This window comes from Cygnus olor, chromosome 7, assembly GCF_009769625.2.
Source record: "Cygnus olor isolate bCygOlo1 chromosome 7, bCygOlo1.pri.v2, whole genome shotgun sequence".
Classification (NCBI taxonomy): domain Eukaryota; kingdom Metazoa; phylum Chordata; class Aves; order Anseriformes; family Anatidae; genus Cygnus; species Cygnus olor.
The window spans coordinates 14,420,794-14,544,300 of NC_049175.1; the positions used below are offsets into that span (position 1 = coordinate 14,420,794).

The following is a 123,507-nucleotide window of genomic DNA, read 5'->3' on the forward strand; positions in this document are numbered from 1 at the left end:
AGAGAGCTCAAGAGCCAAGAGGGCCCTAGGCCTGCCATAGCGTCCTTCAAATCCTTCAGGCCTGGTCACCCTGGAACTCCCTGTGGACATCAGCAGTTCCTATTTGTTTGTTACTGTGCCAACAGAAAATAATTTGAAATTGCCTGTGGTATAACAAGCTCTGGGAAATTACCTAAAACAAAATCCAGTGGTTATTAACCTATTGGGCAGCCCTTCCAAGGCATTCCAGAGATCAGACCCGATCTGCTTTTTACTCTGCCTGGAAGTTTGGAGGGCCAGGACATTCCAAAGAGGCTTTCCCAAGTCTTGTATTGATGGTTGTGGTTGATAGGAAATGCATTTGTAAAGCTTTCCTGCGTGCTTGTGTTGAAGGCGTGGACCGTGTACTTTACCTAGTATGAGTTACCATTTGGGAAATGGGTGCTTTAGAGTTTATCTGGTGTTTACTCCTGGCAACTTTCATCACGTGAGAAATAGTGTGTTGGATTGGGTTTGTTTCTCTCCCACGTTAAGAGCACTAGTATTTTCACTCAGATTAGCTTTAACTGGATCGAGTAGTGAACAGTGGGGTTGCTCATTAGCAGTATACTGGGGGAGATTTAGTAAGTTGTGTGATTCTGTGATTAAATTATTGTCCATGACTGAATTTCTTCTTCTTAAATGTTTCAGTTTATTTATATAACCTTTGTTGTAATTTTAATGTCTTTGGAAGCAGTCCCTTCAAATACCTGCTACCTTTTCTACTCTACATCACAATTTTGAGGTTAAAAGTCCGTTAACTGGTGTAAGATAGTAAGTACAGACAATGGGGATCATAAATAATTACTTTTATGTTCTTTCTTTCATAATATGTCCCTGCACATTCATTTGATTTCTGAATTTTCAGTGTAAGTCAAGTCAGCAGACACCCAAGTGCTGCTGTTTGTATTTTGCATTTAATCTGATAATAGCGCACTTTAGGCATTAAGAAATTGAAATGATCTTCTTTCGCCGCATTTGAAGCTAAACTAAAACACACCAAGCCTTAAGCTAAGGATATGTGGGAAGTTGACCTTTAAAGCTCAAACTGCAGTGAAACCCCATTTCTAAATAGGTCTTAGAGTAGATGGGAAGAGATCACAGAACTCCAGTTGACACCAATAATTTTCCTTCACCTTCTGCACAGCAGAGGACTTTTTCCCTGCCCAAGGACCTCACATTTTCTTTTGAAGTGATGCAATCTGTGTTTGCAGTTTTCCTTCCTCCATGCATTGAGGGTCAGACCAGGAAGAACAGCGAGCGTGATCTGTCAGGCACATGCCTAAAGTTGAGTTGAGTGGCTGAGTGCTCTGACTAAGGTCTGGGAACAGGGGAGCTTCTCTGGTGGGTAGTTGTAGCATTTTCAGAAATATTCTTCAAGCTTTCTTATTTATTTATTTATATTTATATTTTCAAGCAAGGCTTATATCCAAAATAGCCTCATTCCTGCAGGTAGCTTTAGTTTCAGCAGATGAGTACTTCAATGAAAAAATGTTTAATTGAAGTTTTCTTCTGAACCTTCAGTGTACTTGCATCTCAGCTGGCGAGATTAATGGTCGATGAGAAAGTCCTGTAGAGGTAGAACTGCTGGGAAAAGCCTGGTTTCAGTTAGGAAATCCGATGCCAAGGGCTGGCTATACCAGAAGGTGAAAGGTCCGTCTTTGGATATGTGAGTATCCAATATTAGAAGTCCTTTGCAGCAGGTTTGCTGCCTCTTCACTGAGGCTGACGTGTCTGTGTTTTAGCAGAGAAAGCATCAGCTGGGATGCAGAGCTTCACTGACCACGGAGGTGGCATCACTGTACTGTACTCCTGTCAAATAAACGTCACCGAGAAAACCACTGACCCAGACGGAGTAGTCTGAATAGGACGTTCAATGCTGTTAACAATATTCCAAAGAGCTTTGCTCTTTCAGCTCCTGCAAAATGCTAGGGGTAATTTGATGGACATTTGGAAGCTTATAGCTAAAACTTATTTGAGAGTTGAAATTTGGGCCACTTTTCTTCCCCATGCTGGAGAGCATCTACTATCAGGCTGGTCGGATTTAGGAATTACAAGGTTTGGACTACAGTGTGAAAAATAAGGTGAATTTGCAGGAATGTAATTCATTTGCATCTTCTGCTTATCTTCCTTTTTCTTGAGTTAAAAGCCTGTCAGAAGCAGGCAGTGTTGTCCAGTTACTGACAGTTGTTGCAAGAGGTAAGGAATGAGAGTCATTGAGGGCTGTTGAATACTATACGGCAGTGTTTATTAAGGTATACAGGGAACTAGCTATATAAATCCCATTAATTTAAAATCTGAGATACGCTGGTGATCTTCAGTCTGCTAACTCATCCTTCTGGATTTTTTCAGACATTGCCATCAGGAAATTATTTAGCACAGGTGTTTGTGTAATAGTCCTCTGCTTAAACAACACATAACAGCTACCCGGAGTGCTGAGATTAAAGAAGGCATGTTAGGATAAATTTGTCAGGTAGCTGTTTGTCCAAAGGTGAGAAAATGAAACAAATGAAACATGAATTTCTCAAATTCAAGCAAGTATTTCATTTAAACTAATGAATGGTACCTTGGGATTTAGTGAGCCCAGCTTTTCCAAGATTCCCAAACTGAGCCGTGTTGATTGTCATATATTTCATGTTACTTTGATTTATTTAATTTTAATTCTGAATCCTTTGCAGGCTAGATAGATCAAAGTGAAGAGAATATTCCTGGGTATATTTTGTTGGCAGAAACACAGATGGGAGAACCTCAAATTCCACAATATCTTGTGTCTTTATCCAGGGGGTCAGTGAGCCTCATTATTCAACGTGTAGTTGACAGGTTTTGTCTTGAAGATGATGCAAAGAACAAAGATCAATAAATGGCTGACTTACCTAAGTGGGATGCCCAGGCAATGTGACTGTAGGTGTTCAGTGATGTTTTCAGAAACATCATTAAGTTTTTGTAAGGATTTTCATATTGCAGAGATGACAAAGTTGCAGGCAAAGATCCTGCCTGCCCCCCATGCATGTGCGTGGTCATTTCTCCAACTATTGAAAGTTTCTGTAAGCATAGAAATGCTGTATTAAAGATTGTTTTAAATTAATACCTTCTGAATCATGTGAAAGGAGAGGGAGTGATCAGTGACAACGTACCTGCTATGCCATAAGTGATTTTGTAGCTCACCATCATCTCCCACCTCAGTTTGTTGTGTTCCTGGCAGAAGGTTGCTTATCTAATTCTTCTAGGGTCAAAAACAGTTTCCTATCTCTGATTACTCTTGTCAGGCTTTTCTGTGTTTTACCACATCCCTCAAGGTAAGAGGAACAGAAACATATGTAGAGACTTCATGATTTCATTTTAGTCCTTCCTTTCTTTCCTAGTGGTTCTAAAAATTAAATCACTGTTTTTGACTCATATGGAATATAGGCGTGACTGCTTCCTAAAGATCTCAGTTATAAACTTCAGAGCTAATTTCTGTTGCTTTGAGGAATTTATTTTCAAAATAAATTTCTAAGCTGTCTTGTTAAAGTGTTTTACTTTTTAGTTTTGCTTTTAAACATGTAAACAGAATGGAACATGAGATGCTGCTGCATCGTTTTGTGCATGTAGATGGTACCTGCAGATATCAGTAGGGATTTTCAGGAATAGTTTAGGAGAGACCGTTTGCAAGAACACCTTAGAGCAAAGTTTTTTCGATCTTTCAAACCAACATATCACAAATGGGAATAAGAACACAGAAATCTATTATAGAAATGTGTGCAATTTTGATGTGCTGTCATTTTAAAGTAAAACATTATTGTTTGTTTCAAAAACAAAAAAACAAACAAACAAACAAAAAACACCCAAAACCTACCGGCTTATTCTCTGAGATCCATTAATATCTGTATTTTCTGTCATGTTAGAAATATGATCATTTAGCTTCCACTATGTTATTGAACATTTCTGGACATATTTCTTTTTCTGAATTGATACCATTCTTTATTTATCTCTCCGCATTCAATCTAAGCATGTATTTTATAAATCTTGCATTTACAAATATTAGTATTCAATAATTTTTATCCTGTTTTTTAATTTTTTTTGAATTATGCAAAACATTTTAATTGCATATCAGTTTATTTCTAATATAATCTAGTTTTTATTTTCTACTTTATTACCTGTATTTCTATTAATTACCTTTTTTCTTACTTTCTTTTTGATTTCAAATGTTGCTTTAAGTTGTAGTAATCTGATAAATGGTGCTGTAGTCAGTAACATGCATATGTGCCATCCTACACAAAGCTAACCAGTAAGATCCCACTGCAGTAACAGGTTGCCTCCTTGCTCCCTTGATCTGTAAAGGGTCTACTGGTTCTATACTGGTTCTACTCACTACTCCAAATTTGTAAGGGAAACTTCAGGATCTCATCAAAGTCAGGGGGCTGGAAGAAGGAAGAACAAAACAAAAACCAGGTGGAGTTAAATGCTGAAGGAAATGAATGCTGATTTCTGGCAACAAAATGTCAGCAAACAGATTTCTATAAATTATTTCCAAAAGGCGAGCTGAGCAAAATAAAACTGCTTGGTAGCAGACCATGGTACAGACAACCTAGAGGTAATTGGATACAGTTCCTGTTAGGAAATGTAAATTGGGTTTTGCTATATGAAATAATCTAGCCAGTGATCTTTTGTGTGTTTTTTTTTTCCTTTGCTTTGCTAACAATAGAGCTGGACCAGTGGGAACTCAGCAAAAGAACAGAACAGCAGAGAACAGCATTGCCGACAGCTTAAAATCTGTTCAAGAGAAGTAATGTCCAAATAAAAACAATAAAAAACTTTCTATTGCTTAGTTCCACCAGCGATAATTAGCAGCACTGGGTAATAAAGTTTTGGAAAGCCAATGTTAGCCAATAGCCAACACTTGACAGATGGCAGCATGTATGGGGAATATGACAATAGCTGCTCTGCCTTTCTGTAGGGTGGAAGTCAATGAAGATGAGGTGTATGGTGAGCAAGTACATCGATTATTTGCTACTTACTCTTGTAGGATCTTGGGACTATTTGATCTCTGAGGAGAAAAGCATTGACAAATGGAGGTTGTCTGGAGAGTTGCAATTTTCTTGTTTAAAGCTTACCTCAATAAACATACATTTGGACAGCAGTGAAGTTTAACATTAGGTTTCCTACGGAATGGATTTTCTAGCCCCAACGTGTGCTGGCATTCTGTGGGTAGGTACATGCAGCAGGGCTTGAGGCTTTTTGTGTGTCTGTGTACAGCAAAACTGTAAGAAAATAAAAGCAGGCTAAAATTTCTGTTAGTTGCACTTTATAATTGACACGTGTTTTTCAGAATCAATGTGTTTTGAAAAAATCTCACTACTTTCCAGACATAACTTCTGGTAATCTATTTTTGTAAGAACACGTATTTCAGATGTTCCTCCAAACAGTGTGCCGGCATGCTGATTAACTAAGCTCATAAAAATCAAAGCCACCAGCATTTCGGTGTAACAGCAAAATTTCTGTCCAAAGATAGGTCTGTCTGTTTGTAATGGGGTGAAGTATTGTACCAGTTGCTTGGTTATGTAAAATTGTGTTTGTGCACTGTATCTGTTCACTTCATGAAAGTAAGTTGCAGAGAAGTGGGTAGATTTTTCTTGACATGTACAGACCCCATAGCACGAGCTTTGCCCAAGTACAAGGCATGTCTGGCTACACTGTGCCCCTCATTAATCTTTCTCAGTGGTATAGTTGCCTCCTTTTTGTTGTTTTGCCACTTCTCCAGCCTTTTAAACTCTGAGATAGGGGTTGTTTCTGTATTTAGAAAGAAGAGCATAAGGTGCTGTTGTGACTCATACTATAGTTTAAAATAAATGATTTTTTTTTTTGGAATGCACAGTGGCAGATATCAGTCACTGTAGTCCAGGATCTTCTCTGTGACAGTAAGAAAGTGTCAGTTTTTTTTTAAAATATAATATGAATAAAATAATATTGGCCTTTTTTGATCACATGAACAAATCCACATTCAATTATGCAGCAATGCAAATTTGAATGAAATTTTTGTAGCCTTAATGCCTTGTTGATCTGTTGCTGTATATCCTTTGTCATTGTTTTTATTTAGAATATCACAATAAGGAAACATCTCAATGCTTTAAAACTGTGCTGTGTTTTATACCCACTTATAACTTGTGGTAAAATGAATCATGAACTCTGTAGTGTTTTTTTTTTTATCAGCTGCAAGCGGTGTTACATCTTAATCTCATCAGTTGCAGCACTGCTTTTGTTTGAAGGCTAGGGAACGCCTAATCAACTTTGCTAACTCACTGTTTAAATTAAAAATTTCAAAATGAAACAAGTGCACTCATGTGGAAGGCTTCTAAATATCTTCGGCATTTTGGTTACCCTTCTGTGGACCTCTGCTATTCCTGTTACCTACCTTTCTGCTCAGATGGTGTCGGAAAGTGCTGGTCTGGATAGGTTGTCAGCTTCTGTAATAGCATAATATTTTCAGTGACACCTGCAGAGAACTCCATTTCTTTCCTAGCTATATATTTTTTTTTCCATTTGAAATGTCCTCTAGAGATGGTACCTTAAGATTATTTTTCCTTCTGTTTACCTCCAGGGAACACGAAAAACCAGGTGAGCCTCCTGGTTAGATTTCAAGGCCTCCGCAGCAGTGCAGGGGATGTCAGCTGGTAGGAAGGACAGGTTGTTGGAGTGCAGGCTGTCGTGGCCCTGCAGCCACGGGGTTGGCAGCAAAGACCTTCTGCAGGCCATCAGCAGGTCCCTGCCATTCATAGAGACCCCCAGGCGAGAGCTGGGCATCCAGGGGGAAATGTGCCCATCGCCGTGTGTCTTGGGATGCAGCACTGGGGATCAGGCGGGCATGGAGCATGTTCAGCATTCGAAATCTGGATCTGCCTACTCAGCAGCACTGTAAATGACACACTCCTGACAGCTTTGGTTTATAAATATCTGATATATATGGACACAGGTTACCTTTATAGATAACCACAACAGTGAAAGATGCATTGGTACAAGCTAGCAGCTAAACACCTGGGAATATTTGGTGTACACTGCTTGGTGCGTTGTATCGAAAGCTGCAGCAGCGTTCTTCTCTATGTGTTTAGTCTCCCAGCTCTTGTTTTTCTCCAAAGACAGATCATAAAACTGGTGGCAGCTGCTCACATTACTCCGTGTTCCATGTAACAGGGAATGATATGAGTGAGAAGACTTCCGTCTTGAGGCAGTGGGGACTTTTCCAACAAAGTTGAAGTGTAAGGGTTGCCCAGCATTTCTGAGGGCTTCTGATAGCTCTGTGGTCCTGAAAGCAGGATGTTGATGTGGAAAGAGAGTGGCAGGAACTACATGGACTCGTATGGATTTATGTACATGCCGCAATTGTTTTGGCTGGATATGTGATCATAGATGTCACTGCAGTTATCAGTGAAAGCAAAGCAGTGACACTGCTCCTGGGGATGGAGATTGGCCATTTGAGTAGTCTTAGAAGAACTCTGAGCAAACTGGTTGCTATGCAGGGGAGCAACAATCTCAGAACAAGAGTGGCTTTTTGCTTTCCCAGTAGTGCCCATCCTCATGCTGAATGTCTTCAGGTCATCAGGGAAAAGGAATGTTTTGATGAGGCTGTGGATGGGCTGCAAGTAAGATTGATGTAGAAGGTGCCACATCTACCCCCAATTTCTCTTTGGTTCTCCTTGGTAGTGTCCTTCTACCCAAAGTGCCAGCATGCATACACTACGCAGTAACTGTGGGAGTGTCTTGCTTGTATTTCCAGACATAGGAGCTTTAGGTGGCAGCATAGAAGGCCAGTGACAAAGTTTTTCTTTTGTTGCTGAGTCAGCCCAGAGGTCCCTCAGAGCAAAATTATATACGTCTGCTGAATGAGATCTTACGGTGCAAATACAGTAACAGCATTACAGCTTTCAAGTCTTTCTCATTGAAAGCCTGAACTCTGTATATCCATGGGGCAGATCATGTTGCTTTCGCACTTGCAAGCTTTCGGGACCCATTCAAAAATCTGCTTGAAACAGGGCCAGGACGACATTGTCTCTACCTCTTCTCAAAGGGAAGGAGGGAAGGGCTGAAGTGGCATAAAGGCACTGTGAGAAACAAAATTAGGACCGGCAGACCGTTTAAGTGGGGGTTCATTTATGCAGCTCTCCACGATAAAGCGTCAGCCCCAGTGTTCACTGAGAGCTGAAGCTTGTCTTTTTGAGCAGCAGCCCCTGCAGAGGTTATAGGCTTCTCAGCTGTGAGCGCTCATCGTGCTCTGAGATGCACCTCCTTTTTTCAAAAGCCACGTCTGGAGCACCAGCCCCATAGCTGAGTAATTGCAAATAAATGTCATGAAGGCTGCAGTGGTTGCAGAGCAATGGCTTTTTGCTCCTTACAGCCTTTGTGTGTGGTATCATTGGAGGACAGGAGCTTTAGCAGCATCGTCAGGAACCCATCCTGTCAGCCCTTCTGGTCTGTTTGGGTCCCAGCTGAAATCTGAGAGAATCAGTGTAGCCTGACAACAGGGGATTTTTTTTTTTCTGGTCTTGAAATCGAGGTCCTAATGTGTCCCTTAACAACAGATGTAGACTCACATAATTTAAAATGGGGAATTAGTAGCTGTGTATCCTCTGCCAATCCATTTCAGTTCGTTATTATATGTAGAGAGATTTCATCCTGCTCACTACCACAGTAATGTAAAAAGTGGCGTCTCAGGAAGCAGTATTTTTCCCAGTATTTTTTTATGAACTCTTTGTTCAAATGAATTGCAGTTACAGGCAACACTTAGCAAATAAACAGAAGCACTGAGCTCAAACAAGGAGCATCACCTTATTCCAGGCCTCTGACACAGCCACTCAGTGAGCACAGGGCTTTGTTTCTGTGCGTCAGCACTGACCAGCTCACTTGATTTAGGGTGTGTTTCACAAAATTAGACTGTTTATAACATTATAAATTAGACTGTAATGCACAATACATTGTTTTGCTTACCATGATCTTGATAGTGAGAAGTACGAACAACGCAACTTATTAGACTTGGGTAGGCTCAGGGGGTGTCTTGTGCACATTTTGCTCGTGGTGTTTGAGATGGCTGAGTACAAAAGAAGTGATCGTTCCTTTCTAAATGATAGATGCATGGATGAAAGTCAAGAGTTGTCTGTTGCTACCTCAGGGAGCGGAAATGTTAAAAGACCAAATTCCGTTTCATTATTGCTTGTGCTCCTTCACTGATGTTAATATCAAAGCAAGAGGGAGAGAGTCAGGCCTTGGTGCACTAACAAGGGAAAGCAATGCATCTTTAAAAGGAGGAAAAGAACTGGAACTATTGTTTAAAGGTTGGGTTTGACTCCGAATCGGTCTGTGGAGTTGATCCTCAGGATGCCTGTCTTTTTCCTTTTCCCACTTGGGGCAGGCAAGGTTCGTGTCTGTTGTGCCGTGTATTCAGCTGGTACTTATGGCATTCAGGTTCCTTCATTCAGTGGGGAAAAATGAAGAGGTGAGCAGGAAGGAGAGACAGTAAGAAAACGTATTTTCAGTCCTCCTGAAGCACCAGATTAAAAGAGAAAGTTATACGTAGGAATTACTTCTGTCATGTTCTAGAAATACTGGTACTTCCAGGAAAGGAGGTAATGTTCAACATTGCACTATTAATACCCTACGGATTAGATTGCAAGTAGAAGAGAACTGCTCTGTCACTGTAGATAAAACAAACATTTCAAAATAAGAGCAATACAGATATTCAGAGAGAAATTTTTAAAGTCAGGTCCACCATTTACCACAGAGAAGCATCTCTTTTCTTAAACGACTGTGCTTATTTTGAAACAATTGCCCATAAGCATTACCATCACTATAGCTGTGCTGTCTTTATAATGTTGATTTTTTCCCAGCATGTTTTGGTAGCTCAGCCTCTTAATTTAATAGACTCAAAAAGCTCTTTCCCTGAAGTAGACATTGTGTTTACTGCAGTCTTTTAATGCTTCAGATTGTATTAGCTGTTCCTGTTCCATCCCCTATGCTCCCCATCCTTTCCTTCCCAGCTTGCTTCATTTTACTCTGTAGGAAATCAAGTATGTTTTGTTGTTGTTGTTGTTGTGATCGGGCCCATTCAGGGGTTCTTAAGACATGTTAAAATAAGTTTTAAGTTGCGTCAAATAGAAAGTTCATGTAAAAATTTTCAGCTTGAGTGCATTTTGCTAGCGCTTTTCTGTCTTTCTAAAATGGTTTATATCCATTAAATTTATGAGAGGTTTAAAGCTTAAAATGTCTTAATATAAGCTAGAGATGTGAGAGCTTAGAGAAAATCCTCTCCAAGTTTATGAGCACACAAAGAAGTTAATTAAAGACGAGCAAGAAAATGCAAATGCTAGGAAAAAAAAAAAGGCACATTAGGAAAGAAAACAAATTCAGAATCAGGCTGTAACTGTAAGTCTCCCTGAATGAAGTTGGGACGGATCCAAGTAGAGGCTTTTACCTTACACTTCTAAGTGAATATTTGTTAATTTTATGATTAAAGAAATAACATGCCATTGTGGCGTATCACCACCCTTCTTTGCCTTAATTACCCCTTTAATTTTAGCCTTGCTCAAAAGATTTTGATGCACATCCAGTACACGATGCTGCAAATGGCAGTGGAAAAGTGAAAAGGCACAGAGATTTTGATCAAGCGGAAGTATTCAAGCAGACCTACTGTGGTATTGCTTTATTTCTGTATACTTGCGGCAGTTGTCTCCTTGTGCAGATAGTACTATTTCACTCTTGATGACCTCAGAAAAGGAGGTACTCTTATTTTTTAGAAAAGATGGGTGCAAGTATATAAAGCTGTATGTGGTATATTCCCAGTGAGATGCACCCAATTCTCTCTGTATTTATGTAATATAATGTAATTTGTATATGAACAAACCTGGAAGTTGTAACAGAAAATGTAAATACTCATTTGTAATGTTTCTGTTTAATCACTTCAGTGAAGTTGTTATTGCTAATTAAGCATTTCTAGTGGAATAAGGAGTCGTACGAGTCCAGTCAGCATGCCAAATTGGAGCCTAAGCAGTTTGTGGAGTCTGGTTGCTCAACTGAGTACGGAGGATGAAGTTTACGACATTCCCATGGGCTGTGAGCTGTGTTGATCATGGGTGCTGGAACAGCAACTTCTTAAACTCATCACAGAAAATCAAAATGAGAACAAGGCATCTGTCATGGAGTTAAGTATGTATGTATTGATGTCGTAATTTAGTACCTATGAAATTGCATACTGTCATTTAGTAACTGCTAATCTTCATGACAGATCTCTAGAGAAGTCTTTTACAGCTGATGCAGAGAACCTGCATGCCAAGAAGCTTCACAGCTCTTCACATAGGATAGGTTAGCATAATTAGGTTGGGACAAAAGAGTTGTAGGGACAAGGATGTAATGTTCAGTTCAGAAACCTCCTCTGAAGGTTTACAATACATCTCAACTGTTGCTGCTTCTCCTTTTGAGGACCAGTGATAGCATGTAGAAATGAATCAGGAAAGAAGGATAGTTTGAAAAAGGGAATACAAAAGGCAGCCTGAAAGTAGGTCTACGCCAATATTTAGTGCAATTTCAGACCAGTTGTTGCACATACCTAGAGACGCTTGAGTGTGAGAGAACTGGCTCAGCAGTGAAGTGCGCTGAATTCGCATATGTCGTGTCATACAGGAGGTTACCAGTCTTTGACCTGTTTCTGAGCAGTTGCAGCCTGTATGAATACTATTACACCACTTCAGTGCAAAGCCAGACTGGTGAATTTAAAATGTTAAGTTCACGCTGGATGTTTGACTTTGCACTGGAGCTGGCTGGAAAAGTAATCAAACAGTCAGAGTCTAGAAGCTTGTAGGAAATCAGCCTTTATCACCTCTTACCTCGTGAACTAAAAAGGGCCAAAAGCAAATAGGTGAGCTTAACATTTTTTATTTATTTATTTATTTATTTTGCCTTTTTTTTTTTCTCTCCTTGTCTTTTCACTGAATCAGAGCAGCAGCTTTTAAATATTCAGGAGCAGCCGAAGGCAGTTTAAAAAAGTACAGTCCCTTTGCTGGTAATTACATCTCCCAGCTGAAATGCAGTGCCACACTGTTTGAGTGTCTTACTGCAAAATCAGGGAGGAAGGGATGAGCCACTCTTAAGAAGATCCTCCCGGTCTTACGGAAGGACTCTGTTTCTCTATCCAGGCAGGGTGCTTGCCTTTTTCTCAGCAGACTGATTTATATGCAGTTTAAGACGGATTAGATTCTTCTCTGTAGAACTGTTATGTGCCCAGCGGTTCTTGTCCTTGTATTTATTTTCATGGTTAGTTATTCCTGTCCCAAGTGTAGTTCTCTTACTTTATACCTATTTGAGTCCTTCATTTTTTTCAGGATCGCCTCTTTAAATGATTCATGACATTTTCAACGTAACCTCCCTCCACATCACTGCCACCCATGGTTTAAGTCATGTCAGGTATTACAGTGGTCTGCTGAGCTATTGCTACTGTTCTATTATTTCTAATATGCATATGAAAGATAAAATATACACAAATGCTGAGATACATCAATGCTTTCTTCAGAATTTGTCCTCTTGGGTGAAGACGTAGAGATTGTCCTATAAATTTAATTTTAAAATCTTTGAGCCATGCAAGAAAAGAGGAAAAAAAATACACACAAAAACACACACACACACAAAATAGGAATAGCTGAATCATCCAGAAAGTTTTTTGTATTACCACTGTTTACTGGCTTATTTGGAATTTTATATAGATGAGTGAGGAATAGGTAAAAGTTTCTGCGGTAAAAAAAAAAAAAAAAAGATAATATAAAACACCATAGTAATGCAATGCTTTGGTACTTTGTGTTTGACTGGCTTGAAAATCAGACAGTTCTTTCATTCCTAGTTAAAATTCTTCTAAATTAAGTTTTAAACTAAGTAGTGGTTTATCGGTGTCAGTGGAAGGATACCGCCTTTGATTAAGGTTAGTTATAACGAATACAAACCTGGGCTTTACTTCATACAGGGTGACCAATTCTACCATCTTAGATGTTGTTATTTTGCAGACCCTTACAGTTCCAGCTTCTGCACATGTGATTTCATAAGCCACAAAAGTACCTTGCAAGTTAGTTTAAAATTGACTGAAACATTATTAGATGGTAGGAGTGGGGAAGAAATAATCTCCAGAGGCTGTGTAAAAAGACAGAAGACTTGTGCTTTAGGAAATACCAAATTGAGAAAGATTTGGTATTTAGAGAGAGAAAATGGTGTGTGTGCTTGTGTGTATAAAACTTCAAATCCTTCTTCATAGAGCTGTTCAGAGAAGCATACGTTAGGATAAAGATATGAAAAACTTGGCATTATATTTGTAATTATACAAAAGAAAGCAACCATTCTCATTATCCTTCTCAGGTAAGAGGGTGCAGAGGCCTTCTAGTGAAATCCAAAGATTTTTTAATTATACAGAATATAGTACGTGACACGGTCAGTTTTCCTCTACTTTTCCTGTTAGCTGCTGATTTTGAGTATTTGAAATTATCTTTAAAAATATGCATCCTGGGACACCAGAAATGAATGTGTCTGTCAGTCAGTCAGCGGATATCCTGTGTATATAAAACAAATTATTATGAAGGGATGGATCAGCTCTGAAGTAAAGCATGAATCACCTGACAGAAGGTGTCAACTCTCAATGCGGTTGCATGAACAGCCTTGAAAGGTAGTAGAGACAATATCCTTAGCATTTCAATAAAAAATAGCTGAAGTTTTGAATTCAGAGTAAGGGAAGATTGATACCTGAAATGGTTACACCGCTGAGCCCGTGTTCAAACAGCATAGGAAAAAGTACATCTCAAGGCAGGTAGCAAATAGGCCAGGATTTGTGATGCAGCAATATCTTACAAACTTGATGATGGATCTTGAGAGAGAGCCTCTACTGAAGTTGTTGGGTGGAGCAGATATTCTACACTGTTTGGCCCTGAGCCCTTCTTTTCCTTGTTAAGCTTAAAAGGCACACTTAATGTGTGTGTTACCTCGTATTCCTAGATTCCTGCTGCATCCTAACGCTTCATGGCCTTGCAGTGTCAGCCCGGCAAGGCAAGCCCTGTCTCAGATTCCTATGCGGTATAAACGTGTCTGATGGGCTGATCTGACCCTGTTCCATGTACCTTCATTTTCAGATCATTACAGCCTTCTCTTTCACTTTCTCTGATTCCTTGCTGCAACCATGGGATTTCTCAGCCTTGTCACCGCTTTGTTCCTGCTTCTCAAGTTGTTAGGTGACTACACAGGCAGTCAGAAAACCCATACAGTCTTGACAAAGTTTTAAATTATTTATTGTTAACCTGTCACTGAAAATTAGCCTCCTTGTGGCTGTGTGGGAGGGAATGAAAGTTAACACTTTACTGATTGCTAAAGGAGACTTGAAATGCTAATGGGAAATTGCTGCTAGTTATGTACAGAGTAAGGTAATGCAATGTAGACTTAACATTTCTTTTTTCTTGCCTAACTTTAACGATATTTCCCTGGCTGTCAATGTCTTCTCCCCATAGTTGCATAATCTCTGACCCTAATGTAGTCCTGCTTAACTGCTGCTCCCAGTTTTTGTCTCTCAGGATTCTCTGCTTGGGAGAGAGAATTAATTTAGAGTCATCTTCTCGACAGGCATTTAGCTCAAAGATTGCGCTTTTTGTTCCAGACCAGACAGCGTGCAGTGGGTGACTGCACGTCCTTTGTGCCAGTGGGTCTGGACAGAGACAAGGTCTCTCCTTACAAACACAGGTTTGCTCTGTAGGTCAGCACACTGTTATTGTTTCTGGAGCACTGAATCTGGCAAGGAGGTTTGTAACAGGAGACCACCAGTATCTCCTTTTTGGGTATTTAGAAGTACTTCTATGACTATGTCTGGTGGTTTGCTTTTTGCCATCCTAGCTGGACAAGGAGGACTCTTAATTTTTAATGCTCAGTTAATGCAGATTGCTACACCAGAACTATTTGTTATTTTGGGGAGGATTATTATTATTTTTTAAGTTTATGTCCCTGAACTTGGCTCAACCCAGTCCAGCTGTTGCCAGTGTTGGTGCAGGGGAGGCAGAGGAAGCCCTTGGTGTGAGCAGTGAGGTGAAACTGCCTTTTGCACACCTCTTAGTCCATCGCAAAATACCACAGGAATGGTTATACCCCTGGCAGGTACGTAGCATAAACATATTCATAACTATAATCATGGTAATGGAAATTCTCTGCATGATGAAGGTAGCAATATAGGAAAAGGATTTCCCTGCAGTTTATAGCTCCCCAGAATAAATTCGAAAGGAAAAATTGGCTGTAGTACTTCAGAAGGTGTTTAAGAAAAAGGAAAGGATTTAAAATCTCATTTCAAATGAAAAGAATTAGACAATATTATTTCTTTTGAAGTCGGTGTTATGAAGCATATATGAAGTAATCAATACCAGTTAAATATGTGTTGAATTTCTTAGGCTGTAATAACACACCACAGGTATAAACTGATGGACATTTGTGGCAAAGAATGCTGAGGAAATTCAGGAAGCCTTCTTTGGCCTCAGTACTGTTGTGAACAGATGTTGTTTCATTCCTCTTCAATAGTCATGCAGGTACATGTAAAATTAAATGACTACTTTGTATGAGGAATACATTACTGAGTATGTAAATACATGTACTTACATGAGTATTTGTAAGTCATACAGTTTTAAATTGCTTTACATAAACCAGGAAAATAACAGGCAGAAAATAGCATAAAGAATGTGTAGTTAATTTCTTTAAAATAAATGGATGTTTTGGCTGTACCTGGGGTTTGTGGGCTTACTGCAGAGACTGAGTACTTGCATTTAATGCTCTTTTGCTCCCAAAGACAGGTTCTGTGCATATTTTCCTAGCAATGGGCTGCTGCCTGCATCCTGTTAAGGGCCTGGCAACATCTATTTTATTTCTCGGAAGCAAAGAATTTGAAAAGAAAATGTTACAGTCATCTGAATTTTCTGAAAATATGTATAGAAGCTAGACAGTAACTTATTTTTTTTATGTTCAGTGATCCATTTTGCTTAAACAGTGGAGTGCAGCAAGATATGATGTAAATGACCTAAAAACTGAATGCTAGGAACTTTAACAAATCACATTATCTTCTTCTGTCTGCAGAGATTTAACTTACCGTGAACTAAGCCTTGATCTTACTCCAGCTTCTGTTGAGCTGAATCCTCTAGAGGCCCCCAGAAGCAGTAAGTCTGTGTGGGCAGCAGCTGCGGTGACAAGAATCTTTCTTCCAAGAGGTCATCAAGTCCCATGTAAGCTATTCCATTGGGAAAAATTATGTCAGAAGTTCCCGGGCTCATGATGCTTCTGCCTTGCAGGCAGCCACGTTACATATCTTCCTTCAGTTCACTGTCGTTACCCTTAATGTGGGGGATGCCAAGGACCTGAAGTGGGAATTACCGTTGTTCCCATGTACGTCCTGGCTGTTGAGGTCCACAAGAACCATTGCTGGGTGAATTTCTCTTGAAGCTTCTCTCTCTGATTTCCATGATCATTCATTCGTATCTGTGCACTGGCAGGGTCCCCAGCAAAACCAATCTGACCAGAACACAGGGTTGCGTGTGTGATAGCCGTTCTCTGGGATTAGCTGGAGCACTTGGATGGAATTTGTGCTGGCTTTATTCCTTGTAGCTGGCTGTAGGTGATGCTTAATCCCTCACAACGCCTGTGGTGCTAACTTGGCCATTCATCAGCCCTTGAACAAACCACAGCTATCAGCGTGAGTCCATCACCAGTCGGCAGGGTGAGCTTATTCCAGATCAGTGCTTCGACAGAGCCGTGGCGCTTGTTGGGACGTGTCCCAGCTGGGTTTATGGTGTTATTGACCATTGCATGAGTTGCCCAAGTTCAAAGTCTGCCTTGGAAAGCTATGCAATGGAGCTTCCTTCGGCCAGGTTTTCTGGCTTCAGCCTTGAGCTATTCAAATATATCCCGAGCTATCTCCTCCTTGACTTGGAGGATAGCTCCCGAAGAGCAGCGTGCGGAAGGTTTTGTCGCAGGGCTGCTAGTGCAGGACTGAGCATGGTGTAAGGGCCTGAAGGTTTGATACAAATGACACCTACTAGGAGCCCAGAATAGGAGAGGGGAGCATGAGAGCAAGTGAGAGGCAAACTGCTGATTTTCTTCCCAAGACATTCATTCTAGTGCATAGCTGGTTTTGTAGTTTCTATTCAATACGAATGAATATTTCAGCCTCTGTTGAGCTTCCTATTAAAATAAATTATATAGGCTCCCTTATTCATTTCTTTGTGGAATTCAAGATATTCTGACGTTGTCAAAAGATAATCTCTTACTCTAAAAAGTCTGCTTTTGTTTGATACAGAAAGGAAGTGATTTTCTCAGTCACAAGGTCAATGGAAGTCCTGAATAAGACACATGTGGGAGCATTAATATTTCTCAAAGGGATGGCTTAAAAAGAGATGTTTTCAATAAGTACAGTCAGAGGATTTAAAAGAGCACAGGGAAAGAAGAAAATGAATTGCAAAGTACATTCTGTGTTAAATAATTTTAAATTCATGTAATAAGTACAGAGAAAAAATATGCATTAATCTCGTAATGGGATGGTGTGTGTCTTAGTATTGCTGGAAGGCTTGAGGTGATCTTTAGCTACAGCTCTGAGACTGGGGTGCCCTTGAAGAGACACTGACTGGCATGAGCCAGATGAAATTGTGTTGTTTTTTTTTTGTTGGTTGGTTAGATTTGGGTTGTTTGTTTTTGTTTTGTTTTGTTGATCCTTGTGCAACAGCTCCCTTGTGGAGGAGCTCCGGGTAATGCCTCGGCAGCTCATGGATTTAGGAGTAGAGCAACCCAAGGAAATTCCCAAGTGAAAGAAAGGCAGAAACAAGTTTTCTGAGAATTCTTGTGTGAATGTGGGAGAATGCTTGAAAAGTATAAGGAGCACGTTGTTCTTTAAAGAAAAGCGATAACTTTTAACGAAAAGTAAAGTCAGGAATCAGTTTCACTTTCTTTCATTAGTTTTGCTTATTTTAATAGTTTTCATCTAACTCAGAAAGGGGAGACCAAGTGTAAATCTGTCTTGTAGAGATCTAAGGAGCATGGCATTCGAGCTTAAAACAAGATGGATGTTGTTATTGGAGGGCTTTAATAATTAAAAAGATGAAAAAAATAGATAACTTCTGATCTAAGATTGAACAGGCATTATGCCAATTTGTAGTTGCTTGTGGAGGAATACTTGGTGGCTTGCAGTTGCTGCCAGCAGTGAAACCCCAGAGAGTATGGAAAGAATCACAATTAACCTTTTTCATGTAATTTGAATGTGCCAGGAAACGGTAGTTATCTGGTCCGGGCTGAAGCTACAAGAACTTTCAGATGCTTTTTTTTTTTTTTTTTTTACCTCCAGTTCCTTTTCCCATAGTGTTTTTGTTTGTTTGTTTGTTTTCTGTATTCTAGAGAACTATGGGTGGATTTTTTCTCATTTCTTTTTAGAAAAAAAAGTGCATGCATTTTCACAAGCCAAGAGAAGAGAAATTATACTTGGAGATCCAATTTTATTGAGCCTCAGATCATCTCGTTCACAGATTTTTGTGTTGTTTAGTGAAAAAATATTGCAATATTTTGTTCATAAGCCAGCAATATCCTTCAGAGAGATGATGTATCTGTAGTAGGTAATGGGACACAACTTTGAAGGCATGCATTTAATTCATCTGTGTTGACATACAAGGTGAGACAAGGTTTAGTTCTTGTTTTTTTTTTGACAGCAGGTGTTTGGAAGCTGGTCAGTTTGCCATTACCTATGCTTCTTCATCCTGACTTACTCTCTTAGGAAAAGTTTCTGTAGTCCTTCAGTCTTCAGAGAGGTTGTAACCCTTAAATTCTTGGCTTAAGCCAAGCTTATCTGAGCAAGACACCCATATTCATTTTATGGTGGCAACGATATCAACTGCTGTAGTCTATGTGAATTTGGGATTCTGTAGTAAATTTGTCATCGCTGCTTTCCTCTGAAGGAAAGGAATGCTGGCTCCCTGTTAGAGGTGGGATGGAGAGCAGATGCCAGTAGTCCCAGGTCCCACACGAGTCTTTGACAGAGCAGGGCCTCCAACAAGTATCTGGCATTGTAGGCAAAGGACTTAACCAACTGAGACTTTGTGGTTTTATCTTCCAAGTCTCCAGTGATTCTCAAAATCAGAACCATCTGTTGTTTAATCTAAAGGATTAAAAATAAAAAAGGATTTTTTCTCTAAGTCTCTCCAAAATGTAATTTAGAAAAATCTTTTTTTTAATGAAAGGATACTCAGAGATAATGCAGGTCTCTGCTGTAAATGGGATATAGTATAAATCTATTGAGTAAAGTTTAAAGAAGCATGGAATTGTGTAGCATTTTTATGGGTCAGGACTTAGTATAATTCCCTTTCTATCTGAAAATGCTAATGCTGAAGCCAGACTTTGGTAATGACATGATTATATCACCAGCTCTAATAATTTAAAAGAAATGGGATCTACCATTATTCTTGCCATGTCTCCTATGTGTAATTATAAATATCAAATTACAGTTTCCAGAACAATTTTAAAACCTCAAGGAAAATTGCAGGAAGTTTATTTTCTTTCATGGAGTGTGTATGGTAAAAAGCAAAGCTGTATACCAGTGGGCACAGGCAGAGGGAGAAGTGCTGAGCTGTTCTAGGTAGGGGAAAGGAACATAGGAAGATACTGTCTGGTGTAAGATGCAACCAGGACGACTGTACTATGCAGCAGTCTCTCTCTGAGAGCTGCTTTCTAGGAGAATGCTCAAATTCTCCAGCCTTTTTGATAGAGGTAGATGCGAATGGAAAGAAAATTCCTACCTTTCAGTTCTTCCCTATGTGCTGGAGCCAGAAATGACAACCCAAATTATCTTTAGTTCTCTTAACCAATTTGGTTTGGTTTCTTAAAATATCAAGTCATATTACAGCTCTGTGTTTTTATTGCTCTGCCTGCTGAGTCGTTCTTTACATTGATTATTTTGCTATGGAATTGCTATATAACCGTTTTGTACTGGATTTACCCTTTTATAGTCATTTTGGCTGGTAGGCAATCAGATTGTATGTTTATTCAGCTGATCCTTATTACAGTAGCGTCACTTGCTATCACTGTCTTCAGGATTACCCTGTGTTCTTGCTGAAAGCTATTCTCCAGATACTCAGCATTAATAACTAATGAGAAAGAATTTAAAGTCATTTCAGATAATAGGATCTTTTAGCAAAATCTGTGATTTGATATTTCAATTACTGGTCCCCACTCTCCATTTAACTAAGTCCAGATGTTTTATATGCTGATTATTTATTACCTTACTAAAATGAGAAGGAAAACAATGGCATTTTCAAGAGGACAGCATACTCTTGTTTGTGTTTCCATTAGAATACATCATTTGTCATTTTCCTTCTGTTATACTTTCTTCTTTCGTTGTCTATCTATCGCCCGTATGATTTAGTCTTCTGATGGTAAATTCTTAGTTAGTTAAGTAGCCAACAAAAGAAATCTCTTTCCAGGATTGGTATGCTGAAGAAAGTTTAGCACTTGGTGTACTATTGCTGTTTTTTTGGTTTCTTTGTTTCACTGCGGGTCTGAAACACTGCTCTTATTACTGAAATCCAAACCCGTCTTATAAAACAGAAGCTTTATCTGTGTATTTTAATGTGTCTAATAAATAGTCAAAGTTAAACAGATACAGATGCTTACTTCTATTTCATGTGATGGTGCTGTGACAATTGACAAATTTGGTTAGTTTTTGAGTGCAGTCTTCCACTGAAATATACCACCCTAACATGGGATTTTCTTGGTTGGATTTAGGCTGCATTTCCCTGCTGGTGGAGCTGTACCACATGGATGAAAAAAAAAAATTAAAGTCACCACCTGAAGTTATGGTGTCTGAAACATAAATTAAATAGAAATCATTGAAGTAATTATCATCTTCTAGGCAGAATGATGACAAAGACAAAGCCCAGGAAGCCAGGTGAGATGTGCCAGAGCCAAGCACTGGTTTCTCACTGCAGCACCGAGGCCATGCTGTGAAATACAAAGAGCAACCAGTGCGTGGAGTGTTTGTGACCATCAGGGGCATACACGCAGAGGTGTATAGACGTAGGCAGTGGCTACTGAGTCCGTCTGCAGTCAGTGAATGCTCTCACATCTGTCACTGTGCATGGATCCGTGGTACCATATGTGGGGAATCTTGGGGCTGCTCCAGCCTGCGCCAGGGCAGCAGTGCTCTGATCGCAGGCACCGAGTGTGGTTGTGTGGGTTGGCTCTTTGAGGAAGCTGCAGCTGTATGTGGAGCACCAGGCTGCCCAGTTTTGAGCTGGAACCATTGTCCTGTGGGCACGGGCTCCCTTGTGCTGAGCATGTAAATTGTGTGTGGCCACTTAGGTGCTCTGTGATGCTGACAAAATTGGGTGTTTCTCTTCAATCTCCCGTGAGAATGGCAGTGATTTCCTGCTTATGTGATGTGATTGAGGTATTTTTCTCATTCTGTCTTCTCTGAATCTCTGTTTCCAACAATCACAGCTTTAGAGGAAACACTTGAAACATGAAATTTTGGCGCTTTAGATGGATATTATAGAAAAAGAATGAGATGGTGCCATAAAGAGAAGAGGCAGTGGGGTAACAAACTCAGCTATGAAAGTTAAGACACTGAAATAACTGTTGTCTTGCTATAAAACACACAAAGTGTTAGTGTTGAAAATAAACCTTAGGTGGGAATAGATTAAAAACAGTATTACATGCAGAGAGGTCTGTCGGGTGCCTTCACTGTCATATCCCCCACTTGATGTATCTGTGTCTGTTTATCCATTTTTCAGTTGGATGAGATCTTTTATTGATGTTTATGCTTGGTCTATATGTTCATAAATGCCACGCTTGCATTAACTGCAGTTTAACGTTATAAATATTTCCTACTTTGCATTCATTTTTCAAAAGTCTTGTAGCTTTAATATTTTAACTTTCAGATGCTGAAAATTCCTCAGGTAGAAGAGCTGGGCTTTTGTTTGCTTTTCTATCAGGATGGGCCATCTGTCTCTTTTTCTGCCATCTCCCTGTAGAAAGTAGCATATTAAAGTTCCTATCTCCACACTGGCACAGAAGAAAAATAACATTTTCCTTCCTATGACGAGATGTTTTCTAAAAATACTGAAGGTGTGGGAGAAAAGTGGAGAGTAGAATTGACTTTAGAAGAAACATGTTTTAAACATCATGGACTTTAATCTTCTCTCTCACTACAGAAACATACAAATGTTCAGACCTGGCTAACAGCCCATGAACGTCTCTTCCTGACACACAGTTTTGTAATATTTGTACAAAGAAAAAATTGTCCTGGGTTTCAGGGTTTCATCAGAATCAGGTACATTCCCTGACCCAAAATTCTCAGAATTTTTTTTTTTCTTGGTCTGAATTGAGATGGGCTCATTTTGTTACTAAAAAGGAAAAGCACGACCCCAAGGAATGAGCTACCCCAGGAGTCTTCCAATGTTGTTTCCAACCACCAGCCGTGTTCTTGTTAGAGAAGTGGTTTCCTGTCCAGTGAATTCATTGATTCGGGCTTGACTGTCTTGATTACCACCTAGAGACCCATTCAAAGTGTGTGTTTAGACCCCATGAGCATAAGCCAGTGGCTGAGAAGCTCTGTCCTAGAATTTTTAGCAATACATTATTTTACCTACACAGTGCAGTTCTTTTAAGCTACAAATGATGTTTTATCTCCTGAATCTATGATAGTTATGGAATACAATTGGTCCTTTATAGTGTTGCTTTGATTTTCCATGATCTCCTGTTGAACTATGTTTTGTTTTTATAGCAATTAGGTTTTATTAAATACATTCCTCTGGAGATGGCTGACTTCCCTGGAACTATCCCTAGGCATGCATTTACTGTTGAACACAGTAGTGTCGATATGTTTTTGTTTCTTGTTTGTTTGCTTGAGTACACGTAGGCTATTTTCTCAACTTCAGGAGGTTTGGAGAAGTTTCCTTGTGTTTAGCTGTTTCAGTACTTCACACTAATCTTATACAAGCCCTCACTAGAGAAAGCCATTTGTACCAAATATTTAGCATGTAAAAATAGTTGCAAAAAGTAACCAATGGAACAAAAAAGCAAATGCTATTCTTCTTTATACATTCCTTTACTATTTTCTAACTGTATGAAGATTAGGATCGGTATTTCCTATTGATAGTGGCAATTGGTTTAAAGCTTTCTGTCTGGTTAAGTAATGGCAGGCTTTACCTGGAAACAGTCAAGCTAAAGCAGGCCTCTGCAAACAGCTTAAAAAGTTCTGACTGGTATATCCCACATATGTCATGGTATATCCCATCTGACTGGTATATCCCACATATGTCATGTGGAACCAGGTAGATAAGGCTGCAATTTGCTAGGTCCTGCATTTTGGCCACCTAACCTTACCCATGAAAGTGGCCTAGAAGAAAGCTGGAGAGGGACTCTGTCAGGGAGTGTAGCCATGGAACCAGGAATAATGGCTGTGAACAAATGGAGGGGAGATTTAGATGAGATGTGACGTGGGGAAGAAATTCTTCACTCAGAGCACAAAGCGCACATGGGAATTAGGGCTGAAGATGCACCTTGCTTCTGTTCTTTTCCGTAAAGAATAGAATGAAATTGCCTAAAAAGCAGCATTAAAAATAAACCCAGGGCACACGATGGGAGGTGCAGGGCAGTCCCTGTGGCCGAGGGGCAGCCTTTCTCTCTGGCAAGCCAAATGGCCCGGGGGAGCCAGCCCCAGATAAGGGGCCCTCAGCCCCCCAACCCTCCTCGTTGTCCACGTGAGGGCATCTTCCAGGCCGCTCCCAACACAGCCGCCTTTGGCCACGCGTGGGCCACTCCATCGCAGAGGCTTGCTGAGGTCACAGTGGCCACCAGTGCCCCACCTTTGCTGCGGGCCCTATAAAACAGGCCCCCTGCAGCTGGCCCAGCACTCGCTGAGCATCTAGGCCCTCTGACTGCCAGCTTGTGCGGCAGGAGGAAGACTAGAAGAGCAAGGCGAGCAGCAGGCCTCCTTGGTGTGCGAGGACGGCGATGCAGTCCGGTGAAGCACCAAGAAGGAATGCACCTGAGCAGAAGGAGATGTGTCGTGGGCGGAGGGATAGCGCCGGCGGCACAAGAGAAGAGACACCAGTGCCCAAGGGACCTCTGCCATCTTTCTGGACTGAGAGATTCACCACCTGAACGTAACAAGGCTTTCCACTTGTATTTAAAGCATATTGACACTTTTTCTCTGTCTTGAGCATAGTCATCGCAGAGATCTGCTGATTCCCAACCTTCCTATGACCTGGTAAATATTTTGAGAGGGCTGTAGCCACCTTTAGTTTTTTCGAATATCCTAATCTTTTTGTCAATGATCATGCTTTCTAATTGTCTTGTTATTCTGGGTGGTTCCTTTGGACTTTCTTCAGTTGGTTTACAATTTGATGGCAATGCAGTGCTATAAAAAGACTTCGTGAGGCCCTAGTCATGGAAGTAAATAGGTATCCAGTCTTTCTGTTACTGTATCACAGCCTGAGCATTGTCTTTATCAACATTGTGGTGTTCCCTTGCATTCATTTTGTCAGTGGCATCATTGAGGGTATCTTTTCTTGAGATCCACCGTCTAGGCCCTATTATATTTGGACATTGTTGTCTCCTTTCTGAGTGAGCTACTCTCCTGAGAGTTTTGCTTGCTTGTTTGTTTTTTAATCGAATTTAACCTCTTTGATTTCAGTCCACGTCTCTGGTCAGTGATTTTGAATTCTGTTCTTGTCCTCTAATGCGTTTACAGTCTGACCCACCTTGGAGCAATCCATAGGTTTTATGAATATATTCTGTGTTCTAGCATCAAAGCCATTGGTGAAAGTTTAGAATGGAAGTAGGGCCAATATATAAGTCTGCAAGACTCCATTTGAAAGGCTTGAAGGACATTGTTTGTCTTGGAACAGACTGCTCTGTACAAGGCAAATATAACTTGTGGTGGAAGGTTGATTGAAAAATGTAACTCCATCCCTAAATGAAGTTGGACAAATGAATTGGCTTGGCTGGCGGTGTAACACCTCTTTTACCCCTTTTGCTAATATGCTTTTCTTTTTGCATTTGAGATTTTGGTAGGGCAGTTGTAAACAGTCAACACGTGCTGTATTGGTGAGAGCAAATCTTGGTAACAAATGCCTGCGTGACCAGCCAGCTTTGCCTCCCAGGCTCTATGAAGTGCTGAACCTCAAACAGTCGTGCTGCTTGCTGGAACCAGTGGATCAAGCTGGCAGTACATTTTTTTCTGCTGTCTTCTGCCTGCTGTTGGTGAAACACATAGATAACATGTATTTTCTTTTTAAAATGTATTAGACTACACTTAACGCTGTTACAGATGATGTAGGCGATGGCACTAAATTAATTTACATCAGCTAAAGTTCACTGTCACAGTTTTTACCTCTATAGCAATTCACGGAATGGATCTCTCCCCACCAGATCAAACTTTTGACCGATCGATTTCTAAATAAAGTAAGTTATGCTCCCAGTATTTTTAGTTTGGCTTTATCTCTGCCATCTAATTTTGCTTTTGCTCAGCCAAGCGTGACATGGTAATCCACAGCCACCAAAATGATTTTGATGGCACAAATTCAGTGCTGCTGTTTGTGCAACAGCACGTGCAATGCAGAACACGGTAGGAGAGCTGTGTGTCTGTGGGTTCGGTGTGCAGGTACTGTTGGTGTGCACCTGTGCATGGGACTGATGTGTTTATTGCGTCTTCGGTGCAGAGCGTCCCTACGTGGCACACTCGTCAAGCCTGGGGCACGGAACGAGAGCTTATTTTTACCCAGTCGAAGGACTGAATTCGCAGGAAGTGATACATAATGGAATGACCCAATAGGAAGTCTTTGCAGAAAAGAAAATTACTCAAGAATATTGAATTAGTTCTTGCAGCTGTACAATAATGAGATTGCTGAATTATTTTAGAATTATGTATAATATTGTAATCAAAGATTTACTGCGAATATATATCTACTTCTATTTCTTTTAGACTTAATATGTTAAACTACTGTTTCCTTCAACTGTCTTCTCACAGATGGTTTTTGTCTTTAATTAAAATACTGTCATGTTTTGTCAACATTTCCAGATGAACACCCATCATTTTGTTTTTACTTCTGCTTATAGCGAGCAGTTGTGAAATACTTAATTATACATTTTGTTTGTTTTGCCCAATTCTAACAGAAAATTTCTTTTGTCCTGTCTCTCTTTCAATAAGAGGATGCAGCTAAGAGTACTCAAATAACCCTATTCAGTAGAATGAATATGATTAGCAATGTGATGAGAATCTAATTGTAAGAAATATGCTAATGTAAGATTTATTTTTACTGAGCCACTTTGTGAATATAAAAGGCAATTTAAATGCATTAGTGACAGTAATGATGGATTTATGTTATACGTGTGTCCAAAAGTCATCTTTGACGGTGGGGGTGAATTGTGCTTGGAGATGTATGAATGCTCGTGATGCATTTTCAGAGGATTTGGTACCAGTTCATGAGTAAACATAATCAAGCCTAGATTTTCCAAAATTTCTTTTTTCCCATTCTTTGCAAGAATGGTAGGTGGTGCAGGCTGGGAAGCTGGAGCCCAGCTCTAGGGAGTGCACAGGGGGAAGGCAGATGGTGATGCTGGGGCCCCTCATTTGGGAATGGAAGCAAGAGCTGCTGCTGCTGTTTCTGCAGCCTATACCATTAACAGTATTTATCAAGGGCACTGGCGGAGGCTGCAGTACGAGCCTCGTGCTGTGTCACACAGTGTAATTAGTGGCAAACAGTATGGTACAGCATCAACAGAAGTTTCTATTTACTAGAAAAATAGTAATAGTCGAAGTTAGTCTGATTAAAATGAAAAGAATTATTTGGCTCATAAATTCTCCAAACTATTTCCTCCACTCTCATTTTTTCTGTTTTCTGTTTTAATCTGTTTGTGTAATCCTATACTATTAATGCAGATGTCACCTTAAACACTTTATCTTGGTTGTAAACACAGAGATAAATTACTAGTCTGAGTTTTGTTTTATTTCTTAATTCATTCACAAATGCCTCCTACAATAACTGATAGAGGAGATATAAATTAAAAATGTATCCAAGTAAACAGAAAAGTTATATAATTTTGGATGCTGTCAGACCATTACTTGTTTGAATTTTCCAAAACTTTCTATTTTATGTCAGAAGTATATTTTAATGTATACAACTTGATACAGCCTCAGGTGTTATTTTGATGTTTCTCTCCCCATCTCATTCAGCACGTGCATACAAACGCATGCACGCACCATTTGAATTAGTTTGCATCCTGTTCGTAAAACCTTCTGTCCTCGCCTTGTCTGGGAGCTTCCTTTCTGCTTGCTGAAGCTCTCAGTCTCTGCTGATTACTTCCTTTCACAAAAGCCATGCTGCTGGAAATTCCCACCTTACCCCTTGAGTGCCAGTAGAGGAATTCATTCCAAATGTGGAAGTAAATTCCGAAATAGCTGATGAACAGAACATTGGTATTTGTTCTTCCGGGCTTTCAGCAGCATCTGGGAGATGCTGGCAATACCTCTGTTCCAGATTAGTAGCTTTAGCGAACAGGAGGAGGAGGCAGAAGACTGATAAGGCAAGTGCATTGGCAAAAGATGCTAAGGGCTGGATCTTTGAGATGCTTCCTGAGTTTGGGGCCCAGCGAAAGTGGATTAATCTGACCTTTTTTCTTTTTTTTCTTTCTTTTTTATATTTAGAGGAATGATTTTCAAAACGAGATCCTGGTATATGGTCTCTGAGCTCTTTGCAATGAAGGCTGTGTGTGAAACCCACAGGATGTAGGAGTGTATCTAAGACCAAAAGGTTTTGCTTTTTTGTTTCCTCTTCAGACCATGGGAATATCACCGTGTGGGTTCACCCTGAGCTGAGGCTGCTGCAGAGGAACTGAACAGCATGATGGCCTTTCTTGCAGTGTTGGAACAAAGTAGATCCTAATGTCTTTTGAAAATTTTGGATGAAGATTGTCATACATCTAATGGACCTGAGCACCGTTTTTGACCTTTAGACTTGTTTTCTTTTTGCCGTGTGAAGATAGCATGAAGGTATTTGTCTTATGTAGGATTATGGGGGCAGCCATGACAGAAGTAGTCTAAACTGTTATTCTTTTGTTATTAGTTTGTGAAACAGTGGGGAAAAAACGTATCTTGCTGTGCAAGGCAGTCTGAGATGTGTTGCTTCCCTTGGTCTTCACTTTCTGTTTCCCACACCTCTTGTCATAATGTAAGTGCTTGGAAAACAAACAGACAAAAACAAAACAAAAATATCCTGTTTGTAAAAAGTCAAGTTTTATTATAAGTCCCAGGTAGAAATGCCTAGCTAGTTCTGTAAGCATGGGCTGCAGGGGTGATGTGTCTTTCCCAGAAGGACCCAGGAAAGTATTTCTGGCCATTTATTTATTCTCAGAATGGTTCAAGAGAGAGCTACAAGTATAAGCATTCATGCCCCGTGATTGGTGACTAAATGCAAGGGATGAAGGTGGAAGCAGACATAGGTATTCATCGCTATGGAAGTCATATTTCACTTGCCAAATTACAAAATCTCATGAAATTCACCCTTATTTTTACCTGCGGGCTCTGTCACCTGTGTTTGTTGGCAGATGACAGGCTAGCAGGTTGTTAGCATTTCTCACATGTTTGTGTTAGCAGGCCTGAGACCAGTCTGGAAACTTTCTTCTGTTTTTTTTTTTTTTTCTTTCTTTTGATCGATAGTCAGAATCTCTTGAGAGTTGTCTGGGATTTTTAATGCTTTCAGAGCTTTTTTTTTCTCCTTGCACTGGTTGTTGAGCCTGCCTTGCCTCTCAATTGCTTGACACAAGAGAGGCAGCTCAGGATCTGAATACCAGCTTGTCAGGGAGAGGCCTGGAGAGCAGCGTGTCTGCAGCACCAGGAGGTGCTGGTTCTTCAGGTGTCTTTTCATTACAAATTCTTCAAATGGAGTCTCTGACCTTCAGGGACGAAGTCGGTCCAGGGGAGAACAGGGTCACCTGTTCTCCTATGTAGTAATCTCACAGGTACAGAAACCTGCTGAAGGACCAGCCGTGTGCCCTGTGACACCTGCAAAACCCAGGGGGCAGAACGTATGCACAGGAGTAGTGGGCTCAGAGTCAACCACTTCCTGCAGTGTTTTCACATCTTTAAAGTAATATTGAGACAGAAACAGCCATAACAGAAAAAATGCATTTTTTTAATGTGTGTAGAACTGAAATGTAAGCATAAGTGTGTCTGAATTAATTAGTGTTCTTGTAGAGCTACTGAAGTGGCTGAAGTTCAGCTTCTGAAATAGATCTGTGTGTTAGGCTAGCACCCGATGGCTGAGAGCTGCTGAAGATGTTCTTGCCGTTAACTGTGTACAGCTCCTGGTGGCTGAGGCTCACCCTGATTTGATCCGTGTCTCTGAGGGAGTCAGTCTCTGGCTTCATATTATTATTTTAAAATATATGAATTTTAATTGATGAAGGGTTGTGAAGTATTCAGTGCTTTTAAACAAATTGGTAACAAAGAAATTAAAAACATTGGCAATTATAACCTTTTCCAAAACAAATGCCAGAGTTGTATGATTTCAGATATCAGCAGACAAAGTCCTTCTGTTTTTTGTTTTTTTTTATTAAGACAGACTGGGTGGGAGAGGAGAATTTAAGGTTTGCAACAGATAGCACTGGCCATTTGCATGACAAAACATAACAAAACCAACCTTCATCTAGAACAGAAGAATTCAGTCTGAAGCTGAAAAAAAAAAATTTATATATATATATATATATATATAAAAAATATATATATTGAAGATCTACCCTACAGTTATCTAGGTGGAGAGCTGTCAGCTTTTTCAGTGAGGACTCGCTGGGGATGCTCTGACATGGGCCCAAATCAAAATGGGCAACTGTATCGTGGCTAACAGCCTGACACAAATGCTGCTTTAAAGCTTCACAGGGACTACAAAGGGCCACTAACGATCACAGAAGTTGACTTCAATCAATGTTGGCTTGCAAAAAAAAAAAAAAAAAAAAAGCCCCTCTAATTTCTGATGCTAATTGTTGTACGGATGTTTCCATGAATCATGTTTTAGAACTTGTTTCTCCTGCTGCTGAGACTGTGAGAGCTGCACACCGAGCAGGAAGGTCTTTTCAGCTGGTGTTTTGCACCAATTCATCACCGGAGTGATGACACTGGGCTAATATGGTACACAAGGCTCTAACGCCAGCAGAGTGCTAGTGAGTAGAGGTGCTGCGGTCATGATTTAGTAGCCCTGTATGTTTCATCACGGTGCCAGCAGCCAGTAGGTGCTCGCTAGCATGACCTCTAGCAGGGAAGGACGGAAGGAATCTTTAAAGCAAGATGAAGATGGGATTAAAAGAAGACAAAAATGAGATGATCTGTGGTTCTCGCTTCTCACTGAAGGGGGAGATTGTTGTTTTCCTTGAAAATGTGCGTGAATGTAGGAGAAATTGCCCTTAAAAAGATCCAACTGTTCTTGTGTGTGGCTTAAATTTCTTCTGCAAAATAAGATGGTAACAAGCATGTCTTATTGCTGTTGTGGAAGAGGGTAGAGGAGGCCTCTTTTTTTGCATGCCTTTGCGCTGACCCTCCAGGTCGTCTATGCAGTGCCTCTGAGAAGAAGGTAATACATCAATATCATGAGACCAGAGTCTGAAAGTTAAAATAAAAACATGAAATCCCTGAAGTTGTGAGGCCTCAGTGGTAGTATATACAGGATGTGTTTTGTGCCCTCTCTATGCTGACCCTTTCCTACAATGCTGTCCATTCCCCTCATGCTCCAGCTTTCATTTGCTTCCCCATGCTTCTCAGACGTGTGTCTGAGTACGTATCCTGGTACGTATCCAGCCTGGGAGGCAGAGTGGGTGACACCCCTTGTCTGTTGCTGTGCTTCCCCAGCCAAAGCTTTTGTTCCTCTGTCAGCAAAACACTTCAGCAGCGCAGAGCCATGGGGCAGGAGACAGCTGTGGTTTGCAGAAGGGCAGAGGAAGGGTATGGGTTGAAGGCAGAGGGGATCCCTTTATCAGAGATGCTCAAATAGGGTAAGCAGCACCCACTCAGGCACTTCTTGTTGCAGCTGTCAGCAGAGAATGGTCTTAATCTCTTCTGTGGGGCAGGAGATCAGTGAGGAGACCTACCGAGAGCCCATCTTCTAAACTCAGAGGAATCATTACGGCCCTTTCCGAGGGCATTGGCATTGGGATACATGGTGTTGTGTGCCTGTGTGTGCACATATCGTAAGGAATGCAATATATGTTTCAATCAAGTAGTTGTGCAGATGGAATTGTGCACTTTGCTTGTAAGATAGAAGCAGCAATGTGTTTTATTGATACGATGTAATGATATAGCAAAGCTTAATTGTAAATGAGACAGTGACTTAACAAGATTTGAAATGGCAGAGTGCACTTGGATATCTACTGCGTAGAGGACAGGGTTGGGCAGGCTGTAGGGAGACCCTCCTGTTGAATCTCGCTTTCCCAAGTAGACCGTTTCTTGAGTTTTGATCTCCTTGGCACGGCTGGACCTACCTCCAGTCCTGGACGTAGTCAATGGTTTATGAGAGCTATACCACCATGGTAGTACAGGAGCTCATTCTCATCCTTGCTGTTCATTTGATTACCCACCGAGGACCCTGCCTTGTTATAGCAAAGCTGCGCTGAGACAGGCTCCTTCCCTGCAGCCTCGCTCCTTCCTCACCCACATAACGAAGCAGGATTTGGGTCAAGTGTTCTTGAAGTCAGTTATACACATGGATTGAATGTCTGTGGGAACATGAATGTTTAATCAGACATTTGTTGGCAAGCTAAAGAGGCAACATTATGTCAAGCACTCTACTGTCAGAAAATCCCTTGCCTGCTATTGCTATGGAAACAGCCAACAAATACCTGCTTATTTTATGTTAGCATCTGAGCTGAAGGAAAATCTCCAAGTGATAAATCTGGAAAATCTACTGAATGGACTGGGAGAGCAGGGGACAAAAGATGTCCAGGAGTACTACTGTTTTCTAATCTGGTTTGTCTGGCTGACTGATCAGTTTCTTCTGTCAATTGACAAGGAGCAGAGATGATAGCACATCATCCTACCAGCCACGTGGGCTGAATTTTAATTGCAATTGCTGGGTAAAAATATTCAGCAGTCCTTAAGAGTTGACCCAAGTATCTTTGTTAAAAACTTAATGAAGCATTAAAAAAAAAAAAAAGGTACAATACGGTGATTTAAATGCTTCATCCCAGGAATACACTGTTTCCGGTATTAATTTGACCATCAGTGCCCGTATCCTTTACATCAGTGCCTTTTTCCTTTCTCTCTCATCCTCTGTCTTCCATGAAACAGAGTAGGCCCTCAGAAGGAGCTCAGACAGAATCTTTCAGGTGAGGAATTAATGAAGGAAGAAAATTCCCAGGGGCTCACCTGTCCTTTTTTCTTTGTAAAAGAGCTGTGCTAGGGAAGAAGCTGTAACAGGGTGAATGCTTGCTTCTCTCCCTGCCGCCCCAGTCTGTCCCCTGGCTTTGTCCTTGGGCGAAGCTCAGGAGAGCATGCTGCCCTTGGGGGCCTTATCCGGCTCCAGGGGAGCTGGGATCAAGGAGCAGCTGAAGGATTGAAGGATTGGAGCCACGGGGTAAGTCTGGCTGGATGCAGTGTGAAACTTGCAGGAGAGGCAGAGTCGCCTGGCCCGGTGAGCAGGTGTTGCTGGAAGCCTGCATCTTTGGGAACTGTTTTGCTTTCAGATTAGTGGCTTAGGCTTTGGGGAAAAGTCGACTGTCTCTGCAGTCTTACAAAAATGCCACGACTTGTGCAGCTCTGTCTGATTTGCATCAGTGGGAGAACCAGCAATTGTAGCAACTGCCAGAGGAAGCTTCCTAACAAATGTGTATGGGCTCTGGATTAATGAGATGGAAATTTTATTGAGATACCTAAGGACTATCAAGTATCAACTACCTTGTCTTAAACAGCTTGAAGACGACTTCTCTCCGGTCACACCTCAGTGCATGTATTCTGTCTCTAGAAGGGATTTAATGGGTAGTGTTTTATTGCTAGATGTATTGTTTTGAGCAGTTCTGTGTCATAACCTGTCCTAGCATGAGTCTGAAACTACGTGGGTAGGTATGTATTACGAGTGGGGTACGTAGACACAATTTTGACTGCAGTGTTAGAGAAAAACCTGTCCACTGGCAGGGAAATTTGTGAGAGGCTTTGAGAAAGTGTCACATGCATATTGCATTCGCTGGTTTGGAGACTTTTGTTTCATTGAACGTTAACTGTTTTCTTGGACTTTGCCACACTGCAATGCCAATCCTCTTTATCAGAATCCCTTAACAGACTTGGACAGTATTGAACAGTTGGTAATCCGTTTAGAAGGGCAAAAGAAGAAAGGGAGAGGTATGCCAAGAACATAACTCGATATGGAGATCACTTTGATAGAAACAAACTGAAAAATGTATCTACTTAAACTGCCCTTTTAAGTAATTTAAAATAAAATGCCTACAGTTGGGTATTGTTAATTGGGTAAGTGACACAAGTGGAAATGACGTCTCACTCTTTAAAACGCCTGTTGAAAAAATAAGCTTTCTGGAAAATAAATTTAATAGACCTTCAAGTAGGTATTTTCCCACAGTTTTCTCTTATTTTTTCTTTTCTTTTTTTAACATAATGTTCAGTCAGAGATGCCTAAATGCAGGTACCTAACTAAAGACCTGTTCTGTTTCCATGGAAGTAAACTCGCATTTTTTCATTGATCTGACCTAAAATGACCACATTTTTCAAAAAGTAACTTCAAAATGAACTGTCAGTATGTAGCCTTTTGAAAAATCAGACTGATTATTTGATTGCCTAAATTTTGGACACCTGTATTGAACACCTCTGCTGTATTATTCTAACCATTAAAGACAATCATTCCAAAAGGGCTGTCCTGGAAACTGTACAAAAAAATTGAAAGCTGGTCCACAAGGGAAACCAATTTCTTGTGCTATTCATTAAAAACTTGATGATGAGGGCAGCAAGTGGTTTGTGAAAAGTGGTCGTGAAGAATAGTTCAGTGTTCTCTCTCTCAAAAAAAAAAAGAAAACTACTGTTCTAAGGGAACTGTATTTGGTTCCTACCTCCTTTTGATGTGGCAATGTGAATGCTGAGGAGAGCTTCATGAGCATCTTATGTAAGAAGAAATTCTTGTATCTGTGTTTGTGTGAATTTATGCATATTTAAGAAAGGCAAGAATAAAATGACTTTAGAATGGCATTTTTGGAAGGTATAACTGGTGACTGTTTTGTGTTTTTCAAGCAAACAAAACTCATACCATTGTATTATGTGCTGGCATAGCTCTTTCCATGCCCATAAGCAGAAAGCTATTGTTTCTTGCTTGGTTTATATTCACGCTAACACGCTGGCTTGATTACGAATGGCAAGTTCACAAGGATTTTGTTGTAAATCTCTCCCTTTCTCTGTGTCTTGAAAGATTTGAGAACTCTTGGGTGGACTTTTGACGTGGCGGTTGAAAGGCTGCTGTACTTCTCTGTCCCTCCTAGTCTTCCCATCTCTTTCAAGACAGCCTGACTATCAGGCTGCTCAGTGTTGTTCCTGCTCCAAAGGCAAGGTTGGATGGATTTTTTTATTTTATTCTGGGATTGCTTGCTGTTTTCCTGAGAGCTGCGTAGAAGAATGACAGTGGCCACACACAACAAAACGCGATGCTATAGCACAGTCTCATGAGAACCTCTGTATGTAAAGGAATCATAGGGGAAGGAGAATACCTGTAGGCTTCAAGGAAATAAAAAAAAAAAATAAAAAAAAATAAAAAAAAAACACTGTAAATGTATAATTTGTGGTCCTATATTTTTCATAGACATGTGAGATTTTACACTCTTGGTGGGGAAAAGCTGGAAAACTTGCAGAGAAATTCAGCATCAGAACCACAGAGGGAGGAAGCAGGCTAACTACAATTTTCTTCAAGACTAAAACTCCCAAGACCACATGCATAACATCCCTGGGCTTCTGAGATGAAATGCAATTGTAAATGGAAGATAAGTTAATGAAGAAACTTTAATTAATACTTAGTTACTATAATTTGTGGCCCTTGCCACTTATATGAAAATTGTCATAGATTTGCAGTGTGGTATAGCTATTGTATAAATTATTAGTTCTACTTTATAATAAAAGTTACAAATCATTGAAGTTGAGAGTTGAAGTGGATGTTGAACACATTTTTTACGTGCTGTATTTGTCATACTTCGTAATTCCCCATTATTCATTGCAACATGTAGTGTAGAGTTTGCGTTTTCATTAAGCCCTCATTACAGCCAGTGTTGCTGTTGCTGGTTCTGTTTTACATCTTGCTGCACAGTTAATAGTGATGATTGTCGAACATTTGCAGCCTTTTATATTTCATCATCCTGTTAATCGATTCTATTCAGATGGCTGACCGCTCTGCCACAGAAAAATTATAGCATTCTCTAAATAGTTAAATAGGATTGATTAGCGAAAGGCAAAATGCAAATGGCTCTTAGTGTTTTTAAAGTGTAGTGTTTGGACAACTGGAATAAGAGCAAAACTTGTGGCCATGACTTGTCCGCTATTAACTACGATATTAATAGTTAACCACTGCTTTCTTGGTTTATTTAATAGATGCTTTTGTTTTGGTGCATCTTCTATATTTTATATAAAAAAAAAAAAGTTCTCCTACTCAGTCATCTACATGTCGCTCATCAGTAAACGGATTTTGTCTTTGGGAAACCTGGGAAGGAAGGGTAGGGATTGCTGCTCTGTTCAGAAGGACAGCAGGAAGGAAGTTCCGACTGTGGCTTCCTGCTTCCCCAAGGAATTACCCCGGGCTTTTACTCAAACACAGCGTTTGCATCAGTGCTTGCAGCAGGGCAGTGCTGAAGTGGTGAGAGGGGAGGTCGGGGCAGCTCCTTAACCCATGCGAGGTGCCCGTGCAGGGAGTCAGCCCTGCAGCAGAGCTCTGCCAGAAATGAGGCTTCCAGAATCCCCTGGTTTATTCTCCTCCTGTCAGTTATTCCCCCCTTTTTGATGTTTTATTCCACTTTTGAAATTTGCCTTTTTAATATTTTATTTTATTTTTTTACTACTAGCTCTTCTTTTTAGTACATATTTTTCTTCAAAAACAGTTTATTCTAATACATCATTTAAGAGAGTTTTGTTGGAGTAGCCAGTGAATCATCCTGGCCTGCAGGGAAGGTAAATGAGGAAATTGTTGCAGATGCTGGGGTGAGAGGTCGCAGTTTCTTTCTCCTAGTTGGAGACCTTTCATTGAAGGTATATGTGGTACAGGTTTTTATTTCTTATTTTTTATTTCTTTTCATTTTTCCAGGTAAAAAAAGAGCGAGTGCTTCTGTAGGATGACCTGCAGCTTATCGTTAGAGACTGCATATTCTATTTTTTTCATCTCTCTAGTTCAGTACCTTTATATGCATGTGAAAATGTTTTTATTAATTTTTTTTTGTTTTCCTATATACCACTGAAGACAGTTGAATTTGGACCGTGGTGCCACTGAGTGGGCTCTAGGTTGTGCTCACCGAGCGGCTGCAAGGGAGGCTTGCTGCATGTGGCTTTGTGGGTGACGGTGCTCCTGGCGCTGACAGATTGGCAGCCCAGAACAAAACTTGCTTGGTCACAGGAAGCAGTTACATGTCAGTCTGTTTATATCTTCTTTAGACACTTAAAAGACTGCATAAAACACTAAGCCATCAGAAGAGCGATGATACTGGGTGGTGTAAAGCTATCGCCATCTCTGTGCACAGTGCCTTGTGACATAGCATGTGATATACCATGAATTTTAAGAGACTTTTGGTTCTTGGACACTTTTTTTTGTTCTAGTCTCACAGGGGGAAAATTGACCTCTGGGGTCAAGAAAAGTCTAGGTTCAGGATCAGATTATTTTATTCATTAATATGTCTTAAAAATGCTGAGACAAGTTGAGACCATCCTAGATGTCAGTATACAATGTTTGATCCCTAGGGCATGAGGAGATTAAAGGTTTCTTTTCGTGCTTAGGTGTCAGAATACTAATGCAACACAACGAAAACGTGTTTAGCTCTCGTAACGTTACGGAGACTTCCAGAGATTTTAATCCACAGAGGATTACTAATTACTGTAATAATGATCTTTCTTGCAATAGTTCATAAATCTTTGCTGAGCAAAAAGGGAAAGTATCTTTTATGCAAAGAAATTCAAATGATTTCATTTTAAACTACTTACCATAATGAACCCGTACCTGATCACATAGTTGATAAAAGGCCTGTTGCATTGTAGAGATAGTATTTGTTAGTGAAAGTACGGAAGGAATTTTGTCGTTTTCCTAAGTCACTACCTGGGAGGTTTTGTTTTAGTGCAGCCAATTCAATGAGACAGGTGGACTGGTGCAGTGGCCGCATTACTTATACCAGACTTTTCTACTTCTGCATTATTTGTGTTTAAAGGAACAGGTGGTCATTGACTTGAAATGACAGAGAACTACTCCTACCTTCCACAATCCTTGCTGATTGATGCAGAAATCCAAGGCCATAGAGTAGGATTCACCTTACAAGGTTGATATGTTTGGGGAAAAAAAAAAGTCTGTTTATATTCACTGACTATAAGCTTAATCCATAAGACTGATTCCAATGTAGACCTTCATGCTGAGTTAATCTAAAAATAGATGAGAAGCAGCCCACCATAAGTTGTCTAGTTTGCCACTTCCCTGGGCAGAATCTGCCTTTTATCACTTAAAGCCAGTTCAGCTTCTCGTGTCTCTTGTAGCTTATACTGTAGGTCTTCCTATATGGTTTCTGATACTCCTTATTATCAGATAAAAACCCCTCATTCCTAAAAGAAGAACAAAAGGAATACAAATACATAATATCATGAATTTTTAACCTGGCTAAATAGTGGGAAGTAAGATGAAAAGTATTTCATGTTTCTGAAGATTAGCCAACCTCTAATTATGGGAGCTTAAGAAGAAACATCTTTAGGAAGCAGGTCATTTCAAAACTGCAGGGTCTCTTGTATCTTTTGATACTAACTGCATTTGGAGACAAGATACTATGTGAACTGCACTGAAAGTTTCTGTGCACCTTATTCTTAAACATTTTTGTAACTTTGGAATATTGTTAATGTTCAGAATCTAATTCATGAAGCTATTTGGAGAAAGCAGATATCAAGCTCGTGGTGGGTTATCTTTTTTAATTATAAATTTTGTTTGTTTGTTTAGAAACTCTTCTGATGCAGTGTTTAGCATGCATGCCAATATTGTAATTTGCATTTCTAGGCAAGTTTGCAGGTAAGAGATGATTGAAGGTCTTGCAGTCAATGGTAAAATTCAGTTTTACACCTATTTCTAGAGATTCTTCTTAAAAGTTTTTGGGCATTTTTCATTACTTCCAGTAGATTTCCATCTTTTGTATATGTGCAGGTATAAATAATACATACATAGTGTTACAATTTGGCATTTTAAAGGGTATGTTTATATTGTGTGTACAGCCTGGCTCAAATTTTAGGTTTAAATCTGTACAGTGGTCCACAGTGTTAAAGCCCAGTCTGGAACACACCCTGACACAGGCTCTGAAAGCCCCAGCCCCTCTGAAATTAACCCTTGGGCTCTCCTGAGCTTCATATGGGTTTATGTGCTGCATGTGTGAAATGTGACCTAAACGTTGCTTTGAAAGCACAGAAAGAATTGCTTTTAATAATTGCTGAAAGACACCTTCAACGTTTTGGGAGCTGTTACTAGTTATTGATGGGGGGGATTAACACAATATAATTCCTTTTTTCTCCCATTTGCTGACCTTGAAGACATCGGCTGTTGCCTGGTTCTGTCCTTTTCCTCTGTGCTGACGGTCACTGGCCATCTGAATTCAGCCAGCAGTGTGTGTTGGAGACCCTAAAGTGGCAGCTGTAACATAAAGTGGATGTGTAGCAGAACGCTAACAGTATTTATCAGATACTTTGTCAGCATCTCTGTAAATAGCTGCAGTGGTTTTGCTGTGTGTCACCCCAAAACAACGTGGTGATAAAAACAGCAGGGTTTAATCCAGGCCACATACTCCATCTAATAATGCTATGAGGAAATACTTCACAATGAATTCCTCCATAAGCTAGCAAATTTCATTACTTCCTTAATAATGCATTGTTTTTTTTTTTTTATTTTTTTGCAGGAATTCCCTTCTTTTATACATTTATACTGAGATGTGTAGGTTGATTGACTGACTCCTCACTTGTATGCTTTTGCTCTCCAAAGTGACTCCGGAGTCTGTCTGTCTGTGCTGGTTATCTTTGGTTGTGCTGGATAACCTCTTTGAGTGTGTATTGGTTAGGCTGTGACTTGAGAGCCACTGCAAGGTGATGTCTCAGTTAGTTTCCTCCCCAGCTCAGCCCCAGGTTTCCTTATAATGGACCAGAAGGGCTTCCCAGCCCTCCTAGCAGGTGGTGTCTGTGTGGAGATTCAGACTTGTGGCTACAGCAGCTGGAACCCCAAAGAGTCGGCATTTGCACCAAAACCATGGTCAGCCCCATGGATGTCTTCTCTGTATGCTTTGTTCTAGTGAATGATTTATGAACCTTTCTTTCTGTGCACATACGGTTCAGTTTAACTCCATCTAGGGATTCAAGGTGAGTTTATAGATATATATGTGAAGCAGTGTGTTTTCTCAGTGAGGGTGTGTAATGCCATTGTTCTGATTTAAGAAACAAGATTTGTTTGCCTTTTTTTTAGTTTTTTAATTATTTTCTTAGTAAATATGTCCACTGAATTTCTCCTACTGTCACACACATGTAGGGAGTTTTGTCAGGGGTCTTAGATGTTAGCAGACCATGCTTTATTCTCTTATACAACTTGGTATGGAAATACGTTTTTATGCTGAGTGTTGTTTTGGTGGAATTTGCTGCAAATTGCGGAAAACTTACCACTTCTTCTATTTTTAAACTTGTTGTATTATTGTTTCAATTGAGTGGTAAACGCCCACCTCCTTGTGTTAGAATATTGTTTTCATTTCTTAATTGCCTTTTTATCAGCTTCTAGGTGTCCTTTATTTCCAGGATTTCAAAGATGATGTGAATTCGTGTCACCCACAGTGTGTCTTTCGTGTTTATTATTCGGAAAAGCCACTTGCGTAGTCTCTGTTTGAAGACTCTTACCAAGGCAACCTAATCACATTGGTGTCTTTGCTAAGAAGGTTTCTATGTCACTTTTGTAACTTGTCTTCAAGGTGTTTTTTTTGTTGTTAAGCTCAAGTTGAAGTTTTTAAGGAATTTGTCAGTCATCACTTATCCTTTCCTTCCTTCTTCCTCTGCCCTACTCCATGCAATCATTTGGGCACTTTGCATGTACGTTTTCCCATGTGATGGCCACTGCAGCTCACAGTGCCAGTGGTGCTCACAAGCCCTGTTATGCCTCACCAAGGTACAGCTCCCAAAGAAGAAACAGACCTTGGTGAGAGCAGCAATGCATTCTGTTCCAACGCTGCAATTAGTCTAAATAATGAGTATCTCTGGTGCTCAGGGTGGGGTTCCTTCTTAATCCCTGGCAGCAGTGTCTGTGTCACACCTGAAACACAAGGATTAAATAGCCCTTATACATGTTTAATGTTATCAGAAGTAACTGTAGATGTTCTTAGTGCCCAGATAAATGCCTAATCCTCCTTTTAAGTCTTACTAAGCTGTTGACCTTACTGATCCTTTAGATCAGTGAGCTCCTCAGGTTAATTATGTGTAGGGTAAAAAAGCGTGCTTATCCTCTGTGATGTTTCAATTTTCTGCTTTTTTCTTCAATATCATGCCTCTCTTGTGTAATATTCCTGTAAGGAGTGCTTCCTTGTTTTACTGTCTTCCATTCTTGGGATGACAATAACTACGTTTGGTTTGTGTTGTTTTGTTACAGCCTCATAGGACCTGTAGCTCTTCCAGGAAACCCTTAACCATCATGTGAGAAAGTGAAGTAGAAGGAAAGATGCCACTCAGTTAGTAATATAACCTTGTTTCATCCCTTGAAATAGCATTCAGGAATTTCCTGGTAAATCAGTAGTTACATAGCATTTATAGAATCATTTATATCGGTGTCATCTTTGTTCCGGAAAATTCTGGGGGCTTGCAGCAGTAGTTACTACACACATGGGCATTCAAAGCATTGGACTTCCACTGGAATGGCTACAGCACTTTCAATAGAAGCTGCAAATGCTGTACAGAGGAGGGTAAAAGCGAATATGATGGGAGCCAGTCTTGGGCAGACACGTGGGGCCACTTTTAGGTGATTGTAGACAGTTAATGACTTACAGTCCCATTTTCAGTTAATTAGATAGTAGAAAAGTCCTTAGTGTAACTGAGACTTGGATCAGTTGTTTTCAGGATCTCTCCTATCTTTCATGTTAGTGTCTCATGCTTTTAAAAAAATAATGGGTCGTCTTTGCTGACATCTTTGCAAGCAGCCAATTAGCAGCAGAATATACAGTTTATATGAGAGAGAGACTGAGAAAGAGGAGAGAAAGACAGGAAGAAGGTGAGATTTTTAAACCTCGGGCTGATTCAGGGAATAGCAGTTGGCACGTTCTGAAGATAGGGGTTTGCTCCCCCTAATGCAGCCTGCAAAAAATACTAAGAAAGCACTGGGGTTAGCCCTCTGTCAGGAGCAGAAAGCATCACATTCAGGTCACAACGTAATTTTAAGACTTCTCTGAAGATCATGAGGTTCGGTCTCTTGCTCAGAGCAGGGCTAACTTCAAAGGTAGACCGCGTTGCTCCAGGCCTTTCCAGCTGAGTTCTGAATATGTCCAAGTTGGGATACTCCACCGTGCCTCTGGGCAAACCAGTCCCAGTGCCCTCATTGGAAATGTTTTTTTTTTTTCTTAACTTCAAGCCACAATATTCCTTTCTACGATTTGTGTCCTTCCTCCCCTGAGAAGAGTCCAACTCTGTCGTCTTCTCCATTGGGTGGCTGAAGACAGCAATTAGATTCTCCTTAGTTTTCTCCATGCAGTCCCTAACTTATTCAAAGTATTTAAAGACTATGTTAATTCATTTCTGTCAGCCAGTATTTCTTGTTGTGTTCTTCTGGAAATGCACTTACTTATTTCTGTTTGACTGCTTTCAGCAGGGCAATGTGATCTGCTGCTTTGGTGTGCTTGCAAAAATGGGTACAAGAAGAAAACGCGCTCAGCTCAGGCTCTCCCTGTTATAAGCATTAAGAAAGCATTAATGAGCTCCTGTCCAGTGACAGAGTGTAGCTTGGAATTTGAGGCTGTATTTTTGTGAGATGTCTTGTCGTTTTTAATCAGTTCTTCCTTCTCTATATTGCTTTATCCTTTATTTCTCTGTAGCCCTCTACTTTTCCTTAGTTCGTTATCCCAGAAGGGCAGTGATACGCACAAGAAAGTGTGGGAGCTCACTAACAGCCTTAACAAGGACTATTGCTCAGATTTTTACAGACTTGATCATCTTTGTCTGGATGGATTGTGATTTGATTAGGGCGATGCAGAATTTTTCACAGACATGGCTCGGAGGGGCTGGGAGGTGAGTTTGTCTGGCACTAGAAACCTACTGTTAGGTAAGGAGAGGAACATTCCCAGCAGAGGATTTGTTCCAGTTGAGGACAATTCCTTCTTGCCTGGCAAAGACGTGATGGGAATTCTTTAAGATCAAGAAAGATGCAGAATGGAGATTTGTGTTTGTTTTCTTAAAAGCATAAATGGCAACGTGATCGAGGCGTATCATCTTGGTGGAGGGAAAATCCAAATACATATTAAGATACAGAGAGAAGGCCCAGCTGTTTTGCCTAGAAAGTCCTTCATGACTTCAGGAAATGTCCCTCCAGTCTAGCTGAGTCTCAGAAGCCCTTTTGTGGGGAGGAGGGGAGCAGCGCTGCCTTCATTGAAAGAAATGAGACTTTAGAAGGGTATTCTCCATCTAAAGCATCATTAAAACAGCATATCTATGAGTGCTCTCTTTTTGGAATATCCCACACATCCAGATCCATTTACTAGCTTGCTGCATGAATTTTTTACATTCAAATTTCTGTAAACCACGGAATGAATTCTGGTGAATCTTCAGCAACAGCAAAAGGAGAGCGTTTTTATAATTGTGAGTTCATACTTTACGTGGAGTTGTTGCTTGGACTGCAATTCAGCTAGCTCTCCTGGAAAGGAAGAGCAAACCTGGAGCTGTGCTATATTAGGAGTTGGTGTCTGAGGAAGGCTGTTTAATTGTTTGCCTCTGTTTCTACGTGTTTATACAAACGTCCATGTCATAAAGTGTTTCAAAAATGTTTTCTCCTGGTATTTTGAGTAATTACAGCCAATCTGCATGCAAGTTTATTTCAGTTTATTTTCTAGTAAATTCACCAGCTTCTTCTATCAAAATCCCATGTCAGTTTTTTGGGTCTAATGTTCTGTAGCTTTAGAATTATCACCCGCATGTATATTCCAAAATTGCAGTTCTACTATAAAGTCATCCTGCAGGGAGCTCTTGAGGCTTTCATGACCTCATTTACACAGTGGTAAATTCCCAAATCTCATTCAGCCAGTGATTTCTCTGTGACTAAATATTTCAGCCACTCACCATATGAGATAATTTTACAAAGTTGAAGTGGTATGGGAAAATCTGTTATAATTAAAGGCATAATAAACTATTAAACTTGAACAAGTGAACTGATGTTCTCATGAAAAAAAGACAGCAAGCTCGTATTGTTCCTAATGACAACAACCCGTGTTTCCCCAGCTTGGTCCATAGGGCTCTTCTGCACGGCCCTTGTTACTGGAGAGGATCTTTGAATGGCAGCTTCCTCCTTTTTAATTTATGGCTTCCAGTAAAGGCAGCTATGGTCTACATGCAGGGTACTAAAGTTTAATTTTCTTGCAGAATGAAAAATTACTTTTTTCACCAAACGTTGTAAAAAATCCCTCTTGTAAAAATGGGAATTTCAGTGAAAAGAAGAGTCTTTGTATTCCTTTTTCCTCTTTTCGTGAATCGCACTGGAGACATATTGCTGCATGTCTTCAAAAATGTGCATTGCATGCACATACAAGGTAATTTGCAGGTGGTACTGAAGGCAGAATTTGCTTGTGTGATGATCGCAAGTTTTGTAGAAAAGCTTCCTTTTGGGAGGGGAGAGAGGTTGCGTGCTTGTTGGTAACAGCAGTTCCTCATTGAAGTTAGTTTACAGTGCAGATATCTTACAATTGTTAAATAAATTAAAAACCGTCAGTGAAAAAGTGTCAGATTTTTGTTTTCTTTCTAGAAGAGATTAAACCAAATGTAAAGGCTGTAGATTCTAAAGTAAAACCCATCAAAAACGATAAAACCATTGTTCAAAGATTCTGTTGCTGCTTCAATTACTGTGCCTGTCCTACTTCTTAGCTGTTCAGGAAATCCTGTCTTCCTGGAAGTTCCTGTTTGGTACCTTCTTTCTTGGTAACGGGTCAGTGTGGCATTGGAGCTAAGGCTTTCAGGAACGTTCAAGAAATGGAAAGTACAGTTGGGCTGGAAAATGAAAGAAGTATCATTTTCTTGGAAATTGAACTTCCCTTCTATTTTCGCGCAAACCTAGAGGAGCTGAGTATGTTTGCTTGACTTGTAGTATTGAAGTGTCTTGGACAAATTCAGGATTAAAATTCTTCAGGAAAATATTCTAAAGCTCTCAAATTCATTATCATTTTATTTTGTTTATTTCTTTAGTGTGCTAGTTTGTTGTTTGTTGTTGTTTGTTTGTTTTTTTAACTTACTCATGTTAATACTGTTCTTTCAAGTAGTCTAATACCATGATGGTTGAGTATCCCTGGTGTGAAGAGAGAGAAAAAAGGAGGAAAGAACAACAATTATTGCACGATATTGTCTTCATCATTCATTAAATGTTTAGATAATCAAGCTGGGGGTTAAAATTTAGCAACTGTTCCTATTTCCATAGTTGTTGTACTGTATCAACACAAGGTTTGACACAGAATTAACTTCATTTTTAGAGCCAAGTCAATGTCTGTTGGGGATCTTTTGCTCATCGTAGCACTTCAAATGAAATGTGTTTTCTTTCACTTTGGGACTGTATTACCTCTGCTTCTTTTTGACAAATTGTTAGAAGCCCATTGGAAAGTATAGGGCTTAGCAAAATATGTAGTACAGAAGAGAAATGGAGATTTATTTATTTATTCATTGGGTTGAGGTTTTGTTAGTTTTTGTTTTGGCTGTGCAGGATTTTAGCAGTCTGCTATGGTTTTACAATGGTCCAGCAGCTTAGGATGTTAAAAGAAGGATCCACTAGTCTTAGCATCTGACCTGGAAAATTACATAATAATCCATCAAATCTTCGAGCCTCTATAATTACGTGATGATTCCAGCAGATAAGTGTCTCAGAGGTTCTCCAGCAAATTGTCAATTTTTGTGTCTTTTATCTAGACAATTATTAATAGAATATTAAAAAAAAAAAATCTTGGCAATTTATGTGCTTTTTTCTGCTTGAATACAATCTTGGAATAACCATAGTATTTATTACTGTATTCTGGTCTGAGTTGGTGCACTTCACCTGTCCATGATAAAGCCATGGTGGTAGTAGATAACTTATTTTGAAATGTCTTCTGTAATTGCCAATGTTCTGTATTCATTTTAAACAGTGCACATTTTACTAGCTTGTCTGGAGCTCCTTTTTCTCAGGGAAACTTTTTTATTCACGATAGTTTATATGATTTTGAGAATTAATTAAAGAACCAAAGGGATGAGAGGGAAGCCTCTAAAGTTGCCTTGAAAGAATTGCTAGAACTAACAGTCCTCACGAGCTAAAAAGCAAGCTAATATAAACGTTGTTGTGGTGTAGGTGTGAACTCTGTGCAGTTCATAGCACCCTCAAATTTTAAAAGCTCAAAACACAGACCGTGTTGGTAAGTCTTTGTATCTTGTGTTCTTCATTATTCCTTCTGTGGAACTAAATGAGTTCAGGTAAGTGTTTCCTTATAACCTGTAGTTCAGGATTTAAGAACCATGGAGTTAGTGAGACCTGGACGATCTGTCTGTATTTTGTCTCCATAGCATATCTTAAAGCTTCTTGCTTTCAGTACCTGGCAGCTTTGTGCTTTAGGTCAGCAGTATAAAGTCATTGTCAAGGTAAAGGCGTTATTGCTGGCTGGCACCAAATCAGCACTGAACACTGATGGAAGGAGAATAGGCACGTTACTACTTGAGATTTTTGAGTGTCGTAAAAAGCAGATAGAGGCAAGGACAGTGAGCAGGCAAGTAGAGAAGAGGATGGAGAAAGTAATTTCATTATGCATTCTTTGTGCTAGGCTTCGTACAAACAGGCTTATTAGGGCACAGGGTAGAGGCCATAGGGCAATCTCCACTTGAATCACTCTTTTCAATTTCTTTTAATCTACATTAACTTTCTGGGTTGACTTTACCAGTGCTCCATCTTTACTGGGTAATTTGAGCATACTGGCTGGAGACAGGTGATGTTTGTCTGTGCAGCTCTTTACTAGTAACTGAGCAGGTAAAGGTACGTACATTGCAGAGAGGGCAGCAAAATTTTATTATTAAAACAACCCATTCTGAAAAGCTGCATAGAAAGATATCTTTATTATTGGAGGCCTTCAGAATTTGGATACGTGTATGAGTAGGTTTTCCTTTTCCACCAATAGCTAGAAGTGCACGGACCTAATGACTGGATCAGATAACTGTTCATTCACTGAACTTCATGGAACCATCCTAGATTGAAATCAGTTCATTCTTTTTTCTCGTTATACTAGAGAAAGAAATAAGAAAACAGTTACTAAAGATAACAGAGGGAAAACAAACAGACAAGCATCAAATCTGATTTTACTGTCTTTATAAACTTTCCTTCTTGCTTCCACTTCTTCAAGATAAAATAAAACACATGAAAACAGGTAACTTTGGGGAATAGATAATAAAAAGAGGTAAAGTGGGATGTATGATTGCAAAAGTGAGGCTGTAGTTTTTTGTTGTTGTTTGTTTGTTTGCTTTTGTCTTAAAAGGAGAATGTAAAGGTGAAAAGGCAAAAAAAAAAATCAAGAGCAATTTTTTACATAAAGGCATTATCTTTAAAGAACAGAGATTTGAATTTCATTAGAATTATTACATACTGACCTAGTCAATGACATGCACTGTTTGGGGAGGAAAAGGGAGTTACATGAAGTACATTAGTATCGTCCCTGCTTTTCAGAAGTAGTAAAAACCATACCAGTGTAAAATGGAACATGAACACCTTAAATTATGTCAGCACAGGAAAAGCAAGTTAGACTCAGAGAACTTCATAGCTTCTTGAAATTTTCAGTGTATGTATTCATGAGGGTGGTGAATGACTGCTGTCATTAAGAGGTTAATAATAATTATAATTTTATCTTTTTAGTTTTGTCCCTTTCTACATACTTGAGCAGGTCAGTTCTGTTAACGTTGCAGTGAAACATTTGGATAGCCAGCATTTTGCTGAATTTTGATGCTCGTTGCAAATTGCTTGTCAGTCTTGCTGAATAGGAATAGGTGTCCAAATAGACAAGATCACATCGTGGAATTTGAACGCTTCACGAATGGAAACATTAGCCAGCTGTTTGGTAAGTTTGGAGATAATCATTTTATTTATAGCACTTGTGTTCTTTGTCCACTTGGGGTTTTGACAGAGATTGACATGTTTCTGAAAGGAAAGGAGTGCTCTCAGACCTTATGATGCATGTTTGCAGTTCCTATGCTATTTCATGAATTGTGTTGATGTGATTTGTAATAAGACAGATGTATAAATGTATAAAGCAAACAAGTTACCACTTCAGCTGGCAGTCTTAAGGAAATAATTCTGTCACCTGTTGGATGAAGGCAAATCTCTGTTTTCCAAAACTTACACTGAGTAGTATACAAGGTTTTAACCACAATAATATTTTTCTAGATCTATTTACTGTAGAAAAAAAAATATGCAATATTGTACTTCAGTTAGGTTACTCAAATAATTTTTAGAATTCACAAGGCTTTTTGATTTAGAGGTTAGTGCTTAGTATCGTATTTGGAAGAATCATTTCTTTGGTTACCAGTACGGCAGCTTGATGACCCAAGTGTCCTCATTCATCTTCAGCATTTATTACCTCTTCAAATCTTCTGTTCAATAGTCCTTTGTTACTCATTTTCTCTTACATTATGAAACTGTAGGAAAGAAATAAAGTTCTGGGATAATATCAGTTTCCCTAGTCTTTCAATTTGTCTCCTCTGTTTAAGCTCATTGCCTTGCCAGGATCCTAACATCGTACTTGATAGACCAGTCAAATTGCTCCGAAATACTAGTCTGAGCATGGCTCGCTGTCTTAGTGCGTCTCTAAATTCCTTTTCAGTAGATAACACTGATGTTAGGTAATATTATCCAGTGCCTGTTAGTTTGTGGGGGGGGGTTGTTTGGTTTTGGTTTTGTTTCACAGTCAAAATACCCTTTCTCCAGTTGCGTGTAGCTTTGTCATTCCCCAGCGCAGGGCAGCAAGCCGAATCCCCTGCCTGTCGTTCTCTGGTTTTGACTGGCACTTTGTGAACCCCATAATAAATTCTATGTCTGGTCCTGTCAAAGCAGCATTGTCTGTCAGTGCACAGTGAGGCACAGGTTAAGTTGTTAGCAGTAAAACTGCACAGAGGAACTAATCTTTCGCTATAACACTTCACCTTGTTCCCCGGGGCTTAATCAAGATCTTTACACAGCCATAAAGCTCATTGTTTTGGTTTACAGCGATTGTGGCAGAAAAAGGCTTGCTGTGCATCTCTCTGCTTATATTATTTTTAGTCAGTGTTTAGATTTCCCTTTCCTTCAGATGTGTTAGTCTTTAAACTTACTTAATATAATATTGTACATTATTTCATGTCTTGAAATTGCTTCTTTCCATAAAGAAAATATGGTCACTGGAGCAATAGGTTACTTTGAAGTCTTCTCTTACAAAGCATTGATGAAATTTTGAACCCTCAGCAACACTGTGATTTAAACAGGCTGAATTGCAATGATGCACTCATTAATGAAAATAACCTGAACTGGTTTAAAAATGTAAAAAAAAAAACTAATGGGGAGCACTAATACTGCCAGTAGTTCATTTCCATAGACCACTTTGCTATCCTTTAAGTCTCTTTAGTATTCTAGTAGCTGCCTGGTACTCTCACTGCAGTGGAAAAAAATACCTAAAAAGCAGTGTTAAAAATAAACCCAGGGCACAGGATGGGAGGTGCAGGGCAGTCCCTGTGGCTGAGGGGCAGCCTTTCTCTCTGGCAAGCCAAATGGCCCGGGGCAGCCAGCCCCAGATAAGGGGCCCTCAGCCCCCCAACCCTCCTCGTTGTCCACGTGAGGGCATCTTCCAGGCCGCTCCCAACACAGCCGCCTTTGGCCACGCGTGGGCCACTCCATCGCAGAGGCTTGCTGAGGTCACAGTGGCCACCACTGCCCCGCCTTTGCTGCGGGCCCTATAAAACAGGCCCCCTGCAGCTGGCCCAGCACTCGCTGAGCATCTAGGCCCTCTGACTGCCAGCCTGTGCGGCAGGAGGAAGACTAGAAGAGCAAGGCGAGCAGCAGGCCTCCTTGGTGTGCGAGGATGGCGATGCCGTCCGGTGAAGCACCAAGAAGGAATGCACCTGAGCAGAAGGAGATGTGTCGTGGGCAGAGGGATAGCGCCGGCGGCACAAGAGACACCAGTGCCCAAGGGACCTCTGGCGCCCAGCCCACAGACACATACAGGCCGTACCACTGGCACCGCAACGATGCGGGGAACAGGCCGGCCCCTCACACACCCAGCGCCAGGGGGCCTGGGCCTCACCATAGGAGCAACGGTGACGTGGGGCGAAGGCGGGAGCATCAGGCAGACAGCCGCGGGGAGCAGAGGCGTGCCCATAGTCCGGAGCACAGTGCGGGACCCAGTAATGGCCGTAAACCAGAGGGCAGCGTCGGACCCATGCATGAAAATCAAGCCAACAGTGGCATGGGACCGAGGCGTGGGACTGGAGGATCCCCTGGTTCGGCACCCTGGTCTGAGAACATTCCAGATGGAAGGCATCCCGTTTGGGCAGTCCCGGGCAAAGACTGGCTTAGCCTTGTGCCCAACACCGTGGAGCCCATGGAGCTGGATCCACCAGATGTGGAGGAACGGATGGAAGTGGATCCGCCTCTGCCGGGACAGGCCTGGGACTACTGCGGCATGTCTTTGTGCTCTGCCATCCGAGAGCACCAACAGCATCGCAGGAGTGCCGGGTGAGCCCCCTACTCGTTGCTCAGGCTCCATCGCAAGCATTATCTTGGAGCCACCAAACACCACGGACATCCCGCAGGCTTGCCTGCAAGATGTCCCGGCAATAAACAGCTCTTGCCGATTCTCAGGGGTTGTGTGAGTGCTTCTGTTTTTGGGGGGAATGGGCTAAAGTTGCCCCAGGGGAGGTTTAGGTTGGATATTAGGAAGAACTTCTTTACCGGAAGGGTTGTTAAGCATTGGAATGGGCTGCCCAGGGAAGTGGTTGAGTCACCATCCCTGGAGGTCTTGAAAAGACGTTTAGATGTAGAGCTTAGTGATCTGGTTTAGTGGGGGACTTGTTAGTGTTAGGTCAGAAGTTGGGCTAGGTGATCTTGGAGGTCTCTTCCAACCTAGGTGATTCTGTGATTCATTAAATAAAGGTGGAAAAGTGTTTCAGACACCCAGGTCTTTGATTATTTGTAGATATAAATGTGCATTTCTAGTGACTTCTGGGGTCTTGAAACCAAATCACTGTTGCCAGTGGTAAATCTCTTTTGTTAATGACTCTGTGGGACTCTCCTGCCAAACCAGCTCTGGGACTGTAAGATCTAAAACACCATCTGGGTTAGGTGGAGGATTTAATGTGGCTGATGCTTAAGTTAGAAGTGGCATTGTCATACACTCTTCTGTTTGTGATATGCGTGCAAAGGGAGTAATAGACTATTAAATACTGCATTTTTCTGTTGTCTATACTTGGAGCTAATGGCATGTTGATGTCTGTGATGGATGTTGACATAAAGGAATGTATGAATGCATCTTCCCTCATAAGAAGATGGTACGTTAGAGATGTGCTGTCTTGCAGCTTAATGTAGTTTAAATGTTAATCCAGATGGCTTGCATAGCAGGCCCTTTAAAAGGATAATATGCTGCTTGCTGACGTATACTTTAGAGACGGATTGATTAGAGGAAATGTAGTTAGCTGGGAGCTGGAACTAATATTTTTAGCTTTTGTTATTTTGCTTTTGCTTATTTTTAATGTCACATCTTAGGCCCTTGGGAAAAAGAAACCTCTGTGCAGTTGTAGGAGGCTGAAGAATGTCAGCACAAACACTTGTAGAAAAAGGAGGAGAAATAAAGTGGAGAAAAAAGAAAACAAGGACGTAGGCAGGACAGAGTAGTCAGCCAGCCTAACTTCTGTTTTCAGAAAGATACTCGAGCAAATGTTCAGGCCATGCGATCATGAGAAAACAGCACAGTGGTACGTAGTAGCCAACATGGATTTATCAAAAAGAAAACATGTCAAACTGACCTAATTTTCTTCAATGACAGGTTAATAGACCTTGTGGAAGCAAAGAGGCTGTAGATGTAGGGGACTGCAGTTGCGGCTGAGTGAAGGCTTCGATGCTGTTGCCTATGGCATCCTCAAAGGCAAGCTAAGGAAGCATGGTGTCTGTAAAGGCAGCGTGGGACAGAGGCACAAAGTGTGTAGCAGCTGTGTGCAAATGGTTGGGAGCAAAGCAGTGAGGCAGATTTGGGGACTGGGTGCTTTCCAGGAAGGTTAGTGAAGCATGGGGATGGGTTGCATGTGACCCTTCTGGCATGTCCATCCCCTGAGGCCTTTCAGAATAGGCTGCACAAATGTACATCACCAGGGGTTTTGGCAGAGAGGTTTCATCTCTTGTTTTGAGGCTTGGAGATGAACTTGGTGATCTGAGCTCCTTTCAAGGATTTTGTATCGTGTTGTCTCATAAAAGGCTGGCTTGCTGTGTTTTCATTGGCAGCTGGAGTCTTAACTGGTAACCAGAATAAGGTTGGCTGTAAAGAGCAGAGCTCCAGTGCATTGATTATATCTCCCTGCTCTTTCCTGTGGCAAGCATAATATGGAAAATATCTAGATTATTACAAACTTGATTTTCAACTTCATTGCACAAAAGTACCCTAAACAAAACTGCAAAAACAAAGACTAAACAAAAAGATGGTAACAAAGGACCGGGTTGGTTGTATGTGGCTTTAAAGAAAAAAAAGTCTCCATTTCCTCATGAGGTGTATGCATTTCCCTGATGTTACATTTGCATAATTTGTTCTTTTATTTATACCCATTTCATTCTCTGACACTATTGTTGACTAGATATTGAACCAAATAAGTGAATTCTCTTGGATATATGCAGAATGTTTACTAAGTAATGTACCTAGTTAGATTAGTTCAGACTGAACCCCTGGCCATGTCAAATACATTATTCACATATTATTACTGTTCATTACTTTTCAACACAATCAAATGCATACTGAATTTAAAAAATTTCCTTTGTGAAGGCAAGTGCAAGTATTAGGGGAAAAATGGCAACTTAATCCGCTCTTCTCTCTCCTTAAAATCATCTCCATGATGTTATTATGTGGACGTTCTCCACAAACCTTTCTATTTCATCCACTGTAGGAATATGGGGAGACTGGGAAATGCATGTCTGGTGTCTGTGCTGTCTTTATTTCCGATAGGTAGAGGTAGAGCCAGTTCTGATATTGTACAATGAATATGGAAGATGAATGCTGTAGCTATTCAGTACCTTTATATAGCTAATTGTCTATTTTTAATTTCCACCTTGCGCTGCATTTTGCTATGAAGTTTTAGTGCTTTGGAACGAATACATGTAGGGATAGTTCCAACATGATAAATATAATTAAAAATAGTTCTGCAACAAAGAATATTAATTATTTTTCCTTTGGAAATTTCTGCAGAAGTGATAATGATTTGCTTTCATACGCTTTAGTTCCCTCGATCTTAGCACTTGGACAAAGATCAATATATTTTATATTTCTGTATGCAGCCTATTAATTTGTTATTTTAGTATCTCAGGCTGGTGTTGTCTTTGAGATATCCTTGTTACTTTGGTTATAATTAGGGAACTCTTGGAAGAATGTGCTTGTCAATCTATTGTAGGTTTTTTTTCCCCATGTTGAAATAATTTGCAGATAATGATATGAAGTGAATTAATGATTAGTTCTATCAGTAAAATTTAACAAATTAGATAGGAAAGGAACAATGAAGATTGAAAAGTTAACTCAGTATTGCCACTGGGCATGACAAACTGCTATCAGAAATACATACATCCTGCCTTCTTACTCTGACTGTGACCAAGTTTGGCTTTTCCTGTGTTTAACGAACTTCCAGTCCCTTTTCATGAACTTGTATACGGAAATATTTGGGCAGCTCCATCTCAAAGGGATGGTAATTTGGGATGGTGTCACCCTCAGCTGCCTCGTCTTGTTTGTGAGGGAAATGTTTGTCTCCATTAAACAAGTATTTTCTCTCTGTCTCATTATTAGGGAACACAATGCTCTCAGTATAAGGCAATCCTATGTTTGGTTTTGCCAAAGGTTTTGCTATCTGTATTCTACTTTCACAAACCAACCTCCATGAACTCTCCGGGTGTGTTTGATTGCTGTGGAAAAGGTTATGAGGAAAAAGGGAAGACTTTTCTTCAGAGCTGCCTGTCCGGTGCACTCTGAGGTAGCTCAAGACAGTTGCCCTGTGATTATATTATATATACAATATATATATATTGTTATTTTATAACAGCTACTGCATGGGCTATCAGCAGTCGGAGGGAGGCAGGGCAGTAACAACTCTGTGTTGAGGAAGAAACTTCCCAGTGCTGCAGAGGGACTCACAAGCAAAGGATGATTTACGTACTTGCTCTAATTGGGGCTTACCTGAGACTTTGCTGTGCTTGGGTCATGTTTCATTCTTCAGCAGAGCAAATTTTTAAACGTTTTATTACCAGATTCATCACTTTGAGTTGTCTCACACTGAGAACTTGCCGATGACTGCTATTGATCAGAAATCTCGGTGTTTTCTCATCCTGCCTTTGTTACAGCACCGTTGAACTTGATAAAGAATCCAGTACTCCCACTTACATAGAGTGGTATTCTGCCGTTAAGTGGTAATACCTCTCCTGTAGTCAGAGATAAGATTTTTCCCCTAATAAGTCATTCTTAAAATGACCTTGAAGGCTTACATCTATTTAATAGATACTTGTGTGCTACTTGTGCAACTATACGTTCATTGACATCTTTTTTTTTTTTCCAGTCTTAGAAAAGCACTTGTAAAGATAATGCTGCACACAGTTTCCCTAACAAGTTATGCAAGCTACCGTGAAAGGATTTTGCAGAATCATGCTATAAATCCCCTGAATAGGTGCTATCGATTTCTGAAGAGGTCTTGCTGGAAAAGGAACACGCTGCCCAGGCCTCCAGAGTTGTTGCAAAACTCACTAAAAGGACAATAGCGCTGAAGAAGCAACAGCAGGAGTAAATCAATTCTGTGACTATTTTCTGTTTGTTTGTTCTCAGATAATACAGGGGAGTGTATATGGATTAAGCTGTATTATTTCAACATGGGCTGAAAGGTGCTTGCTTTTCCTATTGAGAGCTATTTGATGCACCTGTAACAAGGGCGAGCTGAGGTGTATTGCTGGGCAGGTGTGGCAAACAGGCTGAGCTTTGTCAGGTTCTTTACTTAGTGTGGAACTGCAATTCCTTACACAGCAAGTAGATGTTATCTGTAAGAAAAGAGTAATCCAGTCATGGTGGCAGAGTTATTTTAATGAGGAAGGTGTTTGTCTTATTCTGCCACTGTGTCTTGTACAAGACCAGGACGTTATGTTTTGTCAGCTCATCCAGCTGCTTGCAGAAATTGATTATTTTTTTAAATGAAGGTGTAGGAAAGGCATTGTGCCTGTAGGAAATAATAGCATTATTTAAAGTTATAATTCCATCATATCTGCAAGTAATATTTGATGCTTACATTGATTCTGTGGCCAGGTGGCCGAGAAGGCCAATAGCACCCTGCTTGTATTAGAACTACTGCGGCCAGCAGGACCACCGGGGCAGTGCTTGTCCCTCTGTATTCAACTCTGGTGAGGCCTCACCTCGAGTACTGTGTTCAGCTTTGGGCCCTTTACTACAAGAAGGACAATGAGGTGCTTGAGCGTGAGCAGAGAAGGGCTGTGAAGCTGGCGAAGGGCCTAGAAAATAATGAGGAGTGGCTGAGGGAACTGGGGTTGTTTAGGCTGGAGAAGGGGAGGCTGAGGGGAGACCTCATTGCTCCTACAGCTACCCGAGAGGAGGCTGCAGCAAGGTGGGGACCTCTCCTCAGGTGACAGGTGATAGGGCAGGAGTTGTGCCAGGGGAGGTTTACGTTGGACATTAGGAAGAAATTCTTCATGGAAAGTGTGATCAGGCATCGGAACGGGCTGCCCAGAGAAGTGGTGGAGTGGCCGTCCCTGGGAGTATTTGAGAGATGTGGATGTGACACTTAAGGACATGGTTTAGGGGGAGACTTTTCATGTTGAGCTGGTGGTTGGACTTGATGATCTTGAAGGTCTTTTCCAACCTAAATGAGTCTATGATTTTATGAAAATGAGAGGAAAAAGAAGCTGCTTGAAGAGAAAATGGAGGAAGGTTCCAGTAAAACTAAGCTAAAACTCCCCCACGCTTTAAGCCTTTGTTTTAGAAAGGTCTCGGATGTCGACTTGAGCTAAGTCTCCATCCTGTTGTTTCAAGAAACCCTAATTAGAAATCCTTATTCCTCTGTGCTGGAAACAGCAAAGGCAGAGCACTGGTTTTTAAATGAAGCTTAAGCTGCCTTTTGTTTCATTTAATTTCTCCCAGTCATTCCCTGGGTTAGTGAGTACTGTTCTTATTTCCTTCATGTTTGGAAAGGCAGTGCTATCCTCAAGGAATGTGTTTTATCGAAAAGAATGGCTTTAGCCTTTTTCCTTCTCAGAAAAACAGGGCTCTGCAGAGAGTTCTAGACCTACTTTTGTAAGGTGGATTTTGGAGAAACAAACTTTCAATATTAGATGTGAAGAAAGAATTTTATTTTTCCAGTTGTTATTATTTGTAATTGTTATTATTAAATTTGGGATGTTCTAGCTCTTTCCACATATCACTTATATTTTTTTTTTAAAGTTGTCCAAGTGTCCATGTATAAATGGTAGTACTAGAAGTATTACTTCTGTCTGCTCTTCAAGAGCAACTAAAATACTTCTAAAAGATCCACCTGATTTTGGAGTGTATGTTTGAGGAGCCATATTTCACAGAATGGGGCTTTTAAAATCTTGAGAAGTACTCCTTTCTGCTCATAGGCAATTGATGTTATTTCAAGGATGATCCTTAGGCAGTTGAATAGGGCAACTTGTGCAGGGTCTAATGTTCCAATTCACAATGAAAATCCAGTTAAAAATGCTGGAGTTTCCTAGAGGCTTTTGTCTGTCTCTCATACTTGTCTGTAGTCATATAAGAGGAAGAATAATTTTTATTCTTGTTTAAAAACTAACCCAGGAGGGTTTTGTCTTTTAACAGCTATTGTGTAACTGTTTTCCTTACCTCCTTTCCAGCATCTTTTTAACTACTATTATTGTTGCTTTCTATTTTATTTTTTTTAAATCTAAAGGAACAAAAAAAAATGTTTTATGGCTGAGGAGAAGCCTAGATGTTGCCTAGACCTCTGGCAGAGCAAAGCTGAAATCACCTTGCACTGTTTTTCTGCCACAGTTACACCAGTATCTGCTACCTGTGGTTGTTCTATGGACTGCTTCATGTCCATACTGGTAGGTGGGAATAATAGAACCACTGTATTCTTTCTCTAATTTCCTAGTCCCAAGTCCATTTAGAATCCAAGAACTGCAAAATAATTTTTTGTCCCTGAAAGGGACACGTGGGGGCCCCTAGTCACAGTGGTCCTAGTAGATCAGGTTGCTCAGGACCTCTTCCAGATGAACTTTGAATATCTGCAAGGAGGGAGGTTCGTCAGCCACCCTGAAACACTGCTGCAGTGTCTGACTGTGCTGTGGTCCAAAAGGAATTCCTCGTATCTGGGAAGAATTTCCCTTGCCCATCCCTGTCCTTTAGCTGCACGCCCATGAGAAGAACCTGACTCTAATACTCTTCCATCAGGCAGCTTTGTCAGTGGGGACACACAACTTGTAATAAAACAAACACAGTCATTTTGATTAGTTTGCCTTAATTAGAATTCACTGCTGTTTTGCTGAGATGCTTCAGCAGGTTACCCTTTATATTTGTTTCAAATACTGTTACAAGCAGTGAATATTTGCTTCATTAGAGGCCAGTGTCACGTGAAAAGAAAATAAAATACATATCAAACACTGTTTAAGCTGTGTACCTGCAGGAAAAAAAGAATAAATTAACCATGATTTCCTTCTTGAGGCACACAGTGAATGTTGTACTAATACTTACTTAGACAACTGTTTATTAATAGTTCAAAGAAAGCCTTTTTCCATAGCATCGACTGTAGAAGTCAATAGCCACAGCCACAGTGTTACCTGGAAAGGATGCTGTTGACTGGTAAGTTGCTTTTTCAGGTGCACTACGGCATGAGTAACTATGCTGATTTTTGTGTAACACATTTGGGAAGGGGAGCTGTGTGGAAGCATTGTACTTAACAACTGGTACACATAACAGAGCACCCAGCTTTGAGGTTGGAAATAAAGGTGCTACAGGCTAAGAAGCTTGGTAGTTCAGACCACAGGCATACACAACACTTCCAAAACCCTACATTTTCCCAACCTTTATCCTGACGTCACAGCAATCAATGCTCTGCTAGAGGTTGTCACACACCCTTTTGCATATTGATTGGCTGAATACATGCAGAATTATGTACGATGCGAAGTCTGAATTTGACTGACAAACGTAACCACTTTGTCAATGTCATTATACTCATCAGAAGTTGTCTGTGGCCTTACTCACGCCTTTGCAATTATTCTCACTGACATTGCTTACACTGTTTTCAAAGAAAAGCTTCTTGGCAGCACAGTGACAGTCAACATCAAGATGGTCTTGTAGTCTTCAGCCGCAGTATATAATACAGCTTTGACTGTGGTCTTGTGTTTCTGAGAACAAAGTTGCCCTAAGAGTTTGTCCTCTGTCTGCCATTGCCTGCTGCAAGTGTGATTTGGAAAGCTTGCTGAAATTTGCTCACATTGCCTCCTCTGATTGCAGGCTGTTGTGTGGTGGGAATGTGTGTGTGTCTGGGCAAATCAAATCCTGCATCAAACTTCAAGTGTGCACGCTGTAGCTATGCTGTGGCTATGCTGCCATTACATTTGACAGCATGAAAAGCACTGATTGCATCAACAATGATTTAAATCATCCTCAAGGTCAGTGACAGAGGACACATGACCAGTATTTGAAGGGGATTGGAGGGTTTTTTTAGTTTTTAGTCTAGACTAACGTTGGCATTAAGTCCCCACTTCGGAAAACAAAGTCAAGTTCCTCAACCCATTTACTTCTTAGCGGACTTGCACATCTCCAGAGAAACCTGATCTAGTGGTGGCATCCCTGCCCAAGGCAGGGGGTTGGAACTGGATGATTTTAAGGTCCCTTCCAACCCAAGCCAATCTATGATTTGATGATGAGAGGTCCAGCTGCACACCACTGCTGACCTTTATTAAACTGTGAGCTTCCCTTCTTCCAGTGGTAGGCATCCATTTACATTCAGAGCTTGCAAGTTGTTGAAGCTTTTGTAATTACTAGGTTTGATGACCTGAAACAGTGTTTTCACCCGGCTTTATGCTGTCTCCTAGGGGGGAACCTCGACTTTTCAAAATTTAGTGATTTTAAAATCGTGCTTTGCAAGTATTGCCTGCTACTGCTCTGGAAAAACTAAACCTAGCAGAGGATGGATTTCCACAGCAGATCTAGTTGATGGAAGAAAACATGTTTGGGTGGGAATTGAAATAAACCGAGATGGGATCTGACAGGAGAGCGAGTAATCAGTGATTCCATTTTGTGTTTACCCAAGATACCCTGAGACTTCTTGTAGGGAAATAGGAGCATTTGGTTTTTGGCTTTTAGAAATTAATAGGGCTTCCTTCTTATGCTAGATTGAGTTAGTGAGGCTAGCAGGAGGATATTCCTGTGAAGGTGGATAACAATTAATTCTTGAGGGTGAATGAGAGGAAACTGAGCTGGCTCATAATCAGCTGAATGTCCACCTGTGATTCCACACCATACCATACACTGGGCGATCAGGAAACATTGCTGGCATCAGTCAGACCTATTCGATAACAGCTTTATTATAGCAAAATAATGGATTCGGTTGCAAAAACCTGATTTCCATTTCTGGTGGAAAGCTCACGTGTGGCTCTTGAGAAACATTTAGTGAAAACAAATGAACCAAAAAAACAAACACAGAACTAAGCAAAACAGCACCCTTTTGGTGAGCTGTTTTTATGCCCGATGGTACATTTATAAATTGTCTCATAGCTATTTCTCTACATGCAGCTTCCAGCATATGCTGCTGTCATATAGAAGCTGCTGCTGATGACCTGCAATCTGACAACATTGCAGGAGGAAATATCCCCACTCTGTATTTCTCTGACAGCAACGGAAGCGAGTAAGGAGATCTCTGCTTCCGTACTGGCCTCTGGCAGTTAACTTGTTGGCCATGTTATGCCTAAACAATAAACTGGATCGGATCTGAAAGCTATCTGTTGATCCCTGGTATGGCAGTGTGAATCTGCAGGAAGGTCGTGTGGAGTCGCTGAGGTTGGAGAAGATTTGGCAGTGAATCCAAGCTACAGCTCTTGATATCTCTGAATATTTTTCCAGGGTAGAGATTAATTTAACTGCATGGCTTTTACTATCAAGCTGCTGAATTGCTTGTAGACATGTACTGTAATATTGCTGAATTGATCTTGCTCTGAATGACTGCCATGGTGCTTTCTAATGGGGTAGGGATACGCCTCTATCTCAAGAGAGGAATCAACAACAGAATGAATACATAAAACTCTAAATATATAAATACATGCAACCTCTAAATAAATATTATAAAGATATGTAAATATATATGTCGTCATTGTTGCTCATAGTTGTCATATCTACATAAATTGTGAAAAAAAGAGGAAATGGAATCAGTCAGTGAGTGTTGAGCTGTTTTGATTTGCAAATGCCTTTCCACAACTTCTTCCCAAATATTGCCTGCTTTCCTTGGCTATTTTTTGCAGGTTCTTTGAATCCCTTGAAAACAGTCAGCTAAACCCTAGGGATTTTCAAACTGAAGGCTGGAAACAACATCTGTGGGTCTCAGTAACAAAAGGGGCCTCTTGCACTCCATGGACTCCGTGGATTTTTGCATCTGTCAGGGCTGCATTTGATCCAGAGCATTCCTTTAGACACTCTAAATCCTCCATCTGGTACCTTGTATTCAGGAGACACAGACAAAGGCAAAGTTTGATCTTACATGTTTAATAGGCTTGATCTTGATTATACATCTCCATTGCCTCCCTGACTTCAACAAAGAGGACTTCTGCATATTCTTCTGATTTCAGAACTGAGCCTTAAATTGCTGGTAGTATCACAGAAATGAAAATACCATTAGGAACTAACACTTGAGAAATGACAGCCTGGTCCTGAAAATGGAACTAGCTTATTCACCAGCTCCCTCAGTGGTGAAAGCAGGAGTCAGTGGAAAGGATGAGGAGCGATAACAGCGATGAAAGCTGTGGCATCCTTCTGTAGGCAGGCACCAAGGCTGCTTTAAAAAATGTGCAGTGAGCTTTCTGACACTGTCACCATCTTCTGAGAAATGTCTGGATTTCTAAAGCTAGGCTTAAGGCTCAAGTGAAAAAAAAAGTTTTTAAGAAGTGCATATCTTCTGCCCTGTTCCCCAGCCTTGTCTTTTATATTCTGCTGCTAGGCACTGGCTGTTAGCAGCAGAATCAGGGTTGACATCCAGGCTTCCCTGTTAAATGTGTCCTGGTCAGCTCTCCGGCTGAAAACCAGCAGAGCTCATGGTGCTGGCTGCTCTGGAAGTACTCACAGGGTGGCCTTTCTGCTAGCACTTGGCCTGCAGCAGCTAAAGCCTGTTTCAGATTTATGGTCACCACATTGGCTTGAGCTCGCCTAAAATCTTGAGGACAATTAAATACTCTCATCTTCTGAAACAAGCATTAAACCAGCTGGTCTCTTCCCCCACCGCGCGGACACTTGGCTCCGGCTTGGGATTGTTGAAGCCTGCCGGGTAGCACGGCCTGATTTCAGCTGTCATTCTTGTGCAGTGACCCGTTTGGTGCTTTTTAGTGACACCTCGTTGCTCCCTGCCACCCCCTGCTGTACCAGGCTTGCGAACAGCTTTTTCTATTTCAGCTCTGAGCAAGAACGCTGTGCGGCACCAAGAGCTAACATGGTCTCCTAGTGTGTCCCTGACCCTCTAACAGCCTCTCCACGCTCCTACCTTTCAGCAGGCACTTCTGTGCTCACTGCCCCTTGTTTCTAAGGTCCTTAGCTTTGGTAGCCTGATGCTGGAAGCTATTGGCTTTGGTTGGGGTGAGGTTTCATAATGGCAAGTCATTTTCTGCTCTGCAATAATCATACCGCTGCATGAAACATCTCTAGCTTAATTAAAACTCAGAAAACAATCATGTTTAAGGCCTGTCAGTTAGTCCTTTTTATTTACCGTCTCTCCTTCTCACTAGGTGCTAGCAGAGTGCTCCTTCCTTCACGTCTTGTCTCCCCGGTTCTCTGCAACTCTTTGGGTTGAAAGGTGCTGTACAGGTTTGCTTGTGCACTAGGCTTCTGCACGCAGCATGTACCTCTATTTAAATAAGCAAAACTCGACCAGAAGTGGAAGGTTATGTCAGATTTGGCAGCCTGAGCATCAGGAAATCCTTCTCAGGCCCTGGGCAGGCCGGCAAACTCCCTTGGCCATAAATATACTGTTTCTGTGAGGTGGGTTTGAGTGCTGCAGCAGCCAGCTCCCACGTCCGTGACTGTATTTCTTCATAGCACGGCGATCGGGCTCTGAGCATGGCATGGCCAGCTCAGCCTCCTGCTTCAAGAAGGAGAATGGGGTTTCCTGACAGGTTTAGACCACTGAAATGTAGGGATCAGTGCGGATTCTCATGTCACTGATTGAAATCTTAGCACTTCCAAAACCACCGAGGCTGCCACTACAGCCTGCAACAAGGCCATGATTACACGTGTAATTTAAATAAAAAAATCTTTGGAGTTATCCTCGGTCTTTGCAATCATATCCCCAGAAATCTGTGTTTTAGCTTCTCACAGGAGCATCAAGAACAAAAGAGCATCTTTCGTCAGAAGCGAAGCTGGCAAAATGACAGAGCTTGTACACAATACTTTCAGTGAGGGACATTCACCTTCCCTCAGTGTTGCTGCTGGCATTACTTCCAAATTACTGGGTGTACTTCTTTCTCTCCTCTTCCTCTTTCTGAAGAATCTATTTCAGTGTCTTGTTGTATGTTTCCTGCTCCATTTCGCTTAGGGTTTTTCATTTTACGTGGATCCAGCAACTGTTGGGATACTCAAGACTGCTGAGCCCTTTCAGTTCAAGCAGTAGGTTTTCCCCATCTCTGCTGATCTCTGCAGGGCATCCTTACGTGCTTGATATTTATGTGGTGACTACATTTGCATTATCTGTTTGTGACATTCAGAGATACTGGTAAAGATCTAAGCCTCTTTGAGGCAGGCATCCTAGAAAGCCTAAGGAAAAGGGAAAACGCGGTGTGTATCCCAAAGAGCTTTAATTCCTACATGATGATTTTCTTTAAGGCTTTCTTGCTTTTCTTTAAGGACTTTATAAGGCATGCTGTTGGAATGGGAGGAAGAATTGTCTAGTTAGATTGAAATGAAAAGAAACAAAAAATCTACCTGTTCATAGGTTAGGTCATACCTAGTTGACCGGTGTGACAAGTCGCCTGTCTCCCCCCTCCTCTCCCATTCAGCTTTAGCATTTTTGAGTAAGTAATGAGAATATTTCCTGCATATTTCCTATTTTCCTTACCACCTATAAACACAGGCACTCTTAACTAATAATGTAGACAACTCCTGCATATAATTTAGAGGACGGACACACTGTAGAACTACACAGCAACAAGTGCCACAGATGCACTTTTTTACTGCTGTTTCTTTTCCTTCTGTAATAGCTCAGCATCTCACTGAGTGCACAGCATGAGGAGTGACCAGCGTTACTATATCTCCAACTGTGCTGTTGTTAGCCTAGAGTGGGCTCTTACTAATATATCCAATCCCTCTCTGCTGTACTCTGAGACTGTGCTACTCCTCATAGCTGCTTGCAGATTGCTTAGGCTCCTAATATAGCAATTAAGAAATGGAAGTGCTTTGTGAATTTAGTTGTTGCATATGCAGAACACAAGGAAAAATACTCATGTTAATACAGTAAAATCTCAAGGAAAACTCAGTAAGGGAAAGTTACCGGCCAGTAGTTCCAGTAAGCTGCAGGAGCAGCAGCCAGCTTAAGGTTTCAGCACCCATATAGCTAAGAACTTGGTGGCCCTCTGTGAAAATTGTCATTTGTAAAAGGATCTTTGAATCCTTCCTTCCCTTCCCTGCTGTCTTCTTCATTCAGTAACTGCCTTCACAGCAAGATGCCATTTTCCTTCTGGCCTCATCTCCCTCCTTCCATACCCACCTGTAACAAGCCAGGCAGGTTTTTTACAGCCAGGGAACACTGTAATTTGAAGTACGCTTCTCTCTGTGCTTTTGTATAGGTGGGGTCTTAACCAAAGATCTGATTTTTGTTAAACAAATAAATAAATACATAAATCTGATTTAGTAAATGCACCTGTGCGGAGTATCTGAGGGATCACCGTCAGTGCTCCAGTTCTGGGATGTTACCAGTGGCAGCTGAACCAGTAACATTTTTCTTACTTCCTGTGTTTCCTTCCCTCAAGGCTTACATTTTAATTTGTTTCCATGCAGCAAATAAATTCCACAAAAGGGAAACTTAATAAAAAAGCTGTAGTAAAGAGTATGGCGTTACTGACATAACTTCTTTCCTTTTAGAAGCATGAGGATTGCATCACTGATGATTCTGCCTGGCAGTAAATTAAATAAGATACAACCCAAGTTCAGGAAATTAAATTAATTATAAAGGTAATGTAAAATTTTCGTTTTCCTTGCTGCTGTATTCCTGAATACTGTAATTGTTGCCTGGAACAGTTAATACCCCATAAAGAAAATAAACATCCCCTTTTCTTAAGACACCCCTCTTTTCATTTTTTTTAGGGATACTAGGCTGTGTGTTTATGGGTAGTCTGGATTTCACAATGCAAGAGCTCGTGTGATTCAGGGAACATTGTTTCTGAAGAGATCCCTGACAGGTACCATTACCAGTGGGCTGTCCTGTAGTGGCTGTGCTCAGGAGTCATTCCTAGCCCTTCTCAAACACCTCGGCTGCATCAAAAAGTCCTTTGGCTTACCATGACTCCATTGAAACGAATGGAGAACGTTGATGTATTTAGCTGTATTTCAGCCTGGCTCATTACATAGTTTACTTTTTTTTTTTTGTAGTAGTAGTAGTATTTATATTATGTTCATCTTTATTTAACAGAAGTAAACATGGCTGAAATATTTGTAGCAGAAGGAGGAGACAGCTGTGTGCTTCCATACCGGAGATGTCAGACTTTGGTATAACAGAACAAGTAGCTAGAAACAGATAATTTTCTCTGACTTCATTTATGAAGCAGTTTGAGTTTGATTGTTTCATTTTCTCCAGTTTTGCAAATTAGGCATAATCAGATTTGCTTAATAGAGTGATAGACCTGTGTGCTAAGTTATACAGAGCAATGTTATTCATAAGGTGCTTTTAATTTGTCCATATAGACTCATCTTACCAATATTTATCTTCTAATCTTACAAATTCAGAGTGGGTAATCTCTGTCTAAATGAAGCTGCTGTTCATACAGTACTCTTCATACTGTTCATACGTTTTCTTTAAAGAAAACAAAGAAATCAGAGCAACGTTTAACATTGGGAAAGGCTGATACCAGAAAAGAAATTAATTAGGTGTGATGTATCATTAATGATGCCAGTGTCCAAAATGTTTGTGTTATCAAAACGGCCGGAGGAGGGATGATAGCATACTGAAGGTTAAGCCTTAATTTCAGAAACACCTTTCCATGTTGGATCTCAGCCATGCAGTAATGTTTAGATACAGATCTCGCTTTTTAAGATTCAAAGAAGGGATGTGCTTGGGTCATTGCAAATGACCCAATATCTGCCTTTTTTCACCCACTCGTTCTATTCACTGGTGGCACAGGTGGTGTGGGTGGGGGTGACACAAAAATAAATAACCCACAGGTATCTTTAAAAATGCAGGGTATGACCTAAGGATGACTGCACCTTCTTCCAGTTCTCTGATTTGGGTTTGGGTCCTGGAACATGAAGAATTGCATCTGTGGAGCCAGTTTGGACTATGTTCACTGATAAACACCGTGTGCTACCTGGATGTTTCTAAGTGCATCCTTAAAGGGCTGTATTTATTACTTAGGCAGTCTTCAGTCCCTGACAGTGGTAACAAATGGTTTGTGGAGCACTTAGGCACGTGCACAGGTCTGTCCCTGGAGCACTCAGTGAAGCACTTCAGTGTGCTCTTAAGCCCCTTGACTTCAGCTCCCGGTTTTATCAGGAGGACTTTTTTTTGAAGGCAAGAGGCTCTTCTTATCTCACAGATGGTCTAGGCTGCCTTACGGCAAAATGGTTCTCAAAAACTCTTCATTATACAAAATGTTAATTTTCTTTCCCTTCCTCAGATGCAACAGTCAGTGACCTTACAACTACTACTCTTTTTTTTTTAACCTTTGCATCTGGGAAATACTGTCCTGATTCTAATGATTTCACATCTGCTGTTTCCTCATGCGAGATAGCAATGAAAATCCTCTGTATTTTCCCCAAATTGAGGCATTTACATGTTGGTGCATCCATGCCAGTCATTAACTCTGTAAGTTTTCACATTTATGCATCAGCTTGGTTAGGAAAGTTCTGGATGTGCATGAAGAAGCAAGGAAGATCAAATGTTTTAAAGCACAAAGAAGTGGCTCATATTCCTTTCTAAGATTTTGTCCAGAAAGACATATTGAGTAAGATTGTAAGTTCTTCTAGATGGTTTTATTTTTTTTTCTTCTTTCCACCTAAATAGCTGGGCAGATTTTAGGGCGGAGATAAAGTATGCCATATGCAAGTTTTCCTGCTGACTACTTTAGATTGAGGACAATGCTGAGGATTTTTGACATTCAGGCATCATTAGAGTCATCTTTTCTGATGTCCTTTATAGCATTGGTTAAAGTGCCTCATCTGGTAATGCTGAACTAAATTATTTCTAAATATACCCATTCTTGTTGTAGAAACTAGAAAGTATAATATATTCCTCTGTAAGCTGTGCGGGTGTCTTTTCTGGTAGTGTAAAAATGTTCACTCCCAAGTCATTTCATCTACTTTTAGATATCACAATGAGTTTTCTGCCAGATTAAAGCACAGTGACCAGGGAGGGATAACAAGAAAGATTAGGGCTGTGGAAAAACTTTGTTATGAAAGAGTGGAAAGATTGATACTGTTCACTATGGAGAAGCAGTAAGTAGGAACAGATATTAAAAATTGCCCTGTCATTTGTTATTGTGAAGGCAAGAGGGGGCTCATTCCCCCATGACATCAGGAGATAGGTATATTCATTTAAATGAGAGACCTAATGTCAGTTTGAAAGTAAATTCCTTGCTTTTCCCCAGCACATAGTTTTACCTCTTTCAAGATGTCACTTAAGACTAAGAGATGAATGAGACTTTTTTTAAATAATAAAAAAAAGTCTACTAATTCATTAAGATAGGCAGAATTTCCCATTATATATCCAGTGTGACAACACTACAAATGAAAAACTAAGCCTAAAATGCTCGAGACATTTGGAAGAATCATAGTGTTTCAGTGCAATGGATTGTAAGTAAAACTCCTGTATTTTCAGCCATTTGCCCCACATAACATAAAATGATGAGAAGAGTCAGAGGAATCAGAAAAAGAGAAGACTTTATGGAAATAATATCTCTGGGTAATGTTCCCCTTGTGTTACCTTCATAAATATATAACCTGTATATAATACATAAAACAGTAAAGGAAGTTTTATGTAATCTTTGGGACTGTTTTTCTTAAATGTCAATTTTTTTTAGGTATGAATTATTTAACTCTATGATGTGTGCTATGAACAGGAAAGGCTTTTCTTTGTGAACTGAAAAATGCAGGTTACTTGAAACTAGGGATAAATTGTGTCTCCTGGCATGCATGTAAGTAGGTATTTAGTTGAGACACCAGTAGTTTTAATGTTTAACTTAGGAAGTGTTTGAGGTTTAGCATATTTCTCCTAGACAACTTGTCTGATGTTCTCATTTTCTGCTGTCTTTCCGGCTTAGCAGGAGAGATGATGTGATACTGAAACTCTTAGCATACTTTGGTTATCTACTGATACATGGGTAATCCAGAAACTTGTCAAAGAACAACAAAAGAATATGAATCGAGCATCTAAGTGAACCGTAAATGAGAAGTGTATCTGGTAGGCTTAGAAAGATGACTCCAAAAAAAATGATCCACTAAAAAAATGAAAGAGTTCACTAGAGCCTGCTTACAGAAAAGGCTTGACAGGTCTGAAAAGGCTTGCAGCAGACGTGCCAGCAGGTGTTTTATCCTCCATCATGTTTTGCAAGAAGGACTACAAAGGGCTGTCTGATTATTTAATTGTCTGGCTGGGCTCTGGTATTTTGCTCATACTGTTTAGATCCTTGCTTTAATGGGATAGTTGCACTCATTGGTTTTGTTTAGTTTAGCAATTGTCTTCCTGACTCACAACCCTAAAATATAAAGGGCTTAACGTGCAGTAATTGAATCCACTGTCTGTAGGTGCTTCAGGAAGCTCTGTGATTTGTTTGTTTTTCCCATCTAATATAGCGCTGCCTTCCTAAATGGATTCCCACCTGGGGGAAGATGTGGTAGAGGGAATAGGAGCTGGAGAGAAAAGGGGAGAATTTCGAAAAGAAGAAAAGCACAGAAGTTACACGCTTTTTCTTCAACTGCCCAAACACCCACCTCCCCAAAGGTGGCTCTTAAGGCTAAGAAACCCTGAGCCTAGCTTGTTTCAGCAGGCAGCAGCACCTCTGCCCATACAGCACTAGCTGTGCTGCTGGCCCTGGTCTACAGCTTCAGGAACACATCTGCATCTGCCCCTTCCTGGTTTTATTTGAAGCAACACGAACTGGGCTATTTCTAGTTTACATTTTCCACCCATCCAGGAACCTCATAAAATTTTCAGAATATAGGCTTCCGTGGCATTACAGGAGATGCTGATGAAAAAATTAATGTGTTTTGAGTAGGATTTGATTATTTTATTTTATTTTATAAGGCAACTGATAAAGCCAAAGGGTAGGATGTTATGTGTCCAACCCTATATTCTATTTATGTTTGAAAGAGGAAATTGGTATTAATTTTTTTTTTTGTTAATGTCAAGGTTCTTTTTAAAACTTAAAATATTTTGTATTCTGTTTGAGCTGAAACTCAATCTCTAGCAGAAGTTGCAACAGATAACTGGATTCTGGTTCTTCAGAAAATCATGATGCTACATTTATTGGGCTCCTTTTTGTATCTGTAGAGCACTGGGTTATAATTTGTCACTTAAGGCTTTTAATTAGAAAGTGTAATTGAAATTTCCAAACACAGAATACAAATCTCTGAGTAACAGACATCTTTTGAAACGTCTCATAAAATAAACTGTGAAAGTTAAATGAAAGTGAAAATTGCAAAAGTTGCATTTCCTTGCACAAACATGTGTAAGGCAATATCCATTAATCCTATGGCTTCTTCTTGGGTGACAGAAAATAAATTTTCTTTAATAGACCATAAACATTTCAATTACTAAAACAATCAGCCTAAAACTTAAGCAGGTATTTTCTAATTGTTTTGCATATGATTAAATTTCAGCAAGAAATAGGAAGATAGCAATAGAATAAAACCATAATTTATTAATAATTACTTCTGCCTGAGTGGCGAGTTTTCCCCTATATAGGCTGGTGTATTGAGTATTCTAACTCAGTCAGTATCTTCATGTAGACTTTGTTTAGGTAGCAAGCAGGTAAGTCAAGCGCCTTGACTCAATTTTTGGTGGTTGTTAGACTGTAACCCTTTGGTGAAGTAAGGTGTAAGAGATGTACCGGATTGTTACCAACAGTTTAAAAAAAATTCTATATATAATGTAAATCTCACTAGAAAGGTTTTTTGTTTTTTTTTCTCAAAAGATGATATCCATGTTATCGTAGAGTAGACCACTAGGTCAGAATGGTTATTGCAGGGGTACAAATTAAAATGGAGAGGAAGAGTAAAAGAATTGTTTTTTTTGCACTCCTATGCCAATCTCTTTGGAGGAGAGATGCTCATATGGACAGAGCCTCGCACGCACTTGTTGACATCCCCACCAGGCTCTTTATTCTTACTCGTAAGAGTTTAGACAGCAAAATTTTCAATCTGTGAATTTTGGACGCTGAATCCCAACAAAGTGTGAAGCTCTTCAGGGAGAGAACTGCATTATAATGACCAAGTGCTGGGCTCTGGGAGAAAAGAAGGCAAATTTGCTGTCTTGTTACCCCCAGTCAGGAGCTGGGGTGTGACTCTCAGCTTCATGGGAGACCAGGCTCAGGTTTATATTTGTAAATGGAGGCTTAACAGAATGCACATGAGCTTTCTGCACCTAATCGATGATTACACAAATGCTTTTCAAAGGCAGGTGCATTGCTTACGTGTCCTCTCTGCACCTGGTGATAGCTGTTGGCAAGGTTCCTGCTTTCCCCATTCCTTTATGCTGCCTTTCAAATGATTCCACAGCTTGTGTCTTAAATTATTTGGGTAATAGCTCTTCATATGCAGCTAGATTATGCAAACCAATTCACTTAGCAGTCTAATTGCTGACCTTATGTGCTCGTGTTGCTAAATATATGATTAGCTATAACCACTAGCAGTCTACCCACAAAACTCCAGCAATACAAAAGAGATTTTTCATTCCCGTCTTTTCATCCCACAAAAACAAGAGCAAGGCTTCCAAAATTTCTCCATTACATGTATCTGGAATCTTTTTTTTGCAAGTGGTTTTGTTCTGGTTTTGTTCTATCCCAGCAATAGTGTTTGAGCAGCTAAAATAAGCCTGAACTGTAGACCTCCCTACTTGAATGACAGCTCTTCATTTGGAGAGAATGGTGAAGGAAGAGGAAATCAGAGAGCAGAGAGGTTGCTGTGTGTTTGGAAGCAAGTTATTTGAACCCATTTATAAAATGGTTTAGATACATTTCAGGCAAAGGGACATTTTGGTCCAGATTCTCAGCTGGCATGTCAAATGAAGTCCTAAGGAGAAAAAAAAAACACGATTTGACTGGTATGTCCTAGGAAATACTATTGACTCCTGTGAATAGGAAGCAAATTCCAAGGAGCCTTCAGTGGAATGAATGAGAAGAGGGGAATATTTATCCTGAAATACGTATTATCTCAGACTTTTCTAGCAATTAGGTCTGAATCTGTGGAATTGACATTTTATTTTAATGTCTTCTTGTTCCTCTTTGTGTTTTGGTGTGTTTTATTTTATTTTATTAGTAAACTGAACATGTTTTTGTTCTCTTACAGTTATTCCTTTGGCTGCTCTGAAGTCTTCACACACAGTCATTCCAATGGAAAGTTGGACAAATGACAGCAGCAGCACAGTTAAGTATGTATACTGAAATGTTTGATTTTTTTATGCTTATGTCAGGTTGAAAAAGCCCTTCAGGTTATGTACTCAGATAAACTGAATCACTATATAATTTTGCACACTATACAGTTCAAATACATAACAGAGGAACTAGGATGAACTCCAGGATAGTGGTGGCAAGTCATAGAAATTTGCAATTTCTTTTTTGTCATATGGTTACTTTAAGTGAAGCATGTACTTCCATTATTTAGTTGCTTGTTTCCTTCCTTTTAATACCTAATGTAACCATTAAGTATACTGCATTTTAAAATGTATTTCAGCTGAAAAGGTTGGTAACAGTAATCATAAAAAAGTCATAAAAAAAAACAACAACGAGCTGTGTTCTGCATTTTGTGCTGAAAAGGAGTAAATACTACTCAGGAGTAATACTGCTCAGTAGGCAGTGTGGAGGCAGTGGTCAGGGCTGTCCTCAGCAAGCCTCCCCAGGAGATGGGATCGTCCCAGCATGGAAAGCTTGCTGGTGCAAGAAAAGCTAACTTGCATCAGGAACCAAGCTGGCTGTTCTGCTTTCTGTTTTTAAAAGAGCATTGACAACCAAAAAAAAAAAAAAATCTGAGCGGGCTTTTCCACACCCAGGCCTGAGCCAATTAAGAAGTTAGGAAAACGTTGTCTGTGGACAGAGCTACAGGAAACAGCTTCAGTGGAGAGTTTGTGGAAGCCACGAGAGAAGATTAAAGCCATAGTGTTTGTAATCTCACATCAGTCCTCCATATGGTAAAAACAGACCTGTTGTTTTTGCTTGTTTCAATTCATGAAGATCCAGGTACTTTTTTGTGGCCCTAATGAGAAATTCCATCACTCCAATCCAATACAGTGGAGATTTCATGTGTAAGGTGCCAGTTTTGGTGAAGGTGCTGGGGTGTGTACAACTGGTGTATGCTTTCCGCAGGAATTTAAGTAACAGACCTTGTTGACTGAATGGTCAATAAATGAACATTTCCTTTACCAGAGGGAACTTATTTAAAAATCTGAATGAATGTTCATTTAAACCTTTTGTGTGGTTTGCACAGTACTGATATTTATCTTGCCAGAGAATTCATTAACTTTAGTCTTGGCAACTGTATATGACGATGTTTGTTTTTTTTTGCTGACCATTTGAACTCGAAGCTTAAGCTTCTTAAAGTAAATTAATATAAACAATGTCTGCTGAAGAACTTAAAGTTGTCACTATTAATGGGAAATTCACAAGTTCTCCATCTCCCTGCAGAAACCCTGATGTGTTTATTACCTTTTCAGCATCTAACCTAAGCACACAAACACCTGCTGGTACCCAAAGGTGGGGACTACAGCAGATGGTTGATTCAGTGACTTGGTCAAGATAGCAAAAGGCATCTGTGAAATGGGATCCAGGTCTCCTGAGCTGTCCAGCATTTGCTCAGATTTCTATGGAACTTTTGCTGTCATACACTCAGAAGGTAGCTTTAACATTATGTAATACCTGAAAAGGAATGTTCAACATCTACGACGTTTTAATAATATACAGGATTTAGTAGTTAAACTGATTCTTAACTAAGCAATTCATAACATATTTTAGTTTAATAAGTTGCATAAAAATACCTGCAAAATAAAAATATATTTAGACAAGGCAAAAATTTACTAGAATTTCAGGGATCAGTTCATTTTCATATATTTTGGCTCTATGAGTCTGCTTTAGTGGAAACATCCTTTCCTTTTATTGTATACTTGCAGTCAACAGACATCCAGTAAATCACAAAGCTGGAATCCATAAAAATATATCCATAACACGTATACATAAATCATTTGGCTGCTTTATATATGTATTTACAGGCCTTTCGCTCCTGTTTTGAGCAAGCTAAATATTTTGACTTCAGGAAAAAAAATTTGCAGTTCTATTAAATGCTGTAAATGCAGTCCAGTTTTTCCTAATTCTTGTCATACACAGTTGCTGTGCTATTTCTAGTGGGTGGTGTGTGCATTAATGCTTAGGTGATTGAGAGTGACAAGGTGACTTGAGAGCTACCTCTGAACCATCTTTCTGACCCGCGTGGAGTATTAGAGAGCCCAAGGAGAGAGTTGAGCATGATTAGTTGTTGTTTTGTAACTGTATAATGCTACTCCTCTACCAAAATCAATGAGAAAGCTTGGTGATTAATGTAGGCTTCAACAGAAGGATTTGGAGTGGATTCCTCCTAGCCTATTTAGTCTTAATCACTGTTTTCTTCCATTTAAAGAACAGAAACTGGGGAGAGAAAACTGAAGCTTTTCTCTGGTTGTTCTTCAGATAAAGTACATTGGTCCTTGTCCACTGGGTTGAGTTTCACACAGTTGCCACAGGTTGTGTTTGGGTTTCTTTTGCTCTTGAAGAGCTTGGAGGCTGTAATGGCAGAGTAGCGTGCCCTTGAATAAGGAGAGACAGTATTTCAAAGATTTTCTGAGGCTGGCGGGGCATTTGTGGTTGAATAATACTCTCAAGGAAGAGGAACTCCCTGCAACACCACAGCTTCTGTCAGGAAAACATGTTTTCTTAAGGGTCGCTTTTATCAGATAAGTGTAAGAGCATTTTGGCTTGGGTCTTTTAAAACACAATCCAAATATTTCACTTCGGAGTCCACAAAACCCACAGATATTTTCTTTCATATCAGCTCAGCAGCATTTCTCTGCTGCTACTCTGTTACCAGCGCCTCACTTCTGCCCATTCTCTCCTCTGAGCCAAGCTGTCTGCAAAATCCTCTTCTCCTGGGGCAGAGCTGTGCCATGCGTCCTACTAAGCCTGGTCCAGAGGCAGAACTGAGGACACAAAACGCGAAAGTATTTTTCCTGGTGAGCTCCAAACGATTAACTGTTCATCCCAGTAACTTGAAAAATAGCAACAATTGGAAGGTAAATTCCATATTTTACTAAGCTTTTCTATGAAGGTGTTGAATGATGATAATGCTGGATGCCTGACGCACCTTTGAGGGTCAGATGCTGAAGTCCATTGCACTGTAGCTTGCTTAGAGCCTTTTCAAAGCCCCATGAGATACGTCTGTAGCATTAACCAGCTGAATGCATGAGAAGGTCTGTCTGTTCCCAAATCCTCCCTCTCATGTAATTGTTTTCTCTTGTGGTTCACTGTGAAGAAGCAAGTGAGGTGGGAAGGAGCTTCCCCTGGCTGGGACTGTGTCTGCAGGGATTAATGGGGTCAGTGAGGATTGCCTCGTGACCAGCCTGGTGCTGGCAGCGTGCCACTGGCTGAATCACTGAGCACACGCAGTCTCTTCTGTTAAGGGCATAAAGGATATATCTACTAAGTGCTTTTTATGCATCATTTACATTTATGATGCAAGATGACCAAAAAAAAAAAAAAAGCTTAGTTTTTTTCCTACCTAATTAGGTATGCTTCATGTTCCTACTCTTAAGAATAGTAATGTTGACCCTGTAATATATTCACAAAGAACTTTTCTTTGGGACTAGTTCTTTCTTTGCAACGTTCCCAACAAGTCTTTTTTTCCACCTCTTCAATTCTTCAAGTATGAGCCGGTTTGGCCCCAAATCCCCCGATTGCTGCTGGTGTTAAGATAGGTAGTTATCTGTTCCACTTTATCACTTACCTAGAGCACAAATAAAGCTTGCAGGGAATATATCATACACTGTCCTATATTAATTTGCCATGAAAGGCTTGTGTAGTGGGAGACCTCAGGAGAGCTAATGGCAAGCAATTTCAGGCAGAAGCAGTGGGAAAATTTCTTTGTAAAATAATATAGTAAATCAGCAGCTAATCCAGACACCCCTCTGGGAGCACAGTACTGGAGAACATAGGCAGAGCTTTCTTTGAGGCGTTGAATGGGGGCAAGACAGGATCCTGCAAGAAAAGAGCGCTCTCCAGAGGGTCTCTGAGCCAGCTCAGTGGCAGTCAATCAGAAGCAATTACTGGCAGCTCTTCTGCCTTGCGATTCGAGCTTGGGGGCAGGACATGGCCTGTGCATGCAGTCACAGAGGTGGCTGCAGCATCTGTCTCTGCCAGCCAGTGGCTCTTGTTCTCCAAGTTTTCCAAGGGTTTTATTCGCCCCCTCTTCTCTTTCTTTTTTTTTTTCCACTTCTTTTCAAGCTTGCCATAACTGAGACTTATACGGCATTAGCAGCAAGTATTTGGGATCATCCTTTATTGCCAACCAGTTAAACATAATTGTTGCATCCTTCTGGCATGCCCACCTGTTCGTTCCCATTAAGAGAATATTACCTGTATAAAAGTGTTAGACTTTGCATTGCTGAAGGAAGGATTTTGTCATATGTTAGCATAATAGTGCTAGAAGTCGGAACTGAAAAGAGGAAGATAACTAATAAAAGCGAAATTCAAGTCAAAAGGGTGAAATTAGTCTGCTTCAGAAAGTGGGCTGACTGTTGGAGAAGCTGCACATTGTTGGTGCTCAGGTGAGCCTGAGAATGAGAGCAGTGAACTCAATAGTGGCATGAAAAATGATTATTAAGAGGGAAATTAAAGGAGGTCTATTATTCACTAACTGAAAGATCTGATGAAGACATTGACTGTGTTTAAATCAATCTTCTCCACAAATTTACTACAACTCTTCAGATGTCAGCAGTGGTTGCCTCAAGAGGCTATTCAGGAGACTAACAGCCATGGAACAGGGATTGAGCACCGCCTGGACTACGAAGTGCCAGAGAGACAGAAATGGGAGAAGCTGTCAAGTTATGAGAAGCTGGGAGTGTTGTAAGGTAGTTGGGAGTGTCTTAAAGTAGTCAGCAGAGAGCTGATGATTTAGAGAAGTGGTGATCAGAGAAGTGATCATAAGCTACGTTCCCCCAGCCCCATCCAGCCTGGCCTTGGGCACTGCCAGGGATGGGGCAGCCTGGGACAGGGTCTTATCGCCCTTACAGTGAAGAATTTCTTCCTCACATCTACTCTGAACCTCCCCTCTTTTAGTTTAAAGCCATTCCCCCTTGTCCTATCCCTATACCCCCTGACACACAGTCCCTCCCCAGCTTTCCTGCAGCCCACTTTAGGCACAAGCAGGCCGCTGTGAGGTCTCCTGGGGCCTTCTCTTCTCCAGGCTGAACACCCCCAGCTCCCTCAGCCTGGCTCCACAGCAGAGGTGCTCCAGGCTGTGATCGGCCTCATGGAATTTTTGTCCGAGTCATCCATTAAAAGTCATCCACATCACAACTGTTGGGATTTGTTCTGTTGGGACTGTTTGCCTGTTGGGTTTGGTCAGTGTTCTACCCAAATCCTTGCACCCAAGTCTAACGCGATTCTTTGCAGAGGAAAAATCAAACATTACTTAGAGCTCTTAAAATCACCAACTGTGCAAAGAGAAGTTAGAAAATAATTAACAAACAAACAAAAAAGTGAGAAGTCTGTACTTTTTATAAAGTGCTTACGTGCACAAATTGATAACGAGAGCATGGCTATACAGTAATGTAATGATTGCTGGTGTGTTAATATAAAAGAAAAAATAGTTGGTACGTTAGATATTGAGGCATCATGCTGTTTCACATAATGAGTAACTTGGAGGAGTTTGTTATGCTTTTCTAGACTGAAGACTTATTTGTTTGTCTTAATGGTTGCTATAAAAAGGACATTTTACAATGAACAGAAGAAACCTTACTGAAAAATCCCCAAATAATTCAGGCAACTGACAGAAGGCAGTGCTTTCTGCTATGAAGATGATATGAATGCCTACATTTTTTTTTCTCTCTGTCATCCACTTTTAGTTAGCTTTGGAGAGTGATTTTATCTTTAAATATAAATCAGACAATGTTGCCAAGACAACCTCTCTTCCAGCTTTTCATTTCACCCACAGTGTGTGCTGAGCCTCAACCAAGTCTTCTTCCAGAGTGATCGGTCACTTATTTTTCAAGTGGGATTTGATTTGATGAAGCAAAATATTCAAAGTACTTGATTTTCACGGTTTCTCGGTGAATTATTCTGGCTAGCTTCACTTGGCTCTGTCTCTAGGGCTGGAGGAAGTTAATCGCACTGGCAATTGGATTCCAGCTTAGGAAGCAGAATATTTGACTGAAGTTACAGCTCTGCAGTCGGTGGCTGCTTTCCTAGCCAAGACGTAGAGCTCCGCAGAGGGGAACGTGCAGGTGGTGACGGAGCACCTCCTGTGCGGGGTGTTTTACACCATTTCCTCCAGAATATTGATTCTCAGTGTACTGAACCTGTGTTTTTAGGCTATTAGAGTTATGTCTGCTTTGTATTCCCTGCAGATGTTGTCTTACTGCAAGGTGTATTTGTTGAACCAGACTGACTTTTGCTGCTTGGCAGGTACAGATTGGCTGCCATGCTGCTAATGGGTCAGGCAGCAGGATGTGGGTTTTAGCTGCTTGTCCTCAGGGTTTCCTGCCATGAAAACTTAAAAAAAAAAAAAAAAAAATAAAATAAAAAAATTCTATATAGGCTTTGCTTCGCTGGGAGAGTGACAGACTGAAATCGTATTTGAATAAATGTAGACTCCCTTTAATATTAAATTTCCTTTTAATTTCTTACAACCTCAATGTATTTTATGCCACTTTTGCTCTTATTTTTTGCTACTTTGCCAAGACTCCCTCTTTACCAAGGTACTTATCTGCACTATCATTCTTGTAGGTTTATTAAAAATGACAGTACTGTTCTGTCTTAAACTTTCAACAAAGTAGGCTCTTGTGGTGTGATGTTTTAACTAAGCAGAACAGTAGTAATGGCTCAGCTTCTGTAACTATAAAATGGAGGAATCTTGGGCAGTAGGGTTTGGGTGTTTGGTTTTTTTGTTTGTTTGTTTTTTCCACTGCCTCAGCTAATTCAGTTTCTTCAAGAAGCCTAGTAAGATCGGTGATTAGATGACAACCAAGAGACCATCAGGAGCTGAGGCTGTAACCAAAGCAGCAGCAGGCAGCAGCCGGTCTTTGGCAGAGGCATGCAGGTAGGCACCATCCACAGAGGCGAGGGCTCAGCAGGGATCTGAAGAGCCACCTCCGGTGCCTTCTGGCTTGGCATTCAGTGGTTGGAATTGTTTACTGAGAAGCAGATGAAAGATGAGAAAGACAGGAATTCATCATCCTGAGATGAGAGTTTATCCAGTGACAGGCTTTATATGATCACTGGTGCTCTGAACAGTGTGAGTTTTCCACTGAGAGAAAAAACAATTTCCCCACAAAGGACTTTTTTACAAATATTTGTAATGTTTCGATTTTTTTAGGTATTACTTCCCTTCCTTCCAGCAGAGGGGCGCAGAGAGAGGTCTAAATCTGTACCACGTCCATCTCCTAAAAGTCCTTTCCATTTTCTGAAAGGTTTGCTGCAGTCAGGGTAATGTGTTTCTGGTGTGCAGATTTAATGTAGTCTTCCTGATATATTTACAAATGTGGAATCTGTTGATATTTAATATGATCTGTATTGAAACCACAGCATAACTGTAAATATTATTTATTTTTTATATGCAAACTGTGGTTTTTTTTCACATTGGCTCCATATTTCATGGTTATTTGTGTCAGGAAGAGAGGGCTGTGGAAAACCCATCAAAGTTGGCCTGTATACAGAATAAAGAAAATGCAGATTATATTGGGGGCTGCAAGATACTACAGTGAAGGGATTGTTCTGAATGCAATACATTGAAAAGTTATTTCAAGCAGGGATGTAAATGACATTTCAGATTTTGAAAAGAATAATTATGTGATCTGTCACTTGAAAGAGAAACTTTTAGGTTTTTATGTTTCAACCTGTAAAAGACATCTATGGGATTTAATTTTAGCATTTGAATAAACTTGATGGAATAAAGTGGAATTGCTAATAACCTTGGTCTGTCAGACACAGCCATTAGCTGTTTGTCCCAGGGGTGCTGTGCCCATACACTTTTTCCTGACACAACGACCAAGTCCAGCCCTCGAATCTCTCTTTTATTTACCATGAGGCATCTTTGTGACTTGCAATGTACAGCCTGAACAAGTGACTTCTGTTTGAATCCTCATTTCCTGAGGACAGCTTTGGATGTTGTGAGTGACAAACACAAATGTCTGTTTCCCTTTGGAGCATATCCAGACCAAAACCTATACTATGTTGAACTGCTCAGTTTTGCAGCATAGCTGGGCTCTGACATCTTTACCTGCTCTCTTGCTTTCTGTCTTGCACCTGTTTTTTTTCTTTTGGTAGGAAATTGAATTTGGAAACCATTGAAAGTGCAGAGACACGACAACAAATTGTCTTGATAAGAAATTACCACAAACTGTGCAAACAATGTTTTTCACACAGAGAGGTTCAGCAGTACGGTGCTAATAAGAGCATTAACCTTTTCATGAATTGATTAAAGGAAGAAGAGAAAAACATAGCATTTCTTTTTACAGACAGTAACAAAGCTTTCCCAGCTGGTTATAGGTTCTATAAGAAATATCTATACATCTATAAGTGTTGGTAAACATTTCTATAAAATATAGCAGGTACATAAACTGTATAATCCAAATGTTTGGTGCTTGGTAGAGTACAGAAAGAACTGTAGCCATCTGTGAGATAGATGGATGATGCAAGAAAAGTATGTGTACTTACTGAAGTAGACTGTGACCACAAGAGATTACCTCTGGAGGTTTATTAGTAATTATTCTCTTCCCAGCTTTGTGATTTAACCTAACCACGAGGAAAAAAAATAGGAAGAACTTGATGCCTTTTCTGCTTGCTTTTGAAAACAATGCTGACAGATTGCTTTATTTATTTATTTTTTCTATTCATAACAGGGTGACATTGAGCCAAACATCCTCCACCCCAGTAGTTCACCCTAGCCTGGCAGTTGGCAACTGCCTGGGAAAGTGGAAGGCACAGGTTCAGATCATCTCAGGCGGAGGATGAGGATAGGAAGGCATTTTTCCAGCTATATTAGCAAGCAGATCAGCCAAAAACCTCCTGGGAGTGCTGCTGCCACATCTACTGCTAAAGAATTGGGGCTGCTTAGTATCATATTGGTAAGGGACAGCAGAAGAACAATTTTCAGTGTCAAAAACACCTGTGCAGAGAGGAGGGGGAAGATGCATCATATGTGGTGTAGGGGGGCAAAACGGAGGGAGACACCTGGCATTCAGGCTCACCTCTTAGCCTTCTGTCTCTTCTTCTAAACACCGAGGTTATTGTTGTAGAGAGATCTGTGAAAAGTAACATAAGCCAAGATCTCACTTCTGTCAAAAATTTCATTGGAAGTGTAAACAAGAGGGAACTGACTGTTCCCTCTGTGTGAGGGCGGGTGAAAGTGTATAACACATCCCAGTTACATGCCTTCCGGAGGGTCCCACAAGCTGCACTCCCCACAGCTTAGTTACAGAGAACAAAGAAGAGAAGAATTTACATCTGGTGAAATCAAATCCCTCCCTGATCTTTCCCTGATCAACCTGACAGCTTCTAATTGCTATGTTCAGAGGTCCCGCTGGACTTGATTATGCTCTGCTTTTAACATCCATTGTCATCTGAAATATTCCCTTGAATTTCCAAAGATAAATATTAAATAGGTTTATAAAAGTTTCTGGAAGGTGAACAGATTTAAGCGTTTATGTAATTGGCTAACATGATGAAGAATACTCTTTGGTGTTAGTAATTGTTGCTTTATTCAGTTTCACTGCCTGATATCTAACATTATGAAGGTCTCCCAAGGATGTGGAGTGCCACCTCCTAGACAGCCCTTGTGGAGTAACCTCCTGCTTCTGAGCCCTGGGAATTCCGCTGGCTTCTTATGCATTCCCATCATATCGGCATACTTTGTGTTTAAATTAGCGCGTGCCATAAAATCATTTTGCACATAATTTATCACTGTATCACTCATTGATATATTGCAGCCGAGACAAATGGATATTAATTAGCTGGTTTTGAACTTTACCGGAAGGCAGAGACTCCTCTGGCCACTGGCCATGGAGCTGATATGTGGGAACCCTGCGATAATCCTTATGTGCCTTTGAAAGGTTATTTTTTGTTAGCAGTGCTGGCTGTAATAGCCAAATGACACTACAATGCATTAGATGTCAGAAGAATGAAATAGCTCTTCTCCTACAGACATTAGAAATTAATGGTTTGTATTTTTGTAAACTTTGCAACTCATTTCCATGAACACAGAAGTACAATCAAATTGAAAGACGAGGAAAGATGTTAATAATTAGATGTTACTTGGTTCACTGGAGGTGGAGGTATATCTCATTGCTAAAGGCAGTGTTGACTTGGAGGGGAGAGCAAATTCAGAACAAATGAATTCTTTTGCAGCTAACTGGTCCAAATCAAGGAGCAAACATCTTTCCCATCCTTTTCCTCTGCTTCATAACTAAGCATATAAAAAGAAAAAAAAAACAACTCATCCTTTGCTTTCAAAAGGAGTAAATTAATCATTACGTATTATGTATCAGATATCTACATCATTTATTACAATTGCATCTGGAAGCCACACTTAATTTAAATTAGCATAGGTTTCCTAGCCTTTCAGTCTCCTTTATTTTGCTAAAATGGTGGGTAGCCCAGTAAGTGAGCACTGTTTTTCTTCATCTGTCTCAAGAGTCCAACATGCCTCCATACCTAGCAGCTATAAAGCTACATAAAACAATTTTCTAAGTCTATGAAACAAACTTCTTATCTTGCTTGATCTCAGTATGCATTGTCCACAAAATAACTGGACTTAAAAAAAATATTAACTCTTGATATCTTGCTCTGCTTTTACAGTGTTGGCATTCCTTCAGACTAAGTGCAAATACAGAGATAAGTTCATGTGGCTTGCAAAAGAAAGTGTGTTATCTATTTTGGCTTGCTAAAGCACACAAAGTTTATATGTCACTATGAAAGAAAATAGAAAAGAAAAACAGAGTTATTTGGTAATAACATTTCTTTGTTTTCTGCAGGCAATGAACACATTTTCAAGGTGTTTTCGGTATTGATTTTTTTAATCAAACATACCTGTTTCCATATGAAAGTTGTTCAGTTTCTTTGGGATGCTTCTACATTTATTTAGGCCACTGAACTACTGTGCAGAGCCCTGCACTTAGCCAATACAGAAGCCACTCTTCCTCTTGTCATTCCTCACGCTTTTCTGCTTGCCACCTACTGTTTCACCCACAAATTAGATTTTATTTTTTTTTCTGGAAGCAACACCATGGGAATAACAAGTTCCTCAGAATGGTCACAGTTCACATGTAAAATGGCCTTTTAAAGTTGTCTTTATGACTATTGTAAATCTCTTCATTCCTGCTCGTAGTGCAGAACAGAGTGTTTCAGAATATGGCTTGTTCGGGAAGCTCTTTTTCAGGACTTTTGCAGTACTCAGAAAGGTCTGGGGAAAGGTCTCTGAGATGAAGGCAAACCTGACAATGTGCAGCTTACGAGAATTCATATAATTTTAATAACTTTGGAAGTTGGTGTGCATTCTTCATGCCAGGAGGTTGTGATGGTGGCATTCTGGTTGGATTGTGTAAAAGGCAGTGATGGGAAGTGAGATGCAAGCACTCAACTAAATGGCAATGTCATTGTTTGAGAGAAGGCAGTAAGTCAGAGGCAAAGAATCTGAGGAAAGGAATTCCGAATTGCTCTGGGGTTAGCCTGTTGGAGCTAGGAAAATTATCTTCATCTAAATAATTGTTAGGCTGTTTCGATGATTCTGCATCTCCATCACATACATCCCCTTTTGGGGTCTTATTCAAAATAATTACCCTTCCTGTTCTTGTAGGACTAAAGAAATCTTCACTGTGCAGTTTACGGTGCGAATTGATGTTTGCTCTCTAGGGAATTCTGATTGTTCATTGTCCTAAAACTTAAACAAAAACACATTATTTATTTATAAAAAGTACATATTTTAAGTTATATTTCTTTTTTTTTTTAATTCTATTTTGTAAATTGACTCGGGGGGGGGTTAATAATTATTAACTTTTTACTTTTTCTTAGAAACAGTTATCTTTCTAACCTGGTATTTTGTGTCTAGGACCTGGAGTATCCTTTTAATATTCCATTGGACCATTTCCACAACGATGTCCTGCTGTTCCCCTGCAGGTGGGAAAAAGTATGAGAACAGTATTAATAGAGAAAAAGATAATAATAGTGATGTTTCCACAAATGAGCTAGTGGGGTTGGGATCAGATCTTACTATCACATGCCAGATTGCTTTCAGCTCAAGATATATAGGAGACATTGGGACAGTTACTGCTCATTCTTTTCCATGCTCACTGTGTATTTCTATTGATGTAACAGTGCTCAAAAATGTAACTGCTAATAAAAATCTACTGTCATCTATTATAAATGCAGACACAATAAAATTCATCACAATAAAATCTCTGAAAGGTAGGGAAGAAATGTAAGTTTTAGAACTCCCATGAAATGGGAGTTCTCAGAGTTCTGGTCAATGTGTGAAGAGCCTATCACGGGGAAAGCACACCTTCAGATATTTGAAGTGTGAGGCATTTTGTCTTTTTCAGGGAAATTTGATGGATCATACAGTACAGCTTCAGATGTCTGATCATTTCTTTGGATGTTTTAAAATAATCCAGATTCACTTCTCCCATGTGATTCATGACCGTTGTGCAACTTCTGTTAATCCTGAGGTCTGTATGTAATTTAGTTATCAAATAAGTGTTTATTATTATCATAATAGCAAAATTATTGCCCAAGCCTTTTTTTTTTTTCTCTAGGAATATGAGCATTAATTTACAGGAGAAATAAAAAGTGGGAACTTCTGGCATCCTGAAGAAGTGTGGTCTAGAATTTAAATTGGTAATGTTCCTTTTTTCCTTTAAAATATTACTGTTTTCCAAATTAAAAAAAATAAAAATAAAAATGCTATGGATCTGTCCACATAAGGGCTTGGAAGTAAAAAGTTAAAATCTGCTGGATGTTTCTCAGAACTGAGACACGTAATTTGACTTTGGTTATCACAGGTCATGTGTTATGCCTGTGTGCTTTGCAGCAGGCAGCAGGACTTCAGTTAAATTTTTTTTTTTATTTTGTTTTGTTGGTTTGGTTTGGTTTTAACTAAAAAAAAATATTAATAGGAAGAAGAAGAAGAAAAACAAACAGTCCTCAGGTTAGAAGCTGTCACAAAGAGCAGGAGTGCTACTGGTGCCTTGAGGGTCCTATTTTGGCAAGGAATTGATATGGTAAGATATACCAGATCCCTTCAGCAGGTAAATTACTTCTCATTGTACAAAAAGAAAGCAGAAAACCTCATCGTGTTTTTCACCCTGGGCAAAATTCCCTCCTATCCCCAAATCTACTGATCAGAGCGACCCTGAGCATGAGTCAGCTGAGCCAATCTGGCAGCTCTGAGTAATGCATTTTTGTAATGTCACAGGGCTGTGGTCCATGTCATGCAGTTCTTCCACTGCTGGACTTAAATTCTACAGAAAAGGGAAGAAAAAATAGATTTTACATGGTGTGGAGGAGAAAAGGTTTCCTGGCTTACTTAAGCGATATGATCACTCCCGAAAGCTTTCTGCCGGTGCAGAGTAACAGAGAGATTTCTGCCTTCTCCAAGGCCTGTGAAAGGGGAGGCAAAAGGGTTTATAGCTTTATAGGATGTCAGTTTGAAGTATCAGTCATCATGAGCCACAGACAGACGTTTTCTCCCAGAAGTTAGACTTATTTAGGCAGTCTTCTAGGGCATGAGATGCCCCAGGGTATGAGACATCAGCGACAACAGCGTGACAGGTATGAGTCAGGACCTATGGGAACCTGGTGTCTTCTCAAGTGGCAGCTGGATGTCAGGCAGGGGATACCCCAGGCCATCAGAAATGGTGCGAGATGCCTGTGTTTAGGCAGCTAGACCCCACCCCAATCATTTTTTACAGGCTCCAGACAGTACAAAATCTGACATTTTTCTTAGCAAACTGTTGCAGTGTTTCCTTACTCTCTTTGCTGCCTAATTGCCTAATGGTTCAGCTTTGCCGTCATGGTTCAGCTTGCCAAACTTCAAGTCCCAGCTGTTCGATCCCCTGTTTTTATCAACCAGGTTGAAAGCCTTCCCCTACAGCAGAGTTTTTGGCACGGTGCTCGGCCTTGTCTTTGATTACAGCAGTAGAGCTTGTTCTGTGATACCCATTGCCTTCTGGCTTTGGGCTTGCTTTGTTCTGCCTGCCCTACAGGTATGTTCTGCTGTCTCTGTTTTCATCAAAACCCGACTCTTGTTCTTCTCTTGTTGGTCAGGTCACTCTCATCTCTCTGGCACCAGTCTTTTTCTGATGATCCTATTTCTGAAACGTCCTTGCAAACCACACAAAATGGTTGGTAACATATCCTTTCACTGCTCAGCAGATTTTTGCAGGGGTGTTGGTACCTTTGAAGCTCTAGATCTGTGCTGTGAAGAGAGGAAGATCTAGAACAGATGTCTGTCGCAGCTTGTGTGTCAGATACAAGGTATGTTGGTTCTGGAGGGAGCTTCAGTTTACATAAGGCTTCCCCCACTTGGTATATCCCTTTGTGATCTCCTTATGGCAGTTGCTGCCTTGCGGGAGGCAGCTTTCCAGGCAGACGCTCCTGTGCTGTCCACCTTTCTTCAGCACATGCACAGTTCACCTTTTTCTGTTTCCTGGCAAAAATCATCAGCTTTCAGTGATGCCTGTTGGTGCACAGCTCCGGCCATTCCCTGACCTTGAGATGGGCTTTGCAGGCCCTTGCTGTTCAGACAATGTCACTGGTACATGGTCATAAGACTGCCTTGAAATTCATATCTATCCCAAAAGTTTTGTTTGCCATGACTTCACCTCTCATGGTCTGAAGCTAAATGTCACTTTGAAGCAGCTGTTTCACTGTATGGGTGTCCTGGCCTGCTGACTTCTGTCTGCACAGGTGTTTAACTTAACCTGTCTTTTTAGCAAGTGCTACTGCCTGTGACCTTCTGTCTGTGAGCCTGATAGGAATTCTTCAAGTCACCACTTCTTTGATGGTAGTTCTGAGTTAGCCACTGTAAGACCACCTCAACCATATCTCAATTACAGCAGCACCATTGTCACTAATGTTAGGATTTTGGGGTCTTCTGATTTACTCTTGTTTTTTTGTTTGTTTGTTTTAATGTTTTCTTGCTTATTATTGCATTGACTTTCTGCTTGCTTTTATCATGTGCATAATTCTACAGCCGCTTCATTGAACTCACTGAAAGAAGCAGGTGATCCCTAATTAGGCACTGAAAAAAATTGCTGCACTGCATTTCATATCATTTTGACATTTCAGCAATAAAACAGTTTCTATTAGAATCAAAGTCTGAATGTGAATGAGAGAAAAGTCTCTTAGTTACTATTCAGAATTCTAGTGTTGGGCACCACTTCATGATATTTGGGACAAGTGGGATCAAGTATTATCAAGTCAAGTGTGCTGTTTTCCTGGTATATAGAAAAATATATTTCACAAAAGAACTCAGTACATGAAATATGCTTCACAAAAATCCTTTTCTTTTTCTAACAATTGCATGGCAGTGCTGCTCTGTTTTTAATCCCCATTTATAAGTTGGTATTATTCAGATTTATTTTCCTTTTTCCTTCAGCCACAGAGCAAAGATAAGAAAAGAATTGGAGACTTGACTATTTTATTAGCTTTCCCTCAATACCTTTGCAAAACACACAGAGGTTTTTTTCTGTAGTAAGTCAGCTCCAAGAACTGCCAATTTCATGTATTTTCATGAGTTTTGCAATGAAGAGTATCTATTAATAATGTTTTAAACATTTCACATTGTTTTTATGTTATTAGAATTGTTCCTCCAGCTAAGCATAGGACATTTTTTGATTTGCATTTTGTAGGAGGTAAAACTTTTAAGAAAGTTATGGAAGATTCTTCATTGCACCAGATTATAAAATCAGGAGGGAACAGATAAAGCTGCATGTGCCTTCTCAGCTGTCCAGGTGAGATGTATGTCCACTTACTTGTCATCAGAGACATGAATCTATCTCCTCTGAGAGTTATCAGAGCATTTGTCTAAGGCTGTTCCACCCGTGGCCAAACACCCAAAGAAATTCTCTCTTCTTGGCCTCCAGATGTCTCAAAGGTAGCACCACTGCTTGCCTGCCTAATTACTTTTGGATTTCTCTCTCATGATTTATCCTTGATTTTGTATCTCTTTCCTTTTTGTCGTTGGGGAACACATTAAAATAGAAGTGGCTTTCTTTTCCCTAACAGCTTCACGTGTTGTGGATTGAACATGAAAGATGTATTCTAACTGAGGTATTGAAAGAAAAATGCGTCATGCATAAATGTCTGTAGTAGCAGAACAGGGGGTACCTACAACAGCTTGTGAAGGGCACCTGGGGAAGTGGAGCACAGAAAGATTTCAACCTGGGGGCAGAGATTCCTCTTGAATGCAATAGTCCCTGCCTACCCTCTGCCCTATTGAGGAACATAAGAAATTGTCTGAACACCAAACTTAACAGAACAGAAAAAGGGGGGTGGAAAAAGGTAGAAGAAAAAAGGGAGAAATTTCAGCCATGTCAGTCACAGCACTGCCATCTGTCCCTGCTTTGCTATGTCTGTGGTATTCTTCTCATGGTGCTTAGTAATTTTCCAAGGCTTTACAACCAAGTGCATGAGATGTGTATGGAAGCTGCAGCTTCCCTGGTGTTATGGTGTGTAGTGTATTAACATTGCCCGGGAGCTGTGGGGAAAAATGATTTTTCTGGCATTCTTACTGACATTCCTGGCTGAGTAATGGGTGGGTAACTCAATTAGACAGAGTGAAAGGTGGCTCAGAGAAACTCCTGTCATTCAGTGAGTCTTGTTTCAAACGTAAATCTCTTTTCCATGCCGGTATGTGGCCTGTGCAACCTACCTGTGCCGGTATGTGGTTTGTGCAACCTACCTGTTACCCAGGGAAATTTGCACTTACCATAAACTCCTCTGCAGGAGCATTTCATGTTTTAGGCCAACATCTGAGAAAGCTCTGTCTTTCTTGCATGAGTTTCACCTTCAAAGCTGACAATTTTGCACTGCCCAGGGGCTGCAGCTGTCCATATCATCTCCATCAGGATGCAGGTAACCTCTCTGCTAACCGCCAGCAGTTTCACTGTGCCCTGTGCTCTCTGTGCCCGTGCTGAACCTTCGGTAGTTTTCAGTTTTAAACCAGAGCCTTTATATGTTTGTGAGTAGTAAACAGCATGTAAACCTGATCTCCTTGAGGGACCAAATGTATATTACCTTATATCGGTGATATACCTAGCATATTAGTTCTCTGTGATCATGTAGACTTGACTACTTCTGGTGAAAAATCCCTGGTTTATTCACTTCGGTCTTAAAGTTATAATTTCAAACTGGTTACGTCCCCACATTATTTATGTCCCCACATTCTATTTTGGCTAATTCAATTCACTTGAGATTGTGTGCATCTATGTCCACCTATGCAGATGCATGCAAATGACTGCAATGCCAGAATTACCTTGTTTTTTGTTGAAAGTAGTTCAAAAGGAATTAAGTCACCTTTTACACTTGGAGTTTGTCATTCCAATAAATGAGATGTATGTATCTGTAGGTGAGCTGACTTCGTAACTGATTATTCTGTCCTAGAGGAAAAGCACCGGTGTCACACCATGGCTAGCTTCTCTTCTTGAAATCTCAGTTGCTGCAGAGTATAGTTCTTGACATTGACAGGAAAAACTCTTACATTGCTCACAGGAAATTTAAGTCACTTTGATTGCCACCAGGGGCTATGTGTGCATGTATAACTTACACACAAACGTAGTATATAACACAGTGTTTTTATTTTCCACCTGCAAAAAAATGTAAATGTGCCTGTATTCTCAATACATTATTACTGAATTGGACAATTCTTATGCTTGGTGCTATATTCTGAAGTAATTGATTGGGGTCATTGGTTTTTTGTTTGTTTGTTTTAATTCATTTCTTACTGGTTGAGCTTACAAAATGTGGATGGGCTTTCTTTTGTTTTTAACAATGTGCTTTGAGCAATACTGTTTTTCTTTTAGCTAAAAAGACTTGTATATAGGACATCGCATCTGTTACTAACCTCTAAGGAAGCCTGAACTTCTGTACAAGAAATGAGCAGGATCACTAAAACAATATTTTCTTTGTCTACCCCATTACACATCAACTAGATGAATTTCCAAAGTTCCTTAGGACTGCTGTAGTCCGGCAATACATTTCCCAAAAGCACAAAGCCAGTGCAGTAAAGGCAATTTGCTGTCTAGCCTCTTGACACCGTGGTCAGCCATTTCACAGATTTCAGTTTATGTCATCCATTTTCCCCCTGTGGTTATCCCATCGAAGGGAATTAGACTTTTCTGACATGATTTATTTTCAATAGGCCCTGCTTTTTATTTATTTATTTATTTATTTATTTATTTAGCTTACCATCTAGTAGATGTTTACCAATTAATTTTCACTTGTTTCCATCAAGGTGAGGCTGAATGGTCTCTGGGGTTTTTTGTTTGTTAGTTTGTTTTTTCCCCTCTTGATGTCTGGAGAAGAACAAACAGAACCTCTAGGCACTTTCCCCTTGTTGCCTGCAGTTGTGAAATAAAATATAATAGTTTAGAAATTGCTTTGGCTGGGGTCTCAGGAAGAGGAGATACTTTTGCTTTTAAAGTATAACCTGAGTTTTGTGGCTGTTTATAAACATGGATTTATTTTCTCTTAATCAGTCTGCTGGGAAACAAAGCTGAAAGAATCGATGCCATTTTGTTTTCTCTTTAACTGTACTAGTGTGAGTGGGCTGTTTTGTTTTTTCTTGATTTTGATAGAAGGAAAGAGCAGTGAAAAAAATAGAAATTGATTTGGCTTAGAGTAATGCTGACATTTCTTTCAAATTGAACTCCATAGTGAGAAAAATACATTCCCCTCATTAACATGACCAGGAGCCCAAATAAAGATTTGATGCTGCAGTATGAGCAGCAGAACACTGTGTATTCTGTAACTTCATGATCATTGAAAATAGGAATTTACTGCAGAAGAACATAGTCCTGATATTCTTTTAAATTATCATTGGTGTCTATTATGTCATACTGCATTTTAGACCATGTCGGTTGTTTTCATAGCGCCAGACTGAAAGCCTACCCTTCTTTCATGAACTTGTACTTCTCATTGAGAAAGTTGGGCATGTTGGTGTATTAGTGGAAGGCAGTTGGAATTGTCATGTAACTTGTACATCATTAGTTTAGGGTGCAGTTCTACTACGTACTTTTTAGTTTCAACTTGGATCAACAGTCTTCATGAACTATTAGGCTCTACAGCTCCACCAAGCTATCAATTATGCGTTCATATTTTGAAATTAGTTTGTAATACCTCCACTGTCATTTAGTCACAAGGGCTTTGTTGTTGTTGTGGAAGTGTGATAATTAAATGAAACTATTTTTTCACGGTTTTTTTTGTGTGTGTGTGCGCAATGCAGAACACAACTGTATTGTTCTCAAATGTACCGTTTCAATAGATTTGAGACAAAATTTTCCCATGTCCATTCTTAAAAGACAGACTTTAGTACTTTTCTATGCAGAGATTAACTTGCTCTGTGCAAAGCTTCATACAGTCTAAAAGAAAGTATTAGAGAACAAGATCTAAAATACTTTCTGAGACCTCCAAATGCTACAGGGCTGTCCCCTGTATAGTAAGAAGCCTTTGCCTTTATTGTCATTGTTGGAGATTGAATGGAGGCTTGTGGCTCTAGCTTCTAGCAGTTCAGGAAGGCCTTTGAATAATCACAGTCATCATCATTGAGTAGATCCTCTCCATGTTCAGAAAGCATTTCTGCATCAGAGTAAGTCTCTTACCCAATGTAGTATACAATCAACCCATCCCAGTTTTAGTTTAGATAGTCATGTGTTTCTAATGACACCCATGGAGTTATTGCTAGGGCAAGGTAAGTCGATTCTAAAGGCCATCCACTCTATTATCATTGAAATTTAATAGAGAATTGTTCTGTATGTACTTGTACTCATAGACTTCATCAAGAGGAAGAAAAACATCTGCCTTATGTCAATCTGTGTGTTTAGCCACAAGGGAAGAAAATACAATTGAATGGCTGAGACTCTTTGACAGGTTGTAAGGAGAAGCCACAGGGCTGGATGTGGAAAAAAGAGAGAGAACGAGACAGGAATGGAATGTGGGAAACTCTTTTTCTTGTATTTCTTGCCCCACTTCTTCTGGTCGTTTGTGCTAAGAGCCCTAAGTTGTCTGGTTGCTTGGTTTCTCATAAGAGAAGTGAGCTGGGCTCCACTGGCAGTTAGAAGAGAAAGGCAGACAGCTGGCCTCGAGACTGCACGTGGCCCAGGGGGAGAGGAGAAAGGCAGGGGAGGACAAATCACAGCAGCTTCCAGGGAGTTTTCCAGAGGAAGCAAGTGATTCAGAGCATCCAGTGCTTGTGCTACTGGTTTTGCAATTCTGTAATTTTTGGATTGGAATAAAACACCTTTTTTCTTTTTCTTTTTTTCTTTTTTTTTTTTTTTTTCAAAAAAGAAAGAACCTGAGTCTGACCTGAAGTAAACCTTCTGTAAAAGTGCAGTAATGAGGCTGTAAAATTTAATAAAGAGAAATAAAAACTTTACTAAAATCAGAGGTATTCAAGTATGGTAGCCAGCTATTTACTCTTTCTGTTTTGCAGATATTCATACACTCTTTGTGCTTTGGAAGACAAGAGTCAGTATTGCTGTTCACTTCTACTTCTGCTTTGGTCTTAAGGAACAGAGGCCTTGTAGTTATGTTGTACCTCCAGTATTTCCCCTACCTTACACCAAATGGTAGAGGCATCTATTTCAAGACTATGTTTTGCTCTAAACTCTGTCTGTAGGGTCAGGTAGCACCTGCTGACAAATTTGTTCTGAAGTGGGCTGGACTGCTTTCTTTGTATGCTTTTCTTGCCCTTGACAGTAGAGGAGGAGGCAGCAGGGCTCTCAGCTGAGACGCTTCAGCCTAAACACCGAGAGGAGACTCAGGTGGACCTGGGCTTTCCTACTGGCAGCTCCGAGCAAACTGCCAAATAGTGCGTTCCTCGCTTCTGCTTTGAAAAGGAACTTGAAGCTTTCATCTCTCCCCTTTCTGAACAATAAAGTGTGAACCAAGAAACACGAGGGAGTTCACCAGCTTATTTTTTTGAGGTAGAGGATATGCAAAGATCAAATCCATTTAGTATGTGAGACTTGACTGTGTGTATATTTATATACACACACACTATTTCAGTAATTAAGAAAGCCACTAATAACTTTGATATCAAATTTTATGATGATAACATTTGAAGTTAAATTTAAAGTAGCTACTGGAAAAGCTACTCATTTACAGTCTCAATGTCTAATCTTTAACGGGTTTCTGTGAACTGATCAGGGTCTTTTTTGTCAGCTTATAACCACAAGTACAGTTGATATATTAACAGCTGGATTTGACCAACACTTGCAAGAAATAAAATCAGAATCATAGGAATCTTGCTTTATATAGTACTCTGCCATATACATAGTGACCTCAAGGTAATGCTCACTTACCTGGTTAGTAGCCTGATTTTTCAGAACTAAGATATACTTAGATATTTGAACATAGAAACCAAGGAATAAGTCATCCTTGTAATTGTCCTGACTAGATATTGACCTTCTTTGGTGTTTAAGAGTTTGAAAAAAAAAAATATAAAAAATCATTATTATAGGCAGAGCGCTAGTTCTGCTTATTGTTAAGGTTATGAACTTTTTCCTGTTCAAAGGCTGACTGTCTTCTGCATGCTTTAAAATACTTTTGCTTATGCAGATTAGCTTCCAACTGAGTGTATCTCAACTGTGTAGAACTGAGTTACTCAGTTTCAGGGTCCTTCAAGATAGTTTTCTTCTTCCTTTTTTAATCCAGATGAAAAAGATACTAAGGAAGTCGTTTCTGTTAAGGAGAAGAGCATCATACCATTTTTTTCTCCCTGAAAGTCTCCAGTGGTTCACCTCTTATTTGGTTTACTTCAGTCTGCAAAAATGTGATGTTGGTATAGCTGGCATGAGATGAATGTTTGTTTTCACCTGCAGTGCATACATATTGAAAGCTTTTGCTGCAGAGAAGATCCCAGAGGTCACATGCTGATCCAAACTAGGCTGAAAATTATACAGATTTTCCTTGGAGAGTGAAACTATTTTCTCTGCCTATACAGAGTTGACATAAAGAGCTTTTCCGGTGGGAATCTGGCATTGCCACTTCAGTGTTGGAGTGGGGGATTGTCATGGGCTGCATTCAAATAAATGCATACTTCATAAAGAGATGTTAACCGGTTTATTACAAATGTTGAAAAGAAGCCATTCGGCTCATTCTGCCTAAAAGTTTGGGACGGTTTCTCTCCTGCTAGAACCTGGTGCTCTCCAGTCATCTGCATTTGTGGATTTCAGAAACTCCGGAGAGATGATTGCTGAACATTATCAATTCTCAGTGAGACAGCCAACACAAATACAGGAAGAATCATCTCAGTCCTGTGAGAGTTTCCCCCAGGAAACAGATGTGGGCTTCTGTTCTAAGGAGCACAACTTCCCTCTTATGTTCAAGAGGTTTCTGTTGCTTTATTCTGTAACAGCCTTACCATCCTACTATGGCAACAGATTCCTATTTTGCTCTCATTGCACTCTCTATCAGTAGATTAGTGTGTGTATGGTCACTAGATAAATGCTTCAAATCCCCTGCTGTTCTTAGGAAATAGAAGTTGTGTCCTCACATCTGATTATTTATTGAACTAGCTCTGCTGGAGCTGATCCTCTGGAAAAAAAAAAAAACAAAAAAAAACAACGATATTTTCAGGCCTCTTTGGTTTTCCTGGCTGTTATCACATTGAACAGCAACATAACATTTTCCAAGGCAACCAGCATTTTTCAAGTAACTGGTTTGTTTTTCCATGTAGCAGAGTTCTGCCGGCACTTTTGGGAAATGCTCTTCTCATTGTGATAGATGACTGTTGGTTACCTTGTGTGCTCTGCTCCTGGTCCAGCCCTCCTAGGCAATACATCCCAAATTCCAGGATGTCTTCTACATTTAAGCTCCATGCAACCTTAAAAGGGCCAGAAACCTGACTCCTGTATTTCTAATGATGTCAGTGGCTTTAGCAACAGAATAGTTTGATTGAAGAGCGTTTGATGAAGAAACAGTAGGTATTGCGGGCAATCTAAAAGTGTAACATTATTTCATTAAATAAAGGAAGAAAATACCCTGAAGCGGTCATCTCCAGCTCCAAATTAACTTTGAGGAGAGGAGTTAAAACCTATTTCTTCTATCAAAATTAGAGATGCTGTTAGGGGTACTTTTAGAAATGTCCATAAATTTAAAAACAAAACCAAAAACCACTACTAATCAAGCAAAGCCCACTTGTGACATGTTGAAGAAATGCAAAAGCATGTAACATGCAGACACAAGTTTTCATGATTTGTACAAGCCATAAACAGATCTGATTTATTCTAGAAAAGACAAGAAAGAAAGTGTCTCACAACTACTCCACCTTCATCAATAATTATAATCAACTCCATTACTTTTTTCTGGAGGAAAACAGACAGTAAAATGTTATTTCAGAATGTTTTGGGGAACACAAATACTTGCTTAAAGGTTATTAATACTTCTACATAAGTATTCTATCTAAGTTTTTAAGAATATTCTTAGGATGTCTAGTACTAATATAGGAATAACGTAGGAGAGATGATATTCTCACATTTGGAGTGGAAATTGGTAAAAGAGGTTAAGCTTATTTAAACTATCACTGGATTACTAAAAAGCTCTTTGGTTCACCTTTTCGGGGCGTTGTAGGTCAAAATGTAGGTTTGTAGCTGAATTAAGCCTCATCACAATGAGAGAATGGCTTTATTTTGTGGGAGGGTTGATAAGCTAATAGTGAGTGTGCTGCTTCTCGGCGAAACATAGTGGTAATTTTTAGCTTTTTTGAAACAAATTGTTCAGGGTACACCAATGGAAAAATGCACGCTGAATACAAATTCTACAGATGCTGGCATGTCTGTTGTTACTTGTTAGAGGAATATATGCAAAATAAAAACAGAGCTTGCCAAAGAGCAACTTGAGAGGTAATTTTACATTTTTGTGCAGCTAATTATGCGCAGAAAAGAAGTGCTAGTGCTGGGGTTTTCCACATGGCTGACAAACATATAGAAAAATTCTGTTGCAGAAATTGGAAATAAAGACAAATTCAACAATGAAGGAGGCTGCGGTACGCTACAGTGAGGATGCAAAAACTAAATTTCCATAGGTGGTGATCTTACTACCATTTGGGTCTTTAAATGAGGCTAGTTAGCCTTCTGAAATACATTTTGTGTCCTGCTTTGTAGGTGTCCACAGCAGCCCCTGCTGAGGCTGGAGCATCTTAGTTAATGCAAATTCCCACTGCAATGGATCTCAGTCTTCCTGTAAGATCTGGGGTGACATTCCTTCTCCTTCTGCCTAACTAAGTGCGTTGGATATCGGGAGATACTGTGGGGTTTGTGGTCTTTGTTGGTTGGTTGGTTGGTTGGGTTTTAATTGACGGGTTTTGCATATTTTCATTTCACTGGAGCATTGGTAATTCCCTTGAGCTGGTGAGAAAAAATATTGGAGCAGAAAAAATACTGGTACAGAAAGTCTTCAGTTGTTGACAGAGTTGCTGGGAGTTGAACTGAGAAGAGCAACAATAATATTTTGAAAGTGTAGGAACAGTCTGAAGAAACATAAAATCCTCTGCTGTGGCCACTTGTTAACAAGGCTCCTAGTAACAAGTAATAAACCGAAGGGGTGAAAAGCAAAACAAAGCTCCTGTTCTCACCTTTTGGTAGTAGAGTTTAGATTTCGTCTCATGCATTGGCTTTGAGAGTTCCGATATTAAACACCTGAAAAATAGTGAAGTATTAGTTTTTTCCTTTATTTCTTATTAAATCAGCAGAAATCTTATTTCCTGTGGATTTATACCTTGCAAACTGGAGCATTTGGATGGAGATTGAATTGGGCAGAACGTACTTATAAGGAGCCTTGTCTGCCTTGATTTAATAGTGTATTCCCAAATTGGATGAGTAGTACTATCCAGGTTTCAGAACACAATTTCACATAATTCCATGCTTTTTCAAAGAATATTTCAAGAATTTTCTCTCTTGTTGGGTCGAAGCTATAGGTGGATATGTTTTTTTCTTTTCCCCCAGTAAGTTCACGTGCTAATTCCAGAGAAAACACTCGTAAGCAGCCTCTCCCCCCAGCCCTTTCTCTGCACTGATCTGTTAAGGAGGGTCATAGCATGGCTCCGTAGGATCTGGCTTACAGGCTAGGGGGATGCAGACTTCGGATGTCCTAGAATCTATTTCAGCTGTGTTCACCCAAATAACTTGTTTGCATGGGTCAGATTTGCCTTCTTAGTGAAGTTCTAAGTTAGTTTTCCTACACTGGCCAGTATTTGTTGCAAGTTGATACTGGTATTAGGTTCTGTAGAAAATTCATGTGTACTTTAATACCAAAAGGATGAATAATTTTTAGAAAGGAGTCCATCTGTCTAAAATTGTACTTTGCACGATACTTGTGTCCCTGAAAACAGGTATGATTGTATAGCTTCTGGATTCTAAGAAAAAACCTCTCATTGGCAAATTTGCATGAATCTAGAACCTGTCATAGGTTCAGCTGGGGGGCAAGCAGCTCTTGCCATAAAGGGTTTGGGAGCACCTGTGGAACTGTTCCTGTTGTGCAGACATGCTACGGCCTGACTTCTGGGTAATACTCTTGTGACTAGTGACAGTAACTGATGTAAGATCTGGTTAATACAATCAAATTAAACCTATTAATTAGTTTGTAGATGCTTTGATCACAGCTGGTATCAAAATGATTCCCCTGTATTAAAAAAGAACCCTAACCCTAACTAATCACATCATTCATACGTTTTATCTCTACTGAGGTGAGGTCTGAAAGAACATTCATTAGCTGTGCGTCATGGCACAAGGGAATCATACCAGTGGAATCCCTGAAAAGTTACTGAGCAAAATTGCTGGAATGACTGATGAGCAACTGCAAATTCAAGAGGAGATAAATTGTCAGCTACTATTGAATACATTTCCATAAATTAGATACCATTTCTTTTCATTCGTCTTATTAAAAGTATTTAATAAAAGTATGGTTCTATACCTCATAATATTTTAACAACTACTTGCAGTTTATCTCTGTGTAATTCACAGGAGTAAATGGAATTTCCTTTGTCCATGGTTTTATAGAAGATATAAGGGAAAGAATTTATTTGGTAAATGTTATGCTTGAGCAAGAACCTAAAGGTGAAATCTTAAATTCAAATAGACTGTAAAAATAGAATATATATTTCCCACACATGTCAAAAAAACAAATGCAAAGGAAGATTCAATGCTGCTTCTTTAATTCAATCTAAAGCCAGCAAAATCACAGCAGAAAAGCTACAGTAAATGGAGAGAGGAGAAAATTTGTCTTGTTACTGATGGATTATGATGTGTAAAATATAATTGGAGATGACAGGGGAATATCAGAAATGAAAGAAAGCTTTTAAAGCGGCCTAAACAATGCTTGGCAGTTATTAAAAAAGAAATAAAAAAGAAAATGTTCTGCAGGTGGTAATGAATGATCTGCCGTGGGGCGCTCTGTGGTGTGCATGATATTCTTTTTGTGAACTTAAAGAACAGAAAATGTTCTGGCATTTGTAATCAAGGTAAAAGGAGGAAAAAAAAAAAGTATTGCAAAATAGTTTTCTCTAGAGTGGGGCAAGTTTGGAAAAGGTATGGTTTATAGAGCCAAGAATCATAGCCGAAGCTTTATCTGCAGGAATGAAGGTATTCAAAGCCTGATCTAATGCCCATTCAAGTCAACACAAGGATGTTTACTGAATTCCCCACACTCTGGAGGGGATTCCCAAAAATTTGGATTCACCTAAGTTGTCCTGCTTAGGTCAGGTTGCCCTCATTTTGCTTGAAACACAGTCAGGCATTTGGAGGATGAATAGTGATGGATATTGAGAATAATCCAGCAAGCGCTCAGCTGGGAAATTAAGGCTTTTGAGGTGGCTATGAAAGCCAGCTATCGACAGAAATGAAGAATGTAATTTGTTTTTCCAGCACATGCCGAACAACTGCCAAAATGAGTGATTCACTGTCTTAAATTTTAAATTAACAGAATCTGCCTATTTTGGAAAACAGCTTATCAAGCTTCCAGTTTTGAAACAGAATTCTGCAGTGTCCTCCAAGCTTTTGTGGTCCTGGCAAATACCGATGGTAAAACTGAAGAATGATTTAATTTATATACTAGTGCATGCTGCCTCTTCCAGAATGTCAGTATGAATAAAATTCCAATTTTTAAAACATGTTCTTTGCCAAAATGGCTATATTTTCTATGCTGGACCCACTCCTTGCTCTGTCTTCAGAAATTTATACCCAGAAATCAGAAAAAATACAGCTATATCTTTCCAGTTCAAGCCATTGCAACACAGACTGATACGACTATGAGGACAAATAACAAGAATGGAACAGATCATTCTGATTTCAGTTACACACAGGTTTGGTGGAAAAGATCCTGTTTAATGTCATAAAACCCATGACAGTGTATTAGTAACAAAACAAGGAAAAACTCCCATTTCCCATTGCGATTGGAAGCTAATTACGAAGCCTCTAATGGTTGTTTAAACATTCTCTTATCAAGAAAGCATCCTTCCTCTGCTAGATAAAATGGTTAAATAAGAGAGCCAAAGCTCCTGGTTGTTTTGTTTTTCTTCCCTACAGGGGCATGTAGGCGTGGGTATAGGAAGGCACTGGAGATGGAGAGGGGAGAGCTCTACAGCCCTTTAAAGCTTTGCAACTCTTGCTGCAGTTTTTACTGCTCTAGGAACTAGTGCAAGACAAACATCTGGAAATCCTCCCCATGGTCCCATACGGTGCCATGTAATGCACTGCTCATCAACAGCACGTGTCTTTAACACACGCCTTGATCCATCATATATTAAGCAGTTGTCTTCATTATCAGGAAGACAATGAATGTGAAAATCCTGGCAGTGAAACAGTACTTGTCTTTGTGTGCAGGGGTAATGGACTGGCTGTTCCTGCAGGAGAAAGTGAATTTGCAGGCTTGCTGTCAATATTGCTTCTACCAGTTATTCGTAGAGTCAGGAAAGGCTTCAGCTAAAATTGGAATGGGAGGATTTCTAAGCTGCTTTGTGGTGTGTAAACATGGTGAATGGAAGAATAGTACTTTGTAAGAAATTCTTGAGGATAAATTGCAGGTAAAATAGATTTAAATACAGCTTTCTGGGCAAAACTACCTAATCACATAAAAATGCCGGTTCATGTGAATTTCAGCATTTCTGCTCAAGTAGTATGCGATGAATAGAACTGTGCTTGCGAATAGATCAAGATAAAACATCACTATGGTAATCTTCACTGCCGTTGATGAGGATGTGGCAAACGCCTGTCTTGTAGCATCACATGTGGATTTTGTTGTTAACATGTGAATGGTCTCATTTCCAGAGTGATGGAGGCATATTTTTCCATCCTCCAAGAAGATGGTCAAAACCCACTACCTTCCTAAGACAGACTAAGAATTCAAAGCCTTGAAAGCTTTTTTAAGATGAAAACTACAAAACCCCAGTCCTTTCAAGAAATGTGTTTTCTCTACACATTCTTAAGGAGGGGTTTTGAATTCATAATATTCACTTATTTTCATACACTGCTTCTGGCTTTTGAAGTCTCTCTGTACCTTGGAACTTTCTTTTATGGCTTCTACTGCCGTAAAAATTATTGTCCAATGTCTGGCTTTAAAAAGTTGTTATATCCACTGTGTTTCAAAGGATAACTGATTATTTGCTCTCGCTGTGTACAGTGGCAGGGGAGAAGCAACCAAAAGTTTGTCAGGTGGGGCTAGGGGATTGCTTTAGTTTGGTTTTTCATATATTTAACTTCCTCAGCAACTGAAGCATTTGTGGCATTCTTCTTTATAACCAATGTTTACTGTTTATCATTTCAATCTGCAACCAAGTTTATATGCAAACAAAACCAGAACATGTTGTAGTGGATATATATGAAAAGTGACCTGAAAGGAATTTTGCAAAACAAACCAAAAAGTTATACAGTTTCTTGATGCTCTGTTTTAAAAAGGGGTTACAGAAATGTTTGTTTTCAAAGAGGGTTACTTTTAACTTCTTTCTTGTTTTCTACCCTACAAATATCAGTAATGTCAGATCTTATTTTCCTCACTTTTCTGAAAGCCTGCTGAGGTTCTCAGAAGGTGTGCATTACACTTCATAGTTTAATTGGGGTGACCAGCATGTTGAACGTACAACAAAGTTGTGCTTTTCATTAAAAGATTAAATACTGAATTTTGTGTAGTTATAAGAAAAAATAGGTACTTAAGTTCCATGCAGGAACCAAACTGTTTTCCCTACTTCTTCCTATTGTTCGTAATTGCCTTTAACTCTTCTGTAGTCAGTTTACAACCTCCGCAACTTCTCTCATTTTCTGCGTGTTGTTGAAGCGAGATCATGCTTTTAAGCCTAAGCATAAGAAACAAAGCAAACTGGATCCAACACTTGGTGAGCACATGAGGAGGTGCAGAAGGATACAGTCCCCATTTGTTTTCTTTCAGACTTTGATTTAAAAGTTCAGTAAGAGCTTTGATAGATGTACATGCTACTTTCCTGCTGTGAGACCCTGCAATATTTTGCCTTCTGTTGCTATCAAATGATTTGTGTGTATGTGAAACGCTGCTATTGATAGGAGAGGTGTAAGAGGGGCTATTGAAGTCTTGTGTTATGAAACATAATTGTTTTATAAATATTCTAACTGTTAGGGAAAATAAGAAAAGTCAAGGCTGGATTCATCGGTTGTTGCTAGCAGAGAAGATGCGGAGTCTTTCCTCTTCTTTTAGGAAGGGCTACAGCAAACTAGCAGGGTGGCAAACAGACCGACAGCACTGAAGGTCAGCATATTCTGATGATAGCTGTCCCATGTGGATGTCTCGTCCATGAAGGTACAGGCTCCAGCTGAAATTTGCTTTTGGACTGGGATATTTAAGGCATCTGCCTCCTAAGAAGATTTTCTAATACCTGGTTGTAGAGGATCTGTACTGCAGCACTTCCTTAGTATGGCTGCTCAGGGGTCTGTCCTTTACCCACCTGTGATTTGCATGAATCCTCCATGGATGTAACTGTGTTTGAGGTGACAGTCCAGCCAATCTGATGGGAACTCATCAGTATGCTAAGAAATTACTGCAGGGAAAAATGGGCCAAGAGCCTTGTTTTCCATGGGAAGCCAGTGTAGAGTTGAAGGGCATCAATGCAGCGGAGAGGAACATGCTTTTCCATTCAGGTGTACGTGTACTTCAGTGGTGCCATTACTGAATCAATCCCTATTGAGTGACACTCCATTCCTGGTGCAAACCGCTGCCCTTTACAGATGTGCATCACTCTTTCAGTTGCAAATAAAAAATAGCTTTTTTTTTTTTTTTTTTTTTTTTAACTCCCCCTGTCTCAGTATCATTGTAATATCATCATTACATGGAAACTTACAATGCTTGAGGCTATGGAAGCAGTTTGACTGTACTGCTAGGAGAAGTCCCATTAGCAGCAAGCACTCAGATAAAACCCAAACAAATTTGGAAGACCTAATGGGTTTCTGCTATCAGATATCTTTCTAGGGGAAGGCAAGGAATGGCTTTGAGCAGCAGTGAGCACTGTTTCTGATGAAGGCCACGTTTCTCAGCAAACTCTTCTTCTGACAGATCCAGTAACAGCGATCATGTCCTGTTGGCACTGGCCTCACAGAGGCATAGAAGAGAAGGAATACCTCTGTGTTCCCAGGGGGGTTCAAGGGAAAGATTGTAAGTCCCCCTGGCATTTGAGCAGAACCCAGGATCTCCTGGAGATCCTGTAATTCTAAATGAAGCCCAGACGTCATTAATTTTCTCAGAGGTCTGGGAACTCACTAAGGTTTTATGAAGAAGTCAGCAAAATACAACCTATGGTGCTACATTACTACTGTGCTTTGAACAGTGAGGGAAAGCTCATTTTCGTGGTACCATTCATTCAGCCCTGAGAATCCCCACTAAAGACAGTCCCAGCAGAAGTGGCTGAGCTTTTAGCGCAGCCAGGGAGATGTGTCACAGGCAATGTCCTTGGGTCATAGGGTCTTGATTTGCATCCACTGTCAGCTTCCTTGTCTTGTTAATGGGACTCTTTGTCGGGGTGGTAGGGATGGGACAAGGGGGAATGGCTTTAAGATAAAATAGGGAAGATTTAGGTTAGACATGAGGAAGAAATTCTTTACTCTGAGGGCGGTGAGGCCCTGTCCCAGGCTGCCCAGAGGAGCTGTGGCTGCCCCATCCCTGGCAGTGCCCAAGGCCAGGCTGGATGGGGCTGGGGGCAGCCTGGGCTGGGGGCAGGGGATCCCTGCCCATGGCAGGAGGTCTGGGGGTCTTTAAGGGCCCTTCCAGCCCAAACCACTCTCTGATTTGATATTTTACAGAAACTTTAACAAAATCTTTCATAGTTGATTAGGAAAATTGTAATAGGACATAGAGTTGTAATAAAAGGAAAAGAAAGAAAATTCAGATTTTTCTTGTTAAAAGATGGCTTCTCAAGGATAGAGAATATAAACTTTCAGTGAAATTCAAGCATTTGTTTACAGGTGAATGCCTCTGCCTGCCTGATAGCAAGTCTCCTCAGCACATCAAGAATGTCTGATCATCACCTGTCCTAAGTATATAACGTTTTTACAACAGGAAAAAATATTTTTTTCTCAGGTTTTAGTACTGACTGTCCTTTCAGCCATTACACACTGCAGCTTTTTCCCACTCCTGTGAGGGTGTGTAGGCCCAGCTTTCGGAAGGTCAGTTTGATGATTTCTATATTAGCTTTTAAGGATAGCAGGGAAATCACACCTAAGGAAAACACCAGCGAGGAGAAAGGAGTTTGGCTTGTCTCTTGCTGTAGGTCCCTTCGCTGTATCAGGACAGCCTGAACTCCCCTAGCTTCTGCAGAGACCTGCCTCCTGATTCAGGAAAAGAGGACTCACACAAAACTGTCAGCCTCTGCTCTTAACCTGCTGTGTTTGTAGAAACTCTGGCCGGCTCTAAGCGATGACTGTGAGCTTGCCTTGGTTGCTGCTGCCTTTCAGACATTTTTGGCTAGCAAGTTGTGTTTTGAATAAGATGGCGCTTCTGTATTTTTCTTTGTCAGTACTTGAGGTGGGAACAAAGAACGCAGTGGAAATTAGGGCAAGAAGGTTGTATTTGCTATTTATCTTACAAAGTAAAAAAAATACCTTTGGACCTCTTTAGAAATCTGAAGCTGTTAGAGATCATGTCCAGTACTAAACCTAGATTAGAGAAGGACTTGTTATTTACTGTGAGGAAAAATAGCTATTAATTTATTAAAATAAGCAATTTTTAATTGACAGTCCTTTAATTCTATCCATTTCCATCATTTCTCCCTGTTCATTTTGACAAAGCATTCCTAAAAAAACAGAGCAGTAGTTTAAAACTTTGTTTGGCTTAGTTTCTGAATAGGTTCTAAAAAGTCTAAATATTTGGGAGTTTTTTAGGAAAGCACTAGATAACATGAATGCTTTGATGAGTACTACATAATGTTTTTTACTCAAGTCAGGAAAGCTATGTTTACAGAAGATCTTGTAAAATCTCGAGTATATTGTCCTTCAATTTGTAGCCAAAATACTTTTTCTAATGGTGGTACCATTAGAGATAATGGTAAAAATTATTGAGATTATTGAAGATTAGAAAAAAATAATAAAAAAAAAAACTGGACACTTCCTCCAGTGGACATATTTTGACTAAGAAAGGATGAGTTCTTAGTTCATAATCCAGTTTGTGGAGATGTTATAAAAGAAGAAATAAAATCAAGGAAAAATACAGAGGTGAATTTCGTTTAGGTATTTCATTCTCTCAGTCTTTTCTACTTTTAGGTCTATGTTCTGCTTGGTGTTTGCAATGTTGTCTAAAGGAAGGTTAGAAAACAGGGGGTCATGTTTTGTCTGTGTCGTTTGCACACAGTTGTGAGCTTTGTGATGTGCTGAGAAATAGGTCACTTCCCCAAAACTCAGCAGTTAGTTTTCATGTTTAGCAGAGCTGAAGGTTAGGAAGAACTTCAAAGCCACTTTGTTTTTCTTTTTTAAGCCATTATTCAACGTTGTAATGGAAAGTCGGTCAGTAAATTATGCTAGGTAGCTCATTTCTCTAGTTTGCTGACTGAGTTGAACGGCCTTTGGAGAGTGATTTGTGAAGACGAGTTGCCCTTCCCTTTCCCTCATACACAGCGGTCATGCTTCCTTGTCCATGGAGTGAAAAGAGAGAACTTCAGGGCTGGGATTTACACGTTCAGAACAGGCGTCGCTGCTTCGGCAGCGAGCTTTAGGCCGCGTTCCCCGCTTTCTGCTCGGCCCTGCGACGAGGGGCTCGACCTCGGCCGTCGAGACGGCGTCGGGGCAGGCCTCAGGCGTCGGGGCAGGCCGGGGCCCGGGGTTGCGGCTGCGGCGGGGCTGGCGGAGGAGCGGCGGTGGCTGTTGGCAGCAGGGGGCGCTCCCGCTCCGCGTCAGCCGCCGCCGCTCGGCCGCGGCCTCGTCGCCGGGGCCAGGCCCGTGCAGGGCCACAGCCGCCCCGTGAAAATCAGCCTGGCCCCGGAGGGACCTAGGGCCTGGCCGAGGGGGCTTTGCTCCGCTCCGTCGGTCCCTGCCTTGCTCCCGCGGCCCTGGGGCTGAGCCACGGGTGTACGGCGAACATACCGCGCACGGCTGATATGAGCGGGGAAACAGCTTTTGCGGGTTACTGCCATGTTATCCCCCCCTCCCCCCCCCCCAATTTTTTTAATTTGCCACAGAAAATCGCTTCCTAAGTCTGCCCATGTAAACAAAATTCACTCTCATCATCATTAGGAAACCTTTAGGTTTATGCTAATATGTTAAGCCCATTTACCACAACTTCCCGAAACCTGGAAACATTTCCAATCATGCAAAACGTATTTACTTCAAAGGTATTATTCTGCAATAATACTTCACGTGAACTTTGTTTTGTTTACCAATCAAATTACAGAACAAATAGACACAAATTATGTCTCTGTGAAGATGGGAGGTTTTCTAAGGCACTGCAAAATGTGTGTTAATCCTTTATGTACAAATATACACAAAGCGACTTGCTTTCACAAGTCTCTCAGAAAATGGTTTGCAGGCTGTTAGTTCTACCAGAAAGTTCGCATCTGATGTGTATGTAATTATTTGAAGTGTTGCGTTCCTTTGGCTGAATGGAATTTATATTCAAAGAATATAAAATTCTTTCACCTAAATTAACGTGTCCTTCCTACTTACTTCAGCAGGTGCTTGGTAAAATCTAGGATAGCAATGATTATGACCGTCTTGTGGGAGTATGAGCCTTTTCATTATTCTCCTAAACCTGCTATTCCCCATCTTTATAGCAGTGTTAGCAGAAAACAAAGAGGAGATAGACTTCTGAAAGAAAACTATTAAAAAAAAAAAGAAAAAGAAAAAAAAAAGGTAGCCTTAAGTAAAAATCCAGAGGAGAACATCTTCATTGGAGGCTTCAAGTGAATTTGGCAAGAGTGGCTCAGTGTCACAGATGGGGAACTATCCAGCAGAACTCTCCTTGCAGTCTTCAGGAAATGAAATTAGCCTGACAAATGTCTGGCTGCACACTTCAGAACTAAACTCATGAATGTTCTAGCAACATCTGCTGTTACTTATGTGAATGTGACAGAAGAAAATTGAACATAACATTTGCTGGTGAGCCAGCAAATCTGACTTTGATCTTTCTCACTTATTCAGGACACGAGGGAATGAATTACAAGATGGAAAACAATTTCAAAAATACAATTTTAAAATTCAAATGACGACTAAAAAGATCTAAAATGTCCTTTTTCAAATCAAGATATCAGTGTGCAGCAGATCATTTTTTCCAGGAACTACTCTTGTTCAGAACAGTCGGTGAGGAACAGGGGCTGATTTTCTAGGTTGACATACTGCAATTTGTGAAAAGAGTGAACGCCAGTATTGGATCCTGTGCAGCCATAGAATCATCTAGGTTGGAAAAGACCTTCAAATCATGAAGAGACAAAGACTAACATCAAGTATCGTCATGAAAGCTACTTCTTAGCAAGAATGATAAATAATTAAAGGCATATTTTCACAATTTGAAGGGAAAAATTATACATAATGTAAATTCTTCCTAATGAGTCATTTTGACCGAGGAAGTACAATACTGCATCGTTTAAAGAGAAAAAATGTGCTTTGAACCCGTAATGTTTGCAGAAGAATATCTTTAAGAATCCTTTACTTACATTAAGGCTATTCAGGCTGTCATCACATTTACACACCACTTGGCAGGTTATCACATCCTTGTCTTCATTTCAGCTTCATTCTTTCCCATCTGTGGAATAACTGTTAACTCAATTTTTGAGAGCAAGTGTGCAGATGCATACTCATTACAGCCACGAATATGCTATGCCTTGCGCACCAACCTCAGTACTGTTTACAGTCTTGCTTTTTTCTCTGCTAATGATAACAATTATGGGGAAAAGCATTTTACTAATGATAAAGAGGTGGGAGCAAGCATTTGGAATATTCGATTGATTCTGGCTCTGCTACCAAGTTACGGTTAATTTATTTTTTAAACATGTCATAGAGGAACTGAATGAACAGTCCAACTATTGACCCGTGTTTTCACATGGGATCAAAGAAGCTCAATGAATTCCCAGTTGTGCATGCAAAACAGGCCTGTGCGTATTCACTTAGGTATGGATTCCCATGTCCATATTGTTTAGGCAGTACAGAAGGGTCTTTTAAAACAAGATGAACTTAATATTAAGTGCTCCAGCTCCTAAGCTGCTGCACTTCAGTGGTCTAACATAAATATCTCACATCACCAAGTTGTGCCCTGCACCCTGAAATGACCTCATTATCATTTCTCATATCTTCATGGCTTCTGTGAGGAGAAGCAGCAGCATGTCTTCATATGAAGCATGTGCAGCTCCCAGATTTTTCCTTGAAGTTGGTGGAAAGCAGAGGGAATTTGGGTGTGAGGCTAGGCAAACAACTAAAAACTTTCTTGGTTGGTTAGTGTTGGGAATGGGTGGAGGTAAAAATGTCTGTAGCTGGTTAACTGCTCCACCTGAGGACCTTTTCTGACAGGCTCTCCACCCCAGTATTTGGAAGGCAAACCGCTACAATGTTCATTGTAGTGTTCATTCAATGTTCTTTTTTTTTTTTTCTTTTTTTCCTCTGGCACCTCCAGATTGATTGTCATTTTTGGTGACTTTCTTTGTTATATCAAAATACCACTTCTTGCAAGGCTGGGTGCTGTATTCTGAGACTGGACTGAGGGAAGTGTTGGGCTGCAGGATAGTCCTAGGATAAAAGAAATTTCTGTGAAAGACTGGTTAAGGTATTACTGCTATTCTTATCAGAAGAAGTTAAGAAATAATAAGCTACCTCTAAATGCTTCTATTTTTTTAAGGCTTTTAAGTGGCAATTAAAAATTTTATACTTAGTGGCAATTTAAAATTTTATACTTAAGGAAGTTTGCCTTTTAAAGAACGCATTTTTATGTAGTTTCCAATTCTCTCATACATGTAGGCTGCAGTTAGCCAGGGCCAGAGTCTCAAAGGTAATTGTGTGTTTCGGTGCTCAGTACTTCCTGACTGTTGCTGAATTAGGCAGCGTGTCCATAATGCACAGGAAAGGGCATATCTTTACCCAAAAGAAGTACAAATGTCTTCAGCTTCCCAGCCATGGACTGCAGGCTGTTCATGCTGTGTGCTGTAAACACAGAGTGTCAAAAGTCCAGAGGAGACCAAATTGAAAGTATATTTAAAGAAAGCTAGAGGGAGTGTAGCAATGTTAATAGACATACATAGATCTTTTGGAAGGCTTTAAGGTGCATTGGAAATATTCTGCTTTGTCAGTAAGGTTTTTCACTTAAATAGGCCAAAAAGAAATACTAAGAGAACTAAAACCAGAGTGATGACAGCCAGTAGGTTGGAGCTGACCACCCAATAAAAGATCAGGGTTGCTCACGTAACATAAATGAGAGTAGAGCTGGAGTGTTGGCATGGGCTCAGCTCCTGCACAGCTCCTTCGGGCAGTTTTGTGATGCTGACCAGTGGGAGCTTGTGTGTGTGGAGGAAAAAAATCAACTGAGGAGATTTCTTGAGCATACTGACTGGGTTTTGTGCTTTGCTCTGGATTTAAGCTCTTTTTAAGGTCCAGTCAAGCACAGAACCAGCTGGAGATCTGAAGAGTCCCCAATGCAGAGAAATGACATGATTGGCAGTGAAATGGCTTTCCTAATTTTACTTTGGTCCTGGTCAGAAAGGCTTTTAATTTTGTGAGCGTGAGATCCTGCATTAATAGGCAGATGGGTAAGAACCGGTTATTTTCTTCAATGCATATCTGTAACAATGTACAGCTGATTAACAGGGTGCTGGTCTGTGTGTGTGTACATACAGTGTGTATGCATATATAGCGCTCCAAAGCCATACACTGGTTTTGAATACTGATCTCAACACCTGCTCCCCTCCAGAATGTGGTTTCAAAGACAGAAATGTGTAGAACTGCAGGCAAATAGAAGCATAACGTGGGGAACAAAAGTCCAAATGACAGGCCTGGTGTGTGCCCTTCTCAGACATTTATAGCAATGTGAATCCAGGTTTATATGTTTTTTATGGCTGCCATTGAGGTTGTCTGCGTTGCTTTTTTTTTTTTTTTTCAGCCAGCTGTTCCTCGCAATTTGTTGCTGTTTGTTGTCTTCCTGGGCTCTTCAGGCCTTCTCGAGTTACAAATGTATTATTTTGGCTGGCAGTCTACAGAGTGCCAGTATTCTCAGGAGGAGAGCATTAAGAGAAACCACGTATTCATCTTGATATTGCCAGCTGAATAAAAATGATTAAGAGAACAAACTGTAGAATTCTGAAGATACGTCCCCTGACTGCAATTCATTCTTTTTTACAGCTTGTCAACATCTCAGCTGTGGCCTTTTCTTATCTGAGATTCAGTGTTTTTCTGAATAATGTACACAGAACAAATTATATAGTTGGCTTGAAATGGGGGAGAACTTATCAATATAATTGTTTTCCTCTCTCAAGAAGATGAACAAAATTCAACACCTTCTGCCCTTCCAGTTGTCTATGAGTTGCGCTAGGCTAATCTTCAGCTCTCCCTGGGCTCTTAACGGAGAGTGAGCCACCTCCACAGAGTGATCCATCCCATCTATGCATCTAAACTAAGACAATATGGCTTTTCTGGCTTCCTCTCAATTAGAAGTCATAGAGGTATCTTTTCCTGTCTTCTGCTGGGCTTCTTTGCCCTGCCTTGTGATCTCATTTAATCTCTTTTCCATCTCTGGCCAGCAGTGGGGTGAGGGCTCTTTATAGACCCCTGTAACGTTGGCTATATTGTGCAATCAAATACATTAAAGATACTAGAAGTTTGTAATTTGTTCTTGCTTGGTTTCAAACCTTTTAATGATCTTGCAGCTGCTGGGAGAAGAAACGCTAGCCATTAATTTTCTCATTTCATGTAAGCGCTTTGTTCCAGCCTGGTTGATAGGGAAGAAGGCAAGAGTGAAGTAAGAAACAGATTCAGGAAGAATAAAGACAGATCGGGATGACTTAATCGAATGGATAGCCTGTGATGTAGTGAAATCCGTATTGAATAAAAGTAATGCTCTCTGAAAGTACTTCATACAAAACTCTCTCTCAGGTATGTTCTCTGCTCATGTTCTATTTTTGTTCTTTTGCACTCACTTCTCACTTGTGCATTATTTCACTCAAGAAGCAGAATGAATCAAGCAGGAGAAGCAGAGGTTCTGTTTGACATAATTTCACCAACACTTGTTTGTTTCAGAGACAAAGATAGGAAATACCTTATGTGCTATAATTTTCTATCTTCATTTCTGGAGCACTTGAAATCACAAAATCCTAGCCTCACTAACCTGGAAAGGATTTTTTGATTTACTTTTCCTTATGTTTTTCATGGGTCAGAAGTGAATTTCTCCATAAGAAAGGAAACCAAGCATAACAAAGGAAACCTGTGCACAGTAGGTGCACTACAAAAAAAAAATCCATCAATCCTTGGGGGTTTTTCATGCTTAAAGGCTAGCGAGGAAGCCAGATTCCTCCAGCTGTAAGGGTATTCTGAATGTGACCATCGCACAGTGGGGCACTTTTTAAGGCATCTTTATAGCTCACAGAGACTCAGTAAGCAGGATACATGCAAGAGTAGAAGGGCATCCTTCACTGGCTACCACCTGCAATAGTTAGCTGGGGCTAATGTGCTAAGCATTAATATGTTCACAAAACTTAATGAGTTTCCACTGACGAGGCAGCTGTCGGACAGCTGGAGAAGTGTTGGTCTCTGTTTCTTCTTGGAAGGGGCTGGCCCTTGATGTGGCTGAGATGCTGCCTGCTATCCCTTTCTTTTTCTTCAAATTGTGTACAACCTTGTGTCGGTATGTTTTCCCTTTGATTTCTTGATCTGGCAACTATTGCTGTTGCAATTATTGCTCTGCTGTTGGCACGATTACCTTTCTTATCTTACACGACTTTAGCTCGTATACTTTCTCATGTCTGAGCAGCAATTTTCTTAGCAGAACCGAGCCAAGGTCAGACAGCTCTGATGTACCAAACCAGACCTTCAGTCACAGACGGTTGCACCCCTGGGCCAAAGGTTACACTAATGCGTTCAAGATAAAGTGAAGTGAGGAAAAAAAGCAGCCACAGTAGCAGCAACATTGATGAAAGACACAGTGGGAAAAGATTTCATTATAATCAAGTTGTTCTAGGCACTATGGAAGTGAAAGGAAGTATGGCAATAAATTCAGTGAGGACATGAGGAGCAGAAGACCCAGAGAGGTGAACATTATATATAACTAATTGATTGCTAATGTGTTTTGTATTTGGAAAGTATACACAGGTAGCATTCTTAATTTAAAACAATTTTTGAGAGGGAAAAAATGGCAGATTTCTGGCTTATAAGCACTTCCCAATATTTTGTTGTATTTGCTGAGTTGTTCGTAACAGAAGAAGAAGCCTGGAAGCTATGATACTATTACGTTTAATCCACTGAAATACCTTTTGAGCTAATTTTTTATTTCAAATGTGTTTTGTTTTGTTTTGTTTTTCTTTCCTTTTTTGAAAGAATAAGCAAAAAATATAAAAGCTCAATACTCAAGTGTTTTTTCAAGTTTTCATTACTTACAGCACCTTTAAAGCTGGACTCCTGCACAGGTTTCTTGATCTGAGTACTTCTCTCTCTTAAACTTGGACAATTGATCTGATACGATAGTATCTGTAGTCACTTCTCTCTCCAACAGGACTTTCTCCTGGATGACTTGGGAAGGCAGTGTTCTTGCCTGTTGCAAAATTTGATCAAAGTTTCACTCTCCAGTTTCTGAAACAGTTTTAGCTCATACCTAATTTCCTGTCTCTGCCCACTTGTGGAGGATGTCTGTGTAGAGTTCCAGCAATTAAAGATACAACTCCTGCATATCCTTTGGTTTGTTTAATGTGGGATTAAGCTCTCATTAGTTTTCTGATACGTTATTGTATGCATGATTGTACAGTATATCAAGCATATATCAAATATGCCCAGCTTCTTCATTTTCTTCTGTTTAATTTAATGACTGGACTTTACTGGGACTGTTCCATGGGTTCGTTACACTGAAAATATAGTTAACATTTTTCTTTTTTGGTGTCTTCTTTGCACTAGTTTAAAATGATTTATCCTGTGCCACAATAGCATGTGACAGCAGTAAAGAATCACAGATCTTGCTGTGAGCCAGAAACTTTTTTTTGAAAAAAAAGTGCTATTTCAAGATCGTCTTTTGTTGGTCTGTCTTTTCCATACCTCCACAGAACTTCTACCAAGAAACTTCCACACTGATTTTAAAGAAGCATTATTTGTTAGCCTAACCTGGTTCTGAAAATTCTGTCCTGGGCAAGAATTATTTACGATGGAGAGCTTTGGGCCTATAATCAGGAATTGACTTAGGTTTAGTTGTGTGATTGTCACGTAACTCCCAGTTATAGCTGTTTCTGTACATTATTTGACTTTTGTTTACCTTGATTTGCCAGTTTTTTTTTTTTTTGCCCTTCTCAAGGGATGGAAGGTAAAGAGGAAATAATTGTAGACTCTCAAGGATTAGAGAGTCAGAGAATTTTAACAAGAACTTGAAGCCTTATTGTCTTGAAACTAATATTGTCCATCATCTGCAATTCAGTTACCTTTACTTAGCATAAATTCAGTAACAGACTATGTCAAGCAATGGGAGCAATTGCTACTGAATAATAAAAAAGAATAAGTGCCCTCCAGCAATACACATGCATTTTAGGTTTATGGTGAAGACTCTTGGTCAGCCCTACTGGTGTCACCAGCAATTAGGTTATTAAGAAACAATTATTTTGGGAGAGACAAAGTGCAGTTGCCAGAGTTGCAATTCCAGCACCGTACATCACAAGGGCTGCTTGTGCTTGTCAGAAGCATCAAGGCTCTTGGTAGTCCCTATGCTATAGTCACTATGACTGGAAGGTACTGTCTGGTCTTTGGAGATACCATTCCTTTAGAGGATCGCCACATCTCCATGCACTCTTCATCGTAGAGCAGACTCTGATAAAACAAGCTAAACCAAGACAAAATCTGCATCTGTTAAAATTAGTCATGCTTTCAGTACCTGAAAACATCAAAATTCAGTTAGAGAAAAAGGAGGTACAGCTTCTGGGCATCACGATGGGAAACTTCTGTTGTTGTGTTTATCCTTGTTTGAGTGTTTGTTTTTCATCAGCACTTGAAAGAAGAAATTGATTTACAAAACAGAATTTCAGATGAGGTAATTAAATGAACAAACAAAAAGCTAAAATGAGGATAAACAGAAGCAGTGGCTCCTTTAAAGCACCAGTATGATGAACAGGAAAATAAGAGAATACAATAAAAAATGTGGCAACTTCAGTACTCATCAGAGAAATGTTTGATCCATTTTAGGATCAAAGAATATCTAAGGGGGCTCCATTAAAGCTAAAATACATTGACCTGTTTCTGTGGGAATGTTATACTGATGCTAAAGGAGTGAACAGTAATTCTAATAGTAATGCTTGTAAGTTAAACTTAATTTCATCTTGTTGAAGTATGTCTTGCTGTAATGGTATGTTTATGTAATATATATGCCACATACAGAAATGATTGCCTTCAGATTAATTCAGGTCAACATCCTGTGTTTTAATGGAAATGAAGCAATTCTGTAAGAAAAAGATACTCTGGAAAGAGAATCTTCCGTGACATTTATTTTCCTTCAGGAAATCCATCTAGAAAAACTATAGCTAGCTGGGAAATTGAGCTAAATAAATGTTTAGTCTTTTAAAAGATTAATATTTATAAGGATTTTAAGTATGTTTTACATCTTGTTAGCAGTGATTAGAACTAGTTTATGAAAACCTAAAGTTATTTGAAGTGTCAACAGATATGCAGTTGATTCAAATATAACATATTTCTTCTTGGAGGTACAGTCCTGTTAACTTGCTTATGAACATTTACATGAGCCTGTAAACACTGGCATGCACCCACAAAAATTGCCTGCCCTATTGAGCTTCATATTCTATAAAGAGCAGGTACTAAGTGGTTTCTTTTTCAGTACGCATTTCCAGGCCAAGAAAAAAAAAAAATCTCTGCTATCCTGTTTGCTTAAATCTATATATATATATTTAAAAAGATTCTTATTCTGGGCCAGATTAAATTTGTTCTTCAGGAAATCCACAAGGGAAAGGTAATGTCACTTTGTTCATTCAGCCTCTCTGCTGGCTCTCAAGCATGGTATAACCTCCTCGAACTTTTCTCCAAGGACTGTGCACATAGATGTCCATCTTAAAGACCCATTTCTGTCATGCTGTCTACAGTGAATTGAATTAACTTACATCCTGCCTCTGTTCTCCTTCCCTTAACTGATATCTCATTCTCTGTTGCTTTCAGATTTTTAAGCATCTTGAAACAGGGATTGTCCTTGAGACTTTTGGAAGGCATGTGGGACGAAGGGTGTGCAGAGGAATTAAATGAGTGAGTTTGTGTTTGACCAATTCCTAAACAGGTGTCAAGGATCTAATAAAGTGAGGCGCTCTGCTCAGTGTATCAGATCATTTTCTCGCTGTCTCGAGGCACGTGGTGTCTGTTCCTTCCCTTCCACCATGGCATGGTTTATCACAAACGCAGAAGAAAATTGCAGTAAGCACTCCAGGGCTGCTTGTTGTGCTTTGTGTGCACTGTGGATGAATCACAAATGTTCCTTCTGTTGTGTTCGTAAGAACAGAGCAGGGAATTGTGATCCCAATAGAAGCAAGGTCTGCACTCCAGAAAGACAGCAGTGCTGCCGTGCAGTCCCTACTGACTGACCCCCCGGGGTGAGGCCAGAGGAGCTCTCCTTGCGTGCTCTGCGCTGTGGGGTGTGTGCAGGTTGGGACTGCTGGTCTGCTTTCTTTTTTCAAAGGATAAACCTAGCTTTGGTTGCTGGCTTGTGTAGTTTAGCATGTATGTAGAACTGGCTGCTAAAGCTCCGATCCTTTTCCTAGTCTGCACTTAGGTTTGAAAGTGGTGACTGGCAGCAGAGCTGTAGGTGTAGAGTGTTTTACCTTAACTCTTCTACTCAATGCTTTTAGATCTACTTCATATTTAAATTGATATTTTTTAAAACAGAAAGGTCTGAGCAAAGCAGTTGTGTTACTACTTGTAATTCTTTTTTGCTAACTTCACTTTCACAGGCTCTTGTTTCAGCTGGATAGAAAGAAAAACTTTATCCCAGTGAGATCTTCTAATCAGTGGGACGTGGTGCCAAAGGAGAGATGGTGCAGCCTTTATCCTTGAGGGTTCTCTCAGACCAGAGTGGACAAAGCCCTCAGTAGCAAGGTTTAATCTCATGTAGCTGATATTGCCATGAGCAGGAGGGTGGACTGGAAACCTGAGGTCCCTTCTGACCTGAATTTTTTCTGATAGATCAGAATTTTTTCTGACCTATGTGCCTATGACTCTTACTGAAATTATCAGCTGAGAGGATTTTTTTTCTCCCTCTGATGATATAAATGAAAGAACCCCCCCACTCCCCAACCTATACTGTAAGAAATCTGCTCTGGTTACCAAATTCACACGTAATGTCTTCAGTGCAAGACAAATTTCAGTATATGCAAGATTAAGAGAGGCATTTTGGATGAAATTATTGTTCTGAAGTGCTTATGAAAAGAAAACATAAGTCCGGAGGGGCTTACCTGTCCCCCACAACCCTTGTCTCATGACAGGTTAAACCCATCTGTCCTTTGACAGCAGTGTGCTTGAACTTCTTTCACCTTTCCACTGTATTTCGCAGCTGTATTTCTTTGCAGCTGGCATTTCATTGTGCTAAATGAGTTCTTTTAGTCTTTTTTTCATGTTGTCTTGGGGGACAGACTCCAGTTGTCCTCCTGCTTCCCCTGTGTCTGGTCCTGATGGAGATCTGGGAAGCAGCTTTGCAGCTATATTCTACAGAAGGTCTTAGCACTGTGTTTTCTCATTGTTTCCAGGTGCTAAACTCCCAGCATATTTCATAAGAGTTCCTGGGATTAGTCAATAAATTCCTGACTTTTCCATTTTTTGTTAATCTCTCTTTCCTCCTGGCTAGTTCCTTACGTGTCGTACAGATTTACTGATGACCCTATTATCTGCTTTAGCTATTTTTTCACCACGGTGTTCTTTTGAATGCTTCATGGAAGTCCAGCTTTGTTCAAGCAAAGATTTGCCTTACCACAGTCAGCTGCCTGCTCAGTTTGATCTATCATGCTGCATCTCACAGCTCTGTTTACCTCCATGTTTTCAATTATGCTTTCCTGCAGATTGTGTTCCAGAGCCTTGAGTATCATTGAGATAAAACTAATGGGTCTGCTGTTGCTTGGCTCGCCTTTTGCCCTTTTTCAGAAGTGTGAGTATGATTTCAGGTCCTTTTTGGTCAGGTAGTGCCTCACCTCCATTTGATAGAGGCCTGTCCTATTTCACTTGCACTTATCTCTGTTTGCTTTCATATATTCTGGAATGGAGACTATCTTGTCCTTACAGTGTAAGCACATTAAATCCTTTGATCTGTCTTTCTTTTTGACAGTGGCAGCCTCCATTTCAGTCCTTTATTCTCATTAGACAGTGTGGTTATTCCTTAGACTTTTCTTTTTTTTTTTCCTTACTGAAAACCAAATAAATATATTAATTCTAAATAATAATAATAATAACAACAACAATTTCAAATCCATCCTCACAGCATCTTAATATATTTTCTCCTTTTTAATGTTCCTTGTTTTAGGACCGAAGGCACTTGTTACTATATAAAAGACTGATTTAGGACAGTTCTCAAATTATACTTTTATCTGTAAGATGTAGCTGTGTTGTGCTGCCCATTTTTCTTCTAGTCTGTTTCTAATATCTCTTTGGGGATGATTATCATCCAGATAGGGCTGGAGGCCTTCTGAAGTTCTTCCTTTCCTTTAGAAAAATGCTTTTGATGGTTTGGAACTTCTGGGCTATAGAAATACCAGTCTGTTTTTTTTTAAGTCTCAGGGACTTTTGGTTCATTTCATGTACTAGTTCTCTTAGCTTTTCAGTTTATTTTTTAAAAATTTAATACCTTTGTTTACAGTATAGTTTTGTTTATCTTTTACTGATCATGAACAGAAGCAATTTGTGATCTCATCAGATATTTTCCGTGGTGGGTAGTGACGGTAATTACTAAAAATTTAGCTAAGTTAATATTGATGATTATTGGCTTAATATAGATTTCAACATGTCTGTATGTTGTAGGTAATTATTTTGCATAGTATTTCGTGTGTATGTTGTATAATATATACTTCATTGTATCAAAGTCTGTGAATTATTGAAGGAAATAATGAGGCCCTACCATTAACCGAGGAAATAACCAGACCCTACTGTTACTAGTGACTTGTTTCTCCAGTGTAACAAAGGAAGCTGCTGGTCCTGTAACAGTGCAAGAGTCCATTGCAGGTTTGCAATAACACCTTATAAGAGCAATAGTTGCTTCTGCCCTGGAGCAATATGTCTGCAATATGCTGTATTACCCACTTGGTAAAACAACAGGCACTCAGGAGTAGCACAGCAGCAGGGCACTGATCTCTTGCTGATCTCTTGCTGCTTTAGTCTCTGTTTCACAACGTGTCTCTTCAGTAACATTGGAGATCTCTGTCTGAACCATGAGATTTATAGTGGTCTTCCAGGAGAGCTTCTCTTCCCAGCCAGTGTTGCTCTGTTTTCTTATTTGTTTTTCACAGTTTGCCCAGTGATATACCTAAAAATCTACACCCCACTGGCACCTTTATTGGTACTCTTTCCTGCCAAATACATGTGTTTCTGTTCTTACATCCCCATCACGATAGCAGTTATCTTTCTGTTACCTATTTTCATATCCTATACGTTCTTTTCCGTTCCTCTGTTCTGTTCTTGACATGCACTGTGTTGGTTTACAAAAATTAGTTTCCTCCAGCCTCACCCGATGCATTAACTAAAATGAGTACAGACCCTGGAGTAATCTCCTTGTCCATCCCCCTTTTACTTTGATCTGTGTTAATGCTTTCTCCCTCTTTTCCCTTATCTTTGGGAGTTCATATTCTGTATATTCTTGCATTGCCAAAGTTTCTTCTTCCTATAAAAAGAATTCTAAAAAAATCACCCACGTCGTTCATAGTTTAAAAGTTCTTCTTTCCCACTCTGCCAGCTTTGCTTTCAGAGGGGTGAGAGACTGTCTGTCGTGCCAGTCAGAGCCCTCTTTCCTGCCTGGGCACCATGGAAGGTTCCTGGCAGAAACAACCATGAAGCTACCTGTTGGTTGGCCATATTTGTCCCTCTTCATAGGACCACTGAAAATTCCCTGAATCCTTTTTTCTGACGTTTGGTTCGTATTTTCCCTCCACTTTTTCTTGGTCAAAAGGTGTTTCTCTTTTGTCTGCTGTCTTCCATGTTCCTTTATTTTATCTTGAATTCATCTTTTGCCTCCAGCTGCATCCAAACTCCTCTGATCCTTTCTTCTGTGAGCACTGTCAGGCCACATTTCACACAGTAATATATAACCACATCTCTTGAACTTTCATAAAAGGATAATATTGAAGGAATGGTATTTAAAAAAATACTTAATATTAGTCTTCATGTAGTTATTTGAAAGCGTTACTCCTACATTCCTTTGTATCGCCTTATAAAATCCAGCATTTTTGAGCGTGGCAAAGGAATGAGAAGGTGGAGAATAGTTGATTAAAAAAGAAGTAAACCTCCATGGTAACTACTCGTAGATATTTTTCAGCTATTTGTAACTGTGTCTATTTTACAGTTGGAAAGATCATACTTCCACAAAGTAATAAAGTAGGGTTTTACAGGATACGTGTTTCAGTACCCTCTGACTTAGTTTACTTGTTATTAGGCTGTGCCATTTCAGGTGATGACTCAGCAAAACATTTCATTTTCAACCTTTGAAGCATGTGCTTAAATACATCACTGGACCAAGTCCTTGAGGGACATGTTTCTATTCTTTACTTAGCTGCAGCCCCACAGCTTAGTACTGTGGAGCAGATTATGCCTCCGCAACTAGCAACAGAAATGAGATTGCAAGATGCATGCCCCCAAGAAAATTCCTTGTTGACTTCTTTTTAGGTGTCACCTCAGGCTCTGCATCAAATACCAGAAACCCCAAGTCTTGGCACATGGAGCATTTTCAGGAGAAGAATTGCAAACAGAACAGAAATGTGCTTCTGCCACTGTATGGTTCAGAGTATTCCTGTAAGGTGAAGACGGAGAGGACAAGTTTCTGGTCTCCCAGGCTGCAGCAAGGATGCAGTACACCCAGAAGGGCGTGAGGAGGAAGAGAAGAGTGATGAGAGGTTGTGGACAACTAGCAAAGAAATGAGGAAACAGCCACAGCGGGACTCTGCAGTGCTGTGAGGTGACCTTCTTCAGGTTCACATCTTTAGGTGTCAACAGTCTAGATTTAAAGATGAGCCTTTGGAGCTGCAGCTGACATAAACCACTTGAAAGTCTGGCCCAAAATGTTTGCATTTACAACAAAGCATTAAAATTAATATTGATTTAAAGAACTAATTAAAATACCAGAAATCCTTAATGATATCATTTCCTTTCCTCGGATTACAATAGCTAATGTATGTTTCTCATTAAAAAAGCACTGTGTATGCAGGTATACTGCATAGGACAGAAATGAAAATGGAGATGGAGCTTTCAGGGTTCAGGAAATTATCCTACAGTTAGTGGCACAGTACCTTCTCTTCTTCCTTATTCTGTATTCTGTCTGTGCTGTACCAGTTACACACTGATCATTTGCCTGTGATCGTGTTGCCTCCAGTTTGAGATAACAGAGGAACACATGGTAGATCAGATGGAGAGTTTGCTCAAGAATTTAGCATGCGAGGATAACTGTGCTGCATCTTGTTTTCCCCACTGAGAGCTTACTGTGTTACTCCATCTTCAGTTCATATTAAAGCACCACGAATGCTCTGCAGTGTAGTGCCTTACACTGTTCCCGTTACTGCAGGCTCATGTCCCTTCCAGTGCTGTACTAAGCAGCATGATGAACATCTGTCACATGTTGGCTCTTTCATCTTCCCCGCAGGAGGACTGTTCGCAAAGGAGCGGTTTGTTTTGGATTTATCTTGATCTGTACCTACACATATCCGTGTGCAGGCAGACAGGAGCACACATGCCTCACTGAGCATTTGTTAAAGGACACGGAATCAAATCAAACGTCCCCCCTACTTAGGCTGGAAGGTAGTGATGTTGGATATGTTTTGTACTTTCTGTGGGAGCTCACTGTGCAGTGTTACATTACTGTGCAAGAAAGCTATGACAATGAGCAGAAATGAAACAAAAATCTTTATGCCCTGTCTGCTGTGGGAGAGACAGTAGTCAGGCTCACTGCTTTAACCTCACAATTCTGTATTTTATTTTGGTGTCAATTTCATCACTTTTTGATCAGTGCTGAGAATATAAAAAGGAGAGTAAGAGTGACCGTTCAGTGAAATTATAGAACATTGAAAAGGTCACAGGAATACTGTTTACTGTTATCTTTCAGAGAACATGGGACTATAAAATTGCAATGCCTCATTCTTGTGACAAAGATTGTAACAAGGACAGAAAGACCTGCATAAATTTAGTCTTTTGACAGTGACAATGAGAGTAGGAAATAGTACAATTTAATCCATTTTTGTTACAGCTTTTAGATTGTAATCAGCTGGTTAAGAGCCATGAAGTTTTAGATGACTTTTAGTTTCCTTCAAGTGAACTGACAGTTGTTTTATGACTATTTCAAGGCAACTTTCAAGTGCGAAAGTATAATATTTTATTTATTTTACTGTAGTCAAAAGTCTGGTGAATTTATTACGTTGAAACTGAAGGATGTCTGAACTCGTCCTGATCAGTTATTTACTCTTAGCTCACAGAAGGAGCATTTCCCATACTTCATTTCTTATACTAACTGAAGCGATGATGCAGCATGATTATTTCAAAAGCCATCAGGCTCTGGCTATCTATTTTTATGGCCTCGAGTACAGCCATCTCTGGGTTCTTCATATGCTATGCCAGCAGAGCTTTTGGTTATTGTTATGGATGAGCATTAGACTGCAGAATGTGAAATGAAAGCACAGCTCGGAGGGTATTTGGGGAAATGTTATCTGCTATATGCCCTTCCTAAGGCATGGAGAACATGGACATTTGCTGTAACTCAGCGAGGCTGCTTAAGTTTGTATAGGATCCACCCTCTTCCACCTACATTAACTGTCTTAAATATATTCTCTGTTTGGATTCCTTCTGTGTCTGATGAAGGCAAAGAGGCACCTCCTAATGGGCACTGCAGGTATCTGGTGCGTAGCCCATGTGATTATTCAGGTATCTCACACAGTAGATGCTAGTCTTTTAGATGGCTACATTTAGGTGAGAGGAGTATCAATACAGAGGATACAATTCATGTCCTACTTTGTAACTTAGTAAGAACTTGGATTGGACATTACATGTTATAAATTCCGTGTTCAGTTCAAACTAAATTCATTCTGTCTGGTACCTTTGAGAATGAATTGGAGCGCCCCCCTTTTTAGTAAATTTCATTGTCCATGATGGAAAAAACATCCTGCTATTGTAATCCTCTATCTGTGAGTCCTAAACTCTCTATAATTTCTGTTTGATATATCACAACAGACCGTAGACTGTTTTTCAGTACTAGAAATAGCATAGTAGGAGTCAGAAGTCTGAGTCTTAGACAAAGATTCTGTTTTAAAACCACTGAATTAAATACTGCTATTTATCCTACAGAGCATCAGATCATTATGAAGTAACAATCAGATACAGAGAGGCAGACTGGAGTGTGTAATGGGAAACCTGGTCAGTGTAACAGGCAATAGTCAAACTGCCTAACTGTTATCCTGTGAGATTTTTGTGTTGTGAATCCTGAATAACAGGTGGGTTTAGGAACAGTCATGGAGGAGGAGGAGGAGAAGAAGAAGACCTTGGCTTTGTCAGAGCTCACTCATGTGGAGCTCTTCTTCTGCCCAACAGAGCACTAAGGGAAGTCAAAGTCTTTGCTTCAAGATGTGACAAGTGGGTGATGGAGGAATTGTAAGCCAGCTGGTGGCAACAACTGGCCTTCTGATGCTGACTAAGGGATGAGAGAACTTCAGCTGTGTGCATAGATAGCAATTATTATTATTATTATTTTTTTGCTTTCAGTTTGTCTCCCCTCATTCATTCCACTTATTAAATTTAAACTTTCAACATCTTTTTGGAACTAGAAATTTTAAATTAAGGATAGCTTTTTTCCTGCTGCTTTATTTTCTTAAACTACGTCTAATTCTCAGTTGTTTTGTAAGGGTATTCACGTATCTAATATACTCTCATTCATTAAGACCATCAAGCTTTGAATTAAGATTTAAAATACAGTTGTTTTGGAAAGGGATAGTGAAATACTCCAAATTTCTTATCTAAATCCTGTTTTTCAAACTAGGTGGCAGATAGTATGTATTTGATCAGCATGCACAGAACTTAGAAAACTGATCTTTTAAAATAAGCTCAACATATCTTTGGTATAATTCAGTATTTGCTTTAAAAATGAAAGTCTAATAGCTGGCGATATAATAAAAAGGACTATACCATCTGCTAGCTGTATATAATTATATTAAAAACATCAGTCTGTACTTGATTCAACAATTTTCAAGAGCTTGTTAACCTTTCAAATTAGATTTGTACTATCAATTATACTTAACAAGGAACTTTTTATCCATGGCTTTTATATTTCCTTAATTAGTTTCATAACTCATTTTAGGTATTTTTTTTAATACACTAATGTCACTGCCATACAACCCCAGCAGGATTTTCACATCTTGTTTTGACTTCCCACTTCTCTTTCCCCACTCACCCCACTGTTACACTTTGGTAATGATGAATGCTATCACCTCCGTCTCCACTCCAATCAACCCACGCTCGCTGTGTGGCTCACTTGAAATAGTCATATTAAATATGTAAAGGGCCCGACTTTTTGTCTCTGAGAGTACTGGTGTGAATGGGCTCTGCAGTCACCCAGGTTCAGACTGTCATCTTTAAAGAATGGATTACAGATATTACATATTACCTCTAGCACTATCCATGCAGTTTTTAAAAAGATGTGAGAAAGGCTTTTTTTTGCCTCTGAAACTTTCAGAGAATTCTCCTTGGTGAGTTGTTCTCACCTTGACCCTTTCGAGGCAAGACTTAAGCACGTAGTGTGTGTAGTAACAGTTTCAGCACTACCTTCAGACGGTGCGATGTACCCGTGGTGGATAGCTCCATCTCACCAGCACTCAAAGCAAGTCAGAGATGTAATGGCATTGCTGTCCAGAGGTCCTTTTCCACAAATAATACCTGAAGTAGTCATTGAGATGAAAAGAGATTCTGCAGCCCGGGTATCAGCATCTTACTAACACCTTCAGTTATGCACATGGGAAGGATCCTACAGTTGCTGTATGAATGGTGAATGCTGTGTGCTCACTGCAGTCAGTTAATCCTCTTCTGTTTAATTCTACCTTACCTCCCCCCCAACAAAGCATTGTTGAGAATATTCAATATTGAGAATAAATCTCAATAGAGTTTATGATTTTTAGGAGTAAGGTAGAAGAAGCTCCACCATTCAGGAAAACCAGAAAAAATGACATAGCATTAGAAAGTATTTTAAAAATCAAAATGACAGTTTCAAAAGCAGAAAGCTTAAACAATAGGAAAACAAAACAATAAAACGTAAACAACAAAACCTAAACAATAGGAAAGCCTAAACCTAAAACCTAATCAAAACCTAAATCAGCTGTAGTTCATCTGGATCCAAATATTTGGATATTACAGTTTTTTCATATCAGTAAAATTCTAATCACGCACCAGAAACTGCTTTCACACAGTCTCATTTTCCATACATTTTTTTATGCTTTATTTTAACTTTTAACATGATATTTTTTATGACTGTTTCCAAAATATGTTTCAGAAAGCATACATTACATGTTAGAGTACTATATTGCAACCAGCAATAACGTTGGTAGCTTAGGAGTCCCGTTTCTTTCCATCTTTTCTTGCCTGTCACATTTTCTAGGCTTTGGTTACTTTACATCTTTCTCGAAGGCTCCAGCAGAGATCTCCTTGCTGAGTGGAACAGAACATAATTACACGTGTACGGCAGTCCGTGCTCCTGTTTGTGTATATCAGTACGGGGCTTTTCTGCTTCAGTAGGGCACTGCTGAATCTTGCTCATTTTGCGACCTGCATTAATTCGTGAGAACAGCACCCTGACTAATTATTCCTCAGCCTGCGCTGGTGAAGTCAGGAACAGCTGCCTATCCACTGAGCTCTGTAATTCTGCTTTCCTGCCTTCTGTTTGCTAAAAGTTGTCATCCAGCTTCCTA

At 40.1% G+C, this 123,507-nt stretch overlaps 1 long non-coding RNA gene across 1 annotated transcript; it reads left to right on the top strand.

Moving 5' to 3' along the window:
- Positions 1-64,002: 64,002 nt before the first annotated feature.
- Positions 64,003-121,618, top strand: LOC121073392. Its single transcript, XR_005821679.1, has 6 exons — positions 64,003-64,086; positions 70,630-70,711; positions 82,621-82,688; positions 83,111-83,236; positions 83,684-83,788; positions 118,241-121,618. It is a non-coding gene; the product is annotated as an uncharacterized LOC121073392 (long non-coding RNA).
- Positions 121,619-123,507: the final 1,889 nt, after the last annotated feature.